Below are 113672 nucleotides of genomic sequence, written 5' to 3' on the forward strand. Positions count from 1 at the left end.
GAAACCATAACTGCTCTAAAGCTGAATCACCATCATATATATATATATGTGTGTGTGTGTGTGTGTGTGTGTTTGATTCATTCAGGCACCTTTCACAACTATTGTTATATTATGATTTATATTGCTATGTTTTATTATTGTATCCCTGACCCTTCGCCACTCACACCTCCACCCTGTATCTTCCTCCCTCTCTCCCTCATTGTGGTTACTGTCCTCTAGGCTCAAATGCTGTCTGCCACAGTGTCTGTTGACATCAAAGCACTGGCCATTTCTAAAGCCTATGAAAGGCAGGAAGAGGGTGGGAGACAACAGGCCTGTGTTCAATCCCGCACACCTCTGCCAACACAGCAAAGACAGCCAAGACAACTGCCTTGAATATTTAGCTTTCTTTTCCTTAACAATTGAACAGCCATAAAAGGAAAAAAGGGGTGGCAAAGAGCTGCCTGCAGTGAGATACATGATATAAACAAAAGGAACAGCTGTGAGATAAAAGAGTAAAAAATAAATGGCATGATTTGCAACCTGTAATAAAGTCATAAATTCACCTGAACAATAAACAAACAAACATACCACTTAAGAATATTTATTTTTAAATATTTATTGCCTATTGAGAAATATATATATTCACAGTCACATGAAAAGACAGGAGCTACTGGACGTTCAACCTTAAACTACTGAAGTTAGCCTAGCATAGCATATAGGCACTTTAACAAAGGAGCCTGATTCCATTCAAAATCATTAAAATACACTGAAAGTGAGCTCTAAAGTATAACTGACTCTTTATATTTTCTTTATTTAAGCCATTAGAAATGTCATGTTGTACTTTAGCAGATTAGCAAGCCTATGGCGCTAATAAGTCTTCTAAGCTAAACTAACTTGCTAGCTGGAGACTTAGCAAACAGATATTAAACAGGATACATTACAGTTTCTTTTTTTTTTTTAAAACTAATAGTTGTATATTCAAAAATGATTATTTACCTTATGAGCTTTTATAAAGTTAGATAAACCTTGAATACTAAACTTTTTTTAGCCACTTTAGGCTTGGAGGACAAGTTAAACTGTGAGCACTGATATCTCCCATTATGTTAATATATAAGTGTGTTAATATATGAATAGTTGTGGTTCTTGATAAACACTAATTATTTTCCATCTCATCTGATGCTCCTCTGTACTCACCGGCAAGCTGCTAAGTGTTTCTCTCTGCTCTCTGGTCCTTGGCAGATATTGCAAACTGGGTTTTTCCAGCGTTTTTGTTGAAAACAGTTGCCTGCTGCGTCCAAAACTGACACTATGAGAACGGAGAGTGAACCAAAATATTATGTTGGGGCTCGACCAGCTGAACAATGAGCTGAAATCCACTGTAAACCTCCATAAAGCTGCAGTTTAAGCAATAATTCTCAGCAGGTTTCTCACTACAAGCGGTTAGTTATGTAATGTTACTTTGCTTCATGATGATACAATATCATTATTAAAAACATTAGCTGTGGAAACTTTAAATTAAGTTCACTGCCAAATAAATTAATGTCTACAACATTTTCACTCAATCAAGGTTATTTTAGTAAATTAAAAGTAAACTAAAAGTTAAAACTACATGTTTTTTAAAAATCAGTTAAATAAAATAAAACAGAAACAAAAACTAGGCTAAAACACACGTGAGATGACTGAGTAAACTTGGAAAACTAACTAAAATAAAATTTAAAATATCTAAAGGAAATATCCTCAGTTTTAGTATATTTTAGTTTGGTTTAGTTATAGATTTATTTAGAGCTTGCCCTTTGAGTCAGCTGCTTATAAAATTATGTTTATTTTGTTTATTATAGTACAGGTACTGATTTTGCTAAGACTTGTCTTTGACATATGCTCTTTGTACAATAATAATTAATAAAACTAAAAACTAACACTGAAAATGATCAAAACTAAACCAAAATAAACATTTTCCAACAAGAAAAACTAATCTGAAAGAAGAGAATCCTCTCTTTAAACCAAATAAAAACAAAGAGTCAAAATGAATGAATGGATTGAACAAGGGATTAGAAAATACAAAACTATAATAACTCTGATCAGTATCATTAGTTTTATTGACTTAAGCAGTCAAATTAAAAAACTTTATGTACTTCAATTTCATGTTTTTATTGTACAGATTAATATGATTACATTTTTTCAACATTTCTGTATTATCATTACAAGCTGCAAAGGAGTCATTTTAAAGCACTCCTTTTTCCACCATCACAGGTGATTTCTCACCTGAGAGCTCCACACCTTACGGTGACTGATACTGACATTTCCCTTAACTGTAAGCACATGCAAGAAGCGCCTGCAGCTAAGATGTCGTCATGAAAAACAACCCAGAGAACTGGTTTGAGCCGGTAGAGTGACTATCAGAGCAGGGAGATTAGCAGGCAGAGTGATCTGTGTGTCTGCAGCTAAGCCTACATACACGGCCTACCATAGACCACAGACATAAAAACCATCAAAAATGATTTGAAATTTGGATGTTAATGGAGTGGGTGATTGTCTTAATAAAGGGCCCATTTATGGTTAACTTGAAGATAAAGAATCAGAGGGTGAGGAGTCAAACCCTCAACTCATCTAAACCCTCTAATGCTACTTAGACAAGCTCTTATCTAGAAGCCTTGCATGATTAAATAGAGTCCAGTGTAAAATACACTGTGTGGAGAAAGCTGCTCACCTCCCTACCCTCCCATCCTAGCCTGAGCCAAACTGGTTTACACCGGTCTGGTAAAGAGCTGTGAGGGAAACCCAGTGAAGGTTAACCACATCCTCTCGTGAGTAACTCTATCCTCTTTGAATGCCCTCTGCTGTGTCACAGTGAAGAACATTAGAGGTAGAAATGTGCTGATAGTGTCTTTTTTGGTTGTTTTGTTTGCTCACTAAGAAATAAACCCTATCCTAGATTACATGACTCAACTCTACACACAAGCTGTTACACTACTCTGTGATCTATCCACCTGCACTTAACGTCAAAGACAAAGGTCATTTACATCATTATTTACCCATTTCTATGGTAACTTGAATTGTGTCTGACATGAGGGTTTTCCCTGTGTGTGACTAACACTGAGCACATAGGTCAAGCTCTGAGTGTGATGTCATTTTTTTAAAAAGCTAAAAGTATTTCATGTAGACTCGAGACTATTTTGTAACACTTAAAATGCCCCGTGTATACTCTAATGCAGTATAACAGTGTTAAGCCCACAAATCTAATGTGCCACAAATGTTGACCTGATGTGCCCTGATTGGTGGTTACCAAAGACCATGTGTGACACGTGTAAGAAAGATGAACAAGGATTCAGTTATAGTATACAACAAAATAATTTATTTTATAAAATTACAAACAAAAGGAACTTTTCATAAATGCAGTTCATTGTGCTGAGACATGTTGGTGACAATAACACATTGGCCACTAATAACTTGTAGTCGTACAACAAAGTAAAGCTGAGGGACAAGGCATGTGTTCAGGATAGGCATTCATACAGGCAGGTTCCAGGGCACCATGAAGTCTCACATTGCAGCTGTGCGCCATCATCAGCACAGCGATTTGCATCAGTACAGTCACGCACCCACAAGAGTGCATCAGTAAATTCAAGTCTGCATGAAGACTTAAATGTATTCCCTTCATATTCCCACTTAGTTCATGTCGCTCCAGCCCGCTCCGGGCAGGACTCCGCGCTGTCCCCTCCGTCCATGAGGCGACAGCCGCCGCACGCCGCCGGCTGAGCTTTCTTTTTTCCTTCGGCACCTGACGCTCGTCTCCAGGCGACAGGTGAGCCACAGCCCAGACACACCGGGAGTGTTCTCAACATTCGGCTCACACACGAGCCGACACACAGAGAGACAAAGGCGGTGAAACTGCTAAAACACAGTCAGCGCAGTTTGAACATCTGCCGCACCATCCCCGCAATCTGCAGGAACTTGTCCTTCTTTCGCTGCTTCAGAGCCATCAGTGCCCGGGCCGTCTCCTCCGGATCCTGCGTGTAGGAGAATATGCTCCTCACTCTCTCCTCCGCCTTCATGTCGCCCGTTTTCTGGAAAAGCCTCATCAGCGCGTCCTGGTTGACGTTCTCGAAAATGTTGGCCACGGCTTTCTTGCGGTGCGCCGTGTCGAACTTGTTGCCGTGGACGGATGGGCTGACCCGGCGGCATTCAGAGGATGCGTAGGAAGACATCTTAGCTTTTTGTGTCTGTAGAGTATAGTTTCTCCGCTCCAGCTGTGGCCCTCCAACTTGGTAAGGGGGAGTTGTTCGGTGCGCACTGTTTCTGTGGAGCGGCTCAGGCTTGAACGTTAGGCTGGGTGAGTGCCGTTGAGCATGAGCGGTAGGATATTTATGGAGGCAGTGTGGGGTGTGAGTTTGCCGGGACGCACTCCCAGCCGGTGACATCAGTAGTTGTGAAGCAAACAGACGCACCGCCCCTCCGAGCCCAACGTATTAGAGAGTCCCTAAGCACTCCACACACACACACACACACACACACACACAGGGAGAAGCCTGATGAAACCATTGTGCGCTTTATCTGTAAGGCCTGTTGATTACAGTAACTTAACTGCTTAACAGAAATGCTCTGTTATGAAAACTGAATTCTGTGTGCCACGATAACTGACAAGGGTCTCCTTAAAGAAATCAAAAGATTCTGAAGAATTCATTCGCGTTGGTATTTCTCCATCGACACAACTTTGTGCTGAACATTGGGGGCGACAAGATCTCTGTCTAAATCAATCTGGGTAAATTCCTAGATGATTAAACATGCAACTATTTTGCTGGTAATAACTGAAACGAGTAAAGAAAATCAACAGCCTATTTATGCAAGATAATTCAGATAATTTTATTGCGGGGGTTATATTGGTTGGGTCTAATTATTGCGGGGGTCATAACCCCCCTAACCCACCCGTGTATTTCTCATCTCTCTGTGCTATACTGCTAGTGCACGTGATGTGGATGGATCTGTTCTCTCTGTGTCTCCGTGATACTGCCAAAGGTTGTTTACAAAAGGAATTCATTTCATAAAAGCAATCTGAATGAGGGATGCTCGCCTCTTCTTCAAGAGTCTTATTAGTTTATTTTAGTTGACACAACCTCTGCTCATTACATTTTTTAAAACATCAGAATCTCCATTGTTAGAGGAAATGGCAGGAATGTGGGTATCAGATTCTTTCTTTTGCTTGAGGGCAAACATAAATAGCAATGGGGAAGTAATTCTGGACTAATGAGTGGCTGCTCATTATGACGTTACCCTACTTGAGGGGACACCAAGAAAATTCTGAATGACTCCTTCTTTAAATTTGGATCAGTATAATACAGAAAGGTCTCCAGTTGGCTCATTTTTATTACTTACCTTGATAGACAGACAGACAGACAGACAGACAGACAGAAAGAAAGAAAGGAAGAAACAAAAATAAGTCACCAATCAACAAAAGAAAACACAAATATATATCTTAGCACTAATGTAGGACGCAAATACAACAATAACCATCTGTCTTAGTGCATGAGTCATTTGTTTCTGTAAATTTGTTGGCCCAGCTGGCCGCTAGGTAAAAGTGGGCATAACAGGAATGGATTAATTAGAACTGTTAGCTTGCTTTCTAACACAGAGAGAATGTGTTCACTGCGTGAGTGTTCGTTTCCTCGTGCTGTGTATAGTGTTGTGATGTGACTGTCGTCTGGCTGAAATAAGTCTCTGTTAGATTTAAACTGTTTGCAAAAAACCCCACACAGACACACTTTTTTTAAGTGCTATTTTTGAAAGCAAACTTTACTCCAACTAACTAAAAATGGGTTTTCACTAGTTCCAAAAACTGCAACAGCAGATTGTATCTTCCTTTTCCAGTTAGCAGTGTGCTTACATTTTGGACTTGACATGAGAGGGTTGTTGAGCTCTGTTTATGCCTGGAGGTGACTGGAGGCCAACGCAGCCCGGCTGAGTTGCACTGATAAGGCTGTGAGGCGTTCCCCTACTTGAAACTCTCGTTATAAACACACAGCAAGTGTCATAGCAGCCGGTGTTTTTATGCTGAAAAACTGACATTTGCCCTAAAATGTCCCCTCAACATGGCGCCTTATATGGAAAAACACATTCGGGTATAAGTGACTCAGGAAGTGTGTGTTTTCTTGCGGAATAAAGCTTATGCATGGTATGGCCGGCATGTGGCACTGACATTGTTTGCTGATTTTGAACAATAAGCCAGAAATGCTTGTCTGGAGCTGGCACAGAGACAGAGAATAGCTGCACTCACCCTGGAAAAACATGGAACTGGAAATGACATATTTATGGCCCCAAAGCTGTCCCAGAGGCGCGACAGATAAGGAATGCACAATAAGGTTTCAGCAGTTAGACGGAAACTGGAGCCTTGTGCTGCTGACCCTGCTCTCCTGTCCACCCCGAGCATTCACGTTTTATCATAACAAAAGATTCACTAAATTTAACCAAGTATAAAGCATTTTTTTCTTCTTCGTTTTTTCAGATGTTGTCTACGGAGAGCTGTTCTCAGGAGACAGCAGTTTCACTCCCTTGTATTTTGCTCATTTAAGATTTGGCTTGAAGTGCATAATTAGACTCTGAAACATCCCTCAAACAGACTGGAGGTCACAGACAGGGCACTTCATTGCACGTTAAGATTTGCAGTCGCTCTGAAGTCCTTGCAATTATGTAACAGAGTTAGTGATCAGTCTTATCTATTGGACCACTTTTACTGTGTTTCACCCTTATCTTTGTTTATGGTTGTTTTATAATATAGTTATTATAATATGATAATTCCTGTCTCTGGAAGAGCTTCCAGATTTATTGGACTGTCCTATTTTGGCACGAGCTGTCTGGCGTTACCAAAGAACATTTACACAAACTTCAGTTTTGAAATGCTCCAGACTCCTGCAATATTTTATAACCACAGTTTGGGATGCAAAATGAAGGATACATAATGCAGCAGGTAGCCTTGCATTAATTGCTTTATAGTCTATGCTACTTATGCAGATAATTATTGAGTCTATCTAAGCAAGACTGCTACTTAAATAGCACTGTTCTACACATCTGAGAACGTAAAGCACTTTATACAAGTATCATTCATGCAATCACATACACATTCCTACAGTTATCTATGTCTAGCCACTTTCTAACATGTGCACACGCAAACACAAATATCGTCTCCAATGGATGTACTGGGGGTGACTTCAGGTTCAGTATCTTACCCAAGGATACTTTAGACTGAAGGAGTCGAATCACTGACCTTCCTAACCTTGTAATTATTGCACAACAACTTACTAGTGTGAGACACAAACTAGTTTGTGTATTTATTACAGAAGCAGGTCTTAAAAATATATTTTTTGCATTTTCCCAAACACAGTAAAAAAAATATGAACAGAATTTGCAGAAAATCTGCAAATGAAAATACAATAATGCATGCAATAGGTGCTTTATCTACAGGTATACTATTTAAAGAATTAAAAATGGAAAAACAGAGAAAGCTCAGCCATGATAATTACAGCTTAGATCCTAATGTTTTTTTGACTTCCTTCTATGATTCTGGATTTAAAGGACCTGTGCAAGTCTTTACTGTGTCTTTATTGTGTCTTTATTCTGCAACCCTCCTGTTTCTGGACAGCTAACAAGAGATGCCTAAACAACAACATAAACGTTACAAGCTAACATTGTGGACTCTTGCGTCCTAAAACTTTTAAACTACCTTCCCTCTGATCAGCACTTTGATTACATTCTTACTTCACATGAAAGTTTGTTTGCCTAGTGCGAGTCTGTCCACTTTAGATCCACTTCAATAACTAGTTTCAGTAACAGCATAGCAGCAAAAAGGAGCTAATGGGAGTGCTTACTGATGGAAAAATACAGATGTCTTCAACAATTCACCTCAGTATCACTATCATTTATCTGTCATTCCTGTCATTATTCAGAAATGAGCTTCGTTGACTTGTTGACAAAGTAAGGGATAATGAGCACTGACCATGGTCCACTTGATCCAGTGATTTCAGACACAGTCCAGCAACTGGGGCATGTTAACCATCTTGACACAAAATACTGATAAGCATTATAAGCAACTTTTGTAGGTCTTCATATCCTGTCCAATGTAATTTGAGGAGTTGCTGATAACATAATGATATGTGATGTCAGGTTAGCATGGCATGTCAATTACCATCCATCTTCAGCCCTCACTTGCCAATTTTTTTCAACATAATGAGCAAGATGCTTGTCATGAATGTATCTGACTTCCTCTCAGAGAGCGTGTAAACTTGTTTGTTTACTTATAGTTGTCTCATCTACATAATTTTTAATAGGTTCACAGTTACCTGAATGCGTGGAATCTATGGACAATCTATGGATGCATGTTTGGTAGCATTAGTTGATAGCTTAGCAAGCATACTCAAAAAAGAAAAGTGATGGTGACGATGTAGCGCTAAGCTCAAGACTTCAGGGTCATCCATAAACCTGTAAATGATGTCATAATAATTCCATTCATTAGTCAGGTCATTCACCCTTGGTTTGGCTCAGGAGTCTCTGCTGTGTGTTTCAGGGAAAGTGCATCTTCAGTTATTGTTGTTGTGAGTGCCAAAATTGCTTTGAGGAATTAGAAAATATCTATAAAAAGCTGCAGATCTGAAAGGGAAAAGAACACTGAAAAGAATAGGGGGTAATTCCAAAGATAGGACTTCCTGCTGAGAACAAAAAGACTAATGGAGTGCTTGTTTACATTTTAAACATGATTCTTTTATCTTCCATCTCCTTTGTTCTTTTTTGTCAGGTTGATGTCAGTTTGCACTTCATGTCTCGCTTATAACCTGCTACTTATTTTCATTCTTTTCATTTTTCTGTCTTCTAAACAAGAACTTGCAATAGTGTTTACTGAAATGATAGACATTGTTTCCCCCATTTTTCTGCATGGTACGTTTAATCTAAGATAAACTAATCTGACATATACAAAGCAGCTGGCTGTTTACCACATGACAGATTAGAATTCTTCGAGTAAATAAATGTATTTTCCTGAAGGAAGCGTATTTTGCTTAAATACCTTATTGTTTTTCCCTTCTTCATTTATATAAAGTGAGCGCAGATTATATAGATATTAGCATCACAACGTGCTGAGAACAATGATGATTTCATCAACATCATGTGTAATTCTTAAAAAAAATCCATGATTAGGAAATCGTTGAACAGTGATGCTTGTTGAAACAGTAGGTGACGTAAGAAGCCGAGATGTCAACATGTGTACACACTAAATCCTGGATAAGTCAAAGATACTAAATGATCCCAGGTTACGGGGCATTTGCTTTTCTCTAATATGGGCATGCAGTGTTTTGTAAATGCATCAATTCTTGTTTGGTGTTCTTGCTGCGTAATCCGGCCTAAATGTACCAAATATGTCAGACGATTTGAACCTTAGACATGTAAAGTATACGGCTACAGTTTCATCAGAAGACTGCCCAGAGTGTTTGACCCTTAATTTCACAATCGACCAAATGTATTTAGAAAAAACTAACATGTGAATTCTACTGATCTGCTAAAAATAAACCCATCTGTTCATAGCAATGAAAACAAGCAAGCAGGTTTTAGAAGTCAGTGCTGGTAAATGAGTCAAGCCATCTTAGTGTATATAGCTCAATAACAAGCGCTGGTAATAATGACGAATAATGAATCCCCAAGCTCCAGCTTTGTGGTTACAATAGGAGAACACAGGCCTGTGTTTATAACTGACTGTAGGACCTTACTGGAATCTGGCAGCAAACACCCAGCCTGTCTGTTTGGCAAGCAGCTGCTTATGTAAGATGTGACAGGAAGGGAAGGACATTGGGGGGTAGAGTGGGAGTCTCTGGGGGACTAGTGTGTATGTGTGTGTGTGTGTGCATGTGTGTGTGTGTGTGTGTGTGTGTGCACACTAAGGGAACTGTAAACATATCCCCCTTAAGTGCGCTTTCAAAGGCAGCTTGTGAAAGATCTAGATGAGTGGTGCAGAGGCATGAAGCCAGCACACATTATTCAGACGTAACTGGCACCTTAGTTGTCATGATGGTAACACTTAAACAGTGATATTATAAGAGAATTTGCCGCAGTTGCAAGTGCCGTATGCAAGCAGGGGGTCCTGCTGAGGATTTAAAAAACAAGCTAATTCTGGTAATTGTTTAGCCAAAAATAAAAACACTCAAAGTGCTCAGTAACGTCCAGGAGAGTGTCTCAATTATAAAACAGATATAGTGACTCAACCACCTTCCTCTGGTTTTATGTCATGTTCATTTAAAACATACAAAACGCATCACATGAACACCATCTTCACCAAATGTTCAGAACGAAGTCTTCACAGGTCGTTCTGCCAGCTTTTCTTTTAATCATCACCTTTTGTTTCACAGCTTGCTGGGCACTGGAGCCACAGGCGGTAACAGTAGATGCGGATTAGATGACTGAGCATTGAGGCCACATGGACACCTAGGCAATGTAAGGCACCGTTACACCGAGCCAGTTCAATGCGGCTGCAGCTCGGTTCAGGGCTGGTTGCACCACAGGGGCCCGAGACAAAAACTCCTCTTCGTCTATCCACATGATGCTCCCCCAGTCAGCAGCATGAACTGAGCCTGCAATTCCAAGCATCACTGGATAAGGTGGATGGTACTGAGGTCACTCGTCCATAAGCTGGTTGGTTTTCTAATGTCATTAGTCCACACATTAGTGCCTATAATATATATAATAATATATTATATATATAATATGTATATAATATATATATAAGTCAAACTCAGCTCTTACACTTGCACTTAGGATATTGGAAAGTTTTAGTGCAACCATTATTTTGCTTTTGTTAATGTTATGTATCATAAGGCTGCAGACCTCTCAAGCTCTTATAGCATAAAACGTAATCGCTTAGAGGATCATTTGACCTACATCATCATACATCATCTAGTGGACCAAACACTATTGTATCAGAATATGTACGTTTTTACTACCTCCCAGCCCAACACTGGAAGTACAAATTCTAATTTGCAATCTCTTTTCTTTGTGTTGAATCCAAAAATCCTTTGCCCAGGCTTTAAGGTGTTTATGGCCAAGTATTCCTGTTGTCCTAGTTTTGTGAAAATTTAAGTGCAGCTTCTTTTTTTTTATAATTCTACCCATACATACAAAACAAACGATAACAGTATAGCTCAATGAATAAAGGAATGAGGACAGACTAATCTGAGCACAGTTCAAAGCTCAAGAGTCAGTACGAAGAGAAAAACAGCCATAAAACACATGCCATGCATACGCTGTTTCAGTTTCTGTTTATCATGAGCAGACGCTGCAAAACAGGGCAGTATGGTCACGCACCCTTTACTCCTGAGTGAGGATGCACTGCTGCAGACAGCTTTGCAGGGGCTAACATGGCTCACTGTCTCCATGGCGAAGCCTTAACGACAATAAGAGTCAGCGAGTGGAGGTGGAGAGACAGGGAGGAAACCGAGAGGGTTTGACTGGGTTTCCATAACACTGCACCAGTAAACACGGGGTGACTCAGTTAGATGAATTATAATGTCCTGTTGCATTGGAGGCCGTCTGCTTCTTAAGAAGTGATCAATAAACCATCCCACAATACAGTTTCCGCTTTACGCCTCAATGTTTAGAATAAAATGTGCCAAATATCTCAGACGATTTGAACATTAAACACGTAAAGTAAACGGGGACAGTTTGAGCTTCTTTGTTTTTTGTCCTGTTTGCCATTCCTTCAGATAATATGTTCTCTGTAAGCTCTTCAATCGCTTCCTCCCAATGTTTGCCAAGTGCTCATTTTACACATCATTTGATTATCAGGATTCTTTTTTCTAATATGGTAGGGCCTTTTCCTCACCTTAAAGTGCCTTGAGATGACTGTTGCTGTAAAGTGGTGCTATAAATCTAAAAATGAATTGAGATAATATGTTGTTGCATAACTTCGCCAACACTCCAAAACCTGCTTGTTGCATAAACCTGGAAACTCAATAAAGATCCATAACAAGCTGAAGGAGCCTGGGTGCGTTGCATCCTCCGCTGAGTCAGCTGGTAAAGGTTGCAGTGTATGTGGGTGTTTATCTCTGTGCTTTGCCTTGGATATTATTTCGACATGCAATCAGATATTGTAAATTAAATGATCAATATAAGTAATCATTTAATATCTCCTTGGAGTGAATCACACCCTATTCCACCTAGTTGTACAACAAACTGTACTTCAGTGTGTTGAGTCAAACACTAGGTGTTCCCCCAGTACAACCACAGCCTTGTGCCCTTGCCGTCTGCCTCTCCACCTCAGATGTGATAAAAGTGTGCTGACCCCATGGCGTGCACGACAAAGAAGTGTATGAGCTGATGTCGTTTGGTCCGGCACCAGGTAAAGGAAATGACTGGGATGTGTCGGCAGTAGGTCCATTGTTAGCATAGCAGGAAGGCAAGGTCATATCAGAGACACAAGAGGGTGGAGCACGCAAGTCAAGTCTGCACTGATGAACAAGTCAGCTATTGCAAGGTAATAAATCAAGAGGGGTCTGATTGCAGAACACTTTCAGTGGAGACTCCAATCATAGCCTGTAACAGTGAAGCCAGTGCGGAAGTTCCTTTTTACTGGCCAACTGAGGCCAATAGCTGCAGGAAGACGTCCTGGCCTATGGAAGTCTTAGAAAAATGACTGTTAAACTTTGGTGAGTTTGGTAATTAAATTCATGATGGGACTGTCTCCTTAGTCACTTATTTCAGGTCATACTGAATAGATCATTTAATGCAGTTTGTACATTTTGGTCAAAGTACTCATGCTCATTGGCCAACAACTTGTCAAACACAAGTTACTGATACATCCGCTCCACTTCCTGCCAGTGAACCTGTTGCCGCTGCTGGCTTATTTCTACAACACCAGGAAGCAAAAATGTTATGTCTACATTAATGTATTATAAACTATCTTGGTTTCTTCTGTTCTATTCATTTATTTGTTTATTGTAAAAGTAGGTCAAAGGTCAAAGAAGTTTCAAGTGACATCAGAGAAGTCGCACTTACAGCCCTGCACATCCCTTTTTTGTAAAGCAGACACATGGAAACCAGAAATGACTCTTTCATTTTTGAAAGCCAAAGAGTGGTGGTCAGACGCTTTCAATCACACAACTGGATCTCTGTTTAGACAGAAAGGAAAACGTCACTTATGGGAAATAATGCACCTCTATTTACAGTCACTGGACAATTATTAGACCACAGTAATGCCGACTGAGAGCTTCCACAGACTACTCCTGCCAGTTTCTGTCTGCAGAACAAATATAACAGCTTCAAGGTGTTGACAGTACTGTGCAAAAGTCTCGAGCCACCCATTGTTTCCTTATGATTTAATAGGAAAATGGTTAGTGCCTGGTGTGACTACTTTTATTCTTCAACACAACACAACTCTCTTCGGCAGCTTTCTTGTAATTTCTTAAAGTAGTCTTCAGAAATAGTTCTCCGGGCCTTTGAAGAACATTTACTTAATAGTTGAGCAATCTTTATGCCACTTTCTGCTTATTCACTCACACAATCATACAGTACTTTATCTATACTTAACCTCCATAGTTTGTCCAGGGACATGCAAATCAGAGGAGCTGTAGCGCGATCTACTGACCTGATAGTGACAGTTGACATACTTGCACTGTGTGTTTTTCTACCCAGATAGGCTTTTATTCTATTGCCAGCGTCTCTCATATTATGTTTTTCGTAGACTCAACTAAAGAAAAGAAAACAGAATAATTACAGTAGTTTTTTTCCCAACAGACCACTAGTAACAAAGTGCCTAAAGGTACAATTTAAAATTAGGTCAACTGAGTTATCTTTTATGTGTCAACACATCAGTAGTTTGTTCCTTGAGTAAGGTGTTTTCTTTATACTTGAGTGAATCGATCAGATAATGGTCAGGTACTGGTACTTGTCTGAAAATGAGTGCATATGCAGGTTTGAAAGACCTCCAACAAACCTCCAAAAATGAGAAGAAACTCTGGCTGCTTGGAAGTGAAACAGAAAGAAATAACAAGTGGGTCAAGACTTATTAACAGTGCCGTATGTACAAGTGTTTAGTGTGAGCCTTTTCAATAAGTCTGTGAATTAAAAGAAAGAGGTAATGACCTAGACGCAATAAGAGGAAGGCTATCAGCCGAGCCTTGCAGCAATTCTATGAGCTCAGGGAGGTTTAAAAGTGCTTAGCATGATAGTTTGGATATGGAACTGAGAGCAAGTGTCTGCTTTAGGCTGGTTCAAAGCAGTATAGTAAGAAAACTCAGTCTTCTGGATGGCTTTGCGAGTATATATGCTATATAGCCAAGACAGATTGCAGAGAAAGCTGGCATAGGAGCAAATATCAGCTGGGAAAACAAGAAGCACATCTCCTTTAAGATGGGCTCTCTTGACCTCACGTGAAACGCATCATAATAGTACAACTCATCCACTTAACACACTGTATACTGCAATAGCTACACCCTTTTTGCACACGCTCTCCTCTTATTCAGCTATTCATCAATAAGTGCCTTATATGTGTATAAGTCATGTATATATTGTATATATTGTGTCTATTTCTTACTTAGTGTATTGTCTGTCTTTGTTACTGTTTATACTGAAGCACTGTAACCAAAATAATTTCCTCTAGGGATCAAAAAAGTATTTTGATTCTGATTCTGATAATATATGTGACAACGAGGACAAAAATCGTGAGGAAGTGAGAGATAAAGAGAAATGAGGTCAACAGTTACTCTCCACAGGGATCCACTCTTAATGCACACTGAAGTACTGACAAGCACTGAGTCATAAGTTTCAGAACGTAGCATTAAACTAAAAGGCTGCTGTTTCTAAGTCCTTGTTTATACTGCATGCTGGACAGCAGGGCAGGCATCATCATCCCCCCTGCTCCACTTTGGACCACGGCACGTGGCCCACACGAAAAACAAGCCATGTGTGGAGTCAGTGCAGCCTCTTCTTCAACCTGCCAGCGACGTGTTTCCAGCCAGGCTCCTGAGAAAAATCCAAATGAAAAATCACATGTACATGAAAAATTTATTATTCTACAGCTATTAAGGAATGAATGCAAAACGAGAAGGAGATGGCTCAAGGATATTACATAAACATACAGCCTTACAGACATTCCAGAGGTTAATCCTAAGGGGAGGATTGGTTAGATGGAATGTATGATTTGCAATCGGAGCATGAGAGAACAAAAACAAATAGGAAAGATGGAACAGTCAGCATGCAGTGTTTGTTCTGTTGTATAAATGATGCTCTTAAGAGAATTCCTGCCTAATATTCCGCATTCGATCACAACCGGAGAAGATTGTTGACTTGCAAAGTAGCTTCTTTCCACTTTCTGTGTTTATACCAGTAGCTCTTCCCGGCAGTTCAAACTGAATGTGGATAACAAGCAGTTTCTCAAAAAAATGTAATCAACTTAAGGAAATTCAGCACACCAATTAGGGGAAGTGATTTAGTAAATAAGATATAGACCTGTGGAAAATGTGTATCTGCATTTACACGTTTTAAATGGAATTTATACAAAGCTATGTTGTGGTCAGTATATAAAATATAATGCCTTCTAAGAGACACAAGATTTGACTCCAACCCAGGGTTTGAACTCCGGAGAAGCTTTCAATAAAAAATTGTCGATGGATTAGTAATTATATTCTGCTAATACAGTACAGTTAACACAATCTCCCTAGTTCTTAATAGTTTATGTATGCTTTGTTTCTTGCAAACATATTTACCATATCTTACAAGAGTAAGAGACAGTCCAGTTACATGCATGTTAGGTTAGCTTATGATTATAAACTGAACCTATTGGTACAGCTGTTAGCCTGAGTGCTTGTCTGCATGGTTGTGTGTTGGCCCTGTGATTGGCTGGAGACTTCTGGGTGTTTCACTCCATGACAGCTGATATAGGCTCCAGGTCCCCCCTTCAGCAATGAATTGGTTTAGAAAATATATGTAAGTATGGCAGACAGATGAATGGATGGAGTACCAGGAAAATGAAGATTTTTATTTATTCTTATGTATGCCACTCTTCAACTTCATTTTATTCATTTAGCACCAAATCACAACAATAGTCACCTCAAGGTGCTTTATATTGAAAAGACCCTACAGAGAAAACATTCAGAGGACCCCCTATGAGCAAGCACTTGGTAGCAGTGGCAAGTAAAACTCCCTTTTAACAGGAAGAAGCCTCCAGCAGAGCCATCGGCTGTGACTGGTTAGGGATGGATGGGAGGGAGACAGAGCAAATGGTATACTGTGGATAAGTGCCACATTGTTTCTTACATTGTGGGCCCCCTTTCCCCGTTTTTAAGACATGGTGTCTGCTCTATATACCACTCTAATCTCAAATGAAGACTATGAAGTTGCAAGACAGTCTCTGAAATGTTGCTTTTTTCAAAGTATCAGCAAAAAGAAGGCATCTGGATGGCTGAATGCTAACCACTGTCAAATCTCAAAATGGATGTGACCTTTTTCCACTCTCACTGATGTGTTATGGATCTTGGCTTGCGGGTAAATTGGAAAACTCCTGAGCCAGATTAATTTCAAGGTCAGACCAGTGGTGTGGAAGTGACTGTAATGTCCCTCGAGTCCAGTAGTAGCACAGTTGTCATGCTTTCTGTGTTTGCAGTCAATAAAGTTCAATTTTTCCGCACATAGGTCATGCAAGCCAGCTGTTGGATGTCCAACAGCAGAAGCACTGACCACTGAATGACACCAGTTGGTAGGCAGAACAGATAATATGTTCCAGTTAGGGGCATTAACACTGAAATTGTGAAGTGGCTGGTTTAGAGATCACATAAGCTGCCTGTAATCACACGCTGTTATAGTGTGATTTCTCCCATTTCAATATTTCAAACAATATTGCAATGCCCAGTTTCAAAATGATTGTTTAACATCACAGTAAAATGTCATGTTAATGATGATATGCTAGAGCCTCCTACAGGCAGTTCAGGTTTACTGCAGTTTCACTTCATAAACAGCTGATTGTTTAAAAAGCGAAGCTGCTGCTCTCTGCTGGTGATGCTGAATATTTCAACTTTCAGTTTGAGGAGGAGGGATGACACCAACCCTGAGTCTGTCAGGTCATCCGAGGTTACACATATTAGTCTGTATAAAACTGCAATCAAAATGTTGAATAAACCAAACAGTGATATGTTAACATCTATCTGCACTTTGCACCTATCCACACTTTTATTTTGGCTTCACTTTGACGTTTTGACATTTAGAATAGCAATTCTAGAATAGAATAGAATAGAATAGAATAATCATTTAATTGTCCCACAAGAAGAAATTTGGTTGTAACAGCAGCAGAAGAAAAGCAAATATACAAACAGATCAGGACAGAGAACAGAAACACACAATTTTTACAGAAAAAATATTTACATCAACGTTAAATTTTCAAATTTCTTTAATGGCTTTTGGTGCCCTGCCTCTTGCTCCATAACAAATGTAAATGTCTCCACGCTGCATCACTTGTTACTCTTTTTTTTTTTACTCCACTACAATATAAGGATGTTAATGGAACGGAGGGATACATCCTAAATTCACACAACAGAAGAAGAATCACTAGCAAACCAAAAACTGTAATATTTTTAAACATTATTTGTAAATCTTGAGCTTTTCCTATCCTGTATTTTTTTTTTTTTTTGAGCTTGCTTGTGAGTGCGAAAGCCAGGCTAAAGTCTAAAAATATTATTTTTTCTTTTTTTTTTTTTGCTTTGTTTATGTATCATTTTTCTATCTTTATTTTCTATGACTTTCTAATCTGCCAAGCTGCCAAACCCTGCCCATTCTTTGAATTATTGTAGTTTACTGTTGCACAATTTTATTAAAATAAACAATGGTGCATTTGAGTCCACCTTTACTGTACAATCTTAAAATATACAGGTGTGAAACAGGAAAAGTGATACATCTCCTGCTGTCAGGCCTTCAGGTTCCATGTGGTGTCTTGTAGCCTGAAAAACAATTTTTTGCACTGGCACAAATAATTTGTGGGGCATCATTTTGTGCCACCTGGTTGTTCTTTCATTTTAGTTTCTGTTAAATTTTTACCCAAAAATGTTTGTAAAAAACCCCCACAAAAACACCAGAGGCTTTGGCTCCATTTTTTGGTATTTACTTAATTCATTTATATAACAACATTTGTGCATAAGTTTTTAAAATTTACAATTTGTATTAGCATTTAATGTTATGAAAATAATTCACTAAACATGTTTGTGGTTTTTACAGTAAAAGAAATTACTTTTTCCTACCAGGATTTTATGTTTTTGTTGTGATTTCAGATCAGTTGTGTTAATACAGCATGTCAATGAAAAAATAACTGTAAATTCAGACACGTGAGATTGTGCTGAAAGTTATGATACCAAACAAAGCCAGGCACAATATAAAGAAGTTGAAAATGGCCAGTTCTACCCTGAACCCCAGTAAATCATGAAAAATTAGGTTTAAATTTTTGGTGAAATATGTGTTCATGACATTGAGGATTTTTGGCATTTTGCATAAATTAAAGCATGCAACAATTTCATTTTTCATGTTTTGATATTTAGATTTTTGTGTGTTCAATTGTAAGTTATTTATTTTTTATCTTCTGTCCCTTTTGTAGTGAACACAGTGACTTGTTCATGACGATATTGTTTCTATTTTTCACTCTAACAGTGATCAGGTATGGATTATGACCGAGGGCTGAGTGATTTCACTCTATGGAATCTGTGGCGAGGTGACTCAGTGCTGTCATGAGATGAGGTGGAGGACGGCCAGGCATTTGAGCAGGAAAGTGACAGCTCAGAGGAGGAGATTGTGGTCAGCATTTACATAAACATTGCCTACGGGACCAGTGCCAGCATTTATGTGGCAGATACAAATATTTTATACAATTCCCACAGTCATATATAAATTTGTTCTTTGATGTGTCAATTGAGCACCGAATGGAAAGTCAGATTAGATTCATATGATCATAGGATCATACTTCCTGAAGTCTGGACACAGGTTGAAACTGTGAGGTTGTAAGTCCTGCTGTCCACTACAAATAACACTGAATAAAAGCTTTATTTAGCTCTTAGATACCTTGGCTCCCCAGAAAACTCGAACTGTTTCTTTCTCTCACTCTGCCCCATGGTACTCCAACTTAAAGCTACTGGGCGCCGCCTGGAACATCTCTTAAGGAAAACAGGACTTACTATTCAAAAGGACATGTATCTCAGTCATATACAACATTGAAAAGAAGCTATTCATCATGCTAAATCTGCCTGCTACACTTCTATTATTGAATCTGCTGAAGGAAACACTCGCACTTTGTTTTCTACATTACACAATACTGAAAAAAAACAGCTCAGACCCTTCCAATCTAAATAATCTCAGGCCAATTTCAAATCTGCCTTTCTTAGCCAAAATTCTGGAAAGATAGTGACTGCACAGGTTCATAGACATCTCACTGGAAATAACGTGTACGAACAGTTTCAGTCTGGCTTACGTTCATTTCATACTACAGAAAAAGCTCTAGTAAAAATCACTAACGATCTTCTGCTTGCAGCTCTGGACTCATCTCCATCCTCATTCTCCTTGACCTTACAGCAGCTTTTGACACCATCTCCCACCACATCCTTCTTCATAGATTAGCATTTATTGGCATAAATAGTATAGTAGTCGCCTGGTTTACCTCTTATCTCTCTGGCTGCTTACAGTTTTTTTAATTACTCACTCACAGATCACGATCTACTGCAGTTAATTCTGGAGCACCCCAAGGTTCTGTCCTGGGTCCTTTACATTTTATCATTTATATCCTACCCCTAGGCAGAGATGGGCAGTAATCTGATTACTTTTTTCGAGTAACGCGTAAAGTAAGGGATTACTATTGCAAAAACGGTAATTAGATTACCGTTACTTTCCCGTAGGGACGCTGTGTTACTGCGTTACTAAAACCGTGATTTTTTGCGAGAATGTCTCACGACAGTGACGTAAGCGAGTGCGCCGTTAGTGACAACAGCTGTGTGCAGATCAACAATGGATCACATATCGATTGTGGGAGAGAGTATGAGCGTGCAGCGTTTAAAGCGTGGAAGTACTGACCTTACTTTGAGCTTGATTCCATAAAAAGTGACAAAAACATTAGCGTCCATCGTGCGTGGGAAGAAAACTTCTTTTTACAGCGAAAAAAACCCCTAAACTCCCAAGCAAACACCAAGTGCGCAACGACGTAATGGGAAACTCACAGAGACACTGCGGTATCCTTCCACTGACCGCTGCACACCTGCACCAGGGTAAACCTCCGCCTACCGCAGTCCTGCTTTACAGGTGAAAATAGAGCAACAGGACCGCTGAGTCTTTGACTTTATTCATGTTCTGCTGTGTTTTACTTGCATCTATTTGAAAGAGTGAGTGTAAACAAAAAAAATATTTTATTTTATGTGCTGGAATGTGGCAGCACGGTGGCATGGTGGTTAGCACTGTTGCCGCACAGCAAGAAGGTCCTGAGTTCAATTCCAACATCAGGCCGGGGTCTTTCTGTGTGGAGTTTGCATGTTCTCCCCGTGTTTGCGTGGGTTCTCTCCGGGTACTCCGGCTTCCTCCCACCGTCCAAAGACATGCAGCTTGTGGGGATAGGTTAATTGGATAACCCAAATTGTCACTAGGTGTGAATGTGCAAATGAATGTGAGTGCGAATGGTTGTTTGTCCCTGTGTGTTAGCCTTGCGACAGACTGGCGACCTGTCCAGGGTGTACCCCGCCTCTCGCCCCATGACAGCTGGGATAGGCTCCAGCGCCCCCCGCGACCCTGAAAAGGATAAGCGGAAGCGGATGGATGTTAAACTCATTTATTCAACTCAGAGAATGTTGCATATAATTAAATTTTTGCTTGATGCATAAAGTTAAAAGATTAAAACTAATAAAACAAGTTTAAAAAAGAGACTTTTCCATTTGATTACATTTTGTATGATGGATTGTGTAGAAAAAGTAGAATTGGGCTGAAAGATATATCGCTTTATCACCTGTTCAGGTTGTAAATCGTGTTTTTAAAAAGTAACTAAGTAACTAAGTAATTAATTACTTTTGAAAATAAGTAATCAGTAAAGTAACGGGATTACTTTTTGGGGAAGTAATCAGTAATTAGCTACTGATTACTTTTTTCAAGTAACTTGACCAACACTGCCCCTAGGTAATATTTTCAGAAAGCATAACATCCAGTTTCACTGGTACGCAGATGACACCCAGCTCTACCTGTCCTCCAAACCCACAGTTACTCTCCCACCCACATTCATTTCTGACTGTTTAAGTGAAATCAAGGTCTGGTTTATTCACAACTTTCTCAATCTTAATGGCAATAAAACAGAATTCATTTTAATAGGCACGAGATCAAAACTGACCCAACAGTCCCAACCTGAAATCTTTCATTATCCATTGGTAACTCTGTTGTCACAACCTTCCAATGTTTAAGAGTCTTGGTGTCATCCTCGATAGCACTTTTTCCTTCACAGCCCATATAAATAATATCACTCAGTCTTCCTATTTTCATCTCCGTAATATTAACCGCCTCGTCCTTCACTCACTCCAAACAGTACCACCACACTTGTCAATGCTCTTGTCACATTTCATTTAGATTGCTGTGATTCTCTTCTCTATGGTTTACCTCATAAATCCCTCCATAAATTGCAGTAAGTTCAAAATACAGCTGCTCGTATTATTTCCAGAACTACATCCACTGAATATATAAAACCTGTTCTTAAACAGCTCCATTGGCTTCCAGTTCACCTCCGTGTCAATTTCAAGATCCTGCTTCTTACTTTCAAAGCGCTTCATAACCTTGCTCCTCCATATTTATCTGCTCTCTTCCATACATACTCACCCCATCGTACACTTCGCTCTTCCTCAGCTTCCCTTCTGTCTGTTCCACCTGCTCGCCTGACTACCATGGGACTCAGAGCCTTTAGTTGTTCAGCCCCGAGACTTTGGAATGCACTTCCAACACAAACTCTCTCCCCACTTTTCAATCACACCTCAAATCCCATCTATGCAAAACTGCATACACCTGATTCTGTCTTAGTCCAGTTTTACGTTGCTCAGCTTTTGTACTGGCTTTTATACTTTCATGCTCTTTTTTTCTCTTATGTCTAAATTTTTTTTGCCATGTTTTACTATATTGTATCATTGCTATTGTTCTTGTGCTATTGTAAGGAGACCTTAAGGGTCTTAAAGGTGCCTATAAATAAAATGCATTATTATTATTATTGTTACTATTATTATTATTATTATTATTATTATTGTTATTGTGGAAGGGGTAAAACTATTCGTGAAATGCTAGGAAATCCATGTTAGGACTCTCAAATTGAAGAAACAATTAGATTTCTAGCAACAGGGTCATAATGTTGTGTTACTTAACCTTGCTTATTACCATAAAATAGAAAGTCCACGATGTCCGCTTCACAGTACAGTAGGACTCATACACACTGTTCCAAAAAATAGTAATGTCAAATTATTTTACTGTGTATTTTACAGTTGTGTACTGTTTTTCTAGAATATCATTACATTTACATAAGTAGACTGTGATCTGACACGTCAAATGTAAAATAACATAACATCACTGTAAATGTAATAAAACACAATTTACTTGTTTTTTAAATATATTTTTTGTACATATGCATATTTAGATTTTGTAAAAATACATCCAGAAATGTATCATAATTTCACAAATATTTGTCTGTTATGTGAGAGAATGATCTGTTAAAGTCAAATGTAATACTATGGAAAAATATATAAAATGATCGACAATTAATGAGAATAATCAATAATTAAAGGAGTATTTGAATTATAATTTTGCTGAAAATTTCATGTCACCTAGGTCTGATTCAATAATTCAGAGGTAACAAGTGAAGATATAATTAATAGGAATAAAAACTTAAAAAAAACATATTGTGGCGTGTTGGGGGAACAGCTAGTTCTCGCCCATCATGCCTTGGGACATGTGCTGCTGCTTAGATGTTCTTGTTTTATTGTTTATGGTTACGTTACTTTTAACTGTTATCTTGAATGTTGTGTTTACGCCGTGGTGCAGCGTCACTGACAGTTGTTGTTTTGTAGAGAGAGTGCTGTACCATGAGTGACTTCTGTTGTGCTGTTGCTGAACATTGAGGCACATTGTAGCACCGGCAAGTGTTTTAATAAGGAGCTCCCCCTACCAGTTTGGGATTAAATAACAAGCTCAATCTCTCTCTGTGTTCTTCTTTATTAAGATTTCTCTGCATGCCACAATGTAAAACATTGCACGGCCACGCTGTGCTAATTATATATTTAGCAAAAGAAATGTCGAGGTAGGAATTGCAATTAATATAAATAACATGACGCTAAGCATCGGCCAATGAATGTGAACTAACAACAACAAGGTCGCTGGTATGGCTGCGACCGTAGGAAAAAACCCTAATATGAAGGTATTTTACTGTGCATTTTACAGTAATGTTCTGTTCTTCTAGAATATCATTAAAGTTACGTAAATACACTTTGACTTCACATTTTGAATGTAAATTAACGTTAAATCACTGTAATGTAATACAACATAATTTTCATGATTATTAAATGTATCTGTCTGTACATATGCATATTTAGATTGTTAACAAAACTTGATGGTTGTATGTAAAAGTCTGTCACAGATACAAGACGGTTTGTGAAATTTCTTTGCTAAAGACATCCTCCCAGTTAATTTTAGAGTTAAAGCCTGAGACTTCTAAGTCAGTCTGCACTGTTAGAAAAAGCATCTTGAAAAAATGGTAATATTCCGGCAGCTGGGGCGCCAAAATACGACCGTATAATTACAGAAAATAATTCCCGCATAAAAATACGGTCATTTCCAGTAATGAAAATAGAGTTTGTTGCGCTAATTTTACATGGGATTCTGCCTTTTCCAAGTGCTTTTAGACATTAAATTAGGAACATTTTAGCGTGATCAAACAATGAAATTACCTATAAACAAGGTCACTGAATGTGGAAATATGAATAATAATACGTAAATGTACAGAAATATACAGTTAAATAATAATTGATTGCATGCCCTGGGACAGACTGACAGAGGTGAGGCTGCCATATCGCACCATCGGCCCCTTTGGCCAACACCCACCAGTAGGCGGTAGGTGAAGAGTCTTGACCACGGACACAACGACGGAGAGTGCCCGAGCCGGGGCGCGAACCGGCAACCTACAAGGCGAGCTGCCAACTCTTGAGCCACGAACGCCCTAACTAACAATGATAATAATACTTATGTGATGTAACACAAGCTTATAGGGCTCATGTTATATGCTTTTACATAGCATTACATTTGAATTCAACAGTTCAATCTTTCAAATAACGGACAGATATTTGTGAAATCATGATACATTTGTGAATGTATTTTAAGATAATGATCGCACTCCGAGGTCGGTATCAAGCATCAAACCTCGTATTCCTCCTATTCCGTTTTATTTATATAGGGTCACATCACAAAAACAGGCTGTGACTTTCATGTCATGAAGTATTTCATCATAACAAAATTAATCTCTGGCTTCATTTTAAAGATTTATTGTCTACCACTTACAACTGCTGCTTCTCACTTTTGGGTTAAGTCACCTCAGTCACTATGAGACAGTCATTCACTTTAGTGGTTTTAGTGTCAGTGAATGGAACTTTGTGAAACTTAGGAACTTTTTTTGTTCCTAAGATGTGCATGGACACAAATCTAGCCAACCTATAGCTACTCCATACACAGACTCTCACCCGATTGGATTGTTACTGATTTAAAATTAGGTCTTTTTTTCTGACAGTTTTTGTTGATGTTCACTTAGCTGACCAATGCGGGCTATCGATGTTATCAATGCACTTCTAATTTTGCTCATTTTCTGTGTGAATTTGGTCTTACACTGAGTCATTAGAAGAAGAAAACTTGCTTTCAAAAAACATCAATCACTGTTAATTCCAAGTGTTCCAAAATAAGATTTGGGGAAACCTGCAGTCAGCTGAGACTGAAGAAGTCACTTGGATGAGTGACGAAACGTTTCTCCCACAAAACGCTACGTCCAGATGAACAGAATCAACTTTTGGAGATTTACTTTCCTGGATGATTGAGAATGCATCAAGACGAAATTCCAAGTGTTCAGTGGGTGAAGGACAGAGTTTGAGGAACTAGCGTCCAAACTGCTGCATAGAGCTTACAAGACACTTAATATCTATATTTGGAAAACATGGTGAAACGTTATGTTTCTACAGTGGCATGACAAATGTGACAACGGAAATGACTGCAAAGCTTAAACCACAGCACACAGTGAGTCATACTGCTTATTTATGGCTTTTAAGAAGAAGTATCTTAAGTGTCACTCAGTGAAAATGGGAGATTTACAACCTCATTCCATGTACATGTCTAAATAAGGCCTTATAAAGCCTATAGGCGTGGTCGACTAGTTAACCCTCTCAGGCTCAAATTAAACTTTTTGTTGCTAATGCACAACCAAGTCCTGCAGTGGTACTTCTGATTAAAAAAAAAAACCTCATAAAATATCTATGTGGGGTAATCGGGTAGTTCGTTTTTTAACTGTTGCAAATCGGCAACGCCTGCCTCAAGAGGGTTAAAAAATTCTCATCACAATGCTCTGCTGCAGGCTGCGATGCACCTTCACGCGACCAATAGAAAGAAGATGTAATATGGTGTTATTTTTGTGCCTCTATTCGGAGCCTACGTAAATGGATGAACAGGATGGAGGTGGACCCCTGCCTGGTCGCTTGGATCTCCGACTACCTCACCGACAGACCACAGTACGTCAAGCTGAAGGACATCACGTCTGACACAGTGGTCAGCAGCACAGGAGCACCACAGGGAACTGTGCTGTCCCCTCTTCTCTTCACCCTGTACACCTCTGACTTCTGCTACAACTCTGAATTATGCCACATTCAGAAGTTTGCAGACGACACAGCCATCATGGGGTGTATCTGGGATGATCAGGAAGAGGAGTACAGAAGTCTGGTGAGGAACTTTGTCGCATGGAGTCACACAAACCACCTGCAACTCAACACCTCAAAGACTAAGGAACTGGTTGTGGACTTCGGGAGGTCTAGAGCAGGTCCACTGCCGGTTCAGATAGAGGGGGAGGAGGTGGAGGTGGTCAACAAGTACAAGTACCTCGGGCTGTGGGTGGACAATAAACTGGACTGGTCATGCAACACAGAGCACCTGTATAAAAAAGCCCAAAGCCGACTGTACTTCCTCAGGAGGCTGAGGTCTTTTAACATCTGCAGGAAGCTCCTGAGGATGTTTTACCAGTCAGTGGTTGCTGGAGTACTTTTCTATGCTGTGGTGTGCTGGGGGAGCAGCACAGCAAAGAAGGACTCATCCAGGCTGGAGAAACTGATCAGGAGGGCTGGCTCTGTGGTCGGCATGAAGCTGGACACTCTGGTGACAGTGGCAGAGAAAAGGACATTAAAGAAACTGCTGGACATTATGGACAATGCTGGGCATCCTCTGCACACAGCCATTAACAACCAGAAGAGTCTGTTCAGTGACAGGTTGCTTCTCCCCAAGACAAGAACTAACAGACTTAAAAACTCCTTTGTCCCACACGCCATCAAACTGTTTAACTCCTCTCTGGAGGGGAGAGGGAGGGGAAACAGGAGGACAAAGGAGGGGGGAACAACTAAGCTGTAGTGCCTCTTCACCTCACTGTGCAATACCTTTTGTGCAATACTTTTGTAAATAGTCAACAGTGCAATAGACAATACTTGAAATGTGCAATTCACTTGTATTTTTATTTTTTATTCCTATTTATTCTATTTATCCCCTTCGTATATTTTATTTATATTGTCTCTGTATTTATATATATATGTGTGTGTGTGTGTGTGTGTGTGTGTGTGTGTGTGTGTGTGTATATATATAATATTCTGTAACTCTGTAACTTCTGTCGGTGCTGTGCTTTTTTGGAAATCGAATTTCCCAGAGGAACCCACCCGAGGGATTAATAAAGTTCTATCTTATCTTATCTTATCTTATCTAAATAATTTTGCAAGGACAAATGTGGCATTTTGAGGGCAAAATTATTCTGAGCAAAGCAAAACTTAAAATTTATTGCATCATGCAGTATTTCAGTGTTTGCTATTATCCATATAGACACACAATAATAGCCCCTCTCGCTCAGTCGTTGCATTTATTCTTGCTCAGATCTCTGCTCTGTGTGCTGACATCTGCGGACCTGCTCTCAGTGTGTTACTCTCAAAATCTCTGCTCCCTGCATACTCAACTCTGTGCCACAAAACCAATCAATCACACACTTGGATGCAAAAATCCTGATTAGCATTTTTACTCTTCAATCAGCTCGCTAGCTACTGCATTCCACAAACACTAGCCAAAATGTAGCTAAATCCAGTGGAGTGGTTTGGTTTAACTTTATCAGATCAACTATATTTTCAGTTAGAATGTTTAATTATTTTATTTCAAAATATATAATTTTTAAGACCATTGTTGGTGTAGTATAGTGCTGTCGCATTGTCGTGATTAAACTTCTGCTGCCTTCATCCTCAAAATTCTATTAAAGAGAGAAAAACTGAAGAGATTGTTGAACACTCAGCTGCCAGTCAGCTGCACTGCTAAATGTCTTGGTGTTTCAAGAAGGACGATCTACCTGAGGATGGAAGATTTTGACTTGTCTGTGACAAGAATATACAGTACAATGAATGACCAAAACCTGGACAATATCATATCATGTATCAAAAATCAAATGCCAAATGGCTATCAAATGGTTCAAGGACATTTGGTTTCTAATGATCTCCACGTTCAGTGGTGGAGAATGATGGCCTCCATGCACTGAGTTAATGCTGTCTCTCCCTGGTCCACATAGACACAAATCACAAGCTTATAAGGTACAATACTCAGTTATACAGCTCTAACACAAGTTCAGCAGAAAGATGTATGTTATACTTTAAAACTGCTTTAATCAACTTTGTATATCGATATTTATATTTTCCATCATAACGACTCTATCTAAACACATAATCTTCTTCAGAAGGTGTGCAAAACGCTGAGGAAAGGCAGCAGTGGGAAGTGTGTGTGTGCCAAACCCTGAACGTATGCCTTGTATTATTGGAACCATTGTTTGATTCTGTCATCTCTTCTTAAGATGCAGAGTAAATGAAAAATCCCTCCTTCTGGAAGAAGGCTGAAGAGGAAACATCTCTTCAGGACTGACTCTTTCCTAATCTGTTTCACAACAACGCGACAGCACTATACTACACCAACAATGGTCTTAAAAAATTGTGTATTGTAAAATAAAATAATTCAACAAACTAACTGAAATGGGTTTTAATTTAAACCAAACCACTCCACTGGGTTTAGCTACATTTTGGCCGGTGTTTGCGGAATGCAGTAGCTAGCGAGCTGATTACAGATCAAAACAGCCAATTAGAATTTTTGCATCCAAGTTTGTGATTGGTTGGTTTTGTGGCACATTTATAACGGTGTACGGAAAGAGTTGAGCATGCAGGGAGATTTTGAGACGGGATCTTCATGCTGAGAGGAGGTCCGCAGATGTCTCACAGAGCAGAGCTCTGAGCAAGAGCAAATGCCAACAACTGAGTGAGGGGGCTGTTATTACATGGATATGATATGGATATCTGTATGGATAATAGCAAACACTGAAATACATTTATTGCACGCAGCAATAATTTTTGTTCAAGTTAAGCTTGTCTTTGCTCAAAATAATGTTCCTCTCAAAATGCCACATTTGTACTTGCAAAAATTATTTACTTACTCTAGGTAGCAGGGATAGCTCAGTAGGTAGAGTGGTGGCCCCATGATCGGAAGGTCGGGGGTTCAACTCCACTGAACGGCTACCCTGAGGTACCCCTGAGCAAGGTACCGTCCCTACACACTGCTCCCCGGGCGCTGCATTGGTGGCTGCCCACTGCTTCACTGGGTGAATGGGTTAAATGCAGAGGAACTATTTCCCTATGGGGACTAACACACACACATACACATACAAAAAAAAGTATAGAGGTACAATAACGCCATACTACTGCTGCGCTAAATTCAACCACACGATGAAAGAAAACATCCTGTGCGGTCTACGTTCACATATAGGGACGTATATATTGGGGGGAGGGGGGAGTATAGTGCAAACGACACACTCTTCACGAATCGGGGAAGTCACAAAGCTTCCTTTTTTAGCAATGAGGGACACATGTTATTTAAACATTTGAACATTATACAACACAAACTTTCATAGAGGATCCGAAGTCTGAGAGATACATGTTTTGAAATGACAAGAAGCAGATGCATCAGCACACAGAGCGGCCGCCAAAAAAAAAAGCCTTTGCAAGCAGAGTGCAGCGACCAGCGCAACACAAATTTTTGGTCCTTCGTTTTAGCTTGCGGTGAGCGCAGCGCATGACACTCACTGTGTGCACTTGGACAATGACACGAAACCTCCTATTGTGGGTCCTCATCCTATATGCCTCCCCCAAGCTCTCGGGTAAGTCACTGGATACTTTTACCTCCACTCACACTCTGGGTACTAAAACCTAGTTTTGTCCTACCCTCTGTTCATTCAACCCTCTACAGGGGACAGGTTTCTTTTCCACAATTAGCCCTCTAAATCTCCTAGCCAAGCAGTTTATCAGTTCTGGTCTTTCATGTTCAGATGAGCTCGCCTCTCAGCCCATTGCATTTGTTTATTAGACATATGATTATAAGGGGAACATTAAAACACTATGTCTCACGCCTGTGGAACACATTTTCGATGCACACTCATTACGGCCAAATAATGCCTCAAAAGACAAACACAATTTAGCTAAAAACATCGAAAGATCCGTTTTTTCGGCCATCCAAAGGTTCCACAGTAGTGGACTCTCAGCAGCTGCAGTCTCCACTTGAAACCCCACAATCGCTGCAGCACATATCCAGCCAAATCGCTGAACATGCTCGTAGGCAAGAAGTGAAGCAGCTCACAGCGGTGAGAAGTGACCATCATTGGAGAGCAGACACAATCTGACCACTACTGGCACAATTTTGCACCTGATGTTTTCGTAAAGCTTTTATTTTGGTATTTCCGTTGAGCCGTACCATAAATTTGCATGTTAGCAAAATATTTAGTTTCCTGTAACATTTACATTTAACATTTAGATTTAAATATAATATTTCGATTTAACATTTAACATTTAGATTTAACATTTAAAATTGTGCTTTAAATATGAAAAATTACAAATATTTTACTAAATGTTGTAAAAACTGACTCGAAAAAACATGTTTTTGTAAAGTTTTGAGCTAAATCTTGCCGTTAATTGCAACATGTTTCACTTTACAAACGGCGCCCCATAGACCTCCACTCGAACTAACATCATGCATGCAGTGTGGATGCTGTCATTATGACACATAGCCACATTTTAAATTTGGCAGCCTAAATATGGACATTTCCAAAGTAATCTCAATATTCTGAATTTAATACTACATTTATTGTCTGTAATGTTATAATCCATATCACTCACTCACTGAGCCAAGTGGAGCAAGTAAAAGGAAAGCGTGGGGTGTGTTTGAAGCTCTGTCAAAGTGCTGTTTTAGGAAATAATCAATGCGATTGTTTAGTTGATCATTTATACACATAAAGTTATTCAAGCAATTTTTATTTACATCACAAATAAAAATGAGTGACACTGATTGTTATTGTTTTGAGCACTGCAAAATCTCACAGGGAGCAGGTCAACAAAGTCATTTTGTTTTTTTCTCAAACTTGAGAATGTAACTTTAATTAAATGTTTAAAGTCACGATGATCACATGTTTGAAGCCTAAATGACATTTGGAATGGAATATCAAATTATGTAGTCAGTTTTGGTTTTTTGTTGTTGTTTTATTGGTTTGGTTAAAAATAAATAGATACATAAAACTTTAAAGCAGGATGTAATCAGACGAGATTAGGTAGCACAAATATTGAAAGCAATGAGTTAAGCATTCGACTAATTACAAAATAGACCCTGTTGACACTAGCATCCAAAATTAATATCCTTTTTCTAATCACACATATGTGATTCACTTCCACAGGAAGCCATGGTCCTGAATTTGAGGAGGGAAAGCACTATGAGGTGGTTCGACCGGTCAGACTTCACACAATCAGAAAAAGACACACAGAGGTTTCTTTTCTTTTCTATTTTAAATCCTGTGATGACAATCAAATCAGCTGCTGTTTTTCTCCTGATTATGGAAAATAAAAAAATAAAAATGAATGACTAGAAGCAAAATTTCCTGTTTTTTTGCCCACAGTACCACAGACCAGACACTCTTACGTATGCAATGACTGTGGGCGGACAAGACATAGAAATGCAACTTGAAAGAAATAAGTAAGTTTTTACTTCCCTAAACCTGTGTGTCTGTGCAGTGTGAGAAAATAAGTGGACAAATGGATATACAAGTAATGTAAAATATCCTGTTTCAAAATGCAAAAAAAAGCAACAATTAAAGAGACTAAAAAGTACTGAAAATGCCCCAATCAACAAATGAGTTTCTGTAAGAAAACACTGAATAAACTGGAATTTGACTCAGTCTTCACGTCAAATCACATGACATGTATGTTATTCTTTATCTTTCTGTATTCAGTGAATTACTTACCAAAGATTACACTGAGTCTTACTACCAAGAAGATGGGACTCGAGTCACCACAGTACCGAATGACATTGTAAGTGTTTGCGTTTGTAGACAAACTTACCTCAAACTTACAGCTGTAAAATTGCACATTTTACTAGATTTAAAACGCTTCAAAGGCTTTTAAGGCTGTTAGTGAACGCTGGAGACATAAGCAGATGAAAAGAAAGTTACATGTTGTCATTTAATAACACAGTCACCATTTTCATGTCCTTGCCAGGATCACTGCTTCTATCATGGGAGGATTGTGAACGACAGTGAGTCATCTGTTAGCATCAGTACCTGTGATGGACTCAGGTGAGCCACCGTCTTTTATCTTTTCTTTATTTAAACTGTCATGACATCTTTCCAAAGCGATACCCACCCATGCTGTCTGTCATAATAATTCAAATAACCTCACAGTTTCATTCCTTTGTTGTATTAAGCCACAAAGACAAGTAACCAGTTTTTGTATTTGCATAACGCATTAAATTAATAATGTTAAACCTTCATATGAGATGAATAGATTTCAGGCCAGAAACAAGTTCTCCAAATACTCTCATTACTTTTTAGATGTAAACCTAAAGTTAACCTTATCTTAACCCTCAACCAAACCTCACCTCACAATGACCCGAACTTTAATTACACCTCACCAGCAAAACATTAAATTAACATAGAATAGAATAATCCTTTAATTGTTCCAAAATGGGAAATTTGGTTGTAACAGCAGCAGAATAAAAGCACATATACAAACAGAAAAAGACAATGAACAGAAAAACACACAATTTTTACAGAAAAAATATGTACATCATCGACAATAGTTACAAAAACAGAGTACTGTACAGTTATTAAGATTAAAGTATAGGGTTTTTTTTTAATACGAATTGAAAAAAATAATGTGCATGTTATAACAGCAGTAGTTGTTTGGTTGATTGTTGGGAGCAGTTTCAATTGTACAGTCTGACAGGGAGGAAGGACCTGCAGAAACACTCCTTCGTGCATCTAGGATGCAGCAGTCTGTCACTGAACGAACCCTGCAGTTCAGCAACATTTACATGCATGGGGTGGAAAACTCTGTCCATCAGAGATGTTATTTTGTCCAGAGTCCTTCTGTCTCCCACCACCTGCACTGGGTCCAGGGTGCATCCTAGAACAGAGTTGGCCTTCCTGATGAGTTTTTCCAACCTGTTCCTCTCAGCTGCAGATAAACTGCTGGTCCAAAGTAGAACACTGTAAAATATGACAGGTGCCATCACAGAGTCATAGAAGGTCTTTAAAAGCGCTCCCTGGACTCCAAATGACCTGAGCCGCCTCAGCAGGTAGAGTCTGCTCTGACCCTTCCTGTAAAGAGCATCAGTGTTGTGGCTCCAGTCCAGTTTATTATTCAGGTGAACACCCAGGTACCTATACGAGTCCACTATCTCAATGTCCACTCCCTGGATGTTCACCGGTGTCAGTGTGGTGGGTCTGCGTCTCCTGAAGTCCACCACCAACTCCTTGGTTTTCCCGGCAGGTGGTTCTGCTGGCACCAGTCCACAAAGTCCAGAGTCCACTGTCTGTACTCTGAGCCGTCCTCACCTGTGATGAGGCCGACTATGGCAGAGTCATCAGAGAACTTCTGTAGGTGGCAGCGTGGGGAGTTGATGGAGAAGTCTGTAGTGTAGAGGGTGAAGAGGAACGGTGCCAGCACAGTTCCCTGTGGGGCCCCCGTACTGCAGACCAGCGTATCAGAGACACAACCCTGTCCTCATATACTGTGGGCGTCCCGTGAGGTAGTCCAGTATCCACTGGGACATGTGGTGGTCCACTCCTTATAGCTCCAGCTTGTCCCTCAGAAGTCATGGCTGGATGTTGAAAGCACTGGAGAAATCAAAGAACACAATCCTCACAATGCTTCCAGGCGAGTCAGAGTTCTGTGCAGGAGGTAGATGATGGCGTCCTCCACCCCGATGCCAGGCTGGTAAGCAAACTGCAGCGGATCCAATGAAGACCTCACCAGGGGGCACAGATGGTTTAGAACCAACGTCTCGAGGGTCTTCATCAGATGTGATGTCAGGGCTACCGGCCTGTAGCTGCTGAGGTCCTTGGGATGGGAGGTCTTTGGTACCGGTACCACACATGAGGTCTTCCACAGCTGTGGTACTTTCCCCAGCTACAGGCTCAGGTTGAACAGATATCCTAGGATGCCACACAGTTCATCTGTGCTGCATCTCAGGAGCCTGGAGCTGATGCCATCTGGACCTGCAGCCTTCCGCACCTTAATCTTGCAAAGCTCGTTCCTCATTTGAAGTGCTGAGATAGAAAGAGTGGATTTTGGGGGAGGGGGGTGTATGTTGGAGTCCACAGCATACACCCTCCTGGCTGGGAGCTGAGAGGTGTGAAGTCCTGAGATGAAAGACAGGCAGTGCCTGAAGATGAGGGAGATAGCTTCAGGGGGATGGGAGGGGTGGGTGGTTGATCAAACCTATTAAAATATTTATTTATGTCATTTATGTCATTCACCCACCCCAAGTCTCCTGCAGCCTGGGGGTTGGTTTTTGTCCTGAGATTGTCTCCAGGCTCTTCCAAACCCCTCTGATGTTGTCCTGTTGCAGCTGCTCTTCCATCTTTCTTCTGTAGTTTTTCTTCCCTTGCCTTATCTTCCATTTCTGCTTTTTCTGGACAGCTCTCAGCTCCTGTTTGTCTCCAGATCTAAAGACTCTCTTCTTCTCCTTGAGGAGAGTCTTAATTTCAGGATTCATCCATGGCTTGTTGTTACAAAAACACCGTACTTTTATGATGGGTACGGCGTTGTCCACACAGAAGTTTATGTAATCTGTAAAGCAGTCTGTGATGCTGTTGAGGTCACCCTCTAGGGGGCTGCAGAGGTTGTCCCACACAGTAGAATGGAAACAGTCACTCAGGACCTCTTCAGTCTCTGCCAACCATTTCCTTACTGTGCATTTCACAACTGGTTCTCTGTGTACTAGAGGTTTATACACAGGCTGGAGATTAAAACAACAGAAGAGAAGGTTTGGCCCAAATAAGTCTTTAGATGACAGTGGATAGGTTCCTGAGTTGAGTCAGCCTCAAAGCAACATCTGAAAAATGAATGAACTAACCAGCATGATTTGGTTTAGGGGTTACTTCAGAACATCTGCTCAAAGGTACCTGATTGAGCCACTATCCAGTGACGATGAGGGGGATCATGCAGTGATGACTTTTAATGAAAAGAACTTCACGCCTGCCGTGTGTGGGGTCACTAACACCAGCTGGAGTGACGACTATGAACCTCCAACAAGCAGCAGCCGCTCTAGATCAGGGGTAACACAATTAGTTTTGTCCTCTTCACCAGAGTTCCTCCAAGTCATGACCTCTGAAACCTTTTAGGTCTTCAAACTATCTAAGTTTAATGTGACAAATACTAATACATCCGTCAGTCTACCAATATTATTCTTATAATAACAAAGTTTAAGTAAGTCTTCATTTGTGTTGTTCTGCTTGAGTTATCCATATTAACATTTTTCTTCAGGGTATTTCTATTGTACAGCAGCAGAAATACGTTGAGCTCGTCCTTGTTGCTGATAATCGCGCGGTAAAATTAATCTTCTTTTCTAACTTTTTCATTTTTTCCCCTTGGTTTGCAAAATTTGATTTTTATAAGATAAACTGGTGAGAAGCAGGATGAGAAATTTGTCTTGTGGTGTTTCAGTATGTGAAGATGAACAGGGATCAAAAGAAGATGAGACAGAGAATATTTGAGATTGTCAACTTTGTCAACATGGTGAGTCTGTTTTTTTGCTATTTCTATACAGATTCCATACCAATACAGACGCACTGTACTACATACTGTTCTGCAGTAGCTGCTAGCAGTTGGAGTATAATGTTGCATCCCCAATGTTGTCTTCTTCAGGTCTACAAACCTCTGAGGACCTTTATTGCTCTGGTGGGGTTGGAGATATGGACGAATGGTGACCTGATCTCTGTGACCCCCCCCAGCAGGAGCAAACCTGGATGCTTTCATGAAGTGGAGAAACTCTGAGCTGGTGATGAGGATAAAACATGACAATGCACATCTTATAAGGTATGGATAAATTGTATAAGTAGAATCAGTCAGACTCAAATCACGTGGAGCAAAATGTCTCCTACTTTCAACAGTAACCGAGCAGGAAAGAGAAAACTAATTTCAGAAATCTGAGTTGTGAGTATCCATATTTTTTTTCTCCCAGGTTAAACCGGCCTGACACATCAGCTTAAGAGGTTTTAAGCTTCCACATAACGCTTGTGTAACTTGTGTTTTATACACAAGATACAACCACAAGCAGATCCATTATTGAATCTTAAATAAGAATGTGCTTGAATGTTCACACCTCAACATTCAGGAAAATTCACAGTAGCTAATCTAATCTAATCTAATCTAATCTAATCTAATCTAATCTAATCTAATCTAATCTAATCTAGTAGTAGCTAGATTAGTGAGTAGATGGATGATATGAATCCTGTATATGAATTTAAGACTTTCTGATCTTCTCTTTCAGTGGTATCGACTTTGAAGGACCAACTGTGGGTCTTGCTTTCATCGGGACTCTCTGTTCTGGTCACTCTGTCGGCGTAGTACAGGTGAGGTGTTCATGCTTCCCAGATGATGTATCTCACTGACTTCATAACTTCTGCCCTTGCTTCATGTTGTGGTAAATGTGAATTTTGGAAACATGTTCCTAAATCCATTTAGTTCAGTCATTCCTTTGCCCCTCAAAAATCAACTTAATTGTTTATCTGATACTTTGATTAATGACCAAATACCAGAGAAAATAAATGACAGTTCCATCAATTTATCACTAACATGTAGTGACCACTTCCTGCTAAAAGAGAAAAACTAAGTTAAATTATGATCTAGAACTAGACTCGGTCTACAAAGTCTTCTTTGCACATTTGAGATGCACACATCTCCATAAGTGCAACGTGGAAAACTCATTCTTTGACTAATCATGAATTTTTCACAAAATCCTTTAAAACATTTTCCTCCTTTTTGCACTGCACTTGTAGACCACTACACTAACTCTGTCAATAGATCCATGCAGTCTGAAAGTCCCGACTGAATAGACTGAGAAAATGTTAAAACTGAGACAAACATGTGACATTATTGTGTTGCTCTCTCTTGCTGTTAGTAAATTTTTGCTGCTTTCTTGTGCTTCATTTTTTTCTTAGGATCACAGTGATGCAGCCATAGCAGTGGGAGCAACACTGTCTCATGAGATGGGCCACAACCTGGGCATGGACCACGATGACTCCAGTGGTTGTTTATGTTCTGACGATAGCTGCATCATGGCAGCAGCCCTCAGGTAAGAAAAGCTGACTTGAGACATCCTTCAAGTTGAATGCAGATTCTTTCTGTTAGCAAATAAATTCAGGCTATAACAAGTGACCGTAAATAAACAATACGAGCCTTACAAACCTCACTAAATGTTTTGATCATCATAACATGTTTCATTTGGTACAACAACATAATAACTGTGTGTATTGGACCAAAAAGGAGGTCAGCTGGTGCAGCTCTTAATCTCACATGGCTATAAGACTGAAGAACGTGTGTGAGCATGTTTGGTGCGTACGTGCTGTATATGTACCACCATACCGCTTTTGTGCAGCCATGTCTTCCTAGTGTCAGACACTGATAAAGATAACACAAAAAAAGATAATAATACTAATAATGTGTTTGTTCCTCTTCAGCTGGAAAACTCCTCGAAGCTTCAGTAGCTGCAGCAGCAGCAACTATGAAAAGTACCTAACAAGCCGCAGCCCCAGCTGTCTGCTGGACAAACCAGCCTACAAGAGTGTCGTGGCTTCCGCGGTCTGTGGAAACGGCTTCAGAGAGGAAGGAGAGCAGTGCGACTGTGGTTCGGTGAAGGTAAATAAGCACATCAGCTGCTTAAACCTTTCATTTTGTAGCAAGTTGATCTGATCTGCAAGCTGTTGATGATTTGATCTGGTGAAGGAGAACTTTTCTTTTTCATTCAGTTCAGTTTTATTCATTTAACAGCAAATCACAACAACAACTGTCTGAAGGGACTATATTTTGTAAGATAGAGGTCTTATAACAACACAGCGAAAACCCCAACAATCAAATAACTGCCTATGAGCAAACATTTGGCAACAGTGGGAGCGAAAACCCCTTTTTAACAGGAAGAAAGCCCTCAGCAGCCTAGGCCTATTGTAGCTCCACAAACTTCTATTTCTTCTATGTTTTGCTGGCCTCTCACTTACAAAGACTAGTTTGATAAACAGTGTAGCAGTACAAATGTTTTTATTACTATTATGCTATGATTCTGATCTGTGTCTGTGCATGCTCAGGTCTGAAATGGCTTCTGAACTCAGAATGGAATTCAGCTCCATGTTTCCTTTGTCTGATCTTGAGTCTTTTAATGAAGTGCTTGCTCTGAGGCGATGTGAGAAAAACAGCTTTCTGATACACACCTGCTGATAGCTAGCAGGTGTGTTCACTTACATCTTCAACGAGTCCCTGGCGAAGTCTGTGGTCCCCACATGCTTCAAAAGATCCACCATCATCCCTGTGCCCAAGAACAGCAAACCCTCATCCCTGAACGATTACCGGCCAGTTGCACTGACCTCGGTAGTAATGAAGGTGTTTGAGAGGCTGCTGAAGAACATCATCTCTTCCTCCATCCCAGACACCACAGATCCGCTGCAGTTCGCCTACAGATCCAACAGATCCACAGAGGATGCCATCGCCCACGTCCTACACACCACTCTCAGCCATGTGGACAAGAAACAGGGTAACTATGTGCGAATGCTGTTTGTTGATTACAGTTCAGCGTTTAACACAATAGTGCCCTGCAGACTGTTCACAAAGCTCAGGGAACTGGGACTTAACAGCCGTCTGTGTGCATGGGTGTTGGACTTCCTCACTGGCAGAACTCAGGTGGCGAGGGTGGGCAGGTGCTTCTCCAACAGCATCACCATCAACACAGGAGCACCTCAGGGATGTGTCCTCTCGCCACTGCTCTACTCCCTCTACACTTCAGACTGTGTGGCCACCCATGGCTCCAACACCATTGTGAAGTTTGCTGACGACACAGTGGTGTTGGGTGCCATCTCCAACAACGATGAGACGGCCTACATGGATGAAGTGAAGAATCTGGCATCATGGTGCCAGGACAACCACCTCCAGCTGAACGTCAGCAAGACCAAGGAGCTGGTGGTGGACTTCAGAAGGAGTCAGCACAGAGACTACAAGCCCATTATCATCAGTGGAGCTCCAGTGGAGAGGGTGCAGTCCTTCAAGTATCTTGGTGTCCACATCTCCTCAGACCTGACATGGGCTGCCCACATTCAGGTCCAGACCAAAAAGGCTAGGCAGTGCCTGTACCACCTACGACAACTGAGGAAGTTCAGGGTCTCTCCAAAGATCCTCAGGATTTTCTATACAGGCGCTGTGGAGAGCATCCTCACACAGAACATGACATCGTGGTTTGGGAACAGCTGTGTGAAGGACCAAAAAGCTCTCCAGAGAGTGATCCGTACAGCAGAACGCTGCTGCAGGATTGCTCTCCCCCCGCTTCAGGACACCTACACCAGGAGATGCCGGACTAGAGCAGCGCAGATACTGAAGGACCCGTCCCATCCTGGCAACAAACTGTTCCAACTCCTGCAATCTGGTAGAAGGTTCCGCATGTTTATATTGTCTATCCTGCAAAATAGTCAGATATCTATTCATATTAATGTACAGAATTCACCTGCTTGCTGCTACTACTGCACATTCACCCAATGTATATACTATATATATGTATATACTATATATATATATATATACACTGAACAAAAATATAAACGCAACACTTTTGTTTTTGCTCCCATTCCCCATGGGATGGACGTAGAGACCTAAAATTCATTCCAGATACACAATATAACCATCCCTCCCAAACAGTGGTCACAAATCAGTCCAAATGTGTGGTAGTGGGCACATCTGCTATATTGAAATAATCCATCCCACCTCACAGGTCTGCCACATCAGGATGCTGACCTGACATCATGAGTAGTGCACAGGTGTACCTCAGACTGCCCACAACAAAAGGCAACCCTGGAATGTGCAGTTTTGTCTCACAGCAAAATGCCACAGATGCCACAAGCAATGAGGGAGCGTGCAATTGGCATGCTGACAGCAGGAATGTCAACCAGATCTGTCGCCCGTGCATTGAATGTTCATTTCTCAACCATAAGCCGTCTCCACAGGCGTTTCAGAGAATATGGCAGCACATCCAACCGGCCTCACAACCGCAGACCTCGTGTAACCACACCAGCCCAGGACCTCCACATCCAGCAGGTTCACCTCCAAGATCGTCTGAGACCAGCCACCCAGACAGCTGCTGGAACAATTGGTTTGCACAACCAAACAATTTCTGCACAAACTGTCAGAAACCGTCTCAGGGACGCTCAACTGCATGCCCGTCGTCCTCATCGGGGTCTTGACCTGACTCCAGCTCGTCGCCGTAACAGACTTGTGTGGGCAAATGCTCACATTCGATGGCGTCTGGCACGTTGGAGAGGTGTGCGCTTCACGGATGAATCATGGTTCACATTGTTCAGGGCAGATGGCAGCTGAGAATGTCCCAGTTCTTGCATGGCCAGCATACTCACCGGACATGTCACCCATTGAGCATGTTCGGGATGTGCTTGACCGGCGTATACGACAGCGTGTACCAGTTCCCACGAATATCCAACAACCTCGCACAGCCATTGAAGTGGAGTGGACCAACATTCCACAGGCCACAATTGACAATCTGATAGACTCCATGCGACGATGTGTTGCACTGCATGAGGCAAATGGTGGTCACACCAGATACTGACCGGTTCTGGGTCCCCAGACCCCCAATAGCGCAAAAAACTGCACATTCCAGGGTGGCCTTTTGTTGTGGGCAGTCTGAGGTACACCTGTGCACTACTCATGATGTCAGATCAGCATCCTGATGTGGCACACCTGTGAGGTGGGATGGATTATCTCAATATAGCAGATGTGCCCACTACCACACATTTGGACTGATTTGTGACCACTGTTTGGGAGGGATGGTTATATTGTGTATCTGGAATGAATTTTAGGTCTCTACGTCCATCCCATGGGGAATGGGAGCAAAAACAAAAGTGTTGCGTTTATATTTTTGTTCAGTGTATATATATATATATAATGTTCTTCCTCTACACCCCCCCCCCAATTTTTTTGCACATGTGGAGGAGCGTGTCAGGCTACATCTCACTGTGTGTTATACTTGTATAACTATACATGTGACAAATAAAGAACCTTGAACACCAGATATGTACTGGTGGCTGTAGCTCAGGTGGCAGAGCAGGTCAGCCACTAATCAGAAGGTCGGTGGTTCGATCCCAGGCTGCCTCCTGGCTGCATGCCAAATATCCTTGGGCAAGATACTAACCCCATGTTTGCCTACTGGTGGTGGTCAGAGGGCCCGGTGGCGCCAGTGTCCGACAGCCTCGCCTCTGTCAGTGCGCCCCAGGGCAGCTGTGGCTACAATGTAGCTTGCCATCGCCAGTGTGTGAATGGGTGAATGACTGAATGTAGTGTGAAGCGCTTTGGGGTCCTTAGGGACTAGAAAAGCGCTATACAAATGCAGGCCATTTACCAGTTACCATTTATGAAATAATGAATGGGCCTGAGCCACACACATTTTTTTTTTCAAGTCCCACTATTCAACTGACTTCTTCCAGAAGCTGAAGAACTGCTGATTTATTTATTTTTTATTTTGCAGTATTACTTGGAATATGTACTTAACACTTTTATGTACCTATATAGAAATATAGTGAAAGTATAGCTGTGTGTAACAGATGAACAGTTTGTAGTTTTCGGTGAAAAGAAAATTACAGTCAGAGTGATGTTTAGACCTGTTTTCACCTCTGCTGGAATTCAACAAGGAGAGATCATTAGAAGGAACTGAACTAGTGCTGTCAAAATTAACGCATTAATGCAAATTAATCCGCCATCAAGGTCAACACGATTAAAATTTTTAACGCAATTAAAGCATCTGGAGTGCAGAATGTGTCAAAATCCCCGAAATGCTTCTGTCAACACATTTCAGGCAGTTTGTCCAAGTAGTTACCTTCGCACATGTGCAAATGGGCAGTTGATCTGGTAGTGACGGGCAGCTGAACCAATCAACTCAATATGGAAGATGATAAACGCACATTGGCCCTCTCAATGGGAAATTTGAGTATTAAACCTAGCGATAAAGATTCCTCACGGGAACAGAGCAAACAGATGTTTAATAATGCATCCCAGCAGTAAGACCTAACACCAGCCTGATGAGTTCTAATATATGTCGTCCCTGTAGGAGTGCACCAATCCCTGCTGCAACGCCATCACCTGCACCCTGAAAGAGGGTTCACAATGTGCTGAAGGCGAGTGCTGTGAGAACTGTAAGGTGAGTCAGTAAGAAGACCGATCAGTGTAACTGGTGTCACTAAGGCTACGTTCACACTGCAGGGGAAAGCAATTTTTTTGACCCTATGCGACCCATATCCGATCATGGTATGACAGTGTGAACGGCACAAATCCGATATTTTCAAATCCGATCTGGGTCACTTTTGTATGTGGTACTGAATCCGATACATATCCGATGTTTTAGAAAGCGACTGCTGTTTGAACAGTCAGGTCACATTAAATCCGTCTTTTACGTCACTGACACAAGACAGACGCTAATTATCAGCGCCGGAGAAGCTCTGGGTCTAAACAGAGCGTGTTGTGTGTGACATCTTCTTTTGCACATGCGAGCCGCTTTGAGGGTTCACACTAGAGCGCGTTTGCTGTCACATTTTATTTGTAGTGTGAACAAGCAGACAAAAAAAAAAAATAGGATTTGATCAAAAAATCGGAATTGAGCACTTAGACCCCCGGAGAGCAGTCATTTTGGTTTTCTACCTTAGACCCCCGCGGAGTCATCATTTTGCGTTTCTACCTTTAAAAGCCGGAGAGCAGTCAGTCAAATGCTGGAGTCATTCATATGTATATTAGGTTGTTACCTAGGAATTCTGGAGGGAGGGGAGTGGGGGTGAGTGATTGAGGGGGTGGGGGAGTGGAGTGTTTCAGTTTGCCATCTTAGGGAGAAATCAACACATGTCCTTTGTATGTCCTTTGTTGCTGACATTTATTGATGAAAACAGTACAAAAAACCAACCATTTGTACACATATTTACAAATAATGATAAAAAGTGAGTGAGTACATTTCAACATTTTCAGCAATCACTCACAATCCTGGCACTGCCACGATATCTGTCGTCTGCATTTACCACATGTGTACCTGTAGCAGTGAACACATCGCACAGTGGCCTGATTTTTTTTGCATCTGTGTTTGACCTGACACGTGGCCCTTTTTCCAGGGCTCGGTGTGGAGGGTTGTGTCCGAAGCAACTGTTCTTTTCTTGCCTTCTTCGCAGCTACATGAGAGCGAGCCAATTCTGTTGCAAGCGCCACCAGGAAGTCCACCTGTCTTTCCTTCGTCCCGGTGCATGCTTGATACAGCACATGTGCATTCAGTGCTGCCATGTCAATCATGTTATAAAACACGGCGACTGGCCAGCGCCGTGTTCCTTTGCGGACAGCGTACTCCCGAACCATCTGGTCCATCACATCCACGCCACACTTTGTTTTGTTGTAAAGGGAGACAGTGTTTGGCTTCCTTTTGGTAGTGTTATCAGTCTGAACCACGCTGTGCATGCTGCTAAGAATATAGACTGTCTTCTTCCGTTTGGCCGCATACGCCGTCAGCGTGGCAGCAGAGGTTGAAAACACCTAAGAAATAAGATAAATTGTTATTTCCATAGCCCTTTTACACACAATGAAACACATAAACATAGAACCACAAAAGACCTGCAACATACCTGAGTGGTGAATTCATTGCGATCTGTCTGTCTAGTGGATTGAGGAATTTCCCTGCGAATCTTGTTGACTGTGCCGAGGATGGTGGTTTTCCGTCCAAGAAGTTTTTGCGCAAGTGAAAGCGATGTGAAGAAATTGTCCGTGTTAACATTTCTGCCCTTGTCTAGGAATGGTTCCATCAGCCTCATTACTACATTCTCAGAAAGTCTCTCCCCAGTGGGACGATTGGGGTCCTTGCCAAGATATGGGAAGACATTGCAAATGTACTTGGATTTTAGGTCGCAGGCCACCCAAAACTTGATCCCAAACTTGTCCGGTTTACTTGCAATATACTGCAGGAAACAGCACCGAGTCTTTGATGGGAAAAGCTGTTCATCAACGGTGATATGTAGACCAGGGTTGTAGCACGTGATGCAGTTGGTGACAAATGATCCCCACACACTGGAAATTGCAGCGAACTTATCAGTCTTTGCTCGATCACTGCGGGTGGACTTGTCATCAAAGCGTAGGTGTTGCATGATGTCTTGGAAGCGGTTTCGTGCCATAGTTCCAATTATCTGTGGATTTCCCAGGTTTGCTGACCAGCAGTCATTTACCGATGGAACCCTGTAAACCCCCCGCAAGATGACAATTGCAATAAATGCCATTAGTTCAGGGAGGTCCATGAACCAATGAACATGCTCCGCTCTGGATGTGATGGACCAGATGGTTCGGGAGTACACTGTCCGCAAAGGAACACGGCGCTGGCCAGTTGCCGTGTTTTATAACATGATTGACATGGCAGCACTGAATGCACATGTGCTGTATCAAGCATGCCCCGGGACGAAGGAAAGACGGGTGGACTTCCTGGTGGCGCTTGCAACAGAATTGGCTCGCTCTCATGTAGCTGCGAAGAAGGCAAGAAAAGAACAGTTGCTTCGGACACAACCCTCCACACCGAGCCCTGGAAAAAGGGCCACGTGTCAGGTCAAACACAGATGCAAAAAAAATCAGGCCACTGTGCGATGTGTTCACTGCTACAGGTACACATGTGGTAAATGCAGACGACAGATACCGTGGCAGTGCCAGGATTGTGAGTGATTGCTGAAAATGTTGAAATGTACTCACTCACTTTTTATCATTATTTGTAAATATGTGTACAAATGGTTGGTTTTTTGTACTGTTTTCATCAATAAATGTCAGCAACAAAGGACATACAAAGGACATGTGTTGATTTCTCCCTAAGATGGCAAACTGAAACACTCCACTCCCCCACCCCCTCAATCACTCACCCCCACTCCCCTCCCTCCAGAATTCCTAGGTAACAACCTAATATACATATGAATGACTAGCCAATTTAGCTTCCACTTCCAGCACTTCCAGCATTTGACTGCTCTCCAGCTTTTAAAAGGTAGAACGGTAGAAGCCTGGCAATCCCAGTGTTAAGACCTGCAGTGTGAACGTAGTCTTATTTTCTCTTCCGGCGCCGCTCCAGGCAGCCAGTATCAGCAGCTTCGACCTGACAGAGTCCTTTTTTCTCTTTGTTGTTATTGTCTTTCTTGTTCTTGTTTTTATATTGTGGAGTGTACTACTCCACAATGGAGCTCAGAAATTTATGGACAATTGTGTTTTTTATCACATTTTTTACGGTATCTGTGTCCAGAGAGCGTGTACTGGCCAGGAGTTACACACCTCCACACAAAAGTCACTGATGCCAGAGTGGGTTTAGACTTCGCTTTATATGGCAGGTGTGAAAATGTGATAACAAAATACAGTGTATATGAGTGACAAACTAAAATAATTACTTGACGAGCTGCGTAACCATGTGCTAATGCTAACAGCAAATAACCGCCATAAATTAGCCTGCGTAATACAGCATGTAAGTAACTGCTATTAATTAACATAAAGTGCCAAACAATAACGCATACTCACAGGGAATGCCTTTTTATGAATAGAACACATGTTAGTCAGTCGATTGTCAATTGTCTGAGTCTTTCTGACTCTTCTCCTGTCCACGCACGGACCATGCCTTTCTTTTAAAGGGCCAGCACACTAACCAAACAAAAACAAAACATGTACAAAATTGACAATAGTCAGAACAGAGCGCGTGTAGGTCCGACCTCCCATTGTTTACAGCAGGGATCAGCTGTTAGCCCTCAGGGGCTCCGCTGTTCTGCCTACTGCCAAGCGAGCCAACAGAGAGCAGATGCAACAGGACAACATCAGAGGGGTTTGGAAGAGCCTGGAGACAATCTCAGGACAAAAACCAACCCCCAGGCTGCAGGAGACTTGGGGTGGGTGAATGACATAAATAAATATTTTAATAGGTTTGATCAACCACCCACCCCGCCCAGCATCGTCCCCCCTGAAGCTATCTCCCTCATCTTCAGGCACTGCCTGTCTTTCATCTCAGGACTTCACACCTCTCAGCTCCCAGCCAGGAGGGTGTATGCTGTGGACTCCAACATACACCCCCCTCCCCCAAAATCCACTCTTTCTATCTCAGCACTTCAAATGAGGAACGAGCTTTGCAAGATTAAGGTGCGGAAGGCTGCAGGTCCAGATGGCATCAGCTCCAGGCTCCTGAGATGCAGCACAGATGAACTGTGTGGCATCCTAGGATATCTGTTCAACCTGAGCCTGTCGCTGGGGAAAGTACCACAGCTGTGGAAGACCTCATGTGTGGTACCGGTACCAAAGACCTCCCATCCCAAGGACCTCAGCAGCTACAGGCCGGTAGCCCTGACATCACATCTGATGAGCACCCTCGAGACATTGGTTCTAAACCATCTGTGCCCCCTGGTGAGGTCTTCATTGGATCTGCTGCAGTTTGCTTACCAGTCTGGCATCGGGGTGGAGGACGCCATCATCTACCTCCTGCACAGAACTCTGACTCGCCTGGAAGCATTGTGAGGATCATGTTCTTTGATTTCTCCAGTGCTTTCAACATCCAGCCATGACTTCTGAGGGACAAGCTGGAGCTATAAGGAGTGGACCACCACATGTCCCAGTGGATACTGGACTACCTCACGGGATGCCCACAGTATATGAGGACAGGGTTGTGTCTCTGATACGCTGGTCTGCAGTACGGGGGCCCCACAGGGAACTGTGCTGGCACCGTTCCTCTTCACCCTCTACACTACAGACTTCTCCATCAACTCCCCACGCTGCCACCTACAGAAGTTCTCTGACGACTCTGCCATAGTCGGCCTCATCACAGGTGAGGACGGCTCAGAGTACAGACAGTGGACTCTGGACTTTGTGGACTGGTGTCTGCAGAACCACCTGCCGATCAACGCCGGGAAAACCAAGGAGTTGATGGTGGACTTCAGAAGACGCAGTCCGACCACACTGACTAACCCTAACTAAAACAAAAATGCAAAACAAAAGACCTACCTAGCTACTCGACAAAAGGTCAGTGAAAACATACAAAAGTGACATCAACCGAATAACCTAGTGTGTAACAGTTTAAAACTGCAGCCAGTGTATAGGGTACCCCAGCTTACCTGTCCAGCCTCCCACCACACACAATACAAAGAAGCCTTCACGCAAATGTTTGTCATAAAGCAGAAGCCAGCAGCCACTAGCTGGCCAGGGAGATGCTCATTTGTAGTCGTCCTCGGAGAGTGATTGGCCAACTGTGCCCAGACCAGCCAATAGACACATGCAAATCAACTTTGAATTGGCCAATAGGTCGAGGCTTGACACCTGAAAGATAAAAAGAACACAAAAGAAAAGCCACATCTCTTGGCACGTAACAGTACAGTACTACCCTTAATGTAAATATGTAAAAAAAAATCGTGTATGTTTCTGTTCTGTGTCCTGTTCACTGTTTGTTTGTACATGTGTTTTTCTTGTTGCTGTTACAATCAAATTTCCCCTTGTGGGACAATTAAAGGATTATTCTTTTCTTTTCTTTATTTATTTTCATCCCTGGAAGTCTCTCCTCTGGCTGTAGTGATCCAGTTGTTTGCTCAGCTACAGTCCTCAAGTAATTAGAGGATATTGCAAATGTTTGAACCAACACCACAGTATTGCATTTTGATATTTTGTTTACAGAGCTCACACACTCAGGGTGTTTCACATAGCGCTAGAAAATTTAAACTATATATAACACTTTAAGAAAAACAATGTTTCAGATAACTTACACGTTGATGGTATATGCTCGGCACAGATCTTGCCTACCTCCAGACAGTGCCGCGCAAAGCAGGATGACTGTGATTTGGCAGAGTACTGTGATGGGAAGAGCACGACCTGTCCGGAGGATGTGTTTGCTGTGAATGGGCTCCCATGTGATGGAGGCCAAGGGTACTGCTACAACGGTCAGTGTCCACAGAGACCTAAGCAGTGTGTCAAGATGTATGGATCAGGTGAGTATCCTGTCAATACGCATATGGATGTATGTGAAAGTCATATGGAGAGTTAGGTTTTTATGCAATCTTCTGCTGCTATCAGGAGCTAAGGAGGCCAAACAAGGATGCTATAACTACAACACCAGAGGAGTCTACTATGGCTTCTGCAAACGCCCCTCAAATAATCAGTTCATCCCCTGTCAGCAAGAGTGAGTCCCAGTAGAACGTACAGGGCAACAGTTGCTCTGCAGCCGACCCTTATTTTGATTCTTCGTTCTTCATATCAACCAAACATGATCAGAAACAAACACTGTCTTTCTTTTGCAGAGATGTTCTTTGTGGAAAGCTCTTCTGTGAAGGCGGTAATGACAACCCAAACTATGGCCGGATGGTCGCCATCGGCACATGCAAGGCAGCATTCTTCTCAGACACCACCGGTGACGAAGGCCAGGTGGAAACGGGGACTAAATGTGGAGATGGAAAGGTAGCAGGCTTCCTGAATCCACTTTTTGCTTACTGCATCTACAGTGTAGAACAAAATAAAGTTAAATATATGTCTGACTTGTCTTTTCCAAGGTGTGCAGCCAGAATCAGTGTGTGGATCTGCAGACGGCATACAGAAACACCAACTGTTCAGCAAAATGCCCAGGCCATGCTGTGAGTACAACACCAAAAACTGATCCACTGAGGTGGAACTGATTTATAACAGTTTTGTGCTGGACTGTATATTCTGGTATTTTCATTATTAGTTCATCTGTTTTCAAAAGGTTATCAAGAGGAGAAGCTGCGTACCCTCATAGTTGTGAACACGGTTCTAAAGCTTTTAAAGACTTTAATGCCACTAAGAGTGAAATTTAAGATCAACTTTACAAAATCAAAGGGTTAAAAGTAGTTTTTGTGTGATTTCTCGCTGCAAAGTTTAACTAAATCCTTTGTTAGCCGGGGGCAGCTAATCTACCATATCCATGTTTAAAATGTAGCTTATGTGTAAAAGGTGGATGGAGTCACTGTCATAGCCTGCATTGACTTTTGGACTTAATGTTTTCTAACTTCAATCTTAATGGGGTCATATTGGTCATATTTAGCCCTATAAAGACAAAGACACCCTTTTAAGGCATCCCTGAAATGCTAATGTGAGATATACAACCATGCCCAAACTTACTCATGTAGACTTTTGTAGAACCATATGCAAACATTTGCAACTGCAGTGTCATTGCAAATATGCACTGAATGAAGTGTGTGATTTGTAAGTTATTTTAAAAAAATGGATATAACAAATTGCTTTTGAAAAGTGACTGTTCTGAGAAAAACAATTCATAAACGTCCAATATCCAAAGCAGTTTGGGAAGTTTTCTTAATATTAAGGTCTTGTATTACTTTTTACTTGGTGCCTTTTAATTGGCTCTGCAAAAACTCTGTTAAACTTTGAGCCCCAAAAAATCTTTAGTTTAGCTATATTTTATAAGAATAACTGATGCAAGGAAAAACTCTTAGCTGATCATAATAACATAATTTAGCCTAGCATCTTATACATATTTTACCTATAGTCTATCCAAAACTAAATAAAACTAGAGTCAGTTGGTCAGAAGCTAAAGTGATGTAGGGATAATATGTTACTATGAACAGAATATGCAAGAAAAGTCCAAGTAATTCAAATTTGGCTAAATCTAGTTAATTACATGCCACCAGTTATACTGGGCATGCAGTGTTTTATATTACTTAAATTCAAAAGGTAGGTCAGTGTTTTTGTTGTTGTTTTTTAAATAAAGCATATTCACTGAAGTGTATTTTTTAAGACTAATAATGGCAACATGTTCTTTGTGCTTTCCAGGTGTGCAACCACAAAAGTGAGTGCCAGTGCGAGCCTGGGTGGACGCTTCCTAACTGTGACTCAGTGGACACAGCTTTTAGTGGTACTGGTAAGAGTCATCTACTTCAGTCTACAGATTAAGTTCAATTTACTGTGTCATGTTGCACAACTACAACCCAAGGAAACCGATTTTTTTCTGTCTCTGTAGGAAAAACTATTGTCACTGCAGTCAAGTTTACACTAGTGGTCCTAGGCATCATTGCTGCCATCGCAGGAATCATCTGGAAAAAGCGGCAAAGTCCCATCCTGCCAACGTGAGTAATCATGACCGCAATCATGACCCCTCTCATGGAGAGTGCCATGCTCTGTTGCACTCTACAGTGAATGCACTCAGAGATCTTAAAGACTGCACTTTCCCCACCAGCTGAACATTATGAAGCACCCTAAGTGTTTGATTTTTTTAATATTTTAAACCATGCTTTCTCTTATGACACTGTAAAAGTTTGAGTTGTATTTATATTTTTATCTAAATGTACATATTTATCTACTTTGTTTACAAAATCAGACTTCTGCATGAGTAGAGAAAGAACAGAAGCATGATGCCAAATGAGCTTCTTACTGGTGCCTTTTTAGAAGCTGGACCACTAAACGTGTATACAAGATTAGGTCTCACATGCAAGTGGTAAGACACATATCATTTGCCACACCATTAAAATGAGCGACTGTGATGTTTTTTAATGTTGATGTTGTATAATTCTTCTTAATTCTTATATTGAAACATTTTGTTTTACATTTATTTGCATTATGGTTGTTTCCCAATATATTTAACTATATTATTGTCCTGCTGTATACTTTGTCCTATTACTTTGTAAAGTGGGGCCAAACTGTACAAAGATGAAATAAAATTGTTTAAGTGACTAACAGATAAGGAATCTTACCCTGTAACACAGTGGCACATAATAAGGGGTGAAATAAATCAGACAGCAAGTGAATGGACAGTTCTTAAAGCTGATGTGTTGGAAGCAGAAAAAAATGAGCTGACTGCAGAACATGGGAACAGGTTGTATGATGCTCCCAGAATCTGGGAGCATGATTTGATATATTATATATCAAATCACCCTATTGCCTAGTGAGTTGTTTCACTAACGGTTTTCAGTTGTGTTAATAAACCTTATATTTTTCTTTTTATCTAACCCTCCTGTCTCTGGGCTCATTTATGTTACATCCCCTGTCGCCTAGCAGAGCCGGGTCGTAACACCAGAATGCAGAGGTAAAGCCTGCCCTATGCATTACAATCTCTACAAAGTAATACAAACTACTAAAACAATGAATTGGAGCCAATTCGAGCTGTCAAAGAGTACGAGGTGCAGTGCATAGGTCACCAGCGTAGGGTTAACACATAGAGAGAACCATTCACACTTAGAGCCAATTTATCAGGATATTTGCAAATTACATGTCTCACTCCCAGCGAGTCAGATTTTGATCCAACATGCAATACTATGTGGAAACCATCTGATTGGCAACAGTTTCAATTTTCAGCATTACAATGACCCCAAACACATTACCAATGCAGGAAATTCATACATGGATTGAATAACATACAGTGAAACACTAACCATGGATCTGCCTCTCCGGAGCTGAACTTCAACATTTTTTGTAAGCTTAGTTGGATCATCTTGACAGAGAACAGATAAAAAGCAGCCAAAACCTAAAAGAGAGCTCTAAATGACCTTCAAGAAGCCTGGAAAACTATTCCTGTGTCACGACACTGGGTCTGTGAGCCAGTGTTTTGTGTTTAATTTATATTTCTTCTTTATTGTTATTCATGGTTTTAGTTCTCTTGATGTTATATTTGTTGTTCTATCTTCTAGTGTTCCATGTTTCATATCCAATCAGTCTTGTCTCAGTGTCAAGTCCATGTCTCTGTGCTTACATCATGTTTTACTTTGACAGTCTTGCGTCCTATGTTGATGTGTTCAGTTTTGCTTCCCCTTTGTCCTGTTGTGTCTGATTAGTCCCAGCTGTGTTTCATTCTGTTTCTCATTATCCTGCTGGTGTTTGAGTCCTCAGTATTCCCCTGTTTGTTGTCGCATCCTCCCACTCTACGTATTCCTCACTCGTCATGTTGTCATGTTAGGTTATGTCATGTACTCCCAGTTTAGGTCATTCTTCCTAGCTTGAGTTTTTGTTGTATTTCTAGTGCTCATGTATTGTGTTTCTCAGTTTGCTTTTGCCAGCGAATAAAAGCTGCCACCTTTAAGTTAAATACTCTGTCTCAGAGTCCTGCGTTCGGGTCCAACCACTGCCTGCCACACAGCAAACCTTGACATCCTGAAGACCACTTAAAGAAATTAAAAGAAAGTTTACCTAAGAGAGATAAGACTGCATTCATGTTTTTTGCCTTGTTTAATGTATTTCCTTTTTTACAGCCATTTTGACAAGAAATTTTATTTGAATAAGTGTTTGCTTAATGATGGCTCTGTACCGGAATAAAACTAGATTTCCTCATAAGGTTAATAAGACGCCTACCAACTATTTGATGTCCAAATAACTGCTGAGAGATACTCCAAAAAAAAAAAAAATTAGTGGCCCCTCATCAAAATGTAGTTTTTTTATGTCATGGTCTCAGTGTCTCCTTGGCTGACTCAGCATTCTGGCTACATGTTTTGTTATTCTCTCTCTCTCTCTCTCTCTCTCTCTGCCTGGGCGGAGCTCATCATAGGCTCATGCCCTTGGCCCACACACCTGGTTTGATTACCCACCTGTCACTGAGCTGCCTGATTACCTGGGTCACTAAGGTGGTGGCTCAGTAACCTTTGAGTAACCTTTCTCTGTCTCGGTGCAAATCTCTAGCTTGTTCTATTCAGTTTAATTCAATTTTATTTATATAGCGCCAAATCACAACAACAGTCACCTCAAGGCGCTTTATATTATACAATAGATCCTACAATAATACATACAGAGAAAACCCCAAAAATCATATGACCCCCTATGAACAAGCACTTTGGTGACAGTGGGAAGGAAAAACTCTCTTTTAACAGGAAGAAACCTCTGGCAGAACCAGGCTCAGGGAGGGGCGGGGCCATCTGCTGCGACCGGTTGGGGTGAGAGAAGGAAAACAGGATAAAGACATGCTGTGGAAGAGAGACAGAGATTAATAACAAGTATGATTCAATGCGGAGAGGTCTATTAACACATAGTGATTGAGAAAGGTGACTGAAGAAGAAAAACTCAATGCATCATTGGAATCCCCCAGCAGCGTATGCCTACTGCAGCATAACTAAGGGAGGATTCAGGGTCACCTGGTCCAGCCCTAACTATATGCTTTAGCAAAAAGGAAAGTTTGAAGCCTAATCTTGAAAGTAGAGATAGTGTCTGTCTCCCGAATCCAAACTGGAAGCTGGTTCCACAGAAGATGGGCCTGAAAACTGCAGGCTCTCCTTCCCGTTCTACTTTTAATTCTAGGATCGTGTTTGCTTTGTATATAGGTTCCCTGGACCTGTCCCTGTTTCTGGTAGTGTGGTGTGGTGCGGACCTAGTGAAAGCGTGAGTGACTGAACAGGAGCGTGGAATATTCATGAGAGCAGTGTGGATTGAATTGTGTGCAGGGACCTGTTCCTCTCCTTCTCCGGAAACCCCGACATTTTGGTGTTTTTTGTAAATAACCTGATTTTTAGTCTAAAGAGCTGGTCTGTGCTTGAGTCAGTTTGGTCCCTTGACATTTTATTTGTTTACATGAAAATCAGTCACTTTTTTTAACACAACAAAAATTCAATGTAATCCCGTTATGCTACCCAACAACATAAAAGGATCCAACAATGTTAAGTATGGAACATCATATGGAAAATCATATATTGAACTCTAAACACAGTAGATGTGAAATGGCAGAAAAGATAAGTGCTCTGTTGACATACACAGAGTACAGGCGTAACTCTGCCTTTGCAGACTGATCAAATATAGAGATAGAGATGAATGGAAAATTACAAATACCTAAATGTTGCTGTCTTATAGACATTCAGTGCCACCTAAATGCAGTAACTGATAAATAAGACAGCACAGCAGTTACATCATTAGATCTTGCTACAAGAGGTCAGTACAGAAAGACTGAAACTGAACTTTTAAATCATGAATACATTAAAGTAGTAGACACATATCACGCAGGTTAAGGCACATAAAGGAAAGTGAGGTAGTGAGGCTGAAAAATTATATTTTCTTTTTCTTCACACAGTCCAGACGGACTGTAGGCTTCTTGTCTGCTAATGGTGGGTGTTTTTCAGGCTTGCTACCTCTTCTTTTCTCCTTCACTTCCAGAGATGGTTGTGTGGGAAAATCCCAGATCAGCATTTTCTGAATTACTCCAATCAGCCCATTTTGCACCCACAGCGATGCCTTGCTCAAAGTAACTTAAATCACTTCCTACTATTCTGATGCTCAGTTTGAATTTCATTGGGTCATCTTGACCATGTCTACATGCCTAAATTCACTGATTTCCAGCCATGTGACTGGCTGATTATTTCTGCTAATGAGAAGTTGAGCAAGTGTACCTAACACAGTGTCCAGTGAGTGTATTTTAGTCATTAGGCCCTTTAAAATGTATTACTGCAATTTCTGTCTCAATATATGTGCACATAAAAACATCCCTACGGATGTCTTACTGCAGTCTTCACACAATAAACCACATAAACCAAGTTACAGTAGGTAGTTCTGCAAACTCTCGTAATTCTGATTGTTGTGAAATATATCTCTTTATTTGTTTTTTGGATTAAATATTATTTCAACACTGAGAAGACAAATCATTATCATCATCTAGCACAACTTCAAAATGCTGAATCAATTCCCCTGACCAGCTCTTTCCTGACATTCAAACCAGGAACAACATACCTATAAAAGCTGAAGTATGATCCTTCCACCCACCAGGGAACCACTCCCAGCTGTGGGTTCACCGAACCTTGCTGAACTCATAGCAGCAGCAAACAACCAGTCCAGAGACAGACTCAAAAGTGTGGCCTCTTTAAAAATCAGGAACTAAGACAACATGTCAGTAGATATCCTAGTAATTAATGACTTAATTATTTGGGGTATTATTGTTATTATTATTATTATTATTATTATTATTATTATTATTATTATTGTGCTACTTGAATTTCTAACATCGCCATTCAAGCCAATTTGTAAGAAAAAAAGTGACAGAAATAAATTAATTATTACTATGCATATTTAGCCAGTTTGTTTATGTGTTTATGCTTATGCATTTCTATTATGTGTCCCGCTTGTCTTTGGCATAAGTAGGGAAATGAAAATAGGAAATACCCCCGAAGTGGCACTTCTCGTTATACCACCTCAACATTTGTTCTTCGTAAATTAACCAAATTGTCCCTCTCCTCAGATTTCAAATTGAAAGACTCTGTTGTTTGCAGTTTCAAACACCATCAGCAGAGAGCAGCATATTCACTTCATAAACACTCAGCTGCTGTAAACACATGAAATGAGCTGAAAGTGTCTTTTCCACCTGTCTGCACTTGCACTTTTTAATTTGACATTTTTACATTTAGGGTAGAAATTTAACTTTATATTTTCCTATTTTTTCATTGCTTTTATTTAATCTGGCTTCTTGCCCCATATCAGCTGTAATAGTCTCCACCTCACGTTCAACTCCAGTTGGATAAGAGATTACAATGAATTGGTTTGTCTTCCTATTTCAGCTTTACTCCATTAACATATGACATGTGTTAGGAAAACTTAGACGTTTTGCATGCAAAAAATGATTTAATTTTTCTATCTCTGTTTATGTTGTATGAATTTTTAATCTCAAGATGCCAAACTGTGTCCATTCTTTGAATTATGATAGATTAGCAATGATGCAAATAGATAAATAGCCAGTTGTAACACATTTGTTACATAACACAATTGTAAATGATTAAACTTCTGATTAAAAACTCCACCAGTTTCACAGGAAACCGCAGATCATTGTTATTGCCACAAGGACTCCAGCCAGGGCTTTCCCCTCGTAGCCGAGATTTGCTTGACAAAGAACAATTTTATTTGCATTTAACGCATCAGAAGTTAATGATAAACTACATTTTCAGACTCAGTTTCAAGAGGGATTTGCACAGTGAAGATCACAAACTCTGAAATACTGGAAAGTCCAGATCTTCTTGATTATGTCATTGCTTGGTTGTTTTTGTATGTAGCTGGGATTTGTGTGTGAAACTCAAATAAGTACACGTGTGAATATTAGAGGCCTTTGAGTATTGTTGAATTTTAAGGAATTTGGTAAGAGGTCACTGCTGAGGTCAATTTTTTGACTTTTAGGTTCTTCACTAATCAAAATTCCTGGAGAACAAAAGATGACTTCAGAGAACAATCTGTTTCTGAATGCTCAGATACGCTGAAAAACTGTTTTTTATTGTATTTCTTAATCTCAGCCTACACCAACCACATACTTCATTCATTCAAACTGGAAAAAAAACCAACTAAAATCAACAAATAGTGAAGAAGCAGGAAATAGAGAATGTGTGATGCATTATATGGATAAAAGCCCCACGCTGCCAACCCATCACAGCTGGGGAGGAGCTGCTCAGCGATGAAGGTGGTGTTTACACGGCTGAGCAGCTCCTCCCCAGCTGTGATGGGTAGGCAGCGTGGGGCAGTTCCTGTGCCTAATACCACACACAGAATAACCTCGTGAGACTCGGAAGAAAAAATGTTTTGATATTTAGATTTTTCTGTGTTCAATTGTAAGTTATTTATTTTTTATCTTCTGCCCCTTTTGTAGTGAACACTGTGGCTGTGGCTTGTTGAATGATGAGATATGATATTGTTTCTATTTCACTCTAACAGTGATCATGTATGGATTATGACCGAGGGCTGATTGATTTCACTCTATGGAATCAGTGGCGAGATGACTCAGTGCTGTCATGAGATGAGGTGGAGGAGGGTCAGGCATTCGAGCAGGAAAGTGACAGCTCAGAGGAGGAGATTGTGGTCAGCATTTACATAAACATTGCCTACAGGACCATTGCCTGCATTTATGTGGGCAGATACAAATATTTTATACAATTCCCAAAGTCATATACAAATTTGTTCTTTGGCTTGTTAATGGAACGTCAGATTAGAATCATATGATCATAGGATCATACTTCCTGAAGTCTGGACACAGGTTGAAACTGGGAGGTTGTAAGTCCTGCAAAGAACATTGAATAAAAGCTTTATTTTGGAAGGTATAAAACTATTCGTGAAATACTAGAAAATCCATGTTAGTACGCTCACATTGAAGAAACAAATAGATTTATAGCAACAGGGTCATAGTATTGTATCACTTAACCTCTGTTATGACCAGTGTTGGTCAAGTTACTTGAAAAAAGTAATCAGTAACTAATTACTGATTACTTCCCCCCAAAAGTAATCCCATTACTTTACTGATTACTTATTTTCAAAAGTAATTAATTACTTAGTTACTTAGTTACTTTTTAAAACCACGATTTACAACCTGAAGAGGTGATAAAGTGATAGATCTTTCAGCCCAATTCTACTTTTTCTACATAATCCATCATACAAAATGTAATCAAATGGAAAAGTCTCTTTTTAAAACTTGTTTTCTTAGTTTTAATCTTTTAACTTTATGCATCAAGCAAAAATTTAATTATATGCAACATTCTCTGACTGGAAGAAATTTGTTTAATATTTAAACTTATTTTCTGCACATTCCAGCACATAAAATATATATTTTTTTGTGTTTACACTCACTCTTTCAAATAGATGCAAGTAAAACACAGCAGAAAATAAATAAAATCAAAGACTAGCGGTCCTGTTGCTCTATTTTCACCTGTAAAGCAGGAGTGGGTTAGGCGGAGGTTTACCCTGGTGCAGGTGTGCCGCAGCGGTCAGTGGAAGAATCCACGAGTTTCTCTGTGAGTATCCCATTACGTCGTAGCGCACTCGGTGCTTGCTTGGAAGTTTTGGGGGGGGGGGGTTTCGCTGTAAAAAGAAGTTGTCTTCCCACGCACACCGGACACTAATGTTTTTGTCACTTTTTATGGAATCAAACTTAAAGTAAGGTCAGTACTTCCACGCTTTAAACGCTGCACGCTCATACTCTCTCCTGCACTCGATTTATGATCCATTGTTGATCTGCACACAGCTGTTGTCATGAACGTTGCACTCGCTTACGTCACTGTCATGAGACATTCTCGCAAAAAAATCACGGTTTTAGTAACGCAGTAACGCAGCGTTCCTATGGGAAAGTAACGGTAATCTAATTACCGTTTTTGCAATAGTAATCCCTTACTTTACTCGTTACTTGAATAAAGTAATCGGATTACAGTAACTTGTTACAAGTAACGCGTTACTGCCCATCTCTGGTTATGACCATAAAATGTAAGAGCAAGAAAGTCCCTGTGCTCTGTTAGCCAAACCCCCAGAAGTGTGGCATGAATAGAAACTCCAGGATGTCCACTTCATAGTACAGTAGGACTCATATAGACTGACTTAGAGGTCTCAGACTCATGTCCCGAAAAGAGGACAAAAATTAACTGGGAGGACGTTTTTAGCAAAGAAAATTTCATAAATCGTCTCTTTGCAACTATGACAGGCTTTTACATGCCACCACCAACTAGTTTTTTTAGATAATGATCGCACTCTGAGGTTGGTCTCAAGCATCAAACCTCGAGACCACGTCTACGCCCGTCACTACTTTGTAAGCAAGTTGACATTATTTTCTTCCCTGCACACGTTCCTGCCAAAATATTTTTGGCTTAACCTCTAGAATAGCGTCATGTTGTTCATCTTTACATATCATCATAGAACAGTGACGATGACAGGAGATTAATTTAGCATGGGCGTGTGAGAAAGCCAACCAGACAAGGGCTTTCTGTGTCCTGCCTGTCATTTATGGACTTACTTTGCTGTTCATTTTAAGAAATAACAGTATCATCAAGTTTACCTGAAGCATGGAGACTAGTTTAATAGAGAAATATGTGGTTATGGTAAGAAATGACTAACAAGCTGTTATGTTGAGTTAAGATTTAAATGCCATCGTTTTTTAACACACAAAAAAGACTCTATTCCAAGAAATGCAAATTCTTCTCTGAAAAACAGACCATGGCGTTTTTTTCCTCCCCCATCTTTCTCAAAGTACACCATAAAACCAGAGCATTTGCATATCCTGCAGGCTGCCTAACAGCACAGACCAGAACTTTTAGTTCCATTTCCTTTTTCCTTGAGTTTTTCGGGTAGTTTCTGCCTAGCTGATTCATGCCATGTATGCCATCTGAAAGTCTTGTTTTTTGTTTTTTTTGGCAGTTGTACAACCAGGTCTGTGACACATTGTAAGACCAGGTTGCAAAACTTGCAGCACAACAGGCTGAGCATGTAAAGATTCCAAAACCCTACAGGCTTTGGCTCTTCTTGGTGCTAAAGTAGAAGTGGGGCTGCACTGTCAGAAGTGTGATCCCTTTGCCGATTCTGGAGTTTAAACAGTGGTGCAAGGTAACCTTTCAAGCCAGATTATCTCCTCTTGTAGGAACAATGATGAGAGATGAGGTGACAGTTTTTTTGTTTTGTGTTTTTAAAAAAAGAGGGATTTCATGTTTGTGTGGTCAGCAAGGGGAGGGTTGGTGCGGTCGGTTCAGCTGGTGTCCATCATTCTAATCATGCATCCCCTTTTACAGTAGTTGGAGGAGGAGAGGAGTTGACGTAGAGACATTAGAAAGTGGAGTCAGCGTCTAACAGCAACAACAGACATGTGTTTGAAATCACAAAATAAGACATTAACAGTGACATACACCTTGGTTGTCTTGGGTCCGTGCTATAGTGTGGAAAAATGACGCTAATCCAGAGACAGAAGACAGCTGGAGAAAAGAAGGATGAAACAAATCTTCCCAGAGAAAGTGTCCTTTGTATCCTTCCTTATGGCAGTGTGTCAGAGTGGATCATGACCTCGACTGTGACCCCTCACTGGCTACACCTGCTCAACATCCACCTCCACTGCCACCATACAAAAGAGATGAACACCATGTGGCAGAGACAGATTTTTCTAGTGACTTGATATCCAGTGTACTGACCACAGCACATTCATCATCAGAGCTTTCACATCAATTCAATTCAATTTATTTATATAGCGCCAAATCACAAAAAAAGTCGCCTCAAGGTGCTTTATTTTGTACATTAGATACAGAGAAAAACCCAACAATCATATGACCCCCTATGAGCAAGCACTTTGGCGACAGTGGGAAGGAAAAACTCCCTTTTAACAGGAAGAAACCTCCGGCAGAACCAGGCTCAGGGAGGGGCAGGGCCATCTGCTGTGACCGGTTGGGGTGAGAGAAGGAAAACAGGATAAAGACATGCTGTGGAAGAAAGACAGAGATTAATAACAGATATGATTCAATGCAGAGAGGTCTATTAACACATAGTGAGTGAGAAAGGTGACTGGAAAGGAAAAACTCAATGCATCATTGGAATCCCCGGCAGCCTACGTCTATTGCAGCATAGCTAAAGGAGGATTCAGGGTCACCTGGTCCAGCCCTAACTATATGCTTTAACAAAAAGGAAAGTTTTAAGCCTAGTCTTGAAGGTAGAGATAGTGTCTGTCTCCCAAATCCAAACTGGAAGCTGGTTCCACAGAAGAGGGGCCTGAAAACTGCAGGCTCTCCCTCCCATTCTACTTTTAAATACGCTAGGAACAACAAGTAGGCCTGCAGAGCGAGAGCGAATCAGAAAGATGAGACATCAGAAAACAGCCACCTCCACTTTTTCTCCCGTAGCCCACCATACCTAGCAGGAACATGCAGACCCTCCAGACACTGGGCAAAATTCCTAGCAACTATCCTACACCTACAGGAGAATCTGCAGACAACATTGTGATGCCAGTCAGGCATATAGTAAAGACGTAAGATGTAATTAGTTGGAGACTTTTCCTCCATGTGCGGATAATGAAACGGATACAATGAATACTGTATGGATACAAAAATCTCTGCATGCAAACAAAAGGATGATGAGACTATCCAGGAATTTTATGTTTGCCTGACTGATGTTTTCACTGTACACAATAGCACTGACCACCCTGCAGACCTGGGCAATGAGATAACAGCCTGGGAAGCTGATCTGAAAAATGGCTTTATCAAAGGTCTCTGGGAGGAGATGGCAGCAAAGGTTGAGAGAAATTTTATTTCCTGGAAAAACTACAGACTAGGAAAGGTCAGGCATAACGTTCATGTTGATAATGACCTTAAAGCCCAGCAAATCAAGAAAAATGAGAAATAGAAAAAAGGCAAGCCTAACCATGTATCAAAACTCCTGGTGGAGGAAGAGGCCGTCCAAGCACTAGAGGATGAAGTCGCAGGGGCAGAGATACTGGCATTAGCTAAAAATTGCCCTAATGAGGACAATGCTGCTGGTGATAGCTATGGAAAGACGGAATGAGGCTGGGAAGGGGTTTAGGAGAAACTCAGCTCATGTTGATGGTACCACACATTCAGGATACACACAATAACATGCAACCAATCCACACAGACATGACACAAGCCATTTTTTGAACTTGAAGATAAATGATCATAGATAGAGTATCATGAAAGTATCATGCAGCTTTGGTACGAATTGATATTAGGTGGCAAGAAAATTCTTTTCTTGTTGAGAAGTAAATTAATACACACTCTGCAGCTCCTCAAGATGTGTGGCAACTATGGTGTGTGTGTGTGTGTGTGTGTGTGTGTGTGTGTGTGTGTGTGTGCCACTACAGAAATCCCCACATATGTGCCTGGCACACGGTATTTCTTTGTTCGGTGTCTTTTTACTCACACATTCGTCACTGCACTCGTGGTTCAGAGATGCAATATGCACACCCCACCACAATGATGCTGTTCATTTGGTAATACTCCACAATAGCACCTGCTAGCTATTCCAACCCTACAGGAAGTCTCTAAAACTCACTGGACTCACTGGCCTCACCGACAACAATACCCATGTGGGGTGGCTGTAGCTCAGGAGGAAGCGCAGGTCACCTACTGATTGGAAGGTTGGTGGTTCGATCCCTGTCTCCAGTCTACATGTCAAGTATCCTTGGGCAAGATACTAACCCTCTCTGATGCATCCATCGAGGTGTGAATGTAGTTAGAAAGCATTAAGTATAGAGAAAGTGATTGTGGCATGTTGGCACGCTTTGAGTACTCCGGGAGAGTAGAAAACTGCTATATAAGAATCAGTCCATTTACTCCTAACATTTTTGAGATCTTAGCTCTTTATACAGTAAAGTTACAGTAGGATACAAATAATATCAGGCTAATCCTGCCACAATTTGTTCCCTCTGTTCAAATCACGGACAAACAGTATCCCACAGTTGTTTATGTTTTTGAACCCATTTTGCACAGAGAGGCATTTTTTGAAAAATGTACACAGCAAAATCTCCAGTGTTAAATTAACACTAGAGAGTGTCTATATGGGTCCACACCTCTGAGTGTTAAATACAACACTGTTGAGTGTTAAATTAACACTTTTGACAGTGTTATATGTTTAAAAGTAACCTAGTCAGTTTTGAAGATGAACAATGGCTAACACTGAGCAGTGCTGATTTTCTAACACTGGAATATTTCTAATATTTTGAGTTATTTTCCAGTGTTAGAAAATCAGCACTGCTGTATGGAGCTGCATTGCGGTATGCAGCTCCATACAGCAATGTTACGACTTAGATTACATCTTATAACTCATAACTCTTATGTTAGCTCCCTTCAGTAGCATACTGTCCGAAATATTCGACGGCTGCAATAATTCTTTAAGTGTTATTTTTTCCTTGGTATTCTAATTTCACCAAAGTTTACTAAACTCAACAAACTTAATATTACTTACCGGGACATTTATTCTGTCCTCATTTTCTTTCACTGAAAAATTGTTTCCTGCGGTGCCGTCTTTCATGCTCCTACCTTTGCTAACGTGATGCACATGGCGCAGAAGCCGATGCTGCATTCACTTTGTAATGGGCTAAGTTTCCATTCAGCTTAAACACTCCCAAGAAAATCTCCAGGACTCAGATGATTGGATTCCAGAAGTTTTTACTGGGCACTGTTTTGTGAAACTGTAAACACAATACAATGAAATATACTGTAAACACAATACAATGAAATATATGAAATGTATTATAGATGCAATAAGCTCAAAGCATCTGGCTAATTATCACAGCTTGACAGCCTAGCCGCATAGCTTATATGAGACACAATAAAGCTAACCGAATAACAGACAACGGTTCAAAACGCTTCACCGCTTAATTGTACAAAATGAATTATACTCACAGACTATGCCTTAGCGAAGAGAAAAGGATTAATCCTGTAACGGCGGAGCTGGCGGTTGAATGAGCCCACACGCTAATATCCCGAGTCACACAGTAGATTCACTTCCTGACTCTCAGCGTAAACTGCTCTTGCGTTGTCATGGTTACGAAAATACACACACCGCTCTAAGCTACGATAGCGAGATAAAGAGAACACAAAGAACACATTTCTGGGGGCATAACACTCCCCGCTTGGGGTCTTTAAGAGCCCACATCAATTGGCAGAGTCAGACTTTGGAGAAAGAAGCAGAACTACTTCTGTAATGGGACGAGAGAATCCTCTTCTATTTCCATCTTTAACGACCTCCACTTCGACTCTCCGGACCAGACCGTCCTTCCCTGGAAAGGCTTTCGTGATGATGCCCATGGGCCACTCATTTCTCTCTGCCCGATCATCCTTTAAGAGAACTACGTCCCCTTCTTGAAGATTCGGCTGTTTCCCTTGCCACTTGTGTCGAAGTTGCAGTGTTTTGAGGCATTCACGCCTCCATCTGTTCCAAAACATGTCTGCCAGGCCCTGAACTTGTTTCCACTCCTCCCTGAAGAGATCTGCTTCCTCGAACTTGCCTGACGGCAAAGGAGGCGCGGAGCCTGTTTTGAGAGTCAGGAGCATGGCTGGTGTGAGGATGCAGGGCGACTCGGGGTCGGATGACACTGGAATGATCGGCCTTGCATTCATAATTGCTGCTACCTCGGCCATAAGCGTGGTCAGAACCTCGTGCGTCAGGCGAGACTTTCTCTGTTCAAGCAGCATGCAGTCCAAGATACGGCGGGCAATGCCGATCATCCTCTCCCATGCGCCACCCATATGGGATGCATGGGGTGGGTTAAACACCCAGGTGCAGCTCTGTTTACTGAGGTACTTCTCCACCCTGTCGAACCCTGAGTTTTCCTTGTCCATCCCCAGCTCACGGGAAGTGCCGACGAAGTTAGTTCCGCAGTCCGAGCGTATCTGCTTCGCGGGGCCCCTGACCGCAAAGAATCTCCTCAAGGCGTTGATAAAGCTGCTGGCACTCATGGCTTCGATCACCTCAATGTGCACTGCCCTGGAACACATACACGAGAACATCACCGCCCATCGCTTGGAGTTCGAAACTCCTCCTCTTGTGCGGCGTGAAACGATGCCCCACGGTCCAAAGACATCGACACCTATGTAGGTGAGGGGAGGTGCTACTTGTAACCGTTCTGCCGGCAGGGCTGCCATCCGTTGATGTTCGGCCTTCCCTCGCAGCTTCTTACAAGTGATGCATCCGTAGAGCAGACTGCTGATACAGCGTTTGGCTCCCACGAGCCAAAAACCTGCGGCCCGAACGGCACCCTCGGTAAGATGTCTCCCCTGGTGTTTTACTGCTTCGTGATAGTGGGACACAAGCAGAGTAGCGAGGTGATGCCGGCCAGGAATGATGATGGGATGAGTCTCGTTCATGCCTAAGCCTGACTGCTCGATCCGACCTCCTACCCTGAGTAGTCGATCCTGGTCCATAATGGGATGCAATCTCCACAAGCTGCTGGAAGATGGTATGTCGACTCCAGAGCCAATACACTTGAGCTCTTCCGCGTAGCACTCACCCTGGACACTCTTTACGATGCACACTTTGGCTTTCAGCAGCTCCTCTTCTGTAGGACGACAGATGTGCCAGCCTCGATATTCGCCCTGCGTCGAGTGAGCGAAGGAGCTAGCTACGTGGATCAAATCTGCAATGGCTGCATGGAGTGTGCTGAACTTGGAGAAGCGTTCAAAGCGTTGAGGGCGTACCACGCCTTTAGCGACATGGGTGAGTTTCATCGTCACCTGTGGACGCACTTCGGCGTCGATGTCGGGGTCGACAAGATTGTACGTCTCTTGAAGCTCGGATGGATGCCCTGATGCGTCGCAAAGAAAGGCTGGTCCTTTGAGCCATGGTGTACTGCTGAGCAGGGCTGATGCTACAGCTCTTGACCCAACGTCAGCTGGGTTCTGACCACGCTTATGGCCGAGGTAGCATGCATTGGAACGTACTTCCACTGGCCGGGACAGGGTGACTGAAGGATACGTTGGACCCTATTGTGTACGTAGACATAAAATCTCCTTGACTGGTTATGGATGTATCCCAGTACGACCTTACTGTCTGTGTAGTAGGTGATGTTCGTACGTTGTGTCCATCTCTGCGACTATCATCTCGGCGATCTCGACGGCGAGCACAGCAGCACAAAGTTCAAGTCTAGGGACAGTTAGGCTAGGTTGGGGAGCCAACTTCGATTTCCCAAAGACAAACCCAATCTCAGTTTGTCCCTGCTTGCCAGTTACCCTGATGTAGGCTACGGCCGCTATTGCTCTGACCGATGCGTCGGCGAAGACGCAGAGTTCTCTCCTTAGGGCGCCTGTGGTGGAGAGGGACGTATAAGGCCGTGGTATTTGGAGCCCCTCCAGGTCTTGAAGAGACTGTTTCCATCTAGTCCACTCGGTCTCCATGTCTTTGGGAAGGGGTGCGTCCCAGTCTTCCGCTTGCAAGGTGAGTTCTCTTAGGATCCGTCTTCCATCAACTGTGATGGGTGCTAGAAACCCTAGGGGGTCGTATAGACTGTTCACGGTCGAGAGTACCCCTCTGCGGGTGAACGGCTTCTGATCGATCTTGATCTTGAACGTGAAAGTGTCCGTGCGCATATTCCAGAACAGTCCCAGGCTACGCTGGATAGGCAGATCATCGATGGAGAGATCCAGGCCATTGAAATCCTGAGAGCGATCCTGGGAGGGGAATGCTCTGATGACCGCGGAACGATTTGATGCAACCTTGTGCAGCCTGAGGTTGGAAGCCGCGAGCATCTTCTGCGCTCGCTGGAGAACTGCGATGCCTTCTTCCTCTGTACTGAAAGACTTTAAGGCATCGTCGACGTAGAAATCGCGGTCGACGAATCTCCTAGCATCGCTGCCGTAGTCGGCCTCTGCTGCCTTAGCCGCCCGCCGCAGGCAATACACTGCGACGGCAGGCGAGGGGCTGTTACCAAAGAGATGCACCCGCATCCTGTAATCCACGACGTCAGAGGTAGGGTCATTGTCTCTATACCACAGGAAGCGGAGAAAATCCCGGTGGTCTTCTTTCACGATGAAGCAGTGGAAAATGTGCTCGATGTCGGCGGTGATCGCAACCTGTTCCTTCCTAAACCTCATAAGAACACCTAGTAGGCTGTTATTAAGATCGGGACCACTGAGTAAGACATCGTTGAGCGATACTCCCTCATAGGATGCACTGCTGTCGAAGACCACGCGGGTCTTGTCCGTCTTCCGGGGGTGGTACACGCCGAACAGGGGCAAGTACCAACGCTCCTGACCGGGTTGCAAGGGAGGGGCAGCTTCTGCGTGCGCCTTCTTTAGTGTCTTCTCCATAAACTCTAGGAAGTCGGCTTTCATCCGTGGTCGTTTTTCCAGTGAGCGCCGAAGTGAGACGAGGCGTTCGAGAGCCTGTTTCCTGTTGTTAGGGAGTCGCTGCCTCGGTGACCTAAACGGCAAAGGTGCGACCCAACTGTTGGAGCTGTCTTGGCAACACTCAGCTTCCATTATTCTTAGAAACTCCAAATCTTCCCTGGATGGAGCAAGTTTGTGGTCGTTGGGAGTGCGAGCGAAGACGGTTTGCCCCAAATTGTCTCCGATTAGCGTCGTCGGGGTTCGCGCTGGATGTTGTTGATAGTCACGTGCTTGTTCAAACACCTCTGTCACTTTGATCTGGTTGTTACATGGCTGGAGATGGCTTGTACGACCGTTCCCTAGAACGGCCGTTTTGTAGCTTCTCACCTCCGGTGGTCTGTGAGCACCTCCGAGGCACACGTCTCCGACGATGACCCATCCCAGCTCAAGCCTTTGGGCAAAGGGAGCATCTCCTGGGCCGCTTATTTGCTCTCGGACCTTGTGGACCCGTAAGATATCTCTGCCCAGTAAGAGAAGAATGCTGGCGTCTGGGTCCGGAGGTGGTATCTTGTCAGCAATGCGTTTTAGGTGGGTATGATGAAAGGCCGCACCGGGGGGTGGGAATCTCCGCGCGGACGTTGGGAATTTGGTTACACTCGAGGAGTGTAGGCAGAGAGATACTCAGTTTCTCGTCCAATGGCTCTACGGTGTAGCCGCTGGCTCTCCTTCCTGATGTCTCCGTACGTCCCGCGCAGGTCTTTAGTGTGTATGAGTACGAGCGCCCGGAGATCTTGAAGGCTTCGAAGAACTCTGACCACGCGAGGGAGCGATTACTCTGCTCATCCAATATAGCATACATTCTCTTGGCTTCCTCTCTTCGTCCGTTTGGGAACACCCTGACGAGACAGATCTTAGCACACGCTCTAGCACTCAGACCTTCCCCACATACCTGTGTGCACGTTGCGTTGACCTCCTGGTTATCAGCTTTGTCCTCCTCCCCGCTATCCTCTGAGATGGAGGGGAACGATTTAGATTTCCAGGTAGGTGGGTGAGGGTGGAGGGCTGTCACGTGGGCAGCGCTACCACACTCGGTGCATGTTATCTTGGCTGTGCAGTTCTTTGCAAAGTGTTCTGTTGACGAGCAACAGCGAAAGCAGACATAGTGTTCTTTCAGAAGCTGTTTGCGACCGTCTAAGCTCTTCTCGCGGAAACCTCTGCATTTCCTCAGAGGATGGGGTTTTTTGTGCAGGGGGCAATGTTTATTCGGGTCAATACGTTCCCTGCTTTCCTTAGACTCGAACTTGGCAGTGCCTGAGACTTGTGTTTTGTGGGTGTGAACGGACGTCTTCGTGGGCCTCTCCCATTTATTCATTCTCTCGGTTGGGGGGCTTGGCGTGAAGAGGTTGAAACTTGGGTCCGTACGTGCTTTCGCCTCGGTGCGGATGAAGTTCACCAACACGGAGAAAGGTGGGAAGCTGACGAAATGTTCTTGTTTGTATCTCGTCCCGTGGTATAGCCACTTTTCTTGTATGCTGTATGGAAGTTTCTCGATGATGGGCTTAATTCCTCTGGAGGTATCCAAGTACGACATGCCCGCGAGGTAGCCATCTTCTTTAGCGGCTTGTAGCTCTGACAACAGGTCGGCTAGATCCCGGAGTCTCCGTGGATCTTTTGTCGTGAGCTTTGGGAAGCTTTCTAGTTTGCTGAACAGAGCTTGTTCGACGGCTTCTGGGGAGCCATATAGTTCGTCGAGGCGCCCCCATGCTGAGCACAGTCCAATAGTTGGATTCCTGATGTTGACCGTTTTTATTCTTCTTACCTGCTCTGTTGACTCCTTTCCCAGGTGTCTGGTTAGGAGGTCGAGTTCTTCTGCAGCAGACAGGTCTAGATTGGCAATGGCGTTCTGGAATGATGTTTTCCAGGCCCAATAGTTTATTGGCTGGTCGTCATATGCGGTGAGACCTGAAGTCACCAAGTGGTTACGAGCGAGATATTTGATGAGGTCAGTGGTTGTAGAATGGTCGTAATCACCTCCGTAGAGTGTCCCGTGGACGGGCTGATGCGTGGGAAACGTAGAATCTCGTTTGGGGTTCTGCTGTAGGAGTGGAGTTGGAGGGGGGTAGAAGGGTGACTTGGAGCTCTGTCGTGTTGGTGCGTCGCTTCTCCAAGGGCCCTGAAGAGCTTGGTGTGGCGTAATAGCAGCAGGAGCGGCAGCTTGGGTCTGAGCCGCGTTATGCGGGTGAGTGACTGGCTGAGAAGGGGGAAGGTTATTTTCTGTAGCCGATAGACCCTTGGCGCTCAGGCTGGCCTGTTCGGAGACAAAGGCGGCTACGCGCTGGTCTTTGACAGACTGGCGGACCAGGCTGTTAACTTCGCTGCGTACTTCGAGACCCATATCCTGCAGACCAGCTACTAGGGAGTTCGCCTCAGCAACGGCGGCATCCCTTTCTTTTTCATCGATTAGTGCGTTGAGGCTGGCTTGAATACGTGCTTGCTCCACTTTAAGCTCGATTTCTCTTTTTGAATGTGCCGCTCTAGCTTGCGCGGCTTCAGCCTTTGCTTTTGCCATGGCAATGGCTATGCTGATTTTTGAGCCAGACGATGTACCAGATGAGCGACTGCTCCTTGAGCGCACACACTCTGACTGGTTGTCTCCATTTCCTTTGTCAGCATTGCTACGTTGTGACATTGCGTGTCGTTGGGTCTCCAGTATCGGGAGATGTGGGCTGCGGCGAAGTTTTCCGAGGCTATATTGGAGGCTGCTTATCTCTCGATAATGAGTAGCTCCGTACAGCGGCGATCCTCGTATCCCTATTAGCTGCGTTGCAGTCTTTTCACTGTTATGGGCTAAGTTTCCATTCAGCTTAAACACTCCCAAGAAAATCTCCAGGACTCAGATGATTGGATTCCAGAAGTTTTTACTGGGCACTTTTTTGTGAAACTGTAAACACAATACAATGAAATATACTGTAAACACAATACACTGAAATATATGAAATGTATTATAGATGCAATAAGCTCAAAGCATCTGGCTAATTATCACAGCTTGACAGCCTAGCCGCATAGCTTATATGAGACACAATAAAGCTAACCGAATAACAGACAACGGTTCAAAATGCTTCACCGCTTAATTGTACAAAATGAATTATACTCACAGACTATGCCTTAGCGAAGAGAAAAGGATTAATCCTGTAACGGCGGAGCTGGCGGTTGAATGAGCCCACACGCTAATATCCCGAGTCACACAGTAGATTCACTTCCTGACTCTCAGCGTAAACTGCTCTTGCGTTGTCATGGTTACGAAAATACACACACCGCTCTAAGCTACGATAGCGAGATAAAGAGAACACAAAGAACACATTTCTGGGGGCATAACACACTTACACTCGGATATCTGAGCTTCACCGTGAACACATAATCGTACATTTGATATTTGATTGAATTTTATTGTTTTGCCTTTGGGGTGGCACCTGGGGTGGCCAGTCTGGTTGGGGGGGGGGGGGGGGCCCACAGGCCACCCCGCTGGACACGCCACTGCCCTCAACCCGCTGCCCCAGCATGCAACAGCATAGAGGATAGCACTGACCACACCAGAGATAGAACAACATAACATTATTAATTAGTCCGGATAGTGAAAACTTCTGTTTACGTTTGTTAGACACTTGGCTATGATATTAAACAGTAGACACTGATGTAGCTATCACGAATTGTGATGGCAGGTTGTTAGCCGTTTGCACACTATGCATACTCTCTTCATATGTGTGTGTGTGTGTGTGTGTGTGTGTGTGTGTGTGTGTGTGTGTGTGTTTCTCTGCTTAAAATCAGTATTGTTCTGACAACAGTTTTTACAATAAAATATGTTAATGTACAATCCTTAATATGTTTTATGTGTGGGTGGGGGGGCACCAGAGGGGGTGTTCGCCCAGGGCGCTAAACAGGCTAGGACCACCACCATCATAGCCTTGAAAATGTATGCCATGCCTTCTAATGCTATTACCTAAGGGGAGCATATACGATATGATAATCAGAACTGGTCCTACATGTATATTCCTGATAAATTGATGTACACCCATATTCAATGAAGGGTGACAGGAAGTCGTCAGCGTATTCCAGTTGTTACTGGATGAGAGGCACTTCAACATAAGGTTATCCAAATCACATAATTCTTAAATTCTGGTTTTATGGATTTCATTTGTATGCCTCCTCTTGTCCTTGATCTGTTTTTCTTTACCCTCCAAATTTTAGGGAACTGGAGAGTCCCATACTGTAATGACTCTCTATAGCTAGTCTTCAGCAAATGTAATTCTGCAGATTAAGGAAGATATGTAGTATCTGAGAAATGTGGTTTGACAGACTGCTTCCTCTACTTAAAACTTTGCATCACAAGAGCAAAGTTCCACTTGCACTCCTATTTCTTGTTTTTATGCAGTGCCTCTTAGCTGATGTTTGGGTGAACATTTTGTTTTAATGATTATTTATTTTCAAGTCTGCTTTAAGTCATCAAATGATAAGTAAGGAAAGAGCCATTGAAAACTTACTTCTCATTGTGTCTCTCTGCTTCTCTTTCACCTCACTCCCAACTACTGGTGGCATATGGTTGCTCCTCCCTGAGCCTGGTTCCTGGTTCTCACTATTGCCAAGTGCTTGTTCATAGGAAGGATGTTGTGACCTTGATGATCACTTTGGTACCCCTGATATGGAAATGTCAAAGCCTTTTTATTGGGGTTTTCATGACCAGTTTACTCAACAGCAGGTTGAGTCATTACTTCTGGGTGATGGAGTCACAGCTGTTAGGTCAGCGTATTGTATCCTTAGTGGATCACAGAATGACACAATCACTGGTCTGATTGACAGTGATTGATTCTGTGATCAGTGTATTTCATGCCACACAGTTGTCCTTTTAATCTATCAGTTAAAGATGTATATGTGTTCCACTGGCAGCTCTGTAAACTGTGTGTTCAAATCGAGAAAAAGTACTGCCATAAGTAGTTTTTTTCCTACAGGAAGAGCAAGGATGTTTGATTACTTAACTGATGCTGTCAGTGATATGAACATGTTGTGAATCAGCACAATTTGTTCTTGGCCCTGACACAATTCTGGCAAAACCTATTTGAAATATTGGTGATGCATCAAAAAAATTTCCGTTGTTCAAAAAGTTACTCACTGCACTGGTTAGCTTGATAAGAGGCTAATATGTGCTACTCTTGGTTTAGTAAGCATACGATGATTCTAGTGGTCAAGACATTCAGACTGAATCTAGTATTGGCTGCAGCTGCTGTTCAGGGTCGTCTCCTCTTACAGAAATATGCCACCAAAGTCCATCCTTGTGAACTTTATCAAAACTGAGATTCTGTGACTTGAAATTGTTTTAAGAAAGAGGACAGCCATATCTAATAAACTGGGAAAGGGGTGAGTGTAGATTTTGTTCATGTTGCCAAAAACGTGTTCTTTCATGTTAGTACTGTAGAAAAACTCCATGGGGAGCAAATTCTGATGATCATGCTGCATCAGCTGGGGGCTTAAACGTTACAGGATCTTCCACTTAAGACTGTTTGGTGTCTACTCTGACCAGTGTAAGTGCTTTACAGTAAAAGTCACATTTGCTCTTTTGGCATTTACTTATACGGTACACGCACATATAGCCAATTTAGAATAATCAGTTAACCGAACATGAACATATCTTTGTATTGTGGAGTGCCAATTGGAAACGCAAGCAAGCACAGGGACACCATGCAAATTCCACCCAGAAGTGTTCCTTCTCACACTGTACCTTCTCACCTTGTAGCAAGAGTATTAACTGATGCATAACTGTGCCAACACCAAACAATGACTCAGTTTGATATTGATGTTGAAGAAATTACATGAACAATTTCATGTTGTCTGAATAATACTTCCAGACAGCGATCTTTGAGAGTGATGTATTAGACGACAACCTTGAAGTGGTTAGCATCAAGTATTGAATCTTAATAAAGCTGTGACTTTCATGTAATGAAGCATTTTATCATTACAAAATTAATCTCTGGCTTCATTTTAAAGATTTATTGTCTACCACTTACAACTGCTGCTTCTCACTTTTGGGTTAAGTCACCTCAGTCACTGTGAGACAGTCATTCACTTTAGTGGTTTTAGTGTCAGTGAATGGAACTTCATAAATTAATGAGAGTCGTAAAAATTACAAAAAGACTTTTTGTTCCTAAGATTTGCATGGGCACAAATCTAGCCAACCCATAGCTACTCCATACACAGACTGTCACCCGATTGGATTGTTACTGATTTAAAATTAGGCCTTTTTTTCTGACAGTTTTTGTTGATGTTCACTTAGCTGACCAATGCGGGCTATCAATGCACTTCTAATTTTGCTCATTTTCTGTGTGAATTTGGTCTTACACTGAGTCATTAGAAGAAGAAAACTTGCTTTCAAAAAACATCAATCACTGTTAATTCCAAGTGTTCCAAAATAAGATTTGGGGAAACCTGCAGTCAGCTGAGACTGAAGAAGTCACTTGGATGAGTGACGAAACGTTTCTCCCACAAAACGCTACGTCCAGATGAACAGAATCAACTTTTGGAGATTTACTTTCCTGGATGATTGAGAATGCATCAAGACGAAATTCCAAGTGTTCAGTGGGTGAAGGACAGAGTTTGAGGAACTAGCGTCCAAACTGCTGCATAGAGCTTACAAGACACTTAATATCTATATTTGGAAAACATGGTGAAACGTTATGTTTCTACAGTGGCATGACAAATGTGACAACGGAAATGACTGCAAAGCTTAAACCACAGCACACAGTGAGTCATACTGCTTATTTATGGCTTTTAAGAAGAAGTATCTTAAGTGTCACTCAGTGAAAATGGGAGATTTACAACCTCATTCCATGTACATGTCTAAATAAGGCCTTATAAAGCCTATAGGTGTGGTCGACTAGTTAACCCTCTCAGGCTCAAATTAAACTTTTTGTTGCTAATGCACAACCAAGTCCTGCAGTGGTACTTCTGATTAAAAAAAAAAACCTCATAAAATATCTATGTGGGGTAATCGGGTAGTTCGTTTTTTAACTGTTGCAAATCGGCAACGCCTGCCTCAAGAGGGTTAAAAAATTCTCATCACAATGCTCTGCTGCAGGCTGCGATGCACCTTCACGCGACCAATAGAAAGAAGATGTAATATGGTGTTATTTTTGTGCCTCTATTTGGAGCCTACGTAAATGGATGAACAGGATGGAGGTGAACCCCTGCCTGGTCGCTTGGATCTCCGACTACCTCACCGACAGACCACAGTACGTCAAGCTGAAGGACATCACGTCTGACACAGTGGTCAGCAGCACAGGAGCACCACAGGGAACTGTGCTGTCCCCTCTTCTCTTCACCCTGTACACCTCTGACTTCTGCTACAACTCTGAATTATGCCACATTCAGAAGTTTGCAGACGACACAGCCATCATGGGGTGTATCTGGGATGATCAGGAAGAGGAGTACAGAAGTCTGGTGAGGAACTTTGTCGCATGGAGTCACACAAACCACCTGCAACTCAACACCTCAAAGACTAAGGAACTGGTTGTGGACTTCGGGAGGTCTAGAGCAGGTCCACTGCCGGTTCAGATAGAGGGGGAGGAGGTGGAGGTGGTCAACAAGTACAAGTACCTCGGGCTGTGGGTGGACAATAAACTGGACTGGTCATGCAACACAGAGCACCTGTATAAAAAAGCACAAAGCCGACTGTACTTCCTCAGGAGGCTGAGGTCTTTTAACATCTGCAGGAAGCTCCTGAGGATGTTTTACCAGTCAGTGGTTGCTGGAGTACTTTTCTATGCTGTGGTGTGCTGGGGGAGCAGCACAGCAAAGAAGGACTCATCCAGGCTGGAGAAACTGATCAGGAGGGCTGGCTCTGTGGTCGGCATGAAGCTGGACACTCTGGTGACAGTGGCAGAGAAAAGGACATTAAAGAAACTGCTGGACATTATGGACAATGCTGGGCATCCTCTGCACACAGCCATTAACAACCAGAAGAGTCTGTTCAGTGACAGGTTGCTTCTCCCCAAGACAAGAACTAACAGACTTAAAAACTCCTTTGTCCCACACGCCATCAAACTGTTTAACTCCTCTCTGGAGGGGAGAGGGAGGGGAAACAGGAGGACAAAGGAGGGGGGAACAACTAAGCTGTAGTGCCTCTTCACCTCACTGTGCAATACCTTTTGTGCAATACTTTTGTAAATAGTCAACAGTGCAATAGACAATACTTGAAATGTGCAATTCACTTGTATTTTTATTTTTTATTCCTATTTATTCTATTTATCCCCTTCGTATATTTTATTTATATAAAATTGCAGGGGGCGCGGTATGAAAGGGAGGGTGGGAGGGGACAAAACGCTTGGACACTGCTAGCACTGGGCAGCCACAGAAATGCAAAGCAGGAGATGAAGCATCGCTGAATATGTTTCCAAACCAACTTCATTCTAAGCCAAAGACTAGAAAATATGGTGAAGCATATCTTCCCTTCACCTGCACAAGTAGGTCTCCCCTGCAGAATTGGTTTTCCCTGTGTCGGGAGCAGCACTGGGCTCTTCAAATCACGGACAAACAGTATCCCACATTCTTGATTTTTAGTTCACAAACACTTGTTGTAATGACTAACTACTCCTGACATTTTGGAGATGTTAGCTCTTTATACAGTAAAGTTACAGTGGGATACAAATAACATCAGGCTGATCCTGCCACGATTTGTTCCCTCGGTTCAAATCACGGACAAACAGTATCCCACAGTTGTTTATGTTTTTAAACCCATTTTGCACAGAGAGGCATTTTTAAAAAAATGTATTGATAGCAATGTTGAATATTATTACACAGGGGGGGAAAAAACAACTACACATAAAATAATCACACAGTGATGCCTCTGCCTTTCTAAATGGAGGGACAGTAACTGCATGTGTAAGCCTGTAAAACCTGAAGATAGAGACAAAATACTTTTAATCTGACTATCTGCCATTTTGCAATTCCTCTCATGTAAACAATAACGTGGCGCACAGCATGACGTGAAAAAAGGCACATACCTTTCACGTTGGGTCCTGAGGAACTCTGTATTCCTTGTCCACAGGTAAACGCAAAAAAGGAGTTTTAAAAAATCTCAGTTTTCGGTGATTCGAAATGCCGTTTACGTGTGGACGAAACAGCTGGGTTTTCAAAAATACCCACGTAGGTGTGGACGTAGCGTAAAAGAGTTAGTAGTTTATTTTCTTATTACCTGTAATTTATTGCAGATTACTTGTATTTGCTTAATTGTTTACTAAATGTTCGAGGTGTGAAATAAACCGCAATGGAGCAAAATATGGGTGTGTGTGGTTGGAGGATGTGTTTGTGCGTGTGCATGCGTGTGCGCGCGCGCGGGAGGGGGGCGCGAACATTTTTCTTGTAGAGCTTACAAGACAATATCTATATTTGGAAAAAACTGTGAAACTTTATGATGTTTCTACATGTGTGTGACAAGTGCGACAACGGAAACAGCAAAGCTTAAACCACAACACACAGTGAGTCATACTGCTTATTTATGGCTTTTAAGGTGAGGTATTTTAAGTATCATTCATAAAAAAGGTGGGAGGTTTACAACCTCATTCCATGTACATGTCTAAATGAGAACTGATAAAGCTTAAGGTTTATAGGACGTGAAAATTTGCCACTTAATAATTAAGTAAGAGCATGGAGCATGTTCTACATGTCACAACACAAGCAGTGGCGTGTTTGAGCCAGTTTGTAGAAGTGAATGTTTGTAAGAGGTAGGCGTGGTTAACAGAACAGGAACTCCTAGTTTATAAATTGTCATTACAATGCTGGTCTGCTCTGTCACACTCAGTTTGCACTTGGACAATGACACGAAACCTCCTATTGTGGGTCCTCATCCTATATGCCTCTCTCGAGCTCTCCGGTAAGTCACTGGATACTTTTACATCCACCAGCACACTGGCTACTTAATAACTAAAACCTAGTTTTGTCCTACCTTCTGTTTATTCAAACCTCTACCGGTGGCAGGTTTCTTTTCCTCAAGTAGTCCTCTAAATCTCCTAGCCAAGGACGATGTATTTTGTCCGGAATTAAAGACACTATGCTTTAACTCTGGTCTGTTTCATGTTTCGTGCTCAGATGAATTTGCCTCTCAGCCTTTTGCATTTGTTTACTAGACATGTGATTATAAAGGGAACATTAAAACACAGTGGCTGTGTCTCACGCCTGTTGAAAACACGTTTTGTGCACACTCATTACAGTCAAATAACAGAAAGAGAAAGAATTACTGTAAACACACTGCTAGTGTTGTGACGCTCCCTCAGAGTTAAGTTATGGAAAACAACAAAGCCAACACCCCCTCAGGTGCTACTATGTACCAGGTTATCAGGTAACCGTGACTCAGAGTCACTTAATCATTTATTCCAGGCAGGTTTTGCAGACTGGGAAATACAATCTTGAGTCACAAATGTTCTTGGTGAAGCAAAGGACTTTAATTTTGTAAATGTTTCTCCACAAAGTGAGAAGAGAATTAAGCAAAAGAAAAAAAGATGAAAATAATGGTTAATTATTTAATTAAATATACTGCATCTGGTTCCTGGAGCAAGTTATGGTACAGAATGGTCAGAAATTTACAGAACTGGCTACTGGGTGGGAGTCTTAGTCAAGAAAAATGCTACACTGAGAATGATGATTTTATGAGAAAATCTGGAATGCAGAAATAATTCCCATAAAAAGGAACTAAAAATATTTTCTAGCTTAAGTTGAAATCAACTTAATAACTAAAACCTGGTTTTGTCCTACCTTCTGTTTATTCAAACCTCTACCGGTGGCAGGTAGAGGTTTTTTTTACAAATGTGATTATAATTTGAGAAGTTGCCCTTTTATTTAATCACGCTACTTCTGCAGGCTCTGTAAATCACACCTGATTTTCACTTTGTTTTACGTCAATACCAGTAATAATTGAGTAAAAATCCCCGCCTTGTGAATGTGATGTGGAACATTCTAAATACTGCATGGATTTGTGAGTTAGGGCAAAAAAAAAATCAGCTGATGTCAATTCTTTTTTGTGTCAGGATAACGCAAAGATGGTAGTAAAACCCTAAAACGACCTCTTGGTAGCCTGGGGGGGGAATCAAAGAGCAACCTCTGCACCACCCATTAATGCAGGTTAGGTAGTATGTCAATATTTCTATGTGGACAATAAGAAACTATACCCGTGAGCTTAAAAAAATATGAATTCTGCCAACATTAGTCTCCTGCTAAAACCAGGCAAAGACCCTTTATTTCCCTCAAGCTATCGTCCAATATCCCTTATAAATGTAGACATAAAAATAATCTGCAAAGCCCTCTCAAAAAGATTAGAGAAAATAACCCCCCTCTTAATTCATCCTGACCAAACTGGTTTCATAAAAGGTAGGCACTCATCAACAAACACTCGTAGATTACTTAATTTAATAGACTACTCATACAGTAAAAACACTGAAACTGTCATGGTCCTGGGCCGTGTTGGCCCAGTATTCTTAGTTCTCTTGTATTTTTGTATTCAGTTCCCTGTTTAGGTTCTGTTTCCTGAGTTGCCCTGTTATGTGGTTCCCTGTGTGCTTTCCCTTTGTGACTCTCACCCCCTGTGTGCCCCTCTATGTATTCATGAGCCCTTGTCCCCTTTCGTGTTTTATTCCATGTTTTCCCCAGCCTGTTATGTCTGTGTTCTCCCCGTGCTCTCTCCTCCTGTCTGAACCTCTGTACTTCCTGTTTTACTTTGACAGTCTCTCGTCAGTATGCGTCATGTTGTGTTCACTCCTGCCCTGTCTCGTTATGATTATCTGTGTCAGCTGTGTTCCCCGTGTGCTCCCACTTCCCTCGTTAACCCTCTGTGTATTTATGTCTGCGTCTCCCTCAGTTCTGTGTCGTAGTCTCCCTCATGCTGCGTGGATTTCCCTGTGTCTCTCTCCAAGTATTAGTTTATTGTGCCCAGTTTAAGTTTTGTATTTTCCTGTCATCTTGTCAGCAATAAAGCTGCCTTTTGAGTTCATCCCTTGAGTCCGTGAGTTTTGCGATTGGGTCCTCATCCTGCCTGCCACACAGCCGACCATGACAGAAACCACAATATTATCTCTAGATGCAGAAAAAGCGTTTGACAGAGCTAACTGGAAATTTTTATTTGCAAATTTACACAAATTTGGTTTTGGAAACTCTTTCATAAACTGGCTAAGATTGTTATATAATTCCCCAACAGCTTGTGTCAGAACAAATGACCAGACATCCTCCAGCTTCTCTCTCCTGAGGGGCACCAGACAGGGATGCCCACTCTCCCCTTCACTGTTTGCTCTTTTTATCTAACCATTAGCAGCAGCAATTAGGCTACAACAATTAAGGGCATAAAATGTAAGAAAGTAGAACATAAAAGCAGTCTCTATGCGGATAATGTGTTACTTTTTCTCCAAAACTCACAAACCAACCTTTCTGAGGTAATTACTCTAATAAACTGGTTTTCAAGAGTTTCAGATTATTCAATTAACTGGTCAAAATCTACAGTTCTTCCCATTAACTGCTCCTTCCATAATTCTTCTCCTGCCCCACTACAATCTGGAAATATTAAATATTTAGGTATTAAATTCAGAAATTTCAGACCTACCATTTATCAGCTCAAACATCAAAAGACATGAATGCTTTAAAAGTATTAACATCAGCTCTTCTCTGACAGCATGGTGGGAGTTTCTAAAAATAACAGAGTCTTCATTAATCCCATGCAGACGTACACCTATCTGGAACAACCCTGACATATTACAAAACAATAATATGATTAATCTTACAACACAAAACACTACATAGAGTGCACTATACAGGTCATCGGATGTTCTAGATGGGGTTTACATCTTCCAACAACTGCTCACACTGTCAAGGCAATGCACCAGACAATTACATCCACGCTCTTTGGTTCTGTCCACCAGTGCAGAAGTTTTGGCGCAGGATATGTGAAGACTTATCAAAGTGTCTGAAATGAAAAATTCCAACCTCCCCTTTAGTGTGCTTGTTGGGCAAATTGGATGATGTCACTACAGAAACTAATACAGTCCACATGGTTTTTACTGCCCTATGCATCGACAAGAAAACGGTCCTCATGAACTGGAAAAATAAAAATAATCTTAATTCAAGCCAATATAGAAACCATCTAATAGATCACATTAGTCTCGAGACAGCCTCTGCCACCACATTAGATCAATCCCTCTGGGCTACTTTGATCGGCTTCATCACCTAGAGGGGATGGGGGGTCGTGGTTTGGTCCCGCCTTCGCCATTGTGGTTGATGTGGAGGTGGGACGGGCTTAGGGCGTCTGGAGAATCCCTAGGGACGTTATCCCTGGAGGGCTTAACCCAGGGGTTGTGGTCATAACCTTGTTAGTGGCTCTGGTCGCTCTTAGAGGTTGTTCTCCTTGTGGCTGCGTGCAGCAGGGCTGGAGGAGGGTCTGTGCTGGCGGACGTAGGTTACTGGCCTGGTAGCCTGGCTGCCCCTAAGTGGATCCGGGGCAGGCGTGGGGGCTTGGGGTTCTGGGGTGCTTCGCCTCTGTGCTAGGGCTCTGGCTGGGCCTTGGGGGCTTCGGTCCTCCTTGGTGTGTTGCCGAGGTTGTGGGTGGATGGGTGCACGGGGGCTCAGCCCTGGCGCAGGGGGCCTCTGGTGCATCAGCCTAACTAGGGGGCTCTTCAACTGACAGGAAGTTTGTTCCATCCTTGTAGGAGTCCACTCTGCAGGTGGGGGAGAGTCACAGGAGAGGTGGAGAATAAACTTAACCTGGGTGTCTACTGTCTTGTACAGTCTGGGAGATGATTGAATGTTAGGGTGGGTACAGTTTCCTCTGCGGTGGGGTCGGGTGGGCTGCCCCGGGTCCTGTGGGGCTGGGCGGTCCTGCTGCCGTAGGCCCCGGTCTGGATGGGCCTGGAATCCCAGGCCCTCCAAAGGCCTATCTCCCCTCACCACACTCCCTGCCGGTAACTGATGCCCTCAGGGGTCGGTGCGTTGGTGGTTCTTGGTGTCCGGGGCTGGGCGCTCAGGTATGTACCAGCTCACTCCCGGTGCCTACTTGGCAGGGCCTGGTGCCTGTTGCTCGGTCAGGCCTCTTCCGGGGCAAAGGGGGCCCTCGGGCCTCCAGCCTCTGGGCCTGCGGCTCTGGCACAGCTGGCTGCCGGCAGAGCCGGCAGACACACCACTGCAGCCCCTCTGGCTTCTGCTCCGTGGCTACTGGGTGACCCCTCACCTGGGGCTCTCCTCAGCTCTTCCCAGGAAGGTGGCACGGATGCCCCTCTGGTGGTCCTCCTTGGGCTCTCGCACTCTGGGGCCTCTGGATGTCTGGAGCCTGGATCTCCTCCATGCCTGCTTCATGCCCTGGGGGACGGGGCTATGGCTCTCTACATCCTCTAGCAGACCATTACATGGGGAAACCTTTTGAATACAAGCGCGCTGATCCACACAGGTGTGCACACGGGTGTTCACTGTTCATAGACATAAACTACACCTTTATTGGCTGCTATTTCCAAGCACATTGTGCGCTGTCGGTTCTGTTTGCTGCACAACAACATTCAATATTTAGTATTTACTGCTGTTTACACTTAGCTAGATTAACGCGATGGTGTTGTGTTTAGTATGTTGCCCTTTTTTTTTTCTTGTTTTCTCTTCTTTTTCTCTCAACAGGTGATCCAGGACATTTTTTTCTCTTCTTTCTTTTTTTAAGTGCCCTTTCTCACTGTCCCTCTCCCCTTCTGTTTTTCTTTTCCTTCATCTTTCTTTCTCCCTTTCCTATCCCTCAGTCATGTCTGTCCCGTCTGTAACAACTGAAAATAAAATAAATAATAACAACAAAGGTTGATCAAATGGACCAATACGGCAAGGCCGTGATGATCCATTTGGCAAAGTAAATCCATTGGGTATCCTTGTTGGTCTTCAGACAACAATTCTGACGGCTAAAGAACCAAATGGGACAGGCAATAAAAGTGGTTCACCTCTTTCTCCAGGGGACATGATTGCGAAAGCATTCATGTGACTAACTTGATATAAGGCTATAAACTTTCTGTTTACAAAAGGCTTTGTTACCAGGAATGCACTTAAAAACTTGAGAATGTAACTTTAATCAAATGTTTAAAGTCACGATGATCACATGTTTGCAACATAAATGACATTTGGAATGGGATATCAAATTATGTAGTCAGGTTAGTTTTTTTGTTGTTGTTTTATTGGTTTGGTTCAAAATAAATAGATACATAAAACTTATAGAAAAGCAGGATGTAAACAGACGAGATTAGGTAGCTCAAATATTGAAAGCAATGAGTTAAGCATTCGACTAATTACAAAATAGACCCTGTTGACACTAGCATCCAAAATTAATATCCTTTTTCTAATCACACATATGTGATTCACTTCCACAGGAAGCCATGGTCCTGAATTTGAGGAGGGAAAGCACTATGAGGTGGTTCGACCGGTCAGACTTCACACAATCAGAAAAAGACACACAGAGGTTTCTTTTCTTTTCTATTTTAAATCCTGTGATGACAATCAAATCAGCTGCTGTTTTTCTCCTGATTATGGAAAATGAAAAAATAAAAATGAATGACTCAAAGCAAAATTTCCTGTTTTTTTGCCCACAGTACCACAGACCAGACACTCTTACGTATGCAATGACTGTGGGTGGACAAGACATAGAAATGCAACTTGAAAGAAATAAGTAAGTTTTTACTTCCCTAAACCTGTGTGTCTGTGCAGTGTGAGAAAATAAGTGGACAAATGGATATACAAGTAATGTAAAATATCCTGTTTCAAAATAAGCAAATTTTTTTTGAATAAACTGGAATTAGACTCACTCTTCACATCAAATAATGTTATGTTATTCTTTATCTTCCTGTATTCAGTGAATTACTTACCAAAGATTACACTGAGTCTTACTACCAAGAAGATGGGACTCGAGTCACCACAGTACCGAATGACATTGTAAGTGTTTGCGTTTGTAGACAAACTTACCTCAAACTTACAGCTGTAAAATTGCACATTTTACTAGATTTAAAACGCTTCAAAGGCTTTTAAGGCTGTTAGTGAACGCTGGAGACATAAGCAGATGAAAAGAAAGTTACATGTTGTCATTTAATAACACAGTCACCATTTTCATGTCCTTGCCAGGATCACTGCTTCTATCATGGGAGGATTGTGAACGACAGTGAGTCATCTGTTAGCATCAGTACCTGTGATGGACTCAGGTGAGCCACCGTCTTAATCTTTTCTTTATTTAAACTGTCATGACATATTTCCAAAGCGATACCCACTCATGCTGTCTGTCATAATAATTCAAATAACCTCACAGTTTCATTCCTTTGTTGTATTAAGCCTTCATATGAGATGAATAGATTTCAGGCCACCTTGGTTCACCAGAAACAAGTTGTGAAAATACTCTCATTACTATTTAGATGTTAACCTTATCCTAACCCTCAACCAAACCTCACCTCACAGTGACTCTAACTTTAATTAAACCAAAACATTACATTAACATTAACATGTATAATGATTAACATGATGTCAGCATGTTAAAGTTCAGGAAAACAAAAACAAAAGTGCTAAAAGCCACTAAAATCACACTGCAATAATAACAATCTTGAAGTGAAAACAACACAAGAGGAAGTTTGGCCCAATTAAGTCTTTAGATGACAGTGGATAGGTTCCTGAGTTGAGTCAGCCTCAAAGCAACATCTGAAAAATGAATGAACTAACCAGCATGATTTGGTTTAGGGGTTACTTCAGAACATCTGCTCAAAGGTACCTGATTGAGCCACTATCCAGTAACGATGAGGGGGATCATGCAGTGATGACTTTTAATGAAAAGAACTTCACGCCTGCCGTGTGTGGGGTCACTAACACCAGCTGGAGTGACGACTATGAACCTCCAACAAGCCGCAGCCGCTCTAGATCAGGGGTAACACAATTAGTTTTGTCCTCTTCACCAGAGTTCCTCCAAGTCATGACCTCTGAAACCTTTTAGGTCTTCAAACTATCTAAGTTAAATGTGACAGAGTTTAAGTAGACATGCCCAAAAGTCTTCATTTGTGTTGTTCTTTTTCTTCAGGGTATTTCTATTGTACAGCAGCAGAAATACGTTGAGCTCGTCCTTGTTGCTGATAACCGCGCGGTAAAATTAATCTTCTTTTCTAACTTTTTAATTTTTTCCCCTTGGTTTGCAAAATTTGATTTTTATAAGATAAACTGGTGAGAAGCAGGATGAGAAATTTGTCTTGTGGTGTTTCAGTATGTGAAGATGAACAGGGATCAAAAGAAGATGAGACAGAGAATATTTGAGATTGTCAACTTTGTCAACATGGTGAGTCTGTTTTTTTGCTATTTCTATACAGATTCCATACCAATACAGACGCACTGTACTACATACTGTTCTGCAGTAGCTGCTAGCAGTTGGAGTATAATGTTGCATCCCCAATGTTGTCTTCTTCAGGTCTACAAACCTCTGAGGACCTTTATTGCTCTGGTGGGGTTGGAGATATGGACGAATGGTGACCTGATCTCTGTGACCCCCCCAGCAGGAGCAAACCTGGATGCTTTCATGAAGTGGAGAAACTCTGAGCTGGTGACGAGGATAAAACATGACAATGCACATCTTATAAGGTATGGATAAATTGTATAAGTAGAATCAGTCAGACTCAAATCACGTGGAGCAAAATGTCTCCTACTTTCAACAGTAACCGAGCAGGAAAGAGAAAACTAATTTCAGAAATCTGAGTTGTGAGTATCCATATTTTTTTCTCCCAGGTTAAACCGGCCTGACACATCAGCTTAAGAGGTTTTAAGCTTCCACATAACGCTTGTGTAACTTGTGTTTTATACACAAGATACAACCACAAGCAGATCCATTATTGAATCTTAAATAAGAATGTGCTTGAATGTTCACACCTCAACATTCAGGAAAATTCACAGTAGCTAATCTAATCTAATCTAATCTAATCTAATCTAATCTAATCTAGTAGTAGCTAGATTAGTGAGTAGATGGATGATATGAATCCTGTATATGAATTTAAGACTTTCTGATCTTCTCTTTCAGTGGTATCGACTTTGAAGGACCAACTGTGGGTCTTGCTTTCATCGGGACTCTCTGTTCTGGTCACTCTGTCGGCGTAGTACAGGTGAGGTGTTCATGCTTCCCAGATGATGTATCTCACTGACTTCATAACTTCTGCCCTTGCTTCATGTTGTGGTAAATGTGAATTTTGGAAACATGTTCCTAAATCCATTTAGTTCAGTCATTCCTTTGCCCCTCAAAAATCAACTTAATTGTTTATCTGATACTTTGATTAATGACCAAATACCAGAGAAAATAAATGACAGTTCCATCACTTTATCACTAACATGTAGTGACCACTTCCTGCTAAAAGAGAAAAACTAAGTTAAATTATGATCTAGAACTAGACTCGGTCTACAAAGTCTTCTTTGCACATTTGAGATGCACACATCTCCATAAGTGCAACGTGGAAAACTCATTCTTTGACTAATCATGAATTTTTCACAAAATCCTTTAAAACATTTTCCTCCTTTTTGCACTGCACTTGTAGACCACTACACTAACTCTGTCAATAGATCCATGCAGTCTGAAAGTCCCGACTGAATAGACTGAGAAAATGTTAAAACTGAGACAAACATGTGACATTATTGTGTTGCTCTCTCTTGCTGTTAGTAAATTTTTGCTGCTTTCTTGTGCTTCATTTTTTTCTTAGGATCACAGTGATGCAGCCATAGCAGTGGGAGCAACACTGTCTCATGAGATGGGCCACAACCTGGGCATGAACCACGATGACTCCAGTGGTTGTTTATGTTCTGACGATAGCTGCATCATGGCAGCAGCCCTCAGGTAAGAAAAGCTGACTTGAGACATCCTTCAAGTTGAATGCAGATTCTTTCTGTTAGCAAATAAATTCAGGCTATAACAAGTGACCGTAAATTAACAATACGAGCCTTACAAACCTCACTAAATGTTTTGATCATCATAACATGTTTCATTTGGTACAACAACATAATAACTGTGTGTATTGGACCAAAAAGGAGGTCAGCTGGTGCAGCTCTTAATCTCACATGGCTATAAGACTGAAGAACGTGTGTGAGCATGTTTGGTGCGTACGTGCTGTATATGTACCACCATACCGCTTTTGTGCAGCCATGTCTTCCTAGTGTCAGACACTGATCAAGATAACACAAAAAAAGATAATAATACTAATAATGTGTTTGTTCCTCTTCAGCTGGAAAACTCCTCGAAGCTTCAGTAGCTGCAGCAGCAGCAACTATGAAAAGTACCTAACAAGCCGCAGCCCCAGCTGTCTGCTGGACAAACCAGACTACAAGAGTGTCGTGGCTTCCGCGGTCTGTGGAAACGGCTTCAGAGAGGAAGGAGAGCAGTGCGACTGTGGTTCGGTGCAGGTAAGTAATCACATCAGCTGCTTAAAAGTTTTATTGTGTAGCAAGTTGATGATCGCATCTGGTGAATCTGGTGAGTTTTATTCATTTAAAAGCAAATCACAACAACAACTGTCTGAAGGGATTTTGTAAGATAGAGGTCTTATAACAACACAGCGAAAACCCCAACAATCAAATAACTGCCTATGAGCAAACATTTGGCAACAGTGGGAGCGAAAACCCCTTTTTAACAGGAGGAAAGCCCTCAGCAGCCTAGGCCTATTGTAGCTTTACAAACTTCTATTTCTTTATGTCTTGCTGGCCTCTCACTTACAGAGACTAGTTGATAAACAGTGTAGCAGTACAAATGTATTTATTACTATTATGCCATAATTCTGATCTGTGTCTGTGCATGCTCAGGTCTGAAATGGCTTCTGCCTTACAGCTATTGATTTCTCAGAATGGAATTCAGCTCCATGTTTCCTTTGTCTGATCTTGACTCTTTAATGAGGTGCTTGCTCTGAGACAAAAAAAACTTTCAGATGCACACCAGATATGTACCTTCTTCGAATGGGCCTGAGCCTGTGCATTCAGACAGATATTTATTTTTTCAAGGCCCAGTATTCAACTGACTTCTACCAGAAGCTGAAGAACTGCTGATTTTTTTCTTTTTTGCAGTATTACTTGGAGTATGTGCTTATGTGTTGTCTTAACACTTTTATGTAGTGTTAAGACTATATCTATAGAATGACAGTGATAGTGTAGCTGAACAGAAATGATTGTTTTAAGTGAACTTCCGTGTTATGCAAACACTTTTTCCAGTGTGTCTGAGAACAGTTTTTTGTTTGCTTGCGATGTGTAACAGCTGAACAGCTTGTGGTTTTCAGTGAGACAAACATTCCAGTCAGAGTGATGTTTAGACCTGTTTTCACCTCTGCTGGAATTCAACAAGGAAAGATCATTAGAAGGAACTGAACGTGATTTATTGATGTACAAAACAGTATTCAGTGGTGTTTATAGATTCGACTCTGATGGCCCATCACAGCAGAACGGAATCCAAGCTATGATGCTAATTAGTGCAACAGCACAAACTACCATCATCAAAGCAGCATGGTGAGTGAGAAAATTGTAAGATGGTTCCAGATAGTGAAGAGAAAGTGCGAAGCAGACTAAACACTGAAACTGTGATAAGGCTCAAGGGAGATAAGGCATGAGTGTGGACTGGGGTAAAGAGAGAGAAGCAGAGCCTGTAGGCTCAAGGCTGCTGTAGGCCAGAAGACCAAGCATAGATCCTGCGACAAAGCTGAGAGCTGTCAAAGGACAGAAGAGAGCGAAAACAGGCAATGGTACATTAATGCATTGAGATCACTTTAATTATTTGTAGAGCTCAGTACTTCCACAGTACTTGAGCATCTTGGTAACCAACATGACTGGGGGAGGGGCAGATTCTGGCCTAAGCAGGTCAGACTCTGGGAAGTATGCCTCATGTCTCTGAAACTAAAAACAGGTTATTCGTCAGGTCGCAGCTTTCACCCAGTTTTACGCATGACCCTGCTGAAAACTGCAAAACCAACAAAAATGTGTTGATGATTGTATGAGTGTGATGAGTTTACTGATCCACTTCTGCACTTAGAGAAAATGTCTCTCCTGTTTGTTTCCTATTTTGCTTCTGGAATCTAAGATATGTTTTTCTTTTTATCCTCAAATCTCATCCTGGGAACGGCAGCAAGAAGCAAATTAAATTGGACTTTACCTTTCAGTATTCCTGAATTCTTGTGCATAAAAGAAACACTGGAAGCTGGGAAATTAAAGATGGCCCAGGGAAGAAACAATATTGCAGAGGCCAGTGATAACAGAAACCAACATGTGGAGACTCAAGCAGCACTCCCAGGGTGGAATGTTGGCTGATTAAGACATCTGTATGCTGTTTATGCTTCCCATACAGACGATGGTGATGCCTGATATGGAAAGGATTGTAAAAGCAGTTTGTTGGGGAGAGTGACAGAGTATGCATTTTAACATCCCCATAGACTACCAATGCAACGGAGATTAACTCACGTGGGGACCATAGACAGTATGAATGGTAAACATAGTTTTAGGTGTTGTGTGGAGTCAAAGCCGCATTCTTTTACTGGCCCTGTTGAGTCCATAGGAGAACAGCCCTGACTTCTTTGAACACTTCTTGATGAGTTTACGGACTCAGTCACTCATTCCACGTCATACTGAACAAAACATGGTATCCTTTTTGCAAACTTTGTTTCTTTTATGGAGCGCAACCCCAGATGTGCTCACTGGATATTAACTGATTGAAAAGCCCAAACGGGCACGTGACTTCACAAGCACATCGAGTCCTCACTCGCCCCAGCTGGTTTCAAAACACCAGGATGTGCAAATGCGGATGATGTTGGCTCTTTCAACCACAGGGGTGCTGCAATAAGCAAAAACAGCTCGTTGTGTCTTACATTTTTTTTTGATTACCAAAGTCTTTCTTTTGTTAGGTGGTACTTTGAGATGAAATCCATTAAATATGGCAGCTGTGTCGCACAGAAGTTTGGGTTTTTGTTTTCCAAAACTGTGGTTATATTGAAAAAACAGATTTTAAATTATAAGTTTGTGGTATTTTGTTTACAACACTTTCTTACATGTTTGTACTTCAGACTCAATAATGGTCTTATACCACAAAAGTTCCTGAAAATCAAGAAATAAGGAAGTAGAAAGTAGAAACTGAGAACAGTGATTATACACTATATTGGTGACACTCGACATTGCTCTTAGTAGTTTGAACATCGTGATTTGTGATCATGAGGCCAGCAGACACCCACAGTGGAAATCATTCATCAGGTTCTTTTCTATGTGTCAATAAACCATCAAACCTAGTGATAAAGATTCCTCACGGGAGCAGAGCAAACAGATGTTTAATAATGCATCCCAGCAGTAAGACCCAACAGCAGCCTGATGAGTTCTAATATATCTTGTCCCCGTAGGAGTGCACCAATCCCTGCTGCAACGCCACCACCTGCACCCTGAAAGAGGGTTCACAGTGTGCTGAAGGCGAGTGCTGTGAGAACTGTAAGGTGAGTCAGTAAGAAGACAGATCAGTGTAACTGGTGTCACTTATTTTCATCCCTGGAAGTCCCTCCTCTGGCTGTAGTGATCCAGTTGTTTGCTCAGCTACAGTCCTCAAGTAATTAGAGAATCTTGCAAATGCTTGAACCAACACCACAGTATTGCATTTTGATATTTTGTTTACAGTGCTCACGCAGTCAGAGTGTTTGACATAGCGCTGGAATTTTTAATCATATAACACTTTAAGAAAAACAATGTTTCAGATAACTTACACGTTGATGGTATATGCTCGGCACAGATCTTGCCTACCTCCAGACAGTGCCGTTCAAAGCAGGATGACTGTGATCTGGCAGAGTACTGTGATGGGAAGAGCACGACCTGTCCGGAGGATGTGTTTGCTGTGAATGGGCTCCCATGTGATGGAGGCCAAGGGTACTGCTACAACGGTCAGTGTCCACAGAGACCTAAGCAGTGTGTCAAGATGTATGGATCAGGTGAGTATCCTGTCAATACGCATATGGATGTATGTGAAAGTCATATGGAGAGTTAGGTTTTTATGCAATCTTCTGCTGCTATCAGGTGCTAAGGAGGCCAAACAAGGATGCTATAACTACAACACCAGAGGAGTCTACTATGGCTTCTGCAAACGCCCCTCAAATAATCAGTTCATCCCCTGTCAGCAAGAGTGAGTCCCAGTAGAACGTACAGGGCAACAGTTGCTCTGCAGCCGACCCTTATTTTGATTCTTCGTTCTTCATATTAACCAAACATGATCAGAAACAAACACTGTCTTTCTTTTGCAGAGATGTTCTTTGTGGAAAGCTCTTCTGTGAAGGCGGTAATGACAACCCAAACTATGGCCGGATGGTCGCCATCGGCACATGCAAGGCAGCGTTCTTCTCAGACAACACCGGTGACCAAGGCCTGGTGGAAACGGGGACTAAATGTGGAGATGGAAAGGTAGCAGGCTTCCTGAATCCACTTTTTGCTTACTGCATCTACAGTGTAGAACAAAATAAAGTTAAATATATGTCTGACTTGTCTTTTCCAAGGTGTGCAGCCAGAATCAGTGTGTGGATCTGCAGACGGCATACAGAAACACCAACTGTTCAGCAAAATGCCCAGGCCATGCTGTGAGTACAACACCAAAAACTGATCCACTGAGGTGGAACTGATTTATAACAGTTTTGTGCTGGACTGTACATTCTGGTATTTTCATTATTAGTTCATCTGTTTTCAAAAGGTTATCAAGAGGAGAAGCTGCGTACCCTCATAGTTGTGAACAGGGTTCTAAAGCTTTTAAAGACTTTAATGCCACTGAGAGTGAAATTTAAGATCAACTTTACAAAATCAAAGGGTTAAAAGTAGTTTTTGTGTGATTTCTCGCTGCAAAGTTTAACTAAATCCTTTGTTAGCCGGGGGCAGCTAATCTACCATATCCATGTTTAAAATGTAGCTTAGGTGTGAAAGGTGGATGGAGTCACTGTCATAGCCTGCATTGACTTTTGGACTTAACATTTTATAACTTCAATCTTAATGGGGTCATACTGGTCATGGCATGTTTGCATTTTGGAGCCAAAAGTAAAGTTGTAAGCTAATACTAGCATTTTGGTAAATGACCTGGATCCATGAGAGGTCTCACTCACTGACTCAAACTAATGGAAGTTTGGCCTAGCAGACAGATTCTGAGGTTAACTTTGTTTTCAAGGCTATATGCACACATTTTAATACTGTTAAATTGGTCAGTTTAGCACTGTGGTCTACTCACATTTGATAGCCAGCTTCAATCAGCCATTCAGCTGCAGCTTTTGGGATTTATCACTGCTGACTTTATTGTTCAGTCCCAGAGGTAACGACTTCGTAGAAATAAGGGGAAAAAATGCATCATTTTGGAATTTTGTTAATATTCTGTGTATTTTGCAAATTTTAAACCCAGGATTTTACAGGATTTCCCCCCTCTGCCAAAAAATCAGTTTCATCTGTAGCAAACTACAATACAATAACACCATAAAATAATGATAAAATAAATAAAAAATTGTGAAACATAACCTAAATATTTGAAGTGGATGTGATAACCACACCAATGGTGGCTATGCAGCTCCAGTTGTTTTAAAAGGTTTAGGCCCTGTAAAGACAAAGACACCCTTCTAAGGCATCCCTGAAATGCTGATGTGAGATATACAAGACATGCCCAAACTTACTCGTGTAGGCTTTTTTAGAACCACGTGTAAACATTTACAACTGCAGTGTGATTGCAAATATGCACTAAATAAGTGTCCAATTTAAAAAGAAAAAAATATTTTAAAAAAACCATATAACAAATTCTTTTTTCACTTTTTGAAATGTGAATGTAATGAGAAAAACTTGAAAACCTCTAAATATTTTTAATTTAACTTTATTTTATAAAATGGCTCAAGCAAGCAACAACTCTTAGTTAATCATAATAATATAATTTAGCCTAGCATCTTATTCATATTTTACTTATAGTCTATGCAAAATGAAATAAAACTAACTAGAGTCAATTTGTCAGAAGCTAAAGCGATAATATAATATACACTATAACTATATACTGGGTAAATCTAGTTAACTACATGGCACCAGTTATACTGGGGCTGAGTGTTTTATATTACTTAAATTCTACTTAAAATCTAATAATGGCAACATGTTCTTTGTGCTTTCCAGGTGTGCAACCACAAAAGTGAGTGCCAGTGCGAGCCTGGGTGGACGCTTCCTAACTGTGACTCAGTGGACACAGCTTTTAGTGGTACTGGTAAGAGTCATCTACTTCAGTCTACAGATTAAGTTCAATTTACTGTGTCATGTTGCACAACTACAACCCAAGCAAACCGGTTTTTCTTCTGTCTCTGTAGGAAAAACTATTGTCATTGCAGTCACGGTTACACTACTAGTCCTAGGCATCATTGCTGCCATCGCAGGAATCATCTGGAAAAAGCAACAAAGTCCCATCCTGCCAACGTGAGTAATCATGACACTACTGGAGGCCATTGTATGCCTCTGTTTCTGCAAACTCGCCTCCATGAGGGTCATCACCTGTTGATTCAATCTGTGTTTGCAGTGCAACAAATCAGAGGAAGCAGATAGCCGTGCAGAACCCGGCTTACCACAGCAAACAGCCTCCACCCAGTTACCCTGCATCAGGCCAACAGGTGATGTTCTGAATGGAGCTGGAATTTGATCTAAAAACTGTTCCGACACGTTTCTAATGATACCTGAAATTTGTAGGCTGGCAGACCAAAGCGTGAAGGACCTCCACCTCCACCACCTGCAGCTGGGACCAAACCCAAACCAGTCATTCAGATCCACAGAACTGCACCAGCTCCACCAGGGAACAAACCCACACCACCCATTTCAAACTACACAGCTGCACGGCAGGTACCAGAGCTCACCAGCCTTTAACCCGTTTTCTTTACTATTTCAGCTGGAAAAAAAACCTTCCCCATAGATTAACCAGCAACTCTTTAATTTGATTGGATAACAAAAAAAGCACATATAATTGGTTGGTTGTCTCCTTTGTTGGCTAGCTTTCCCAAAAAAAAAAGTGAGTTAAAAGATGCTAAACCATTTCATAAAGTTAATGACCATTTTACTAATTCTGTTCTCAGTGCTGTAAGTGATTCATTTTATATTACACACAGTCATCTGAAGATAAAAATAAACATAAAAATTAGCACAGTGTCACTTTAACATTTTTGGACATATCCATCTCTCTTTTGTCCTCCAGGCTCTGAGGCCAGTTCCTCCACCAAAGGTCTGATGTCTGCGTGGTGCCATCTCTTAGCAGCTCTTATTGCTCTCAGTAGGAGGCTGCCGTCACCGCTTTCTCAGTGCTGAAGCAACATTTCTACAATGACTCACAGATTGCACGAGGAGCAGGCCAGACTCTGATTGTTACTAGCATGCCATCCGCTGATGTCGTCATCGCTTTATATTTTCTAAGGCACTTTTTCATACTGCAGGGTTAGAGATACAGACAAGTATCTCTACTAGTGTTCGTATCTCTAACAAGGCAAGTGCAAGTACAGGCATCCCTGACTCTGAATGTGACTTATAACTCTTTTTATCACAGTAATGGCACAGAATATGAGTGTGTGTGCATGACCTAATGAAAATGTTATAACAGTTTTCAGAATTTGTTACAGTTTCATATTTCATTTGTGTTTTTAAAATCCTTATAAATTTCGCTGACTTTAATGTGACAGTCAAAAATCGGAGTGCGATGCTCTGTTGCACCCTACAGTGCTCTGCTTTAAAGTGAATGCACTCAGAGAACTCAAAGCCACCAGCTGAACATTATGAAGCACCTTAAGAGTCTGTTTTTTTTAAATATTTTAAACCATGCTTTCTCTTATGACACTGTAAAAATTTGAGTTGTATTTATATTTTTATCTAAATGTACATATTTATCTACTTTGTTTACAAAATCAGACTTCTGCATGAGTAGAGAAAGAACAGAAGCAATGAGCTTCTTATTGGTGCCTTTTTTGAAGCTGGACCACTAAACGTGTATACAAGATTAGGTCTCACATGCAAGTGGTAAGACACATATCATTTGCCACACCATTAAAATGAGCGACTGTGATGTTTTTTAATGTTGATGTTGTATAATTCTTCTTAATTCTTATATTGAAACATTTTGTTTTACATTTATTTGCATTATGGTTGTTTCCCAATATTTTTTTTACTATAATATTGTCCTGCTGTATACTTTGTCCTATGCACTTACTTTGTAAAGCGGGATCATGCTGTACAATGATTAAATAAAAGTGATTAAGTGACTAACAGATGAAGAACCTTATCCTGTTACACGGTGGCACATAATAAGGGCTGAGATCAATTAAATAGCAAGTGAATGGACAGTTCTTAAAGCTGATGTGTTGGAAGCAGAACAATGGAACAACAATGGAATGGAGCCTATCCCAGCTGTCAAAGGGTGTTAGGTGGGATACACCCAGTGTAGGGTTTACACATTAAGAGAGAACTATTCACACTTCGAGCCAATTTAGAATCACCAGTGAACCTACAGGTGCTGTCTTTACACTCTTGTAGGGTCCAAGTTGGCCATAAAGCGAGCAGGTTTCATCCGGCCATAAAAATACTTCAGTCAGATTCTGAAAATGTGGGAAAGTGAATTAAAAGAGCTTTAATTCTTAAACAGTTTAGTGCAAAGCTTTTTTAAACCCCTTGAATTCAAACTGGAGCTTTATATAAGTCAGAAGAAGTCTGTTTGGAGCAAAGATGCAGCCCAGATATGTTTTATTAGGATGTTTGCAAACTACGTTTTCTTCCCTTTACTCCCAATGCATCACAGCAGTTGGCTGTCCCTCCCTGAGCCTGGTTCTGCTGGAGGCTTCTTCCTGTTAAAAGGGAGTTTTTCCTTCCCTCTTAGGTGGTCGTCTGACTGTTGGGGTTTTTTCTGTTACATTATAAAGCACCTTGAGGAAACTGCTGATGTCATTATATAAATAAAATTTAACTGAATATGGTAAATGGCCTGTATTTGTATAGCGCTTTACTAGTCCCTAAGGACCCCAAAGCGCTTTACATGTCCAGTCATCCACCCATTCACACACACATTCACACACTGGTGATGGCAAGCTATATTGTAGCCACAGCCACCCTGAGACGCACTGACAGAGGTGAGGCTGCCGGACACTGGCGCCACCAGGCCCTCTGACCACCACCAGTAGGCAACAGGTGAATACATCAGAAGCACCAAAACATCACCTGTTGCCCACATAGAATAAGTCCTCAGATGATAGCTGATGGTTTGTGAGACTGATTCAGCCTCAAAGCAGCAAAAGTAGCATCTGAAAAATTACATTTAATCTTTAACCAGTCTGGTTAAAAAAATATAAGAAGTAATAATATACAGGTTTTGAAAAAGCTGCGATAAAACTGATGTGTTTTTAAGGGAGAACTTCAAATAACTTTAATATTTAGTTTGTATTTAAGTCAGCCTTTTAAATCAATTACATATTTATAAGAACTCTTTAACATTTGTATAATTTTAAATTTCTCCAATTTAATAGAAACTTGAAGAGTTATTAGCTTTTCCTGTTTCGAGGTTGAGTTTTGTTTACATTTGTGTATAAATACATATAAGGTGCCTTTGGGTGCCTTGAAAAGCGCTATATAAATCCAATCCATTATTATTATTATTATTATTATTACTACAGTGTTTGACTTCAGATGTTTGCTATGCTTTGCTAGTCATGGGAGGAACAGTCATCGCAGTATGCAGGCTGACTTCAGGTGAATACGCATATTTTGACCCTCACCCACGTAAGTCAACAGAAATGCCATTGTCGCTATGTGTAATGGTGGAACTGCAGTTATGTTGAAATTCACACGTCTTAACAACATGATTGACAGGCTCAAATGCTTATACCAAATTTTTAGCATTGCGCCAGCCTGCACTTATGAGCTACAGTCTATTGAGTTTCACAGTGAAAACGCTGCTGACCAAAGAGATGCTAATCAAACCTCCGAATACAGGAAATCCGCTACAAATGTTCTAGCACCAGCTTTAAATGAACCTGTTCATGAATTAAACTCCCAGACATCCACTGAGCAGACATGGAAAACTGTGACGGAAACTTTAACCACTGAAGTCACGTCATTCAGCACGGATTTAAATGAGACAGCTGCTGCATCTCTGCTCCATCAAACCTCTGCATCTTCTGTGAGTGAAACTCAGGTAACATCAAATTCTGTTCCTCAGAAGGATTCAAACACTGCCTCCTGTTCAACCAAGACAACAGAGGAACTCTTACATAAACTTCTAAAATGTAATAAACAGGAAAGGAGAAAAATGAGGAGAAGATTATTGGCCGAACAGAAACTACCACAAAGAAAGGAAAATCAGAAAAAGAAAGAAAGGCAGATGTACACTTTTGATGAAAGCTTCCAAAAAAAATCCCATTGGAAAGTCTAATGATCCCGATCACAGAAGAAAAGAGTGTAAAAAAAAATCTATATGAACTAAATGCTACATATAGAGAGAAACAGAGAGAACATTTGAGAAAGATCTATAGAGAAAGCAATGATTTTAAGGAAAAACAGAAGGAGCAAATGAGAAGGTCCTATAGAGATGGATTCAAGGAAAAACAGAAGGAATGAATGAGAATAATTTATAGAGAAAGTGCTAAAATTAGAGAGAGAAAAAAAGAGCGTGCCATAAAGACGTATAAAAAAAATCCTATGTTCAGAGAAAAGCACAAAGAGCGTATAAGAAGAATATACAGAACATGTGCTGAATTCAGAGATAAACATAAAGCTTACATGAGGTCAAACCAGGGGCGGAGCGTGGGGGTGGCTTACTGGGCTTAAGCCCGGGTTGTTTTGTCAGAAGCCCGGGGTCTTTTGGAGTGTAATTTTTTCATAGTTAGATGCCTGGCTGACAACTGTATAAAACAAAAAGTACACACAATATTCGAAGCACATAGTGCACACTGTGGGAATTTACGACTGTGCGTGAATCCCCCCTGATATTGGTATGATCCGAGCTCAGGCACTAAGCGACTGAGCGAGAGGGCGGGACAGCTGCTGCCTGTGAGTGCGCTGTTGGAGAAACGGAGCCAGCCATACTAAGGAGAGCTTAAGTTTGACCAGGTACCAAAGCAAATCATTCGTACCGTACAAATAATGTAAATATGACGGTGCATCACGAAATCAAACTGATCACTTGACCAATATTACGTTACTTGCTCTTCAAGTGAATCAACAAATGGCGAAATGAAAAGCTGAACAACAACAAAGCTGTTTCTTTAGAGAGTCTTAGCTTACATGTGTGTTTATTTCATATTTTCAGTTGTTACCCTCCACGGCTAAATAAATCAGTTTCAGTAATGCACTGATACACAAGAATGGAGATAAGGGGCTTCTTTCAAAGAAAAAACTGGTAGTATTTTATATATTATGCTTTGTATGTTGTTCAGTATATTTCTATGCAAAACAAGAGGACCTTCAATACACAGCAGTATATCCACAGTTCAAACCAGATATTTACATACACTTTATGGAAAACACAGGAACATTTTTTTACTGTACAACATCAATTTAGAGTAAACTTGTTTTGTTTTTGGATAAATAAATATTGAAATATCTTTTGAATTATTTAAATGTCAGAATAAAGAGAGACAGAGCTGTTTATTTTTTATCACTTTCATCAAATTTAGGAGCACATATACACTAAGTTTATTGTTAATTAATAAGAAACTCCAGACGATTCCATTCTGAGCTGAAGAAGCTTCTGATAGGTTAGTAGAGTCCATGTGAGTAAATTGGTGGCACAGCTGTGGATGCATATAAGGCAAAACACAGAGCCTGTTTCTTTGAAATGGGAAAATTAAGAGATGTCAACCAAAACACCAGAAAAAGAACTGTGGAGCTCCATAAGTGTGGCTCAAGTTTGAATACAATTTGGTGCCATTTGCAATTAAGAAATACAGATAGTTTCTCTCTTTACTCTTAAAGTTAACAAATATGTTTTTTATATTCATCAATCTAAAAAAATAAACATTTAGTCTGATTTGATGTTACAATTAAAAAAGTGTTTCTGTTTTGATCTGAAGAGTTTGTAAATATCTGGTTTCAACTGTATATTTGATGATTGTCAGCACAAAGAGGGAGAGAGAGGAGAATGAGGACAGAACAGAGAGGGAACAAGAGCAGGTGAGACACACATGTTAGTCAAATGGTTGTTTACCAAAAGTATCACCGTATCATAGGTCCTCATGTATCTCGCAGAGGTGGGACCAAGTCATTGTTTTGCAAGTCTCAAGTAAGTCTCAAGTCTTTATCCTCAAGTCTCAAGTCAAGTCTCAAGTAATGTCAGGCAAGTCAGAGTCGAGTCTCAAGTCACTGGTGTAAAAGTCCGAGTCAAGTCACAAGTCTGAAACTTTGAATTTCAAGTCCTTTCGAGTCGTTAAAAAAAACAAACGAAAAAATAATGTTGCAGTTATATGCTAAATGTAAATATTAGACCATGTAATTTTAAAATCTGTGTTTTTCTCAACACATACAAAATAGTGAACTTAGAAAATATACACAAATTGTGAAATTGCACCTCTTTAAAATGCAGCTCAATTAAACTTAGCTCCAAGAATAATTTTCACCGACAGTTCTGAGATACGCTGCATGTTATTCTTGGATGCGGTTGTTGGACCGGCTTTAAAATCGCATGACAAAAATATCATACACATTAAAAAAAACTGTATCACCAACGTAGCCTGGACAACATTTGCTAGTTAGATGAAGTCAGCTATCTCATCTTAGCATATTTATATGCATATTTATAATTATACGGTTCTTGGAGTGAGTGCATACACTCATGAAGTTTAGTAACTTCCGGTCACTGCAACAAGCCCAGGTACAGTTTACCGACGGATGGGTACAGGACCTTGAAATGCACCGTGTAGAACGAAAGACCATCGTACGTATCATAAGTTTACCAGTCTCACAAATCGTCTTCATAAATACACATTCATTAACCGTTTATTAATAGGACCTTTGAGCTCAACGGCAATTAATTAGTAGTGGAAATCATTTCTGGTAGCATCACAGAAATGTAGCAGTGACAATAATATTGTATGCTGTAATCGTACTGGGCAATTAGTGATACAAAAAACCTGTTTTATCCTGTGAATAAAAGTATATGTTTTTGTCAGTGTACCATAATAACAGAGGCGAAACGCAATATTGTGTCAGGACAATTCACTATTTATGCACAATAAATAAAGGAGCATAGCGCGACAATTTCTGTTCAGCGCCAGACTTGCTTGTAACCTATATCACCAATTATGTTATGAAAAATGACGCATTAACTACAACAGCAGACTGACCTTTGTGTAAATGCTTGGAGCAGACTAACCTGTGAGCTGGAGTGTTCTAGGACGTTATATTTGATCTTTGAATGGCTGCAATCCAGTCGCCTCTTTGTTACTTCGGAAACATGGCTCGAACAAATTCTCTTCAACGACGTAATCCGATAACAACCGATCTCTTTACCCGTCGGCTTCCCGTGGCTGTCATGCGACCGGCTATTGCAGTTAATAATACAACAGCTTCTTGACATTTTTGTGTTTCTTTTTATCGCTGTGTGACTGATTTTAATTGAAAGCCTGCGTGCGCTAGTACCGCTTGCCACGAGTTCCCAGAATCCTTTGCGGTTCTACCCGTGAATGACGTCACATTTTCAATCTCTATATAATATGCATGTTAAATTTTATATTTGGGGTGAAATATAAAGTCTTTTCAAGTAAACCGGTTCAAGTCCAATTCAAGTCCCAAGTCATTGGTGTAAAAGTCCAAGTCAAGTCACAAGTCTTAGAACATTTTTTCAAGTCAAGTCTAAAGTCATAAAATTAATGACTCGAGTCTGACTCGAGTCCAAGTCATGTGACTCGAGTCCACACCTCTGGTATCTCGTACCTAGTGTTTCTTTTTAGGTTTGCTATTTTTCAAATTCTATATTTATTAAGTTATGCAGGCTTGTTTGCACAACAAGGCTAAATAATTATATAAACCCTTCTCAATCAAAATAGTGGACTTTGGTAGAATTAAAAAAATAAGTGTAGTGCAGGTATATGATGATTTTTAGTGCTACTTTCATCTAGTTCTGATTGTGGTTCTGTCTTGGTTAAATCCCAAGTAGTCCTGATTTTGAACTGGTGTAGTCCTGTTTTAATTCTGGATCAGTTCTGGGTCTGGTTGAATTGGGGTTTAGTCCTCGTGTCTTGATGCAGCCCTGACCTTGTTCTGCTTTGCTGCTTAATTAAAAAACTAGTTTAAGGTGTCCTGCATATGTGATATATAATTTTCCCTATATGAAGTCATTCTTTTTTGAACAAAACTCAAAACAGAGCCTATTAATCTTTCAGTCATTTCTACCCCCCCCCCCCCCCCCCCCCCCCCCCGGGTGTTTCAAACGTCTGGCTCCGCCTCTGTTCTAGACTATATAAAGAAATTGAAGAATTTAGACAGAAAAAACAATTTTACATCATTAAACGTTATGGAGAAGAGAGATAATTTCAGCAACAACACAAGGACAACATGAGAGCGAATGAGAGTAAAATATTGGAACGGTTTTTCTTTTAGACAGATGCATAATATCAGATGTGCAGTGAACATAAAAAGAAAATATCGTCAGATGCATCGACCAGCTGAAAGTTTACAGTGTCATCCAGATAACACTTTAATGAATGAGGCCATATCTTGTTTCAGATCAAACATTAAGTCAGCACCATCTTATGTTTGTACTGTTTGTCTAAAAGCTTCTTTTCCTAATCAAGTGAAAATCTGCAAAAGAAACAATTACTCAAAACACCAAACTGTAGCTCAGCAGTGTCTAACTGGTAAATTTGCTCATATGTGTGATGAAGCATGTAATGATTCCTGCAGCTTTCCTGTTGAGAGAAAAAAGGAGTATATCTGTCACATGTGTCACAGTTCCCTCAAAAGTGGACACATGCCAAGGCTTGCTGCTGTCAATGGTTTAGAACTGCAGGATATTCCAGCTGAACTGTGTGATCTCAACATTCTGGAGAGACATCTGATTGCCAAATGCATACCATTTGCTAAGATTATTCCACTTCCAAAGGGCAGAAAACGACTCATACGTGGTAATGTGGTGTGTGTCCCATCTGAGGTCCATGTGAGGTTCTTCTATGTCAACGGTGGTGCAGGAACTGGAAAGTCACATCTGATTAAATGTATTCACTCTGAAGCATCAAAGATCCTGAGCAGACTGCCTACTAATGCAGAAGAAGCTGACATATCAAATCCAACTGTTTTACTGACTTCATTTACCGGTACAGCAGCTTTTTCTATCAATGGCGGCTCTACGTTACATTCCCTGCTCAAACTACCCAGGAGTCTGAAACTACCCATTCAAGGACTTGGTAACCAACTGGATGAAGTCAGATCTGAGCTTATGAATGCTGAAATTATTGTTATTGATGAGATTTCAATGGTTTCAAAACCCCTTTTTGCTTATGTGGATGCAAGAGTGAAACAAATCAAAGGCACTCAGAGACCTTTTGGTGGAATGTCCATTTTAGCTGTACATTACAAGTCATATATCTTTAATAATTCATATTTTAATGATCAATGGTCAACACTTGAAGATTCCCCCATCTCTTCTGAACAAAACGGTCTAACGGTGTGTTCACACCGAACGTGATAGACGCGACCAGAGGGTCAGGTTTACATGTAAAGTCAATGGAAAAGCGCGATGACGCGCGATTGCGGGTCCAGCGACAATTCCAAAGCAGATTTGCGTCGCGAAAACATGTCAAACGCGCGTCAAAGTAGCGTGTCTGGCACACGCGTCAGTTTTTGTGTTGCATTTTGTGCATTCGCGCGTGTCGCGTCTACCGCTCGAGTTGGAAAAATCCGAACTTCAGCGTCAATTCAAACCGCGACAACCAATCAGGAGCCTGGTGACGTGGCTCTGACCTAGGTCAAAGGGGCAGGTCCAGCCAAAGCCCTTCATACTTCATTCAATATGGAGGAAAGGCTAATCAATGCCGTAGCAAACCAGCCGGAGCTGTACGACACCAGCTGCTTTCTGTATCGAGACAGGAATAAAAAGGACCGAGCTTGGAGGAAGATATGTGAAACTGGCAACCTGGTAAGTTCATTCATTTCTCTTTTGACATTTTTGACTGACCCGGGGAAGCCGCACAAAAGCTAGCAAGCCTGCCTACTTCTGCTAGGTTACACTACTTCTGCTAAGTTATGTTATGCTAAGTTATTACATTTCTGCTGAGTCTTAGCTTCTGGTAAACTACAATATTTCCGGTAAATTGTCATGTTTCTTCTAAGTTATTGCATTTCTGCTAAGTTATTAAATTTTTGTTAACTTCATATGGTTCTGCAAAGTTATTGAAATTTCAACACCTTTTCAAATACAGACTTTGATTTCTTCAGCTTCTTTAGCTATTTTCAGCTGTTTTCAGCAGACAGCTTCAGTGTTACAGCATTCACACAGCATTTTCGCAGGAAATGCAAATTTTTCCAGGTATTATTTTTCTTCCGCCTGAAATTATGAACCGAATCACGGCCCGCAGCTTTCCGACAACCCTCACATATGTTACACCATTTCGTGCGTCTTGATCAGGAATGGTGTGCTATGACTTTTGGTAGGGATTCATCGCTCGGCTTACCCAAAATTCCCCAAAAAAGACCCCATTTTTCCTCATTCATTTCGATGGGAAAGGGCATGAAAAAAGGCGCCAACCCAAGCCACTTTGAAGGCCTACCGCTTGGCCATACTTTGTCACAGAAACATCATTTAAACTTTATACTGGTCACAAGACTTTGGACTTTTATTGACCAAATCCATGTTGCGATATCTTTTATGGTTGTTTCACAAGAGCAGTTTAAGTTTTAGGAAAATTGAGATTTTTCACGGAATGTTCACACCACTGTGAACTGCCATAAAACCAGATTGTTTTAAAAATTTGTCTTTCCCTTCCTGTCCCACCCAAACCGTTTGCCCTACATCTATAATTTGTACATCAAAACGTAGCTATCGTTGTCTTCTTTCATCCAGTGGCTTCCTCACTGAGATCAGGTTTATGGTTTTTTCACAAATGCCATCAAAGCGCAGCCTCCTCCCTCTCTGTCCCCCGTAGATAACCATTCCAAAACTGCTCTCAATTTTCAGCTCAAATTTAACATCGGAGGGTGTCTTTACACTGTCACCACGTCAGCATAATACGCTCTACAGGCATGAAAATTTAATATGTTGTAGTCTGGAAGTTCCTGCCACTCACAGTAAAAGAATTTTTGCGATCGAGCCTACAGTTTTCTCTTGGGAAGCATTTGTTTCAGAGCTTAATTCCTGTTTGCCTTTCTCTGTATCCCTGGTGGCAAGGAACCTGGACAAAATTGTTCAAAATTAGTATTATGTGTACTGCAGTTACAAAATACATTATTCAAACTCCAAAATACTTTTGTGATGTCGGATTTAAATTACAAAACATAAATCTTACATAAAACATTTTGTAATTATAAGGATAATTACATAATATATATTAGATATAATATAAAACAGTCAGTTGTGTTTTTTTTTTAACTTTACCATATCATAATTTGATTGGTAGCAACTTTTACCACTACAGTGAGCCAATCACTCCTAATTCCTAAACATGTCAATCAGGTAGTATTGAAGTAAGACATTAACAGAAATAAAGAGTTGTATGTAGCCCTTTCTTTGCATAAATCATTGTTAATATTTTTGAAAAATTAACCTGTGATAAGACAGCATGTCAAGATAGAATATGCTGGATAGAACCATATAACTAAAGATGAACCAAACTGTTCACAATTTTATCTAACTCTCAGTTTTAAGAAAGGCTGGTGACCCCTGTTATACAGGGAGTGCAGAATTATTAGGCAAATGAGTATTTTGTCCACTTCATCCTCTTCATGCATGTTGTCTTACTCCAAGCTGTATAGGCTCGAAAGCCTACTATCAATTAAGCATATTAGGTGATGTGCATCTCTGTAATGAGAAGGGGTGTGGTCTAATGACATCAACACCCTATATCAGGTGTGCATAATTATTAGGCAACTTCCTTTCCTTTGGCAAAATGGGTCAAAAGAAGGACTTGACAGGCTCAGAAAAGTCGAAAATAGTGAGATATCTTGCAGAGGGATGCAGCAGTCTCAAAATTGCAAAGCTTCTGAAGCGTGATCATCGAACAATCAAGCGTTTCATTCAAAATAGTCAACAGGGTCGCAAGAAGCGTGTGGAAAAACCAAGGCGCCAAATAACTGCCCATGAACTGAGAAAAGTCAAGCGTGCAGCTGCCAAGATGCCACTTGCCACCAGTTTGGCCATATTTCAGAGCTGCAACATCACTGGAGTGCCCAAAAGCACAAGGTGTGCAATACTCAGAGACATGGCCAAGGTAAGAAAGGCTGAAAGACGACCACCACTGAACAAGACACACAAGCTGAAACGTCAAGACTGGGCCAAGAAATATCTCAAGACTGATTTTTCTAAGGTTTTATGGACTGATGAAATGAGAGTGAGTCTTGATGGGCCAGATGGATGGGCCCGTGGCTGGATTGGTAAAGGGCAGAGAGCTCCAGTCCGACTCAGATGCCAGCAAGGTGGAGGTGGAGTACTGGTTTGGGCTGGTATCATCAAAGATGAGCTTGTGGGGCCTTTTCGGGTTGAGGATGGAGTCAAGCTCAACTCCCAGTCCTACTGCCAGTTTCTGGAAGACACCTTCTTCAAGCAGTGGTACAGGAAGAAGTCTGCATCCTTCAAGAAAAACATGATTTCCATGCAGGACAATGCTCCATCACACGCGTCCAAGTACTCCACAGCGTGGCTGGCAAGAAAGGGTATAAAAGAAGAAAAACTAATGACATGGCCACCTTGTTCACCTGATCTGAACCCCATTGAGAACCTGTGGTCCATCATCAAATGTGAGATTTACAAGGAGGGAAAACAGTACACCTCTCTGAACAGTGTCTGGGAGGCTGTGGTTGCTGCTGCACGCAATGTTGATGGTGAACAGATCAATACACTGACAGAATCCATGGATGGCAGGCTTTTGAGTGTCCTTGTCACGGTCTGGCTGGCAGACCGTGGGGATGTGGGGAAAGGAGGACCCAAAACGCAGACTCTGCGATGCAAACAGTGCTCTTTATTCACAGTGGAAAACTGTAAACACAATAACTCCCCGTTGCTCCCTTGAACCCCGTGTGCGTGCTTCCCTCCGACGTCTGTGCTCGTGCTCGTGCTCCCCGCTGTTGTGTTTCCGCACACCCCGTGCGTGCTGCCTTTCTGGACCACTCTTCCTCCTGCAGGGAAACCATAGAGGCAGCCGTCAACACTAACCCTCGGCGGGCATATACGAACAACACAGACATATGCTGACACACTAACTTGGTACGATAACTCAATGATCCCGCGCCGGTGGGAGCTCCAACACTCTCCTAAGTAGCTCCCCCGACGAGCCCTGATCACCAACAGGTGTGGCAGGAACTTCAGGTGTGGCCAGTCCTTCGCAGGGCCACACCCATCAGGCCTGCAGGTGGCTGTGCTCCATCCTCCAGCCACACCCGCAGACATACACACGTATACACCCACACCCTGCCTATACATACGAGTGGGACACAGACTAACACAGCATTGTGGAGAAAACACACATCACCAAATAATAATAATACTAACAACAATAACAACAGTCAAAACTGGTCACGGACCCCCGAGTCCTCCAGAGCCGGGTCCGTGACAGTACCCCCCCTCTAAGGGTCGGCTCCCGACGACCCTAAAACAAAAAGGCAAAAAACAGGAAAACCAACCCAGGGCGGGCGGCGGGGGTACCAGGACGGAGGGCCCCAAAACCTCTCCGCCAACACCACTAAACAACAAAGAAAAGCAAAGAACTCAGTTCAGTAGTCCAACCCCAGCCCTAATGGCAGCAAATATAGTTCTGGGTGCCGACCCGGTGGGCGGCAAAATGGGCGAGACCTGCTGTGGGTAGGCAGAGGCTGAAAACAGTTCAGGTGGCCTACCTCTAGTCCATTGGCGGAAGCTCAGGATCTCGCGGCCACGGGTCCAGCAGCAGCAACGAAACAGTTCTGGGGGCCTGCCACTGATGGTGGTGGCGGTGCTGCATCTCTGGTGGCCTGCCAAGCGTCCAGGGGTTACGGCGCTGCAACTCCGGCGGGCGGCCACGGGTCCGGTGGCGCTGCTGCTCCGGCAGGCGGCCACGGGTCCGGTGGCGGCGGCGTAGCTCCGACGAGCAACCACGAGGTGTGGCACCTGATCTACGATGTGCGGGTCGCGGTCGTGCTGACCCCTCCGGCTCTCCAAGGTCTTGCGTGGGCAGCACGGGCTCCTCCTGCCCGCTGAGCTCATCCGGTGGCAGCGCGGGCTCAACAGGCTCGCCGAGCTCCAGCTCGGGCATGCTGAGCTCGTCCGGCTCGCTGAGCTCCTCCGGCTCGCTGAGCTCCTCCCGCCCGCTGAGCTCCGGCTCGGGCAGAGCGAGCTCCTCCCGCTCGCTGAGCTCCGGCTCCCGCTCGCTGAGCTCCGGCTCGGGCAGAGTGAGCTCCTCCCGCTCGCTGGGCTCCGGCTCGCAGGGCTCCACAGCTGGCGGTGCGGGCTCCTCCGGCTGCGGCGCGGGCTCCCCCCGCTCGCCGAGCTGCTCCTCCCGCTCCCCGGGCTCCTGCTCCGCCTCGCTGAGCCGCTCCTCCGGCTCGCCGGGCTCCTGCTCCGGCTCGCAGGGCTCCACAGCTGGCGGTGCGGGCACCTCCCGCTCTCTGAGCTCCTGCTCCGCCCCGCTGAGCTGCTCCTCCCGCCCTCCGGGCTCCTGCTCCGGCTCGCAGGGCTCCACAGCAGGCGGTGCGGGCTCCTCCTGCTCTCCGAGCACCCTGAGCACCTCCGGCTGCGCTACAGCTACTGATGGTCGATCTGGAGGTGAAGATGGTGATGCGGTGTCTGCAGGTGGGGAAGGTGAAGGTAGAGTAGGTGATGCAGATGGCGAAGCCAAGAGTGCTGCTGTCGCTGCAGTCTGATGGGACTCTGGTGGAGAAGTAGCTGCAGAGGGCGGAGGTGATGATGGTGCGGCAGCTACTCCCGGTAGACTGGACAGCGATGCAGGGACAGACGGGTGAAATGATGGCAGAGGTGGTCCAGCAGGCATATCGACCTCCAACTGAGGATGAAGGTGAGAGGCTGACCGGACTGAAGACTCAGTCACCAGCTGGGCAGCAGACTCCGTTACTAGCTGGGCAGCGGACTGAGTTGAGGGTGATATGGCTATTATGAAGGGTGGAGAGGACGAGAATGCTACAGCTGGCTCAACAAATTCCAGGGGTCCAGAGGCAACTGAGGCCTCCAGTTCGGCCTCTGGGGAAGCCCTGGGGAGAACCTCTGTCTCCATAAGGCCAGACTGAGCCAAAAAGTCATCTGGGTCTGTATGCTCTGAACACCCTAGCTCCCAGCCTACAGTCTCAGAGTGAACATCTTCTGAGCCTTTGGAGGTAAAGCAAACAGTTTCTGACCCCACCGACTCTGAGCTAACTACCTCGGGGCTGTCTATGCAAAATTCTGCCCCAGCATTAGCACTCAGGCCACATTCGTCCGTCGGTGGTCCAAAATACCCCACTGGGAGTTCAGTTACACCCCTAACAGTTTCTCCATTGTTAATCGCCGTAGTGGCTATAGTCTCTATGTCCATGTTCACAGGAAGGGAATTTACGACACCGGCAGAGTCCATTTTACTCACTGTGGCGTCCAGAGCCGCTGGTCCTGAGTCTTCGACCAGCACAGGAGTGAGTGTAGAGGTGGCTGAACGCTGCTTGCGAGGACGCCTTCTCCTCCGTGAAGGCGGGGCCAGGTGTAAGGAAACAGTCCTCTGCTGTTCATCTGTGTTTTGATTTTCAATGACAAGATTAATAGAAACAAATGAGTCTGGTTTACTCACTGCGGTAATGAGTGCTGTCGGTCCGTCGCCAGTTGACCGGACTGAAACCGCAGGAGTGGGTTGAGGTGTAATGGGGTGATGATGGCGAGTGCGACATCCCTTCTGTAATGGAGGATCAAACAATTGTGCCGCAAGCATCGACGGGAAAGTCCTCCGCCGATGCGCGAAAAACCAAGTGGCTAGAGCTTCTAGGTGAGCAGCCGAACCTTCCTTGCTCGGACCGCCCAAGCCGAATAATTCAAAACTAGAGCTCTCTCGTAAAATAGTGACCAATAGCTTAAGGTTGTTAATGTCCAAAAAGTTCATGGTGAAGGTAGTGGATGAGAGATAATTGTCAAAGAACACTACCTGTATATGTCTCTTGTGTGGGTCTACAGCCTGGATTACGCTCCGGCAGTAATCCCATAGCTGCGCGAGCGATCTCTCCTCCGTGGCAACTCCTGAGTTTGCTGGGTCCATGGTGTTTGGGGGCGGGATCATTCTGTCACGGTCTGGCTGGCAGACCGTGGGGATGTGGGGAAAGGAGGACCCAAAATGCAGACTCTGCGATGCAAACAGTGCTCTTTATTCACAGTGAAAAACTGTAAACACAATAACTCCCCGTTGCTCCCTTGAACCCCGTGTGCGTGCTTCCCTCCGACGTCTGTGCTCGTGCTCGTGCTCCCCGCTGTTGTGTTTCCGCACACCCCGTGCGTGCTGCCTTTCTGGACCACTCTTCCTCCTGCAGGGAAACCATAGAGGCAGCCGTCAACACTAACCCTCGGCGGGCATATACGAACAACACAGACATATGCTGACACACTAACTTGGTACGATAACTCAATGATCCCGCGCCGGTGGGAGCTCCAACACTCTCCTAAGTAGCTCCCCCGACGAGCCCTGATCACCAACAGGTGTGGCAGGAACTTCAGGTGTGGCCAGTCCTTCGCAGGGCCACACCCATCAGGCCTGCAGGTGGCTGTGCTCCATCCTCCAGCCACACCCGCAGACATACACACGTATACACCCACACCCTGCCTATACATACGAGTGGGACACAGACTAACACAGCATTGTGGAGAAAACACACATCACCAAATAATAATAATACTAACAACAATAACAACAGTCAAAACTGGTCACGGACCCCCGAGTCCTCCAGAGCCGGGTCCGTGACAGTCCTTGCAAAGAAAGGTGGCTATATTGGTCGCTGATTGGTTTTTGTTTTGTTTTTGAATGTCAGAAATGTATATTTGTGAATGTGGAGATGTTATATTGGTTTCACTGGTAAAAATAAATAATTGAAATGGGTATATATTTGTTTTTTGTTAAGTTGCCTAATAATTATGCACAGTAATAGTCACCTGCACACACAGATATCCCCCTAAAATAGCTAAAACTAAAAACAAACTAAAAACTACTTCCAAAAACATTCAGCCTTTATATTAATGAGTTTTTTTGGGTTCATTGAGAACATGGTTGTTGTTCAATAATAAAATTATTCCTCAAAAATACAACTTGCCTAATAATTCTGCACTCCCTGTAGAGTCTGACAGCTGCGGGGATTATATACAAATATTCAACTATACCAGAATTAAACCAGGTCTAAATAAAAAAAAAGGAGTGAGTATCACTACAAAGATTAACCCACAGTGGTCCTCATACCACAGTTTGATATCAGCAAACACCGACAGCATACACTGATATGACACCACAGCCATGCTATCATTGCAAACACTGATAACAGCATAAGTCGAATTAAATCGGGACTTGATGAGACTTTTTGAGTATCACTAGAAAAATTATAAACAGTCGTCTCCATACCACAGTTTGCTATTAGCAAACACCGACAGCATTCACTGTTAGCATACCACATCCATGTTAGCAGTGTATAAACAATAGTTTAGCATACATTAGCACAGGCATCAATAAAGGACTACCGTATTAAGGCCTAAACTATGAAGTAATTTTTTCCACCCAGTCTACGTCCATTCTTGTCCACAGTCTTGTTACCTCCCGTATTGACTACTGCAATTCTCTTCTCATGGTCTCCCCCAAAAATCCCTCCATAAGCTTCAACTGGTGCAAAACTCTGCTGCTCGCACTATCACCAGAACCCCCTCCTACCAGCACATCACCCCTGTTCTGCAGGAACTTCACTGGCTCCCTGTGAAATTCCAGATAATATTCAAACTTCTTCTGCTCACCTTCAAGGCCATTCATAACCTCGCTCCTCCTTACCTTTCTGACCTGTTAACCACTACCAGTTCTGCCCGTTCACTTCGATCTTCTTCTTCTATCCAGCTTACTGTACCTTCCTTCCGCCTCACCACCATGGGAAGCAGAGCTTTCAGCTGCTCTGCTCCCAGGCTGTGGAACTCTCTGCCCCCAGAAATAAGAAATATTGGTTCTCTCCCCCAGTTTAAATCCCAACTCAAAACTCATCTGTTCAAATCTGCATATTCACTGTGAATCCACTGTTTGTTAATTTTATCTTGTGCTTTTGTTTTATTGTTCTTATTCTGCCATTATTTTACTATGTGTTTTATCCTATTGTAAAGTGTCCTTGGGTGACTTGAAAGGCGCTCATAAATAAAATTTATTATTATTATTATTATTGTTATTATTATTATAATTGTCAGAATATTTCATTTCCTTTGTGTGTATATTAAACCATTTAAAAAAACTTTGCATTAATTCATTTTTAATTTGCCTATATGAGTTAATTTGTATCACATTTGCTACATTCAGCTTTTTTGTTTTGTTTGTTTCTTAAAAATGTGTTGTGCAATTTTTTTTCTGTTTTTTCGGGGTGTGGGAGGATCAATCAAACTTGGTACTAACATGATGGCGTAACAGGGTAACTGGTCTAACCTGGTTAACTGCTCTAATATCTGCACAGAGGCCTGAACGTCTGAGCCACTGTGCTGTATATGTATTATTTCTATTGCTCAGCAACAGAAATAACATGCGTTGTTTCTTGTTTCTGATAAGTAGGTAAAATTCGTTTTTTTTTCTATAGTCTATTCGTTTCAACTTCATTTTAACTTTGTCAGCACAGTGTTTTTGCTATTTGTGGGTAAATCCCATGCCAGCTGTAGCAGCTAGAGGGCAGAAGGGCAGTGTCATCTAAGCTGATGCTTACAATGCTCTGAGGACCTTTACTGAGGTACTAATACTTTTGTGTTTCTCAACTGCGTATTCAGGTGACTTTGACTTTTGAAGAGCACCTTGTCTACCAGTCAGAAGGCTGGTGGAATGATCCCTGAGCCCTTTAGTCTGCATGAAGTGATCCTGGGAAACATGGAAGCCTTCATTTTCTAACATCCACGTCTTTTATCCTGTGCAAGACGCACATGCAACATTACAGTCAAATTTATTAAATGTGTGCACTGGGCTATTATGTATACCATCAGTATACTGCCTTTCCCCATATCTGTGTACAAGGATATATACTGACCTCCAGCTGAACTAGAGAAACTAGGGAAAAAACACATTTGGACATGAAAATTGTTATGAAAAAATACCAACAGCCTGCAAGAGACAGAAGAAAGCGAGTGGAGGACAAGGAGCACGGTCCTCCACTCGCTTGCTGGGTATGAGAAACTCACTGCAATGAGAAAAAAAAAAGAACAAAATGCAAATACTCCATCATCCATGGGACAGTGCCAAGAAACTGGACTGTAAGTGGTGACACCCAGCAGTGATAGAAGTCACCGTTAATGAAAGATACAGTGACATAACGAATATTGGAATATGTTTAAATTAACAAGCTATGACCTACATTTTCCCATTTTAATGTTTTCTTGAAATTTAATTTATTTATCTGTTTATTTCATTTTTTAAATTGTGATTATGAGCATTTTGCAGCCTATGGTAGTTTGGAAAACTGTAAATAATGACCTTCGGTTTAAAGATTTGTGCTTGCTCAACTACAGCCATCTAGTGGCTACTTGAGATAGTGTAAATATTTGAACCCAGACTGCCATATTTCATTTTGAAAGCCCTCATCCTTTTAAAACTGTGCTTTCATTTAGACTCTTGAGATTCACTGTGCACAGTGATCACCACAGTCAGTCTACAGACTTTGTGAAATGGCTTTAAAGTGAAGCATAACACATTTTCTGTCCAGTTTTTAGTCTATATTTTTTAATGAGTGGAACAACCTTAAATAAGATTAGACAAGATATATCTTATTTAAGATATTATCTAAGATTGTACATTTTACAGTTCTTTACAAAGAATAAATATTTAACAACTGTTAAAAGGAAGGTGGTTGTAGTGAATTGGGGTTTGCAGAAGCTCTTTTCACCATTACAAAACAATGCAATACAACTGTGAGGCAACAGTTGTTGTGAACCGTCATCATATAAACTGAACTGAACTGCTGCCCATCGTCTTCAACGCAACAGTAGTTTTTATCACCACTTAGCTACCTTTCAGCCCAGCAAGCTTTAAATACAACACTGCTGTTGATTCTGTTCTTCTGGACGTAGCGTTTTCAGAGGGAGAAACGTTTCATCACTCATCTAAGGGGCTTCTTCAGTCTCAGCTGACTGCAGGCTTCCCCAACCTTACAAGCAGTACATTTGCACAATGACTGAAACCAGCCCACTGAAGGAACAATGGGCTGTGAGGTCAGTTTTATAATCATTAATATGCAAATTCTCATGACCACTGATCAACAGCCACTGATCAAAGCTAATTGATTACTGACATGCAATGAGCAGTGTCAGTATTTATAATCTCTTCTTTGCTTGTTAGCTTGCTTTTAACTTCGCTAAACAGCTACCCGATGATTCAAAAGAGTTTTTAAAAATCAAAACTGAGTTATTAAGTGTATGGTCATTCTGTGCTCTTTCTTCTGTCTGTACCTCCACCAGGGGTCTGATACCTGACACAGAGCCCAATCCTAACAGCTCTTATAGTTGTCAGTATGAGGCTGCTGTCACCAGTTTCCTCTGTGGTTTGTTTTTATGCAGTGTTGAAGCATCTAACTGGTTGCAGGAGGGACAAAATGGGCTCTGATTGTTACTGGCCTGCCGTCCACTGAGGGCTTCATCACAGCGACTCTGTTTTTGCATTCTAAGGCACTGTTTGGTCTGCTTTGTTAGAAATAAGCACAACCATTTCCGCCCCTGAATGTGACTCATGATTTTTATTTTGTCCAGGTAAAGGCAGAGAGTATGACTGTGCATGACCAAATGAAGTCTGTTTTCACAATCTGGAGGCAGTTCTTTCTCAGAATCATATAAACATTTCAAACTGTTTTTATTGATGTGACTGTCTGAGTTTGATGCTGTGTGGTGCATTCGAGTGCAGTGTTAACAGAATATATATTTATATATTAAGATATGTGTATCATGGTAATAAACATTTACACAATTGACATTTTTATCTATGTTATTTACAAAATCAGACTGAGTAAAGAATGGCCAGCAGCACAATTCTGTACTTTTCTTTTTTGCCAAGTGAGCGTCTTATTGATTCTTTATTAGGAGCAGGACCACCAGGTTTGTACACAATGTTAAACAGGTATCACAAGCAAGTTTTCAGTTGTTAAGGGGTGAGATATACACATCAGACAGCAAATGAATGGTCAGTTCTTAAAGGTGATGTGTTAAAAACAGAAACAATGAGCCGATCTGTGAGGGGTGAGGGCTACATGAGCGATTCAGAGCACAGCAGCAGGTTATACAGAATGCTCGCAGAATACAGAGGCAATGAGCTGCAAACCGCTAAAACAAATTGTGGTGATCCCATCTGCCCAACCATCTTCTTATTTGTAATTTCTTTAAGTAGTCTTCAGGAATAGTTCCCCTGGAGAACTTAAAGATCGTCTTTGGATGGTGGCTGACTTATATTCTACTCTCTGTCAAGATGATCCCACACTGCCTCAGTAAGGTTGAGGCTCCAGGGAAGGCCAATCCATGACTGATGATGACCTTAAGAATGTCTTCTGGAAAGCCAAACTTTCACTGAGACCATTTCTGATGAGGCTTCCCTGAACAGTAGGTGGTTCAACCGAAGGGCCAGATACATGTTTTGGGTCTTTGCTGGATTTTTTCCACAGCTTTTGCTGTTCCAAAAACATCTTGCTTTTAAAGATCAGCTCTATAAATTCTCTCTGTTCTTGTTTTGTTTATGTATAAACAAATATTTGTTTATTCTAGTCATGCTATTTAAAGCTTTTACATTACATGTGGTGTGTGTGTGTGTGTGTGTGTGGGGGGGGGGGGGGTATAATTAAAGGACAGAGTACAAATAAAAATTTGTAATGTATGGATGTATACAACACCTAGAACACACAAATTCAAAAATACACAGATACAAAAATCATATCTTATTGTGGTGTGTATGTGTGTGAGAGAGAAACAGAAAGAGTGTGAGTGTGTGTCTTTGTAATGAAATTCACTTAAAAATGTCAGGAGACAGAC

The 113672-nt window shown here is 41.9% G+C and overlaps 4 protein-coding genes across 5 annotated transcripts; 2 read left to right on the forward strand and 2 right to left on the reverse strand.

Moving 5' to 3' along the window:
- Positions 1 to 3311: 3311 nt before the first annotated feature.
- tcima (transcriptional and immune response regulator a) lies at positions 3312 to 4366 on the reverse strand. Its single transcript, XM_082555643.1, has one exon. The coding sequence runs from the start codon at positions 4182 to 4184 to the stop codon at positions 3882 to 3884; it is 303 nt and encodes a 100-aa protein (XP_082411769.1). The 5' UTR covers positions 4185 to 4366; the 3' UTR covers positions 3312 to 3881.
- Positions 4367 to 29079: 24713 nt separating this feature from the next.
- LOC309719082 (disintegrin and metalloproteinase domain-containing protein 28-like) lies at positions 29080 to 50773 on the forward strand. Its single transcript, XM_082554938.1, is given in 21 exon segments — positions 29080 to 29440; positions 31004 to 31092; positions 31223 to 31299; positions 31556 to 31634; positions 31821 to 31897; positions 34699 to 34882; positions 35091 to 35153; positions 35271 to 35342; positions 35472 to 35558; positions 35560 to 35642; positions 36097 to 36178; positions 36767 to 36900; positions 37286 to 37463; positions 41914 to 42003; positions 47611 to 47806; positions 47892 to 47997; positions 48116 to 48272; positions 48365 to 48445; positions 49620 to 49707; positions 49807 to 49912; positions 50164 to 50773. Coding segments are annotated over 21 exon segments (2130 nt in total). The 5' UTR covers positions 29080 to 29355; the 3' UTR covers positions 50180 to 50773.
- LOC309719503 (piggyBac transposable element-derived protein 4-like) lies at positions 42009 to 44013 on the reverse strand (the record flags this gene model as incomplete). The annotated part of the gene is made up of 3 exons (XM_082555667.1): positions 43460 to 44013; positions 43005 to 43370; positions 42009 to 42059 (listed from the first exon to the last, which is right to left on the reverse strand). The coding sequence occupies exons 1-3, from the start codon at positions 44000 to 44002 to the stop codon at positions 42009 to 42011; spliced, it is 960 nt and encodes a 319-aa protein (XP_082411793.1). The 5' UTR covers positions 44003 to 44013.
- A 25017-nt stretch (positions 50774 to 75790) lies between the features above and the next one.
- LOC309719079 (zinc metalloproteinase-disintegrin-like jararhagin) lies at positions 75791 to 93583 on the forward strand. Of its 2 annotated transcripts, none has more exons than XM_082554929.1 (23): positions 75791 to 75819; positions 76143 to 76214; positions 81709 to 81797; positions 81928 to 82004; positions 82189 to 82267; positions 82454 to 82530; positions 83057 to 83240; positions 83391 to 83453; positions 83571 to 83642; positions 83772 to 83941; positions 84375 to 84456; positions 85045 to 85178; positions 85564 to 85741; positions 88702 to 88791; positions 89082 to 89277; positions 89363 to 89468; positions 89587 to 89743; positions 89836 to 89916; positions 91466 to 91553; positions 91654 to 91759; positions 91860 to 91950; positions 92027 to 92176; positions 92526 to 93583. In XM_082554929.1, exons 2-23 carry the CDS (start codon positions 76157 to 76159, stop codon positions 92556 to 92558), a joined length of 2361 nt encoding a protein of 786 aa, XP_082411055.1. In that variant the 5' UTR covers positions 75791 to 75819; positions 76143 to 76156; the 3' UTR covers positions 92559 to 93583. The 2 variants fall into 2 exon arrangements, with proteins under 2 accessions (XP_082411055.1, XP_082411056.1); XM_082554930.1 differs by lacking the exon at positions 75791 to 75819 and adding an exon at positions 75827 to 75851.
- The last annotated feature ends 20089 nt before the right edge of the window (positions 93584 to 113672 follow it).

The sequence above is a fragment of the Aulonocara stuartgranti genome (genome assembly GCF_965226115.1).
Source record: "Aulonocara stuartgranti genome assembly, chromosome: 12".
NCBI lineage: Eukaryota > Metazoa > Chordata > Actinopteri > Cichliformes > Cichlidae > Aulonocara > Aulonocara stuartgranti.

Excerpts from the sequence above, each read along its gene's own strand:
- tcima (XM_082555643.1), bottom strand. The coding sequence starts at position 4,184 with ATGTCTTCCTACGCATCCTCTGAATGCCGCCGGGTCAGCCCATCCGTC.
- LOC309719079 (XM_082554929.1), top strand. The coding sequence starts at position 76,157 with ATGACACGAAACCTCCTATTGTGGGTCCTCATCCTATATGCCTCTCTC. Across the intron at positions 85,742-88,701 it reads GCGACTGTGGTTCGGTGCAG|GAGTGCACCAATCCCTGCTG; the intron begins GTAAGTAATCAC and ends TTGTCCCCGTAG. Across the intron at positions 91,554-91,653 it reads CACAGCTTTTAGTGGTACTG|GAAAAACTATTGTCATTGCA; the intron begins GTAAGAGTCATC and ends CTGTCTCTGTAG.